The sequence below is a fragment of the Gigantopelta aegis genome, chromosome 11 (genome assembly GCF_016097555.1).
Source record: "Gigantopelta aegis isolate Gae_Host chromosome 11, Gae_host_genome, whole genome shotgun sequence".
In the NCBI taxonomy this organism is placed as follows: Eukaryota; Metazoa; Mollusca; class Gastropoda; order Neomphalida; family Peltospiridae; genus Gigantopelta; species Gigantopelta aegis.
In genome coordinates this window covers 23119076-23263254 of record NC_054709.1, presented here as the reverse complement: position 1 = coordinate 23263254, position 144179 = coordinate 23119076, and the positions used below count along the sequence as shown (strand labels likewise).

The 144179-nt window shown below is 39.2% G+C and overlaps 2 protein-coding genes and 1 long non-coding RNA gene across 4 annotated transcripts; 1 reads left to right on the top strand and 2 right to left on the bottom strand.

Moving 5' to 3' along the window:
• Positions 1–21378: 21378 nt before the first annotated feature.
• LOC121385341 (palmitoyltransferase ZDHHC20-A-like) lies at positions 21379–23057 on the bottom strand. The gene has a single exon (XM_041515983.1). It carries the CDS (start codon positions 22753–22755, stop codon positions 21484–21486), a length of 1272 nt encoding a protein of 423 aa, XP_041371917.1. The 5' UTR covers positions 22756–23057; the 3' UTR covers positions 21379–21483.
• Positions 23058–32623: 9566 nt separating this feature from the next.
• On the top strand, positions 32624–99759 carry LOC121385017 (serine hydroxymethyltransferase, mitochondrial-like). 2 transcript variants are annotated; one of them, XR_005959492.1, is made up of 13 exons: positions 32624–32700; positions 41622–41771; positions 49570–49649; positions 71066–71266; positions 73752–73833; positions 76439–76561; positions 83815–83954; positions 90109–90274; positions 91125–91224; positions 92601–92756; positions 93385–93492; positions 95885–96075; positions 98933–99759. XR_005959492.1 is itself a non-coding variant. In XM_041515553.1 (12 exons), exons 1-12 carry the CDS (start codon positions 32686–32688, stop codon positions 96010–96012), a joined length of 1449 nt encoding a protein of 482 aa, XP_041371487.1. In that variant the 5' UTR covers positions 32624–32685; the 3' UTR covers positions 96013–97088. The 2 variants fall into 2 exon arrangements, 1 of the variants encoding a protein (XP_041371487.1); XM_041515553.1 differs by lacking the exon at positions 98933–99759 and having other exon boundaries at positions 95885–97088.
• LOC121385018 lies at positions 98063–98580 on the bottom strand. The gene is made up of 2 exons (XR_005959493.1): positions 98146–98580; positions 98063–98096 (listed from the first exon to the last, which is right to left on the bottom strand). It is a non-coding gene; the product is annotated as an uncharacterized LOC121385018 (long non-coding RNA).
• Positions 99760–144179: the final 44420 nt, after the last annotated feature.

Genomic DNA, 144179 nt, shown 5'->3' with positions numbered 1-144179 from the left:
GATATCTACTGTAAAACAAAATGCTATTTTGAATTTTTAAAAAACCCAGTGAAAATATATCCAAAAGCATTATTGCTTAGAGAAGAAATTTCACTTTATCCTTAGGAACAAAAATAACAAGTTTTGATAGAAACATTTTCTTTTATTTTCTCATAAGCGACATTTTGGAATACAAATAACAACTCATTTATATATCAAGTTTGCATAAATCAGTATATAGTCCGGATTTTGGTCACATTCCATGGCCGTAGGAACCGGTAAAGGGGGGGGGGGGGGGGGGACGTACAAAAATGTACGGGCTAAAAAAAAAAAAAATAGGCCTACTTGTTATCAATAAAGATAAAACTATGGCTTGTCCCCATCATTAAAAACCGTGACTCCTCAGATATTGCACCCACACCCATCCACTCCTGATGTCGTCCTACGGGCCTGCATCACAGAAAATGCTTTAAACAATTCCTAAACAGATTAAAATAAACTTCATATTTTAATTCCGTAACGCTATAATGGGGAAGGGTAGGCTCTTTTAAGGGATGGAGAAGGGGTGGGTGTTGTCAAAAGTTGCATACAGTTTTCAAAAGAAAGTTACGTTTTATGTTCATAAAAATTAAAATAAAGAGTATTTATTATCAAGCCAAATCGAAAAACATAAATAGAAAATCCAGTAATATTTGTGAAATTATGTCAGTGACAGGGACAGCTGTGGGGGATGGCTTGACAAGCATTACGCAATATTGGTGAAATTATGTCGGTGACAGAGACGGCTGTGGGGGATGGGGTTGACAAGCATTACGTAATATTGGTCAAATTATGTCGGTGACAGGGACACCTGTGGGGGAAGGGTTGATAAGCATTACGTAATATTGGTGAAATTATGTTAGTGACGGGGACAGCTGTGGGGGAAGGGGTTGCCAAGCATTACGTAATATTGGTGAAATTATGTCAGTGACAGAGACAGCTGTGGGGGATGGGGTTGACAAGCATTACGTAATATTGGTGAAATTATGTCAGTGACAGGAACAGCTGTGGGGGAAGGGGTTGCCAAGCATTACGTAATATTGGTGAAATTATGTCAGTGACAGGGACAGCTGTGAGGGAAGGGGTTGCCAAGCATTACGTAATATTGGTGAAATTATGACAGAGACAGCTGTGGGGGATGGGGTTGACAAGCATTACGTAATTTTAGAGGGGTAGTTTTACGGGGGGGGGGGGGGTAAAATAACAATAATAATAATAACCGTATTAACGCGCGTTACATAATTGTTAAACGGCCCCATACTCGGTTAATTTTTAAAGCGAGTTTCCAATCAACATTTGCAACTTTTTAATGTCAGACCATATTAATATTTCTTGGTTTAATAAATTAACAGAATAGCCAGGCGCGTGTACAGAAATTTTAGCAGGGTCGGGGGGTCTAGACGTTTTAGGTAGTACTCAACCAAATAGCTTCCGGCTGGAGAAGGTAACACCACAAGTCTTGTGGTTGGTGATAAATGTGAGTGTGTTAGTTTTAAAAAAAAGTTTCATCTGGGCAAAACATGCATGTAATTTTATTTCATCTAGTACCACAGTTAGTGTGGGAGCCAAGTGAGATTTAATTGTTGTGAGAGTCCCAATAGGTATGAGGTGGTTGAGGTGTACAGGGACCCCAACTGACCACAGAAACCCAATTCTTATAGGGACAGTCAACTCAAACAATAGCCTTATGTGTTGGAAAAAATGCATACCCGGACCACCAACACATACTGACACTTTAACAAATGAAAAACGCATAATTTTAGAGTTAACAAAAAAAACCCAGAAACCCCCCCAGAAAACATGAATATTTCTGCTAATTTGGGGCAGCCATTTTGTTTCGTTTTTGTGACGTTCGGTGGTATAGGTCGCAGAGAAGTAAATTGACCAATCAGCATCGTGTTGCCCACAAAGATAATGCTTTTAAAACGCACCCCATTTTTTGAGATCTCCATTCCCCCCCCTTTCCCCCCCCCCCCCCCCCCCCCGCGCGTATAGAGTATGATATTGCCAGCTTTAGCAATCAGGCAGACTTGGCATAAAATAGAAATATTTATTTAAACAAACAAACAAATCCAATGTACCACCTTAATAATTACCCCCGCCCCCACCCCATTTCTTTACAGGCAAACTCAGCTCGATACAGTGACATTCCTCAAAGAGTTATCTCCCCTTGGCCAGTCGTCAACATAAACCAAGTTACTTTCGTGAAGTACAACGTGTCAGTATTAATTTTGGAGCAATACAAATTATAAACCAACAAATATTGTTTGTTCTTAAGGTTGCAGAGAAGTAAACTGACCAATTAGCATCATGTTGCCTACAAAGATAATGCTTTTAAAACGCACCTCATTTTTAAAAATATAATAATGTAGGAGTTTGAACATAGGAAAGAAATTGGATCTTTGACAGAAATTGCACCTACATTATGGTGTACAGTTGTGTTGAATGAAATCTCACTTTCCATGAGTTATTTGTACATACCGAGTATGAATACATGGTCGGGGTGGGGTGACTTCCTAGCAGCCATAAAATGGCAAATTGGGGGGTGCCTCCAAAAATGAAAGACTATTTCCAGATTTAGGTTGACATCACCTAGTTTAGACATTCTTGCTGCACAAAACAATGGACACCATGGCTTAATCTCTTTGATTGAAACGTATTTCCTAACAATAGCTTGTTTCGAATTCCAGGTCTTTTTCGTTTCGCGCTAATATAGATTTACCCCCCCCCCCCCCCATGTATTTATTTATTTATTTATTTTATTTCTTTATCTATTTATTTGTTTTGTTTTGTTTGTTTGTTTGTTTGCTTATTTATTTATTTATCAATTTATTATTATGTGTTTTAACCATTATATCTTCTTTCTTCTTCTCCTATATTTCCCAGTCCTTTCCATTATATGCGTGCGTCATAGCAATTTGTTTTGTTTTTTACCAATCTTTAATTTATACAGAAACATTACAAATGCATTTATGTATCAAATTGTTATATATGACTATTTAACATTATTATACAACAAATTAGATATGTGTACTTGTATATAAATTATATTACTTTGATGTAAGGCCATGAATTCAAGGCTCCCCATCCTTGACATGGTCAGAATGGACTGGGGAAAATAAATATTTAAAAAAACAACAACCAAGGACTGGCTATCATCACTACATGTGTGATTCACCCGGGGAAATGATCTTTTTCTAAAAAAAATTTTTTATTATTTGTGTTAATATGGTGGACAGTGTGTTATGATTTACTTCGCTGCTACCTATAGTTTGGGGCGAAATGACGTCAGCTCCGTCCAACTCCTATATGCACAAACGCTGCTTTGCTTTGATCAACCTGGCTTGTAAAACAACATAAATGACTTGATAGTATAATAAACTATTTAACTAATAGTCTTATTCAACTTACTGTACTAGCACAACAACTATGCTATACAACCTGAGTCATCTCCTCCACTGCAGAATTGTCTTCCCTTGCCGGATGTATATCCATATCCGCGCATGGGCAGACCATCGTTCTCAATTCTGCTGTCCTCCATTGTGGATGTTCTGTTAACGAGCTCTGAAAAGTTTTTCGTTAATTGTCTCACGTGAAACGTTTCATTAAAGTGTTGTTTTTTGTGTGTTTTTTTTCCTTAGCCCTTACCAAGACATACGTTGTTTTTGGGATAATTGGGGTTACGTATTTTTCGTAATGTCTGACACGGCCTCATCGGGCTCAACCGCGAGGTTGACCGTGTGTGCCGAAGCCGGCTGTGGCAAGCGGCTTCCCCAGTTCGACTCGCACTTGTTGTGTCGGTCCTGTAGGGCCTGTTCATTTGACCAACAGTGCGAGGTTTGCGCGACATGGCCTTCGTCCATTTGGACGAAATTTCGTCGCCAGGTCCGGGAGGCGGACAGGAAGAGGGATGTACGTAAAGGAAAGGGAGAGAAGAGCGAGGAGGCAACCTCGGGGGTTGTCCTCCAATCGGAGGTGCCGCCGTTTTCCGTGAAGTCCGGGGGCACTGTTCGTGCGAGGAAGGGTGGTAGGCGTAAGAACGCCTCCTCTTCACACCGCCATTCGGATGGCGTTGCTAGTGGTTCAGTGACGCCGGCCGGCGCCACTGTTTCACTAAAGTTCTCTGTTTCGGCTGAAGCAGAGAATCGGTTACCTGTCGGGGAGGCTGCTCCGACGGAGGCACCTGTATCTCCGACGGCGGAGGTGGCGTCAACACGGGTTGTGCGCAAGGAGGCTGTGGTGGCTTCTGCCGCCGCGGTTCCCCTTTTTCCCCATCCTGTGGATGGAAGCCGACTGGAGCGGCTCCAGTTTGTTGAGTCGAGTGGCTCGAGACCGTCCCTCCCGTCTGTTTCGGACGGGGGTGTTCGGTTGACAGGGCCGGCGTTGGCTAGCGCGGTGTCAGCCTCTGTCGGTTCTGTTTTTTTACGAAATCCGACGTTCCGCCCGTTGCAGGGTGAAGCCGTTGGGATGCTGTCGGCGGCGGCGGATCCTCACGTTGCACACTGGGTGCAGGACTCGTTGAGTCCTCCCTATGTGTATGTTTACCCGGAGGGGCCGGTTCCTCCGGCTCCGGAGGTTCCGCCATCGGCTACGCCGGGTGTGCGGGAGACGGCGGCTTTTTTTGGCGCTGCTTTGCCTACCTCGTCGGACTGAGGTAGAGGTTCACGGCGGTACCCTTCGCAGAGGTGGCAGGAGCCTTTGGTTCCTGTAGATTCTCAGGGTCGGCCCGGAGGTTTTCAAGAAAGTTTGTTAGAAAACTTTCTCTTGTGGCTTCGCACTACGCCGCAGGTGGGACTTGTGTCTCAGCCTTCGACTCCAGCCATGTCGGCTGTTCCGCCGCCGCCTGGTTTTCCAGCGCGGTCGGTGCCTGTTTCCACCCATGATCGTTTTGGCGATGCGGGGGTGACGCATGGACGGAGGTTTGTTCCCGTCCCTTCCCTTCAGGGTCAGCCGCGGTCTTCGGTGCCGCCGGTTTTGAGGGAGGTCTCTTCCGAGGAAGATTTGCCTTCCGGTTCCGGTTTGTAGTCGGAAGAGGTTTCGGACGATCCGGATTGCCGAGCGGCGGGAGTCGATGCCTCTGTCCCGCCTGCAGAAGATTTCGATTATGCAACGGTTCTGCAATTCGTAAGTAACGAAGTCCGACTTGTATGCGCTGACGCTTTCCCAGCGGAGGTGGCTGTTCCCACTATTCAGGGCGTTTCTTTTGGAAATCGATCGCTGGTGGTGAAGGCTCCGTGGCCGGAGCTTGGTTTTCCGCTTGCCCAGGAGGCACACGAATCCTTACTGGAGATTGATACTTTGATCGCTGGCACCGATCGTATCATGGGAGCGGTGGTGGAAGAGTTTCCGGCGGCTTTAGCCATCGGGAAACTCTTACCCGGTACGAAGCTGGTGGCCCCCACTTCGTACCAAACGTTGGGCGCATCTTTCCTGAACCATGCTGCGGTTGTTTCTGCTCGGGTTAAGACTGATTGTCGTCCGGCGTCTTTCGTACGTGTCGCCATCTGAGACCTAGAGATGATGGAGAAGTTATCGAAACTTCTCTTTCAGGTGAACAACCATCTAGGTACCTTCCTTTTTGGGTTGGATAAGGCTGTGGCGAGTCTTCCCCCGATGGCTCGAGGTTGTTTGGCGGCTGCCGCGAAGGCGTCGCATCACATTGCCCAGATGTCTGGGCGTTTATGGGCAGACAATCTCTTGTTGCGACGCGATCATTACTTGTCTGGGCTACGGGCTACCGGTGTTGTGAGGGAGACCTTGCTGTTTGGGTCGGACTTGAGCCTTGTCATGGATAAGGAGTCTGTCAAGTTCGTTCCCCTGCCCCAGCCTGGTAACGCTCGGAAGCGCCGTTCCGGTGCTGCTGCGTTTCGCCCGCCTTCCTCCAAGAAACCAGCTTTTCTTGAGGGGGTTCAGAATCCTAAGGTTTCTGCTCCTACTTGGCAATCTGGGACGGCGCCACCCCCCGTCAAACAGAATCGTGCTCATCTGAGGGCAGCACGTTTTCGGGCTACCGCTAAGGGCACGGCACCTAAGAGTGGTAAGCCGCCGGGGTGAGGGTGTTGCGACGACCGGCAACTGTTAACGGAGGTGCCGTTAGCAGACGTTCCCGTGGGCGGCAGGTTACGTCATTTTCTGACACAATGGCGTCTCTTGCCAGACCTGGACCCATGGGTTCTGTCGGTCGTCAAGGAGGGATATCGGATTCCCTTTTCTTCGGCTCCCCCTCTCACTTCTTCTCCCCAGATGCCTCCGATGCCGTCGTCCGACAGGCGGGTTCTGGTGGAAACGATGATTGCCGAGTTTCTCGGCAAGGGTGCCATTCACCAGATGGATTTGGACTCCCGGGGGTTTTACTCCCATTTGTTGTTTGCTCAAAAGAAAAATGGCGAGTGGAGACCGATTCTCAACCTCAAGCCGCTGAATGCATTCGTGGTTGTTCCTTCCATGAAAATGGAGACGGTGCAGTCTGTCCGGGCTTTACTCCAGGTTGGGGAGTGGGCGGCGTCAATCGACCTGAAAGACGCCTACCTGCATGTTCCGATTCATCGGGATTTTTGGAAGTTCCTGCGCTTCCTATTCGACGGCAAAGCTTACGAGTTTCGAGTGCTGCCGTTCAGATTGGCCACGAGTCCTCATGCCTTTACTCCTGTAGTCAAGGCTGTGGTAGGCCGTGTACATTTGTTGGGCATTCGCATGCACAACTACCTAGACGACTGGTTGATTCCAGCTTCGTCTCAGCAGGCATGTCTGACGGGCGTGAGTCTTGTCATCGACATGATACTTCGCTTGGGATTTATTCCCAATTGGGTGAAGTCGGAGCTGGTGCCAGCTCAGGTTTTCACGTATCTCGGAGTTGTCTTCCACCTTGTGGAGGCATCCGTTCGACCGACGGATGCACGCCTCCACAAATTCACGGCGCTGGCTCAGCGTCTTGCTCGGGAGAAGCGCATTTCGGTGCGCACGCTGCACGGGTTGTTGGGACATCTCGAGTCATTGGCTGCATTGAATGTGCAGTTCAGACGATTCAAGAGACCTCTCCAGTGGCATCTCTCACGTGTGTGGGACGGCCGCTGTTGGGATACGTTGATTCCGGTGGGGCCTTGGTTCGTGCAGACGATCCAAGAGTGTCTGGTCGACAAGTGCTTGTCCCAGGTCATTCCCTTACACCCTCTTGCTCCGGAGTTGGTCCTGTTCACCGATGCTTCCCTAGAGGGGTACGGTGCGCATCTTGGGGATCAACATCTGTCAGGTGTGTGGAGTGCCTTCGAAAGGAGCCTCCATATCAATCTGCTGGAGATGGAAGCCGTTCGCCGGGCTTGCCTCCAGTTTCGGAGCATTATTCGACATCGTCGAATTTTGTTGAGGTGCGACAACACGGCAGTCGTGGCATACCTCAATCGTTGGGGTGGCACCAAGTCCGAGTCACTGAGTCGCAGGGCCTTGGAGATCCAGGAATTGTGCGATCAGTGGGGGATTGTGTTGACGGCAAAACACATTCCCTCTTAAGTCATCGTCTTGGCGGACGCCTTGAGTCGTCGTTCACCTGTCCAAACAGAGTGGATGTTGCACAAGGTGGTTGCAGGCAGGATTCTGCGTTTGTGGGGGAGTCCACAAGTGGATATGTTCGCGACCAGGCTGAACCACCAGTTACCGGTGTTTGTGTCACCGGTTCCCGATACTCTGGCTCTGGAGTACGATGCGTTGAGCATGGACTGGACGGGGTTGGATCTGTATGCCTTCCCGCCACCAATCTTACTCAGCAAGGTTCTGGCCAAGGTCGGAATGCAACCGTGTCGAGTGACGCTCGTGGCGCCGGGTTGTGCAGCACAACCATGGTTTCCTCAGCTTCTGTCACTGTTAGTGCAGGAGCCGGTGTGCTTGCCACCCCTTCCGGATCTGCTCAGCCAGCGGCTGCAGCAGCCGGTGTGGCACCCGAAGCCGGAGGTCTTCTGGCTTCACGCGTGGAGGTTGTCGAGTTTTCCCTGCGAGACAGAGACTTTTCGGAACGAATTGCTGAACTCGTCTCCTCTTCGAAGCGCCGGTCAACTGAGCGAGTTTACCAATGCCACTGGAGTGCTTGGGTTCGTTGGGCAGGTGAACGGGATTTCGATCCCTTATCACCTACTGTCAATGACTTAGCTGAATACTTTCTGGCCTTGGTCCAGGAAAGGAAGCTTAAAGTTCAGACAGTCAAAAGTCATCGTTCTTCCATCTTCACTACTCTCAGGCAGTGTGGTCGGACAGACTTTTCCACGAATCTCGTATTGCATGATTTACTCAAACCTTTGCAATACACGGTTGAGAGGCCTTCCATTTTGCCAAAATGGGACGTCTTTCTGGTTCTTCATGCACTCAAGGGTCCGCCTTATGAGCCATTGCGGTTTGCCACTCTTCGACTTTTGACTTGGAAGACACTTTTCCTGGTCTCTCTTGCTGTTTGTCGCCGTATTAGTGAGATTCATGCTTTCTTGCATGATTTGGTCGATTATAACTCGGATGGGTCGGTTACGTTGCGGACTGATCCCATCTTTGTGGCTAAGAACCAGATGCCAGGAGAGCAGTTTCCTCCGGCAATCATTCAAAGTTTGTCTCGTACGTTGCATTCTGATAATTCTGACCGTCTCCTTTGTCCGGTCAGGGCATTAAAGTATTATCTGCATTGTACTACACTTCTTCGTGGTGGGAAGAAGAGGCTGTTTATTTCTTACACTAAACAGCCGGGACATATTACTAAGAATGCATTGTCTCGATGGATTGCTGCAACCATCAAGCTGGCATATGAGACGGCAGGAGAGCATGTTCTGCGGAACATCTCAGTTCGGCCTCATGAGATTCGAGCGATCTCGGCTTCCCTGAATTTTCACGATTCCTTGGATATTATCAAGGTGATGAATGCAGGAGTGTGGAAGGGTCGACATACGTTCGACCGCTTCTATTTTCGGGACATGGCAGTTGGTCCCGATGGTACTAGACGTATCCAGTCGGTGATTGCTGGTCAGCAGGTTGTTTCTGTACGACGAGCCACGAGACGAGGGAGACCTCTATTCCGGTAGGCAGCTCGTACAGGTCGTGTCGGGAGATAGTTGAGCCACCTTTTTGGGGAAAGGGTGTGGTTGCTATCTGGGGCAGTCTAGTGGTTTCCTTTCACTTGTGAGATGGTTTTGCCTCACGCGGGGGGTGGAAGATGTTTATCAATTCGGGTATTGATATTTAATAGTCACTTAGACTTTTATACCTCGTATGTCTTGGTTGTCTTACACCTTGTCATTACTTGAGACGATTCACGTTGGTCGAATGGGTAAGTCCTCATGTTTTCTTACCTCCTCCCATTAATGTTGAATTCATGTGCTCTAACGGTGTTAAATCACGTCCGTTATAGCATAGTTGTTGTGTTAGTACAGTAAGTTGAATAAGACTATTAGAAAATTTGTTTCTAATTTTCATTATTATTCATACTTACCTAGTACTAGCACAACAACGGTAACCTCCCACCCGCCCCTAGGAGGTCTTCCCTGGATTCGGTCATTACGGACTTTGAATCGAGGACGATGGTCTGCCCATGCGCGGATATGGATATACATCCGGCAAGGGAAGACAATTCTGCCGTGGAGGAGATGACTCAGGTTGTATAGCATAGTTGTTGTGCTAGTACTAGGTAAGTATGAATAATAATGAAAATTAGAAACAAATTTTCTAAATGTATTTCATTTTGCATCAATAGAACGAAATGGAGTTTTAGTATTTTTCTCTTTTAAAAAATTCAAAGCAAAAAAATGCATATTATTAGGCCTGTTGGTAGGGTTCGTTCGAGAAAATGACCACTCACGATACCCAAGTGATACTTTTCTTTTCTTTGGGACTACGTAATTGGTAAGTTTTGTGATTTTAGATGGGGAAGTCTACTTAATCAAGGGTTTTACAGAATTACTTTCAGTAATATAGCAGGACGGCTGATAATGTCCATTACGATTTGAGGGGCGTCCGCGCGGTTATCACACAATACCCTGTGATCTTAATAAAGAGACACGTCTTTTAGTGTGTCTAGACACAGTGTCTGGGAACCGTCTAAAAGACCAATTAACCAAGAAAACACTCCGATTATTATTTCAGTACATGGGTTAATTTATGTACAAAACATAATACAGTTATTTCAACACTTTGACAATGGTGGTTTATTTTGTATTGAAAAATAATATATACTTGTTGCTGGCTTACTGGGATGGATATTATTACAGAATATTGCGATGCATACGCAAAAATCAGGTATGTTTTGTTTGTTCAGTTCGAAGACTAATTCCTGACGTGACACGTTAGGTATTACGTAACCACCAGTTCGCCAGAGGGCGTATTCACTGGGATAGTACAAAATGGCTGCGCCCGTTATATATAATAGCCGTCACATTTAACCGTTTTAGTAATTAAGTATACGATTATACTTGTTGATATTAAGCAATAATGTGCATTATATATCGTTGACTATGCATACCAGGCCAAATTGTCCCTTCCTTTAAGTAAGTCTAGTGCGGGAGTAAATAGGGCTACTGAAATTACCTCCAAAATGTGAAAGTTCCATCTAAAATTCCATTGCTACTTAGACATCTCACTGAGCCCGAATCCACTACTTAAGAACAAATATTTTGCGGGAAAGGCTACTTAAGAAACACTCTAATTAGTGCCAATTAGGGATTTAATTGTTTTGAAAGTTCAATCATTTGAACCAAATGTAAAATGTAGAGTATGCTCACCCGATTCATAATTACCAATTTTAAAAAATATATGTATATATATCGCGGGAAAGTGTACTTAAGAAGAGGTTAAATGTTAATTAGTGCTAATTAGGGATTTAATTGTTGCGAAAGTTCCATCCAAAATTCCTTTGTTATTTGAGCCCAAAACCACTACTTAAGAAAACATATTGGACCTACATCCCCCACCCCGAGCGTTACATAATATCTGAATGGCCCCTTGTGATTGCAAACGGACTGAGCCTTTAAATATTCTTAAACATGGATATTTACACATGTAACAACAAGGTCACTGACAATCTGGGAACATCACCCGGTTAAAAAATGTTAGATGGGTGTGACTGTAACCGAGACCCGTCATGTGGAAAAATGGCATGCCTCTAGTTTGCAGGAACTGAATTCAATATATTTTAACTGCTAGTGTTAGGGCATATGCAATTCCGTGGAACTTGAATGTTAATTTTGGTTATAGTATGTACCGTAAATTACAATACAATATGGTTCCATGTTTTTCTAATGACGGTCAAGGTAATTTTGACGTTGTTCAAGGTTGTACCTAAAATCGACTTAAAGCATCAATGTGAGAGGTGTTTTTCTTTAGAACATAGACATGTATTATATCAATGGATAGCTCGCGGTGAGGATTGTACAGATAAGTCAATATTATGTATGAATATGGTATACAGGGTCATAAAACATGTTAATAGCCATTTTTAATTAAATATAGTTTTAAAACGTCTCTTTTTTTCTTCTAAAAACATATGCGGATTTAGTTTATATTATAAAATTTATATATGCCTAAATTATCTCTGTTTCTAAGGTAAATTAAGGGAATATACGACATTTTGTATTATAGTGAGAACACTGTATTACCTGTCCTTAAATATTATGTGTGCATTTCAACTAAAAGGTTTCGCTCAATATTAACATCATCATCCGGTCCATTACCATCACGGACGTATGTGTGTCTTTGATGATAAAAACATGCCATTTTTGCATTTTAGAACATATCTTAGGAATTATTTTTGAAATAGGAACATTGGAGATTTATTTGGTGATTGTTGTGGCAGCCATGTTTCAAAATGGCCACTTTGGCTGTTATGAAAGCCAGTGTAGGTGTCAGAATTGAACGCATTTATTGTTATTTACACACTGAATAGCACATATTTACATATGTAAGTTCATTACACATCTTGTCAAAGACTGCTGCAATCACAAAGCTGAATCATGATCCCCGTTCCAGTTTTGTTTTCCAGTTCTGCAGCTGGAAATAAAAATAATGCTCTTTCTCTGAGCATTTGAAAAGCAAACGTCATTTTGTATATAAGTATTTTATCATTATTAGTTTCTTGAAACAAAACAAACTAGGTGATTTTCAGTCCATTTGCAAAATTTGGTGACACTTAATGAATACAATGTTGATGTATATGCTGAATTTTGGCAGGGTGCTTCACAGTGCAAAACCCCACATGATAATCATTCTCTGCTGTTACAATTGACCAGGACCATTAGCAGAATAATGCTTCTATGAAAGGTGGTAGTAGAGCTGGAGTAATCTATGAAGATCAGTCAAAAGTTGAAATATTTCAGACACCATGAACAGACAAAACACACCCAGAAGACATTTCTGGGAGATGTCAGGTTAGGACATATGGAAAAATATATTTAGAAAAAACAGCAAATTGATGAGGCATTGAAGTCCAAGCTTTCAATGATATGATGAACAGATTTATTAAGATGAGCAAGGACAAGTATGATATATTTATGAAGGAATGGCTTGTTTCTCAGATCGTTTCAAGATGAATAATCTTTTCTTCAAATGACTTCCAGTTTATAATAAATCCAAAAAACAACAGCATCTTTCTTGAAGGAAGACTGTTCCAGAATTTATTACATTTCTTGTCAAGTACGGACATATTTAAGTAGGTGATGCTGTTAATGAAGGACTTTCTAAAATCCAAATACACACAATGAACAGTTTTCATGATTCTGGCCATAGCAGCAACATCTGTGATGTCTTGAAGTCTAGGATCTGACAGGTGTCTTTCATTGCCATGGTTCCTTTGGCTGCTGTGGCAAAATGTTTTTGTTCATTGATAGGAGAAAGAAACCACTGGGGGGGGGGGGGGGGGGGGGGGGCGGGGGGCAATAGTTAATACATATTGATGTGCTTTAACCAGACAAGCATCCTCAGAACACGGGAAGAGTGTTTAACCAGACAAGCATCCTCAGAACACGGGAAGAGTGTTTAACCAGACCAGCATCCTCAGAACACGGGAAGAGTGTTTTAATCGTAATACAGCATGCAGGAAAATGCAGTATTCCATAATTACCATTACCAACTAAATCGACATATGCCTTGCGTTGGAGTGACATAGATCTAGAAAGTTAAAATTTGTTTTGTTCAATGACACCATTAGAGCACATTGATTTATTAATCATTGGCTAATGAATGTCAAACATTTGGTTATATAATCTAAGAGGAAACCGCTATACTTTTCCTTCGTTGTACCAGGCGTGGGGCACCGGTTGAGACAGCAAACAAAACCCCACAAAAAAACAACAAAAAACCCCAAACAAACAAACACCAAACAAACAAACAAACCAATCAGAGCATGCGATCACCTATGGGATTCAATCGTTCGACTCAAACACGTCAGGTGAACGCTCTACCGACTGAGTAAGATCCTGCCCCCACGGAGAGGTAGAAGTCAATGTGGACAATTCTACTGTAGGCCATTAATGCAGGTAGAAAATTCCATTTATATCGCTGTAAGAAATGGTGTTGAAATGATTCAAGGGTGTTTTATTATGCAGAGACATGTCAGTATGTTACACAAGCAGATCCTGGCGGTACAAGCGGTGAAACCACCTTTATGACATACTAGTATTTGCTGTATTGCAACATGCTGCATGGTCGAAAACTATTTGTTATTAACTCTTTTTAAAAAACCAAATCTTTAATATATATTGTCTTGCAACAAGGAGCAATCTATAAAGTACATTTTCCTAGAAATGGGGCGGGGGGGGGGGGGGGTCGGGCATTGCAAGGGGAGGGGGTACATACGCGAAAATACATTATTTTATTAGTGTCCGATGGATGCAGTCTGTGCTCCTAATTGTGTCCGATGTACTTTTCAGCGTGGAAAATCACTTTACACCTAAATTGTGTGTGTGTGTGTGTGTGGGGGGGGGGGGGGGGGGGGTAATGTTCAAATGTACAAAAGGTGTACATGGAGCAGGGGTGATAAAACAATCCCTGATTTTGAAAAAAAAAACTTTTTGGATGGTCTCCAATTAGTAGTCTGAAAAACCTATTTTACGGTGACAAGATGACGCACACTCTCAGGAAACTTACTTGCGTTTTAGTCAATGACCACATTGTACACACTAGCAGAAAAGTGTGTGCACCCCTTACTTTTGCGTTACACTGAACAGACCCTTTTTGACAGACACTAAATATCACTTTTTTAAAAGAAACTGTGCAAACTTTGTGGTGAATTTGATCAAATATGACATCTAGTACCGGTAGTTTGAATATTTCACACACACACACACACACACACACCCTTCAAATTACTATATCCGCCCCTAACAACAACAAAACAAATATGTACATGCATGTTTTAGTGTAGTTTACATGGTTTCCTTTCTTTTAACATGCTAGATGTCAATATTTTAAAGCCCATATAGTGACACCTTATTGTACTTAGTGCCTTGAACAGATTTAAAGTGGTGACCTTTAGTGATCTCAAAAAGACCTCGATATTCATCAGAAAAACTAGAACCATATTTTTTCCGAACCTGTATACAATTAAAATAGTGATTATAAATATCATTGGTTTCAAAAATTAACATGAAATTCCCACGGGACCTATTTTTGCTACATATGCCCCTACTCTATGCTGTGGACATTTTAGACGAGAAAGGATACATGCAGATTATCAAAAGTAACTTTTCCGGAGTTGAGCATAATCCACAACAAAACTTTCATGTCAGTCAGTTAAAGCAGTCCTGTGTTATCCAGTGGAAACTAAATTCAATATGGCTGACATGTGGTGGCCATCTTTTGTGAGTGGAGGCACTATCGAAATCGCCATCCGTCTAGTTGAAAGCAATCAACCACAAATATTTAAGGCTGATGGGTCGGCGTTCTTACGTTATTCACAGGAAACCATATTCAATATGGCTGGTAATAGTGGCCATCTTCGATAAGCGGCGGTTCCGGTTATTGAAAGCAAAGCTCTCTAGATAAGATCAATCCATCACTAAAAAGATCAGATTGATCGGTCAAAGGCCTAGTGCAAAAATGGCTAATGACCTATATACAATTGCATGTTTTTAACCAATGCGTATTATGTTGGCATCAGCATACCATACGACATGCTTCGTAATGCAGTTACGAAATGATGAAATTACCTCATTATCTTATCTTTCCCTCCATATTTTTTCTTAAATTGGTAATTCTGAATCGGGTGAGCATACTCTACATTTAACATTTGGTTCCAAGGATGGAACTTTCACAAAAATTAAATCCCTAATTAGCACTAATTAGAGTCTTTCTTAAGACGCCTTTCCAGCAAAATATTTTTTCTTAAGTTGTAGATTTGGGCTCAGTGAGAGGCATTTTGGATTTCAAGTTCAAGTTCAAGTTGTTTATTGCGTTAAGTTTTGCAACTTATCAGCATTATAACAATGAAATACAATATTATGTACAATAGTATGGAACAATGGTGGAGAATGACTTACATAAATACATACACATATAGGCATACTGTCAAAAACTATCTATCTATATCTATCTATGCATCTATGTGTGTGTGTGTGTGTGTGTATATATATATATATATATATATATATATACAATCGACAATCAGCGAATTAGCAACAAATATAGATATATTAAGTTGTTTATAGTAATAGCATATCCCTCATTTTGTTCGCCTGTAGTAAATATTTGCCAAGGTAATTTATCTTATTGTTTGTAGTTGACAAGAGCTGTATTAGTTTAAAGGCACTGGAATAGTATTTCTTAATACATTTATTTCTTAAAGTTTCGTATCGTGGACACTGAATAATAAAATGAAACTCATCCTCAATGTTATTAATATTACATAATGTACATACCCTTTGTGTTCTCTCACTATTTTTGTACCTACCAGCTTCAGTGTTTAGCCTATGTGCACAAATTCTCATTTTTGTTATTTCTTTTATATTACGTGAATCAATTGGCTTCGTCAGATATATTTGTAATTGATATTCCTTTATTAAGTGTTTATATTGTAATCCTGTTATTATATTGTAGGACTTTTGTTTAAATACATGAAATAGTCTTTCTTTATGTAATAAAAACAGATACGGGTATGGGTCGATTTCCATATATAACTTAGCCCAAGCGTATCTAATTGCTGCTTAATAATCGTTAGCCAAATATCTACATACTCATGTTTCCTCGATAGAATTTTCACAACAATTAAATCCCTAATTAGCACTAATTAGCATTTGACCTCTTCTTAAGTGCACTTTCCCGCAATATTTTTTTCTTAAATTGGTAATTCTGAATCGGGTGAGCATACTCTACATTTGGTTCCAAGGATGTAACTTTCACAACAATTAAATCCCATTTTGGGGGTAATTTCAGTAGCGCCCCCAATTTACTCCCGCACTATATTTATTTAAGAATTGGGTTTCTGTGGTCAGTTGGGGTCCCTCTACACCTGAACCCTTTCGGAACTATCGCAACAATTAAATCTCACTTGACGCCCACACTATGTGTCAAGTAGTCTTGTGCTTGAAACATGTATAGGGTACCTGTAAAAAAAAAACACTTAGATTTTGTGCGGAACTAGAGTAGTCATAGACGCTACCAGTTATCTCTGAAATAAACAGGTTGACCCCCAATTTTTTCTGATTTACTTTAAGAGTGAGGGTGGAAGTATTTATATCCGTGGTATTTATTTCGATAGATACGCTGCAGGTAGGAGTTTTAGCCATATGTGTTACTATTGTCGTCTATGGGATTTGATTTAGTAGTATACACCCTATAGGGGGAGGAGTCGAATCATGCTCCTCTGAAAAATACATTAAAGAACAAAAAAAAGAATTTGCTTTAGCAGGAATTGGTTTTGACCCACAAATTCCCACCACCCCCTGCACACGCGCCTGATATCAGTGTTCTGTATTTTAAACATGTTTATATTTGTTAAGCTTCATGTTATTTGCTAATACTCGTATATACGGGGTTTTTTTTTTCGTAATCTCGTACATCAAAATTGTTGGGGGGTAGTAAAATTCGACCAGAAACACACTAGACATACAGCCAGACCCCGATTCTAAAGAAGAACAACCTGAACCCATTTCACTAAACATCGTTAAGTTTACGTCTACTACTATTATCCTGTTCAATTATTTAGACCCAAAGTTTTTTGCAAATGTTACGTTTATTTCCTATTCGATATTTGTTTTCTTTGCATTTACATGAAAACAAACCCAAACCCCGACAGGTTTTATATACAAATCATCATATAAAATGCACGAAGTTGACTTAATTCCACTTTTTAAAAATCTCTGTGTGTTCGGAATGCACGTTATTTCTCCTATAAATAACTAAGGTCATTTGCATATCAAAAGATTGGGATCTGAGGCTACGTGAAGGCCATTATAGCTTGTTTCACTAAATAAAGGTTATTATTGTTTTGCAGGGTGTAACAGCATTGTCTAATCTTTCCGTTAAACATAGATGTAAACAAACAGAACATGTAACCCTTTCTTGTAGGTGCATTATATTTAATCAATTTAGCTAATGTATTATGTATTTTTATTTTATTATATCAATTATATATTAGCATACCATACCTAACCTAACACAACTGAGGTGTAGCACAGTAATAAACACAAATCACCTCACACACCGCAGGAATGTGCTTTCCAAATTTATAAATAAATTTAATGCAGGGCCGGACCCAGAAGACCGGGGGGGGGGGGGGGGGAATAAAATGTCAAAGGCCACCAACATCAAATAATAATAAAAATGTTATTTAATTTGCCTCTAAATTGGGAACTCATACGTATATATATATATATATATATATATATATATATATATATATATATATATATATATATATATATATATATAGTATTTATGGTGGTGCTAGGGGCTGGGGTTTGGGGGTGGGGTGTTACATTTGTAATGCAAAAAACCAAAGGGCTATTGTTCGGACTCGTATGGGTTCAAGCACTTTTTCATCCCGCAGACACAGCCCTGAATGTCCAAAATACGATAGCATTGCTTGGTCAATAACATCATTATTTCGATCTATGACTGCACGTGCTATTGTAGCAATGTGTAAACCACGTAAAATACAAGTTAGGTAGGGTATATAAATTCATTGAAAATGTATTAGTCGACATTCTTGTTATTGTTATTTGAGGAAAAATATGGGTAAATCGAAAAACACTTCAGTTGATGTAAAATCGTGTATTAAGAACGTTTTCGATTATTGTGAAGATGAATATCAGCGCGGTAGACCTAGGTATGCTTCTTATCGAATTGTCGATCGAGTTGCCGCTGCACTTAAAGTTTCGGTTTCAACAGTAAAAAGAACTGTGAAAAATCTAAGCTCTACGAATCCGAGCACGGAAATCACTGTTAAAAAATGCGACCGAAAACTCATCAATTTATTTGATAAAGATGTTATTAGACGACGAGTATACAGATTTTATAGAGAGGGCGAATTACCTACATTACATAAGATTAACGTGGATTTAAGGGAGGAATGTGGAATCAACATATCCATATCAACTTTACGAAGAACACTCCATGACCTCGATTTTAAATACCAACATATGTCTACAACCGGAAAAGTGATTTTTGAGGACGCCAATATATCAGACAGGAGACTGTCTTATCTCCATGAAATATCCAGTTTACGAGAACAGGGGTATTTAGTAGTGTATCAAGATGAGACCTGGGTGAATGTCAACCACACAACATCCCACCACTGGACAGATATCCACCCGAGCACAAGTACCGCCAATCACCTGCCGAAATCAGACGCTGCTGATAGAGTTCCTAAACTCTGTTCGGTGACTGGGAAGGGAAAAAGACTTATTATTTGTCATGCTGGCTGTGATAAATATGGATTGATAGATGGCTGTGAATTGATCTTTGAGGCTAAAAAACACAGACGGAGACTATCATGGTGAGATGAATCATGGCAATTTCATCAAATGGTTTGAAGAACAACTTATGCCTTCTCTACCAGAACCTTCTGTTATCGTCATGGATAACGCAAGCTACCACAACAAATTAACTGAGATTACACGATGTCCTGCACTAAACGCTAAAAAGGAAGAAATTCAGTCGTCGCTACGAAACAAAAATATACCTTTTGAGAGTAACATGACAAAGCCAGTTCTTTATGAAATTGTGAAAAGTAACAAATGTGCACAGCAATTTGTTACTCATGATATTGCTGAACGCCATGGGCACTTGTGTCTAAGACTGCCGCCAAGACATTCTGAACTCAATCCGATAGAACTGATCTGGAGTCAAGTCAAAGGGCACATAGCTCGTCATAATGATGGTAAAATTACCACGGTGCGGAGAGAACTTGCACATGCATTGAACTCTGTCACACCTGCACACTTCTCTGACGCAGTTAAACATGTAATAAAGATCGAAGAAGATTTTAGAAAACAAAATAGTTTTATAAGAAATAAAATACCCCCTGTGATAGTCCCCCTTAACGAAGATAGTGATGAAGAAATGAGTTTGTCGACTGATTAAGTTATTTCTCCATACCCATCAGGAGTATTACTTTAATGTATGCATGAACTCTTTAACACCAAAAACAATTTATTTCCATATCATTCACTATCAAACAACCTAACAACATGTAAACTAATCGACTAGAAATGCATATAGACTACACATACATACGAGAGAAATGTTTATTTAACGACACACTCAACGCATTTGATATACGTTTATGTGGCGTCAGACAAAACGGTTAAGGAGCATTATGACAGTGAGAAAGAAACTCGCTACCGCCACATGGGCCACTGTTTCCGATAAGCAATTTTGATGAGCAATAAGGGACGTTTTATATGCACCATCCCATAGACAGGATAGCACATACCACAGCCTTTATACATCAGTTGTGGTGCACAGGCTGGAACTAGACACAACCCAATGGGTCCACCATGTGGGATCGATCAGTCGACCTACCATGAGCGAACGCTTTACCTCTGAGCTACGTCCCGCTCCATATACAAAAGAAGCCTTAAGTGGAGTTGGGGTTGTGCAGAGGGTCACACCTCCACCAATCGCATGCATACCATATTCTTCTCTCTCTCTCCCTATAACCATATAACCATAGATTAAAATATGTTGAGTGCGTCGTTACATAAATGACGTCTCTCTCTCTCTCTCTCTCTCTCTCTCTCTCTCTCTCTCTCTATATATATATATATCTCTCTCTCTCTCTCTATATATATATATATATCTCTCTCTCTGTATGTATGTCTCTCCCTTCAGCGCGCGCGCTTGTGTATTCCACAATATAATTATAATATTTGATACATTTTTTTTTTCAAACTGAGGTTTTGTCACTTGAACTCCCCACCTGAATCCGCGCCTGCTTCATGTTTACAGATATTTTCTTAAATATAGGTCATACTACGATTTGTGCGGATAGGACGATAGAACCGAACATTAGTTTGAAACGCACTATAGAATGATGCTTTTGATATGCAAATGACCTTAGTTATTTATAGGAGAAATAACGTGCATTCCGAACACACAGAGATTTTTAAAAAGTGGAATTAAGTCAACTTCGTGCATTTTATATGATGATTTGTATATAAAACCTGTCGGGGTTTGGGTTTGTTTTCATGTAAATGCAAAGAAAACAAATATCGAATAGGAAATAAACGTAACATTTGCAAAAAACTTTGGGTCTAAATAATTGAACAGGATAATAGCAGTTATACCGGTCGTGCGTTTGCACGTGTTTGCATCAATTTCACGCATACAATGTATCATCACGGAAGCTGGAGTATTTTAAAGACAAAAGAAAATTAAATATGTGTTCTTCTAACTATATTTGTTGAACTATAATAGTAATAAGAATTGTGGTTTAGTCGTAGATTTATGTTTACCTGCAAAACTAGGCTTACGATGTTTTGTGAAATTGGGACCAGGGCCCCGTTCCACAAAGCGATCTTAGCGCTAAGATCACCTTAAGTGCATATGTTAGCTGTGCAGTTACGGTGATCTTAGGGCTAAGATCGCTTCGTGGAACGGGGCCCTGGTATTTAATATGTAATTTTAGTCGTAATCGGGGTTATACTAGTTGAGAGAGAGAGAGAGAGAGAGAGAGAGAGAGAGAGAGAGAGAGAGAGAGAGAGAGAGAGAGAGAGAGAGAGAGAGAGAGAGTAATAAGTAGCTGTAATTAAAATATGTAAAAGCCCTACCCCCCAAAAAAAAATAATAATAAAAAAAAAAAAAATATAAAAAAAAAATAATAATAATAATAAAAAAAAGAAAAGAAAAAAAAAAGGAATAATTTTTAAAATAATAAAAATAAAAGAGAAGAAAAACAAAAGAAAATTGGAATACAAATACTTTATTCCGTCGTTGCATTTAAAAACAAGTCGGACAACAGGAGAACATTTTACCGAAATGAATTTTGCTTCTAAAATTAATTTCAATAATTCAAGGCTGTCGGTGAACTTTGACACATGGCCATTCAATCGGATCGTCAAGTGGCGGGAAAACGAAGTGCACCGGGAAAATCACATTAAGCAGAGGATTCCTCCCGAAAACGCCTTTCAGTTTGTCGAAAAACGATCGCGTGTCTTTAATTTGTAACCGTTCACTGACGCGGTCAACTTCGAATGTGGTTTTTCCAGCGCTGATCAGTTCCATGTGCTCGATAAAGAAATTTGAGCTGATGATGAAGAAATAAATCAGAAATGACGTCACTGCAATGTACAAGGTCATCTTAGGCGACGTGTATCCTAGGAGACACCTTAATGCAGTCACCGGAACGAAAAAGTCCATGTATGAAATACTGTACCATAGGTAATAATATATGAAGTACAGCGCATGCGCAAATGCGTATGCACACGAAAGCGCCGCCCAGAAACAAAACACAATAAAATGACGCTGATTCCTCCAGCCGATGCAGGATCCGGCAAAAAAGCAATGGTGATCTCTCTTTAACACACATATATTGCACAGAACACAGTGGTGACACCTAGGAGGTCGTATGACGTCACATTTAAAACAAGGCGATCTCGACCAGTAAGGATACGTCCTAACGCCACGCGAGTCAACGGTGAAAGGAGATTGGTCTTCTTCTTCTTGCTCTCCGAGTTGTGCCGAATCCATCCGATCGTCTTTCACGGGCATTACGCGTCTCACAGCGCGTTTTATACCATTTACGGTTCTGATGGACGAATCCACGTAGCGAATACAGAACCAGTTGAGCATCATCTCCGAGAACAGCACACTCACGAACACCTGCTGGAACATCAGAACACGTGACCCGTACTCTTCATAAATTTCCGGCAGCACGTCGACAAGGCCGATCAACCACGTAGCGATAATCGTAAAGAAAAAGAGTGGAACCGCTACAGACTCGATACCTTCCGGAGTGAGAATGTTCGACCGTCGATTCTTGTTATCCTTGGAACTGGAATCGCTGCGACTTTTCAGCCTCCTTGTAATTCTGTTCCACAACGTCTTTTCCATGTTAGCTGTGCCTGTGCTGTCAGCCCTCGTTAATGGATCTGTGCTCGTAGTAGATTCCTTCGTTCTCTTACTAGACTTTCGAAGCCGGCCCTGCACGTTCCAACACGCTTTGCTCTGACTGCCTACCTCGGCAGCTACTCGCGCTGTCGATCTTTTCACAGAATTGTTATCGTCTTTTCGTTTCCGTAGCATTGCCTGGTGGTATGCATTCCGTCTCATAAACACTGACATACCAAGTTAGGTTGTCTCTTAGATTGATTTTTGTCTAACCTGTATTGTATAACGTGTTCGATTTCTTCCACAATCCCAAAGTTCAAACTACACTGTTTACTCCAGAAAAGGGGAATGCCACTACGGTTCAACAGAACAGCCGTGTTGTGTATGTTACTCCTTATTGCTTGCTTCCGCGAAAGAAGTGATCTGGTTTGTTGGGAGTTCGCCAAAACGAGTGCACTGTAATTAACGCCTGACTGACTGCACGCTTCAGGTAATATATCGATTAGATTTGGCGTTTTTTTGTATATCTCCTGAGAATAAAGACACAAAGCGCGTTTAATACAAACAGAAACGAAAGAAAAAAGAAAGGCGCGTGCGTTGTTTGTTGTTACGTTGCCATAGACAACCGGCTATTGAGCTTGGGTTTTGAATTAGGTTAACTGATCAAGTCCGACTTGTTTATATAATAAGTTGGTAATACAATTTAGTTTCTTGTTTTGTTTAACGACACCACTAGAGCACATCGGCAGTTGGATGTCAAACGTTTGTAATCTTAGAGATGAAACCCGCTACATTTTTTTCATTAGTAGCAAGATATATTTTTATACGCACTATCCAACAGACGGGGTAACATATATCACGGCCTTTGATATACCAGTCTCTGTGCACTGGCTGGAACGAGAAATAGCCCAATGGGCCCACCGGCGGGGATCGATCCTAAACCAGTTGCGCATTAGATTAGTGCTATACCACTGGGCTACGTCCCGCCCCTCGTAACGCCATTTAACTGACGCTCGGTGGTGTTGGGGTTAAGCCATCGGAGTTAAGGCTGGCGGGTTGGGGTGGACGATATTACCCGTTTATTGCATTATAAACAGTAACAGTCCCAATACGAGTGAAAGTTCAAAGTCAACCGAACATTTAATTTTAGAGCAGTTTTGTTTAACGACACCACTAGAGCACATTGATTTATTAACCATCGGCGATTGGATGTGAAACATTTGGTAAATTTTGACTTGGGCAGCAAGGGATCTTTTATATGCACTTCCCCCACAGACATGACAACACAAACTACGGGTTTTGATATACCAGTCGTGGTACATTCAGATAATTATTTCCCTGTTGTGGTTTAATCCTACAATGCAAGCACTTCAGGCACACACATAAATGTACATGTATAAATATGTTTTAAAAAACATCGCTGTAAAAAGTGGGAAGGTGGAGGTATGTGCTCTGTTTATATATTAAGTTGGTTTCAACAAATAAACAGGGCAGAGCCACATGTGCTAACTGGTTAAGGACCACACAGATATTGAGAGAGGAAACCCGCTGTCGCCACTTCATGGGCTATTCCTTTTCAATTAGCAGCAATGGATCTTTTACATACACCATCCCACAGACAGGGTAGTACATACCATGGTCTTTGATATACCAGTCGTGGTGCACTTGCTGGAGCGAGAAATAGCGCAATGGGCCCACTGACGGGGATCGATCCCAAACCGACCGCGCATCAAGCGAGCGCTGTACCACTGGGCTGCGCCTCGGCCCTGTTTGACAATAATTCATGAGTGTGTCACCACAACTGTACTTATTCCAATAAGCTACACATGTATGCCCGGTGCTAGTATTGATTTAGGAAACTAGTCTGGGAGTAGCAGAACTTTCTCTTTGTGGCAGTGCAAGAAGGGTGAAGGATGGAAGGAAATGTTTTATTTAACGACGCACTCAACACATTTTATTTACGGTTATATGGCGTCAGACATATGGTTAAGGACTACACAGATATTGAGAAAGGAAACCCGCTGTCGCCACTTCATGGGCTACTCGTTTAGATTAGCAGCAAGGGATCTTTTATATGCACCATCCCACAGACAGGATAGTACACACCACGGCCTTTGTTACACCAGTTGTGGAGCACTGGCTGGAACGAAAAATAGCCCAGTGGGTCCACCGACGGGGATCGATCCTAGACCGACCGCGCATCAAGAGAACGCTTTACCACTGGGCAACGTCCCGCCCCGCAAGAAGGCTGAAGTGTGCAGTAAAGGATTTGCTCTGGGCCCCGTTCCACGAAGCGGTCTTGGCCCTTAGATCACCATAACTGCACAGCTAGCATATGCACTTAAGATGATCTTAGCGCTAAGATCGCTTTGTGGAACGGGGCCCAGGAGTGACTGTCGTCCTATAAACTAGGCACTGTTTTGCAAAATGCCCATTGTGAAGGGATATGGCCCAGAGGGTACTGGCTTCTCTGCCTGTTACACTAATTATTACAATTTTGTGCGAAACTTGGGGTGTTGTTAAAAAACCAAAACAAAAAAACCCAGTTATATTAAAAAATCAGCTATGAAAGGTTCCACTTATTTCAGTGAATACTTTTGTGTGGATGGGGGTTGTAGTATTGATATAGCTAGTTACGAGTAGTTTGGTTGATATATTGCACATAGTGTTTAAAACCACATACGGTAACATTGTCACCTATGGAATTTTATTTGGTATAGTACAACCCGGATAACATTTGTTTAACAGGAACACTTACTATGCGTAGATGTGTCGCATTATCTTCCACCAGGAGCGGGATGTGGCCCAGTGGTTAACGCACTCACCTGGTGCGAGGTCGGTCTAGGATCGATCCCCGTCGGTGGGCTCATTGGGCTATTTCTTGTTCAAGCCAGAGCACCACGACTGGTATCTCAAAGGCCGTGGTATGTGCTATCCTATCTGTGGGATGGTGCATATAAAATATATCCCTTGTTACTAATGGAAAAATGTAGCGGGTTTCCTCTCTAAGACTATATCTCAAAATTACCAAATGTTTGACATCCAATAGCCGATGATTAATAAGTCAATGTGCTCTAGTGGTGTCGTTAAACAAAACAAACTTTAATTTTATCTGCCACCAAGTTGTTTAGTGTGAACATAATAATAACACTTAGATAAATTAAGTAATGTTTGCAAAGCTTGTTTAATAAAACATGTATGTTAAATCTAGCATCAATGTTGAACCATTAACAAACTGACATCGCAGCATATCGTGTTATTCATCAGCGTGCCTCTGTGACAGATTCGAAAGGGTTCTCAACATGTTCCCACCCAATTAAACAATTGACAACAGTAATCATTTAATAAAGGGGCATATCTTCCATTGTATGAATATGTATGGTTGTAACCAATGGTAATTATACACAACACATTACGCAATATATTGAAAATATGTATCGCAATACGCATGTAGATATCGAAATATATCGCTACATACGAAGAAAGAAGCAATAATACCTAAACCTGTTGCAGGGTCTTAATGCTAATGCAGTCAGTGTATCCTTAGTGGAGGATCCAGGAAATCTTTCTTTTTTCTTTCTTTTTTTTTTTGTTGGGAGGGGGTTGGTGTGGGGGTAGGTGGGTGGGAGTGGGTGCAATGGCATGCTAATCCATTTATTTATTTATTATTATTTATTATTATTACTTATTTATTTATTTATTTATAGGGCTGTAATAATATGTATTGTGCATGCAGTAGTAGCTATTTGCTCAAGTATTATTGTCTGCGATCTGAGTTCAAATAAAGTGTTGTTGTTTTGTGCACAATGCTTAAACACCTGCGTCTAAGAAATAACAGGCTCCGAAAATTCCACCCAATGTGATTCGGTAACAGTACTAATCGTTTAGCTAGTTTCACAGATCGCACGGTTAGTGACGGCATTCTCAAAAATTATTTTATTTTATTTATTATATATTAGCCCCTGAATGTAATTACATGTAGTAGGCCTTTTAATCGTAAATAGCAGGAAGCAAACTGCTGTGACGTCACCACCTACACTCATAGTGGTGAACTATATCACTATATCTGTAACAGTAACGGTGTGGAGCGAAACCTCTCTATTAAATCAGTAATCTACGTTATCATCAGTCCATAATGTACTACGAGTTTATGACTGACCAGCTTTAGTATACTTCATATACTGACTCTTTAAATATATATATATATATATATATATATATATATATATACACACACACACACACATACATACATACATACAGACGCGCGCGCGCGCGCACACACACACACACACACACACAGATACCAATTTGCACGACAATAGACGTAACTGACACATACGACTTTCCTCCAATTTGCTTGCTGTCCATTAAGTGAACACAACTGGTCGTGTGTGGTAGGTACACCCTTTTAAAATACAGTTCGTTATATAATTATGTCTGACATAGGTCGTATGTGCCAAATACGACACATATGTATTCTTTGTTATCGGTCTGTGATAGAAATTACAAATGCGAAGTACAATAGAGCATGCATTATGTCAATATATTTATGTGCTTGAATCCTAAAAATAATATGACTTTTGTCGTTGTGAGAGCCCGGTCTATTTATCTGTAGATACAATTTTAATTCATAATAATGTTGTATGTGGCATATACGACCAACGTGCAAGCATAATCACAATGATTTTGGATGTACATGTATTTAATTATATGTTACGGTGATCAAGTTCCGCCTTTCAGCTGCCCTTGAAGATCTACAGGATTGCCCCAATGTAGGCATTATGGATTAACAATATTGCACATACAAACGTCATTGTAAGTTATCAAGGACAAAGTCCAGTAACAAAAGACCGTGTAATCAGATGTAAGGTTAAAAGGCGAATAAAGTGAATATGTCCTCAACATAGACGATAACAAGATCTATGAACTTTGATTAAGTTTACAGTTAACACATATTTGCAACAGAATATCTCTGTCCTGAGTCAGACCCCCGATCCTATCGGAGGCCGGACTCGGGATAGCCGTGTTCGAAACCCTAGTGGTATATGGACTATGGGCACGTTAAACCAGTTACTAAGCTAATCTAAGCAACAGAATGTTGAACGTGAACATGACACAACACACACACTAAAACATTAGCACAACATAGCACGCACAACAGAAGCTGAATATGCATAGCACGCACAACATAAGCTGAACATGATATGTAGCATACACAACAGAACTTGGCACATCAATGACAACAAGACCTGAACATAACATAGCAAAAAGCTGAACACGAGAATATAATCACCATAGAAAATGAACGTAACATAGCACTTGCGACAGTTTATTCGTTTGTTTTGTTTAACACCACCACTAGAGCACATTGATTAATTAACCATCGGCTATTGGATGTCAAACATTTGGTAATTATGACTCATAGTCATCAGAGGAAACCCGCTACATTTTTCCTAATGCAGAAAGGTATCTTTTATATGCACTTTCCCACAGACAGGACAGCACATACCACGGCACAACAGAACCTGAGCATAACAGAGAACTCACAACAAAACCTAACATGACGTGGCACACATAACATAACCTGAACGTGACATAATACACACAACAGAACCTGAAGAAGAACATCACAGAACACACATACAACATACAATGATCATGACAACTTGAACATGACATATAACTCTCAACAGACGCAGATAATTTAGCACACACAACAGAAACCGATATCACTGAACACACATCATACATAACCTGGAGAGATCTCTGAACACAGTAGAGTCTGGAGAGATCACTGAACACAACAGAACCTGGAAAGATCACCGAACACACAATAGAACCTGAAGAGATCACTGAACACACAACAGAACCTGGAGAGATCACTGAACACACATCATAACCTGGAGAGATCACTGAACACACAACAGAACCTGGAGAGATCACTGGACACATAACAGAACCTGGAGAGATCACTGAACACACAATAGAACTTGGAGAGATCACCGGACACACAACAGAACCTTGATTGATCACTGAACACACAACATAACCCGGAGAGATCACTGGACACACAACAGAACCCGGAGAGATCACCAAATACACAATAAAACCAGGAGTGTGCACTGAACACACAACAGAACCCGGAGAGTACAGTTAACACACAACATCATCTGTAAAGATCATTGGACACACAACAGAACCTGGATAGATCACTGAACACACAATAGAACCTGAAGAGATCACTGGGAACACAACAGAACCTGGATAGATCACTGAACACACAATAGAACCTGAAGAGATCACTGGGAACACAACAGAATCTGGAGAGATCACTGAACACACAATAGAACTTGGAGAGATCACCGGACACACAACGGAACCTGGATTGATCACTGAACACACATCATAACCCGGAGAGATCACTGGACACACAACAGAACCCGGAGAGATCACCAAATACACACTAAAACAAGGAGTGTGCACTGAACACACAACAGAACCCGGAGAGTACGGTTAACACACAACATAATATGTAAAGATCACTGGACACACAGCAGAACCTGGAGAGATCAATGAACACACAATAGAACCTGAAGAGATCACTTGGAACACAACAGAATCTGGAGAGATCACTGAACACACATTATAACCTGGAGTGATCACTGGACACACAACAGAAGCCGGAGAGATCACCAAATACACAACAAAACCAGGAGTGTGCACTAAACACACAACAGAACCCGGAGAGTACACCCAACGCACAGCAGAAGCTGTAGGGTTTACTGTTCACTCAATATAACCTGGAGAAAATCCTGCATGCTCAACAGGTGGACATGGTATAGTGTTCACTACTTCTGGATTTGATATTCAGTACACACCCTCATTGGAAATGTAAACCCTATATCCTTTGAATGAGCTTCACTTGAACCCGGTGTATCCCAAACCAATAAGCTGCTAAACATAGTTTCTTCATTAAAGGATACCAGTTTCAGTTTGCTTAACTATTCTGGTTTGTCTGTTGCATTAGCTGATAAACCAGGTATTCTTGAAACTAGTGAAGTACACCCTGAGGCAGCAGAACCAGGAACTATCTGCAAAAGGACTCCCATGGCGCAAAGAACACGGAAAGAACACTGCACACAACATGACATCAGCTTTTCTGATGACTCACGAGGAACGAATACTTGCCTAGAACAAGAGGTTTTGTATGGACAAGTCGTCTGATTCTGATGCACCATCATCAAACAACATGGAGCACTACCACGACAGTGTTTCTGCCAGATAGAAATGTTTGGGTATGGCTCTATGGAATTGAATACAACCACAGTCTACAGAGATATGGGATGGGGGTGGGGGGTGGGGTGGGGGTGAATGGGGAGGTGGTTCCTCCCTCAGAAACAAAAATGGGTTAAGTTTAGGATTAGGATTAGGATTAAGAAAATCATACACTAATGATAAGAGTAATTAATTTTGTCAAAACATTAACTTAAAAAATAAATTCTGCAAAAATATTTGTGTATGGTGCCATACCCATTTTACCCTCTGGCACAAACCCTGCACCAGATAAGGTCACACAAAATCAGGGGTGGGTCAAAGAAAACAAGGATTTCACGAGTCAGAGTAGTTTTTTTTCACATTATTATTTTGTTCAATTGGTGATTTTATTTATCGTATTATTATTAACAAAAGTGAAATAACTTTTTTCACGTAATATTTTGTTTAAGCGGTGGTTTTATTAATACGTACTTCTACTTGTATTCCTTTTGAATGTTTGCTTCTAAATATTTTCTATTTACAAGCTTTCTCCTTTTTAAAAATAAATATGTGATTTGCAAAACTGAAATGCTTTAGAAGTGATGGTTCTTTCAGAATAAATATTTAAATTTACTTGATATACTGTTGGTCGAAAATGACGCATTTAATTTAATCATGAATAATTGTCGTAACTACAACTATTTAAGCAAATAACTAAAACACCTAATATGCTATAAATACCGCAAATATACAAATATATATATATATATATAATTAACTTTAATTCCACCATATAATTATTTTACACGTACCTTAATCTGAGATAGGGATTTATGTAAAACAGGGAGGGACAAAAACGCGCTGACTGACCATTCATTATGAAAAGATAACGCAACCACTGTTTTCGATAAAATAAAAAAAGCCGAAAAAAGCACATCAGCTAAAAAATAACATTTAATAGATTACAAGATCTTATATATTATAAAATAGTTTTAATAGGAAAAGCGTAACATGTGATATTGTGTAATGGTGTACATGTATTGAACACGACTAATTTATGAAAAACATACAATTTAGTTAGAATACTACGCATAGGTGTACAGACGTTATCACGTAGATTACACCCTTAAAACAATAATTGAAGAAGGATTTTGAGACAGTGATTTATAATTTGAATTTGAATTGTCTGAAAATACGCTAAGTTTGTATGCACACACACCTTTACAACTAAAATAATGTGATTTTCCCTTTGTTTAATACTTGTATAATGTATACACTACATGTACATACATGTAATGTAAATTACAACTAAGGGGCCATTCAAATATTGCGTAACGCTATTTTTGTCAAAATTAGACACCCTCCCTCCCCCCTGTAACGCTAGACCATACACCCCCAAAATATTACGTAACACTTCGAGACCCCCCCCCCCCCCCCCCCACCCTCCACACACACCATCCCACTTACAAACAAATCATGCGATGGGTGTAATATAATTTTAACGTACTGTTTTGCCATTTGGGAAAGTGCATTTCAACTCGATTTATAATCCTTATATATTGTATATATATGCCTAGCTATAACTACCTTCGTTAGGCCCCTAAATATTATAAACAAATTTAAAATTGCGTTACGTAACGCGTTAAATACACCAACCCATAATCTGTAACGCTACATAACGTTTGGACCTACACCCACCCACCCCTTCGAGCATTACGTAATATTTGAATAGCCCCTAACTGGGAGACATTCAGTGCTACCATTTTCCATGTAAATTCTATGTTAATTTCTTTGAATAATTATTATTATTATTAATCATGATTGAGCTGGACCATAGCAGTGGCATAGCGAGGCGGGGGTGGGGGTAGGGTGGCACTGGGGCAATGACCCTCCCAATCAAACAGTGGGTTGCCCCCTATGAAATCCTGGTTACACCAGTGAACTATAGGCCTAGTGATTGTTCTTTCAAATGGATTTTGTTTTGTACGAAATAAATATATTGTGTATGTATTCGCATTTGATATAAAGATACATAGGAACGTGGAAATCTATGCTAAATATACGAAACAAGACTGTCGGATCAGTGGGACATGTAAAGTCGTAAAATGGCACCAGTTTCATGACAATTGCTGTCTAGTACATTTTCTCGTACGACTAAAACACCTAGTGACGTTCGAATACTTGAAAATGCTCTTTCGAATATCAAATTAGCAAGCGAATATTCAATATTCGAATAATCGGACCGAACACTTAAAAAAAAAAGCAAAAACAAAAGTAAGCAATAAAAACAAAACCAAAGAAACAGACAGACACACAAACAAAAACAACGTTCTTTGTTTTTTTACAGTTATTAAGCTTAAATATGTATAGTCTGTCCCACAGTGAACGCCTTTTTTATACTATGGAATTTACTACAAGTTATTTATTTCTGAGCAGATCGTTTTCTAAATTGCATACAAAAATAGTATATATATATATATATATTTTTTTTTTTCCAAAACACTTTTACTGTTTTTCTTACGTCATACCAAACTGAAATTATTCACAAAAAACATCTTTATAGGAGGATGGGACGTACTATGGTAAGAACAAATGTACCGGTTTGTCGGGAAATGCATACCTTGTTGGTGGCAGCGGATTTCCCGTTGATACATTAGTATATAATAGGCATGCATTTTAGACACCAAACTAGTAAATAGGTTTGGGGTTGTTAGATAAACGTTCCTTGCTTTCCTTTCCTTTTCATATCAAATCACATATCCGAGGTTTGAGTCGTAGAATTGGCCGAGGAGTGCCGAGTGTTGATACATGTAAGCGGGATAACTCTATTTTACTGATGGGAGCTTTTTGAACGACCTTGACATTTATGAATCGTGGCATCTTCTGTGCGTTTAAATCTGTTTTGCAATGTTGTCTTCTCGTGTAAGTTTCACGATGCACTATGATTGACACCTTGTCACCTACAGATAATTAGTGTGAAAACAGTTTCTTCTTTTTAATGCATTGTTGCTTTTTGTTCAAAACTGTTACTATCTATATGAAAACGGGAAATGAAAGGTTCTAATCGCCCTACCAATAATACCATCCCACACATACTGTCACAGGGAAGGAAGGGAAATATTTTATTTACGGTTATATGGCGTCAGAAAAAATAAATATATATGGCGTCAGACATATGGTTAAGGACCACACAGCTATTGAGAGAGGAAACCTGCTGTCGCCACTTTATAGGCTACTCTTTTCGATTAGCAGCAAGGGATCTTTTATATGCACCATCCCACAGACAGGATAGTACATACCACGGCCTTTGTTACACCAGTTGTGGAGCACTGGCTGGAACGAGATATAGTCCAATGGGGCTACCGACAGGGATCGATCCCAAACCGACCGTGCATCAAGCGAGTGCTTTACCACTGGGCTACGTCCCGCCCCCTCCCGCAAGGCTTCACAGGGAACGCTTTTCATACTATGGAATTTACTACAAGTTAGCTATTTCTGAGCTGATAGTTTTATAAATTGCACACTAAATTAGTCCATTTTTCTTGGTTTCAAAACACTTACTTTTCGTTTTACGTCAAACCAAACAGAAATTATTTACAAAAAAAACATTTTTGTAGGATGGGACGGACTATGAGGCATAACACTGATGGTTCATTGGTTAAAAATGCCAACGCCGCAAATGATTTATATTTGTGTCCGTGTTAAAATTTGATGAATGACATGCGATTATATAGCAAGGCAATAATTTTTTTTTTAATTTAAGTAAATGTTAATTTTTAAGTTATATGGTGTAAACTTCTTTAAAATGACACAGACATTTACTGAAGCGAAACATTTTAAAATTTTTTGTTATAAAATGTTTATTAAATGAATCCAAATGGTATACCCGACATTTTCCCCATGCAATCAAGTTTTACAAAAAACATTTAAATAGGTACTGGGTTAGCTTACTGGTAACTGGTAGTTGCATTTTTTAACTCGTCCGTCAGAATTTTTACTCGCATTTGGCAAGTGGGTGAGTACTTTCTACACCCCTGACTACTAGAGCCTTCACATGTCCAAAATATTGGACTTGAGTATTCAAAGGTAAAACTTGAACCGGACCAGAGTACCTGATACTTATACTAGATGATAACAAGACTATAAAGTAAAATAGCATTATGCATCTTAATTTCAGCAGGTGCCAAATCATGTCATTGTATTCTAATAGCCCTTTAATATAACCAACTGCAAGCAAGTGGCAAAGTGACGTAAAAAATAAATCTTCCTTGCACGGGTACTCAAGTCTTATGAATGGGCTTGAGTCTTGCCAGACTTGGCCCATGCCCAAGTACTGAAGTACTCATGGACACCCACTACACCCTGATAGCTGATGTGTGTTTCCAGGACAGAGTGCTTGAACCGTAATTAGATTTAGCCACAAAAATGGTGGGTTTCCCCTCTAAGACTATATGTCGAAATAACCATATGTTTGACATCTAGTAGCCAATGATTAATAAATCAATGTGCTCCAGTGTTGTCGTTAAACGAAACAAACTTTGTTTGGTTCCTACAAAGTACATGCCTATACTTGCCGTAGGTAGTCACTTGGCATTTGACTCTGGGCTACCCAGTGGTATGCTAAAAAAGCTGACTGGTTTTTTTTATTTTCCATCTGAACACATGAGCTGTTTTGTTTTTTAATTGCCTGTAAAATACTTTGCCTCAGTGTGTTCACTTTTTTCCAATGTCCTGAACATATAAAATACAAAATAAAATTTCATCCCCACCCCACCTCTATTTTGAAAAAACAACAACTATCCAGTCACAACAAGTTAAAGTTACATTCTCTGGTTACTATATTATAACATCATGTGTAAATGTGAAATACAAGCTCAAATGCACTTTTAAAAAGTTGTGTGTGTTCGCTATGAACGGATATCGTCAAATGTATACGCTTGATTCGTCGCCTGTGCCGCCATAGCTTGGCAAAGCACAAATGACAGCCAGTTGTCAGTTTCAGTTAACACGTGCGTTTGCCGATTTCAAATTGTAGGGTTCGTCTCAAAAAATTAAAAGAGAAATCTTGCGCTGTACGAAGAACGTTCGGTTGAGGATACGGTACTAGAGTCTTCAGTTAAAACCGGTTTGATCTTGACAACATATTATCAACAGTCGTACCTTCCTATTTCAGAATTGATATTTTATAAACCGTTAGTAGAACTTTCAAAGTTTAGTTTGTATACTAGTAACACATTAATCATGTATGTATTTTAAAAATAAAATATACTAAAGTAGACGATGAACGTTTTCACTTGTTAATTTTACGTGTTACAATCGACAAATTCAAATAAATATTATTTCATTTGGAAAGGGTAAAGTTGGGGTAGGGGGGGTTGTTTAACGACATCAAAGATAAAGCATATTGATTTAATAATCATCCGACCCCATACAACCGTAAATAAAATGTGTTGAGTGTGTCATTAAATAAAACATATCCTACCCTTCCTTCCATCTGCTGTTGGATGTCTAACATTTGGTAATTTTGACATATAATCTTAGAGAGGAATCGGGTGCATGTGCAGGGGGAGGGTATTGGAGGTCGAAACCCTTACTTGCCCAAGCTTAAAAAAAATTGAACTTTATTTTTTTTGGGAGCATGGCCCCATATAAACTTCGCTCAACACAGTCTATAACCCCAACCCCGCTGAAATCCCTGCACAAGTGCCTTGGAAACCCACTACATTTTTTTTTAGCAAGGGATCGTTTATATGTACCATCCCACAGACAGGATATCACATACCATGGTCTTTTTGTATACCCGCCGATGGGGATTGATCCTAGACTGACCGCGCATTTCCAAAAAACACCTTTTTAGGTCTAAGTAATGAATAAAAATAACATATAGTCTTGAAAAATGTTACGTAAATCGAACACAGTACCCTCTTCCTCTACCCCTAGAGCGTTACGTAATTAGTAACACCCCCTTACATGTAACGCGTATGCCAACAGCTGGCCACTGTCAAAATTTCAAGGCAAATCCCCCACTCACCGACCCCTGGAAAGGTGTTGTACCATACCTCTATGGATATAAATATGTTTTGGAGATATGAAACGACCCCTCAATCAAGACAGTTAAATTTGTTCAAAAATTGCGAAATCTCACATGATCTCTTGTTGGGGAATTCTATACTTGTGATAAGCCAATGAAAACCGAGATCGGTACGAGCCCGTCAAAAGTGTCCCACTTTAAAAATACTGGCTTTGTTTTTGACCTGGATAAGCCAGCGTAGTGAAACCAATGTGGAGTGCGGCGTCATATATGCACCAAACGTAATTGGATTTTCTGTTCTATATGCTTAAATAATAAAAATATTCCAGGGAATGTAGTTTTAAGGGCCACACAGACACTGCATCTGAGAGGGGTAGCCCATTCACTGTGCCAGTCATATAGAAACGCTTTTGCAGTTAAAGGATGATGGAATTGCTCACTTGCAGGCATCTCGCTACTTGTTTCATGGATATGCTATCATTCAGAAATGGCAGGGCTCGATCAAAGTCCAGAATGCTCGGTTTACATTTTGGTGGCATGGTTATCCGAAGCCAGATCGCAAAGAAATGTATACCCTCCTAACCCTAATGAAACATGAATTTTTTTTTTTCAAAAGACCAGTGATCTTGGATTTGTTATGCATTTGCCATACTCGTTCTACTGGCAACTAAACAAGCTGAGTAAAAGGCGGTCCCTTCTGTGTCGCCGCCCCCACCGAGTTCTCCGGAGAGGACGCGAATGCCGACGGCTCCCGCACCCCCGGAACGGCCCTACACCACTCAGGACATCTTGATGTTCAAGCGGACAAGTGTGCCACCACCGACCTCCACCTCCACCCCAAAGACGACGACTCCGGTGCAGCGGTCAACTATACCGACCGCTCCCGTTGAGTCGCCACATGGACTTGTTGTTCCGGCGACGAAAAGGAAAGCGACATCACCGACCACCCAGCCAGCGAAGTCAAAGCCGCCGCCGGAAGCCGCCCCCCCCTGCTGACGACGAATGGACCATTTCCATCAGTGGACTTCGCCGTCAACTGCATCAGTACATGCAGGGGGACACGCTTGACCCACACCTACTTCGGGGAGGTTTTCTCAACATCAACTGGAAAACATTGGATGACGGCAGCAGTTATGAGCTCCACTCCAAGATCTTCAGTGGAACTAAGGGAATAGTCATCACGCACCGAAGGGACCGGATCTACAGGCAGTGCATCCTGTTCTGGAAGCTCGACAACAGATCGATCCACAGGATGCTCAAAGCAGTCTGCAGCCCCAACTATTCCCTGGTAATCAAGAACTTGCGCCAAATCAAGGAACAGCTGCCGTCACTCCGAGACACTCCAGGCTCCCCGAAGTAGACCAACCTTACCTAGGACAGGTATCCTCCTTTTTGGGCTTAGTTGGACTTTAAACATTTTTCGATCGAGCTTCAAAATTCTTATGTTTATTTTTTTATAAATAGTCCAACGCATTTTACTTTGGTGCCCGTTCAGTTGCTCAAATCACCTTAAAACCTTTTCGGCCGAGCAGTCAAACTTATTTTTGGGTTTAAATTCTTAGTCCGGACATGATGTTAGGCGCAGTTATTCTCCGTAGACTTAGGTTTTTCTAGTTAGATCCGAAGGAATCGAAATTCAGCCAGTCAGAACATGGCCCATTTTCGGTGTCTACTAGTCGGTCTGCGCAGTCGCTGGACGTTACTAAATACTTATTCCAAATTCCGACCATATCAAACTCAATCCCCCCCCCCGTCCTGGACTTAGTCACTGGCAAAGGCCAGAGATTAAGCCCAGGACAGACATGCTTGAAACCTTAGTGGTATATGAGCATGTAAATAAATTTTGGAATGGAATGAGTAAAAGGCTTAAATACGTGCAATCTGAAATGCTTTATTCAAGTCAGTAACCTACTTTTTATTACCCATCATCACACCTGAATTTTCGTTTAATTTTGGAAAAAGTAAGGTAAAATGTGATACTGCATGGTCCTTAACTTGTTGTGACATTATATATATACCTCTCGTTCCAGCCAGTGCACCATGACTGGTATATCAAAGGCTGTGGTATGTGCTATCCTGTCTATTGGATAGTGCATATAAAAGATCCCTTGCTGCTAATCCAAAAGAGTAGCCCATGAAGTGGCAACAGCAGGTTTCCTCCCTCAATATCTGTGTGGTCCTTAACTATATGTCTGACGCTATATAACTCAGGGTGCACAAATGTGAAATTGTGATGGTTGCCCACATATTTCATAAAAGTTTTATGAATATAATTTTGAACTGTCATTAAAATGAAACAGAAATTTAAGTTAAAATGTTTTTATTATTATCATTACTTATCAGTTTAGTTTTATTCCTTTTTTAACATTATTTGTCTACAGCTCATGTTCGCTTGGGCTGTCCGATGCCATATAACCGTAAATAAAATGTGTTGAGTGCGTTGTTAAACATTTCCTTCCTTCGCTTGGGCTATGACAGTAGTTCAACAATTACCTGACAGACACAAATCAGTCTTTTATATCCCTCCCTATCACAACATTGTGTAATGCTGGGGAAAACATGCACACACACGCACAAACACGCACGTGCACATACACTTCACCCCCTCCAAAAAAGGGCTTGAACAAACTCAAAAATTATGTAATACTCGTTTCAACGGGTGCATCATCCATTCCCAAAGATTGTGACGTACTTTAGCCAACATTATTCAGCGCAAATTTTTAACGACAGCTTAACCTCTGTGTAGGAGATAAAACAAATTAAACACAAGTAATATTACAAGACATTGTTTTTAAAAGAATACATAATTTTTAACAAACAACCCGCACCATTCAATAACGAGTACAATTCCCATTACGCAAAATGCCACAGGAATTGCTTAATTGTTGAACGGCTCCTTAGAGTGAGAAAGTGTGGAAACAGTGTACACGTGATGATCAAGAGTAGCAGGCCTGATCACATTTTCAGTAATACCAAACATTTTATCTACTAGTTTGTCCCTATCTGGATTATTTCGTTACCAAATACATATTTTATATTGACGATAGTAATTACTAAACCATTTAACAAAAATACAATTTAATTCATGAAAATATGAAGAACTTAAAACATGAAAAACACTTTTTACAAAATGCAGAACTCTTTTTGAAGTAAAGTTAATAATGACAATATTTAAGAAATATTTCATTATTAATTAGACTAAAGCTTGCCAGATGGTGTCGAAAAAATTCACACTTGGTAAGCACAAGTTGTCAGTATTGGGATGCGTCAACAAAGTTTTTAGGGTGAATATGAAATATTTTGTAGCGAGAATTAGCAGTCCTGAACCAGCTAGTTTGGGGATGAAATATCTGGCATATGACTTTAACAAACGCCTCCTGCCAAAATAATACACGGTGGATGTTGAGTGGATGGCAGTGTTAGGATGAATATTTATATCGCCTGTCAGTCAAGTTGTCAGTGCCGATACTTTTGAATTGCCCGTGACTGTCGAGTGTAGTGGAGTTTTCTTTTTTATTTTATTTGTTTTATGATTTTCTTGGTTGCCTGTTGGGCAACTGTTTGACAAAGAATGGTTGCCAGCAACATATTTTGTTTGTCCCGGGTGCACAGACAACTGATTTGTGCACCCCTGATAACCGTAAATAAAATGTGTTGAGTGTGTCGTTAAATATTAGTAAAACATTTCCTTCCTTCCTTCCTTTATATATATATATATGAAGAGTTTAGGCACAAAATGCGATATATCCATTTTTCATTTTCAGTAAAAGTGATTTTTTAAATTGGCGTATATCGCGTTTTTAAAAAAACCAATGGGATCTACCCAATACAATTTCATAAGGATCAGTCACGTTTTGCAGCAAAATAGCAGGCCTACGATTAGCCCTTACTGACATACAATAATGGCTTTAACTAAAAACTAGAAAGAAAATGGTTTATATCTTCATATATATATATATATATATATATATATATATATATATATATATATATATATATATATATATATATATATATATACACCTCGTCATAAATATCGCACCACACATTTTAAAGTAAAATTAGAAAATATAAGTTTCGGTTTTTTAAACTACAAGTATATATTTAATATACTACAACATCTGTGAACATAATATCACAAACACACCCTGTTCCGAGCTGCACGTGCATGCTCAGTCGAGCATGATTGATCCGGGAGTCGGTTTGCTAACAATGCAGTATGCACATAGCCTCTTTTGGTGTATGTTATGTTGGCAGACACAGCTAAAATTTGATTTTAGGCATAAATTAAGCTTTATTTTGACCAACCAGTGAAATGCCCAAGCGTCCAGTGCCTCTGAACCAAAGATGGCGAATTATTGGTATGCACCAGACTGGTATGTCATGTCGTGCTATTGGAACACAATTGAACATTAATCACACTGTCATCAGGATGCACCGAGGTCTGGACGTCCCAGAAAAACCAATGACAGGGAAGACCGTGCTCTCGTACGCCAAGCCAGACGAAGCCCAAAGTCTACTTGTACACAGCTGTGACATGGATGGCATCCATACAACAGAGTGTCCATCAGCACCATCAGACGACGCCTAAATTCTGCAGGATTGAGAGCAAGACGACCAATCAGACGTCCACTCCTCACAAATCAGCACCGCCATGCCCGTTTAGCCTGGTGCCAAGCACGTAATCGCTGGAACCTGAGGACATGTAGAAGGATCCACTGGTCCGATGAAAGCAGATTTTTGCTGCATCATACAGACGGGAGGGCACGAGTTTGGAGGCAGAGAGGCACAGCATATGATCAGAGGAACATTCAAGCTGAGGTTCCATTTGGGGGTGGATCCGTCATGGTGTGGGGGTGTTGTTCCTATGATTGTAAACTTGACCTCATCACAGTTCCCGGAACACTGAATGGACAGATGTACCAGAACTTGATCCTGGACGGTGCTGTTGTGCCTCATTTCGATAACCATGCTCTCGCCACACGTCCAGTCTTCATGGACGATAATGCCAGACCACATCGTGCTTGAGCTGTTGTTCAGCATCTCCAACACAAAGCCATTGAGACACTACCATGGCCTGCCAGAAGTCCAGACCTAAATCCTATTGAGCATTTGTGGGACATTTTGGGACGTAGGGTGAGAGCAAGGGATCCTCCAGTTCAGAACCTTCAGGAATTGACCCATGCATTGCATGATGAGTGGCAGCAGATCCCTCAACAGAGCATCAGATGTCTGGTGACAAGCATGAGAAGGCGTGTAGAACATGTTATCCAAGTGCGAGGCGGTTACACCAGATACTGAGTTAGCCAGTCATTGTGGACCTTACTAGTGTGTTTGACATTAATGAAATGTGAACTGTGTTGTGTGTCTGTTGTAACGACCCCGGCAGCCATACTTATTTCACCGTATTTTACGGTGATTTTAGTGAACTTTACTTTGCTACAATTAAACCCTCATTTAGTGCTCAAATTCGGTCTTGTGTTGTAAATTTTCTGACTGAACGCTCACATGAGGCCATATAAACAGTTTAATGTGCTTTTCTAAGGACCATTTTTATGAGGCTGAAGATCCAGTTTTACTTAGTGAACAAAATTGGGTGGTGCGATATTTATGACGAGGTGTATATATATATATATATATATATATATATATATTTATATATATATATATATACATGTCACCTTAAATGTCATGACATCTAGGTATTAAGCTATTTTTATCATATCCACCAGGGGCAGGGGGGTATGTGCACCCCTACCCCCATTTCACATATTGTTCATACACCTAGCTGTGAATATGGTTTATGTTTCAGTCAGTGACCAGACTTATTCGAAGTTATTCCAAGTCACGAGCGTTGTGGACGGGAAATGAATCTCTCGCTGATGATGACCCAGAGTTGAAGGTCATTATAGACAAAGAAAAACATCGCCAGAAACACGGGCTGGAACTGATTGCGTCTGAGGTGATCGATCTACAACACTCTTTTCCTTTATTTCAGTGGGTCACGGGCTGGTGTGGCTTATCCTGGCACCCTCATTAAATAAAGTTTATTTATTTGTTTATTTTATTAATATATTATATTATATATTTATTTATTATTATTATTTTTAAAACCTATTTATTATTATTTTCAATTTATTTAAATATTAAAATTAATTATTTATTATTATTATTATTTTAAATATATATTTATATTTTTAGGTTTTTCTTTATTTTATTTAAATTTTTAAATTTTATTATTTATTATTACTTTTTTTTTTTCACTTTCAATCTCTTTAACTCTATACATACTTTATATTGAAATTCCAATAGTATTTGGGTGCGCGACATATAGTCCAGTGTACGCCTGATGCATGGTTGGTCTAGGATCGATCCCCGTCGGTGGGCCCATTAGGCTATTTCTTATTCTAACCAGTGCACCATGACTGGTATATCAAAGACCGTAGGATGGTGCATATAAAATATCCATTGCTACTAATGGAAAAATTTAGCGGGTTTCCTCTTTATAACTGTGTAAAAAACTACCATATATTTGACATCCAATAGCCGATGATTAATAAATCAATGTGCTCTAGTGGTGTCATTAAACAAAACAAACAAACTCATTTCCAATAGTATTTGGGATTTGTAAAATTTACATTGAAGTACTAAGCATGTATGTATACTAAAAGGCAAAAGTTATTGTGACACACAAAAGACAAAGATAATTGATGATAGGTTTTTACTGCCGTGTATGAAACGTTATAACATGGAAAGAGAAATGTCCGAAGGTATGGAAACGAGCAATAGTTCAAGAAAAGGGCGCACCTGCCATATGCAAATGAGCCACATAATTAGAGGGGGTCCAGAGCGAAGTTCACACAGTCAGTAGTGAGTGTTTCCACCTTGAGCATTGATATAGGCCTGGCACCATTTTCTCATTGAGGCCACTAAACGCTGGAGAAAGTTCCTGGGAATGCCTGTTTTGCATGTGTCTTGGCGAGGGTTTGTCACGGGTGATCGGCCGCTACAGGGACGGTCCCTGACCTGGTTGTTTTGTTGATATCGTTGCCATAAGTGCCATATGGTGTTTCTGTGGACATTGAATTGACGTGTGACGTCAGGCTGCGAGGTCCCAGATTCAAGCATCCCTATGACTCGCCATCTGTCATTTTTACTGAGGCGTGGCATGACGAAATTGCATCAAACAGTTCACTAATGGTGTTTTTCTGACTTCTGGACTTCTGAAGGCTGCACAGAGCGGCAATGATTTACAACTGAATGTCTGGCCTTTTATGGTAAACACTGGACAGGATTTCTCCCGAATATTCCATGTTTCTTCCACAAAGCATGCAATCGCTGTAACAACTGCTTGGTTGCATTTCTTCGAGCTGTTTCATGCACATTTTCTCTGGTTTACATCCATAAATCCATTCACAAATTTATTACTCCAAACAATCCATGTCACAATAATTTTTGCCTTTTAGTATATACATTTGTAGATGAGTGGATGTGAAAAGTTTTGTTTATTAATTATAAATATGTGTATGTATGTATTTATTTTTGAACTATGTATGGTTGTTATGTAAATAAAAAATCTTCAATTAAAATGTAAAAAAAGAAAAAAAGGTTATTAATATATTGCTCAAGAAACTTGAGAATTGTACTTTGTTCTCCACAACATCTTACTGTACAAAAACATCACTACCGGTACTATGTAAATCTTACTGTACAAAAACACCACTACCGGTACTATGTAAATCTTACTGTACAAAAACACCACTACTGGTACTACATGTAAATCTTACTGTACAAAAACACCACTACCGGTACTACATGTAAATCTTACTGCTATGTAAATCTTACTGTACAAAAACACCACTACCGGTACTATGTAAATCTTACTGTACAAAAACACCACTACCGGTACTATGTAAATCTTACTGTACAAAAACACCACTACCGGTACTATGTAAATCTTACTGTACAAAAACACCACTACCGGTACTACATGTAAATCTTACTGTACAAAAACACCACTACCGGTACTATGTAAATCTTACTGTACAAAACACCACTACCGGTACTACATGTAAATCTTACTGTACAAAAACACCACTACCGGTACTATGTAAATCTTACTGTACAAAAACACCACTACCGGTACTATGTAAATCTTACTGTACAAAAACACCACTACCGGTACTACATGTAAATCTTACTGTACAAAAACACCACTACCGGTACTACATGTAAATCTTACTGTACAAAAACACCACTACCGGTACTATGTAAATCTTACTGTACAAAACACCACTACCGGTACTACATGTAAATCTTACTGGACAAAAACACCACTACCGGTACTATGTAAATCTTACTGTACAAAAACACCACTACCGGTACTATGTAAATCTTACTGTACACTGTAAAACACCACTACCGGTACTATGTAAATCTTACTGTACTGTACAAAACACCACTACCGGTACTATGTAAATCTTACTGTACAAAAACACCACTACCGGTACTATGTAAATCTTACTGTACAAAACACCACTACCGGTACTATGTAAACCGGTACTATGTCTTACTGTACGGTACTATGTAAATCTTACTGTACAAAAAACCACTACCGGTACTATGTAAATCTTAAAAAACACCACTACCGGTACTAAAAACACCACTACCGGTACTATGTAAATCTTACTGTACAAAACACCACTACCGGTATATGTAAATCTTACTGTACAAAACACCACTACCGGTACTACATGTAAATCTTACTGTACAAAAACACCACTACTGGTACTATGTAAATCTTACTGTACAAAAACACCACTACCGGTACTATGTAAATCTTACTGTACAAAAATACCACTACCGGTACTATGTAAATCTTACTGTACAAAACACCACTACCGGTACTACATGTAAATCTTACTGTACAAAAACACCACTACCGGTACTACATGTAAATCTGAATCAATATTGATGAGTGTTGTTCAGTTATAAAATGAAGTCTCCACCTAACAGTAGGAGTACAAGTGATATAAATGAATAACAATTGCAAGTGTGTCGATAATAAATTATAAATTGTAAACTTAATAAATATGTTGCAACCTATACACATGTACATATAGGTATAGGTTTTATTTCTAGAATTTGACTCGAAGCTTGGACTTTGACTCTTGAGAATTTTAGAATCATTTTACCCCAAAATTGGGAGTTTTATTTCAAAATCTTATTATTATTAAATTAAAGACCCCATGAAACTGATTAAAATGCTGAGGCAGTGTTATGACCAAGTCCACCACCGCTGGCCACTTTATATAAACAATATCCAAGCCAGTTCCCTTCTGCAAATAATATGCAATTTGATATCCTGACACAGTGGTGATTGCTTGCTTCCTGGGAATCTAATGTTCTTAGTTATAAGTTTAAAGTTTTGTTTTGTTTTGTTTAACAACACTAGAGAACATTAATCATCGGCTATTGGATGTAAAACATTTGGTCATTTTGACATACAGTCTTAGAGAGGAAACCAGCTACATATTTATATTAAGGTCGACGACAGTCACTTTTCGCACCCTTGTTTTGGCTTCATACATACATGTAGTACATAAAACATATCCAACGGTAATTTTTTGATGTGATATATTTGACAAAAGGTACTTTTTATTTCTTTCATCTTTTGAAACTTAAAATTAATATTTTGTCCAGAATTATGAAAAATAACAAAATACCAACCTGTAAGCAACGTTGTCCGCTTGTTATAGAAATTTTACAGGGGTCAAGGTTAGTAGACCAGTTTTTATTTCAATGTGGCGAAGCATTGTAATAATATAGCTAATTTTGAATTTGAAAGACGTTAGTATTCCAATGACGTCACTTTGAATCTCCTCACAATAACCATACACTAGGTACATGACATTTACGTTTTAAGAATGCTGGAAAAATTCCAATGCAAACTTGTTATTGAAAAGATTTTCTTTGAACATTACTAATTAATGCATCTGAATGTGTTTGAAGAAAATCTTGTGATTAAAAAATTGTACCTTTTACGAAATATGGATTTCAAGTGAAATTACGGTAAGATATGCTATATTTATTGTGTACTAACCCAAAACAAGGGTGCGAAAATTGACTGTATGTCAGCCTTAGTATAGCAAGTGATCTTTTATATGCACATCTCACAGACATGATAGGACATACCACAGCCTTATTACTGGTATATAACAGAAACAGTACTGTTAGCTTCACTATGGCATTCATTAGTGGAGTGTTTCTAACATCGATTTTTAATTTGTGAATTTTTATTAAATTTTATATTTTCAAATAAAAATTTAGCATTGAAAATTTAAGTGTATCTTCTAAAGTGTTTTTTTCAAGGGTTTTTTCGGATAGTTCTGAAACTTGGTACTTTGACACAAATAGAGAGATATATTTAGGAAATTTTGAATTTGTGAAGTTTTTATTAAATTTAAACATTTGACATAGAAAAATAACATTGAAAATTTAAAGGACAGTCTATCGTCCCAGTCTGGGGGTGAAGACGCTCATTTCAGAGATAATGGGTAAGGTCTGTGACTTGTGGTGTTATAACTTCTCTATCAAAAGTTGGGTGCACCTTGAACTTCGACCCAGCTGGATGTTATTTGGTTTAGTACTACTTCGACCCAGCTGGATGTTATTTGGTTTAGTACTACCTTAAAAGACTCTTCTTCTAGAGTTTTGATCATATAGTTCTGAAACTTGATACTGTGATTCACTGGGGCAGTCTTCACAAACTAATAACAAGATATCAATGATCTATTACTGACAAAATTAAAAGTTAAATAGTGATATTAATAAATACAAATTATTTAATGAATTAGGTTATACTATGTTGTACAGTACATACACATACATGTAGTACCAATGGAAAAATGTAGCAGATTTCTGTTGTAAGAAAAAACAAATGTTGGACATCCAATAACTGATGATTAATAAATTAATGTGCTAGTGGTGCCGTTAGACAAAACAAACTTTAACTTTATAAGACGGGTAATTGTGGATGTGGCATATGTAAGTTTTACATGTATTTTATATTCTTTGTACAGTAACTAGAGTGATTTCACTAGGCTGCCTAATCATTAGAAAAACAGCAAACAAAATCACACATTAATTTATCGTGTGGATGTGGAATACTATACATATGTAAAAATAAAAAGTACTATTTCTGTTATATAAGATAAGCTACAGCAATTACCCCCCCCCCCCCCCCCCCCCCCCCTTTCAGTGGTAAAGTGCTCGTCTGATGCATGCTCACTTCAGGATTGATCCCCGTCGGTGGGCCCATACATTGGGCTATTTCTTACTCAGCCAGTGCACCACAACTGATATACCAAAGGCCATGGTATGTGCTATCCTGTCTGTGAGATGGTACATATAAAAAATCACTTGCTACTAATAGAAAAATGTAGCGGGTTTCCTCTCTAAGACTACAGTTGTATGTAAAAAGAATTACCAAATGTTTGACATCCAGTAGCCGATGGTTAATAAATCCAATGTGCTCTAGTGGTGTTGTTAAACAAAACAAACTAAAAAAAATAATTTCTACCCATCTAATAACTAAGAACATTATTTCACTTAATAGATTGCCATGAAACAAGCAGGCACCAATGTCAGGATATCAAATAGCATATTCTTTGCAGAAGGGACCTTGCTTCAATATTGTTTATATACAGTGGCCAGCAGTAGTGGACTTGTCATAACACTGCCTGAACATTTTAATCGGTTTTGTGGGGCCTTGGACAAGAGTCTTCAAGTAAGAATTTAAAAGAGTAATACCATGCATGTACATGAATTTAGTCAAAATAATACACTGGTATCCATTTTGTATTACAGAACATTATGGCCGAGGGGAGATGTTTTTGTCAAGTGATATGTATCGTTTGCAAAATATACATGTAGCTTTATACATATATATTAATTAAAAAAAAGGGAATTATTTACATTCAGATTGTAAATTGTTTACTCCAAAGTTAGTTAAAAACAAAAAAACAAAATTGGCATTGGGGAATGGTGCGGATTATCAGAGCGAAGGTGTGTTTTTTGTGGTAGCTAGGCTAACCTTTTCCTGGGTTAGTTAAACACTAAACATTTTGATGCCTCGATACAGTAAAACATGTCAAATGAGTAACCAGTGTAGTGTCACTGAAATGTCCAGTGTTTTGCAAATAAATATAATTAATTTTGTGTCTTTGTCTGTGTGGGGGCGAGATGTAGCATAGTGTTAAAGCACCCGCCTGATAGCAGTGTGTCGGTGGGCCCATTGGGCTATTTCTCGTTCCAGCCAGTGCACCACGACTGGTATATGAAAGGTCGTGGTATGTGCTATATATCCTGTTTGTGGGGTGATACATATAAAAGAGCCCTTAATCAGGGCTTCTAGAATTTTTATAAAATCCACTAGCCATGGGATCAGTGATTAAATGTTTTTACTAGCCACAATTAAATATCACTAGCCCTACTTTACTTTTAGTTGATACAATTGTACTAAATAATAGTAATAATCAGATATGTCACCTAAAGAGGGAGCTTAAAAAACACTAACATTGGGGGGGGGGGGGGGGGGGTGGGGAGGTGAGAGGAGGATATTAATATTTACAAAATAAACTTAACTGCAACATTTGACAAAAACAAAAATCACTAGCCGTCGGGCATGGCAATAGTAGTTATTTACTAGCCCAACATTGAATATCACTAGCCATGGAAGTGGGGCTACCACAATCTAGAAGCCCTGCCTTAATTGCTACTAATGGAAAAATGTAGCAGCTTTCCTTTCTATGACTACATTGTATATGTCAAAATCATCAAATGTTTGATATAATAGCTAATAATGATTAAATCAATGTGCTCTAATGGTGTCATTAAACAAAACAAACTTTGTGTGTGTGTTTAGTGGGGGATGTAATATCTTTGTTGACCTGGCAGTTTGGGAGAGTATTGCCATATATACATGTATACATGTAATTGCATGTGTCATTAAATACAGTTTGGGAGAGTATTGCCATATATATGCATGTAATTGCACGTGTCATTAAATACAGTTTGGGAGAGTATTGCCATATATATGCATGTAATTGCACGTGCCATTAAATACAGTTTGAGAGAGTATTGCCATATATATGCATGTAATTGCACGTGTCATTAAATACAGTTTGGGAGAGTATTGCCATATATATGCATGTAATTGCACGTGTCATTAAATACAGTTTGGGAGAGTATTGCCATATATATGCATGTAATTGCACGTGTCATTAAATACAGTTTGGGAGAGTATTGCCATATATATGCATGTAATTGCACGTGTCATTAAATACAGTTTGGGAGAGTATTGCCATATATATGCATGTAATTGCACGTGTCATTAAATACAGTTTGGGAGAGTATTGCCATATATATGCATGTAATTGCACGTGTCATTAAATACAGTTTGGGAGAGTATTGCCATATATATGCATGTAATTGCACGTGCCATTAAATACAGTTTGAGAGAGTATTGCCATATACATGTATATGCATGTAATTGCACGTGTCATTAAATACAGTTTGGGAGAGTATTGCCATATATATGCATGTAATTGCACGTGTCATTAAATACAGTTTGGGAGAGTATTGCCATATATATGCATGTAATTGCACGTGTCATTAAATACAGTTTGGGAGAGTATTGCCATATATATATACATGTAATTGCACGTGTCATTAAAGATTGTTTTTTTCTTTGTCTTCAGAATTTTGCCAGTCGGGCTGTGTTGGAGGCGCTGGGCTCGTGTCTCAACAATAAATATGCTGAGGGATATCCTGGTGCTAGGTATGTACTAAAATACACACCACTGGTGTACCATAGGCCATGGTATGTGCAGTCCTACTAATCACATTAGCTATACCTTACCAGGCTTTCTGCCAGAGGGTAAAATGGGTATGGCGCCATACTCAGATTTTTTTGCATGTTATCTTTTTTAAGTTGACCTTTTGACAAAATTAATTACTCTTGTTATAACTGTATGATTTTCTTAACCCTAACTCTAAACCTAACCCATTTTCTTTCTGGGGGAGGCCCTCCATACCTCCTACACACATTGTAAATATTCAATTTCATAGCGCCATACCAAAAGATTTCTTTCTGGCAGAAACACTGCTTACTGTGTTTTTTCTTAGGATATACAGGGAAGCAGAAAGTGCTTGCCAAATGCCAGTAAAAAGGTTGTCGGATGAGTTAAAAAAATTTTTAGCTACCAATCCGACGTGCGATCTGGGGTGGTTTTTTTGGTCACTGACTAATTTAAAAAAACATGTTTTATTATTATGTTGTTTATGGGGTTTCTGATACTGAATTAACCATGCCAGAATTCTAAACTATTCAAACAAACGGCTGAAGTGAAGACTAATATTGTTAGGCTAGTAGAAATTCTGGAGGGCTAGTACATTTTTGTTGGTTCTGGTCCAGTGGGCTAGTGAATAGGGCCTCCACGAGTCCAAAATATTGGACTCAAGTATTTGACACTAGATGATAATGAGACTAAGGAATAAAGTAAAATAGCATTATGCATCTGAATTCCAGCACTGAACATGGATGTCAAATCATGCCATTGATAATACTGTATTCCACACATTCGACTTTTGTTTCCCTTCATGTCTCATAGCCCTATAGTGTAACCGGCGACAAGCATAATAATAAAATTACATTAAAAATATAATTAAATGAAAGTTCTTGTCCTTGGAAACACTGCTTGATGGACATGTGAGACACAAGTCATGCAACACACCTGTATACAGTGGAACCTTGATAATCTGGACTCTAGATCCAGTGGTCTGGAAACACTGCTTGATGGACATGTGAGACACAAGTCATGCAACACACCTGTATACAGTGGAACCTTGATAATCTGGACTCTAGATCCAGTGGTCTGGAAACACTGCTTGATGGACATGTGAGACACAAGTCATGCAACACACCTGTATACAGTGGAACCTTGATAATCTGGACTCTAGATCCAGTGGTCTGGAAACACTGCTTGATGGACATGTGAGACACAAGTCATGCAACACACCTGTATACAGTGGAACCTTGATAATCTGGACTCTAGATCCAGTGGTCTGGAAACACTGCTTGATGGACACGTGAGACACAAGTCATGCAACACACCTGTATACAGTGGAACCTTGATAATCTGGACTCTAGATCCAGTGGTCTGGAAACACTGCTTGATGGACATGTGAGACACAAGTCATGCAACACACCTGTATACAGTGGAACCTTGATAATCTGGACTCTAGATCCAGTGGTCTGGAAACACTGCTTGATGGACATGTGAGACACAAGTCATGCAACACACCTGTATACAGTGGAACCTTGATAATCTGGACTCTAGATCCAGTGGTCTGGAAACACTGCTTGATGGACATGTGAGACACAAGTCATGCAACACACCTGTATACAGTGGAACCTTGATAATCTGGACTCTAGATCCAGTGGTCTGGAAACACTGCTTGATGGACATGTGAGACACAAGTCATGCAACACACCTGTATACAGTGGAACCTTGATAATCTGGACTCTAGATCCAGTGGTCTGGAAACACTGCTTGATGGACATGTGAGACACAAGTCATGCAACACACCTGTATACAGTGGAACCTTGATAATCTGGACTCTAGATCCAGTGGTCTGGAAACACTGCTTGATGGACATGTGAGACACAAGTCATGCAACACACCTGTATACAGTGGAACCTTGATAATCTGGACTCTAGATCCAGTGGTCTGGAAACACTGCTTGATGGACAGGTGAGACACAAGTCATGCAACACACCTGTATACAGTGGAACCTTGATAATCTGGACTCTAGATCCAGTGGTCTGGAAACACTGCTTGATGGACAGGTGAGACACAAGTCATGCAACACACCTGTATACAGTGGAACCTTGATAATCTGGACTCTAGATCCAGTGGTCTGGAAACACTGCTTGATGGACAGGTGAGACACAAGTCATGCAACACACCTGTATACAGTGGAACCTTGATAATCTGGACTCTAGATCCAGTGGTCTGGAAACACTGCTTGATGGACAGGTGAGACACAAGTCATGCAACACACCTGTATACAGTGGAACCTTGATAATCTGGACTCTAGATCCAGTGGTCTGGAAACACTGCTTGATGGACATGTGAGACACAAGTCATGCAACACACCTGTATACAGTGGAACCTTGATAATCTGGACTCTAGATCCAGTGGTCTGGAAACACTGCTTGATGGACAGGTGAGACACAAGTCATGCAACACACCTGTATACAGTGGAACCTTGATAATCTGGACTCTAGATCCAGTGGTCTGGAAACACTGCTTGATGGACAGGTGAGACACAAGTCATGCAACACACCTGTATACAGTGGAACCTTGATAATCTGGACTCTAGATCCAGTGGTCTGGAAACACTGCTTGATGGACATGTGAGACACAAGTCATGCAACACACCTGTATACAGTGGAACCTTGATAATCTGGACTCTAGATCCAGTGGTCTGGAAACACTGCTTGATGGACATGTGAGACACAAGTCATGCAACACACCTGTATACAGTGGAACCTTGATAATCTGGACTCTAGATCCAGTGGTCTGGAAACATTGCTTGATGGACAGGTGAGATACAAGCCATGCAACACACCTGTATACAGTGGAACCTTGATAATCTGGACTCTAGATCCAGTGGTCTGGAAACACTGCTTGATGGACAGGTGAGACATAAGTCATGCAACACACCTGTATACAGTGGAACCTTGATAATCTGGACTCTAGATCCAGTGGTCTGGAAACATTGCTTGATGGACAGGTGAGATAGAAGCCATGCAACACACCTGTATACAGTGGAACCTTGATAATCTGGACTCTAGATCCAGTGGTCTAGAAACATTGCTTGATGGACAGGTGAGATAGAAGCCATGCAACACACCTGTATACAGTGGAACCTTGATAATCTGGACTCTAGATCCAGTGGTCTGGAAACACTGCTTGATGGACATGTGAGACACAAGTCATGCAACACACCTGTATACAGTGGAACCTTGATAATCTGGACTCTAGATCCAGTGGTCTGGAAACATTGCTTGATGGACAGGTGAGATACAAGCCATGCAACACACCTGTATACAGTGGAACCTTGATAATCTGGACTCTAGATCCAGTGGTCTGGAAACACTGCTTGATGGACAGGTGAGACATAAGTCATGCAACACACCTGTATACAGTGGAACCTTGATAATCTGGACTCTAGATCCAGTGGTCTGGAAACATTGCTTGATGGACAGGTGAGATAGAAGCCATGCAACACACCTGTATACAGTGGAACCTTGATAATCTGGACTCTAGATCCAGTGGTCTGGAAACATTGCTTGATGAACAGGTGAGATAGAAGCCATGCAACACACCTGTATATGTAGTCTGATACGTCTGCTATCAACCAAGTTTGATGTCAGATTCTCTTCTATGTATGTACATGTAACTGGAAGAAGATGCAACCAAGTTGGCTATATCACATTTACGTGATATTTAACAAGCGAACTCACTGTTTTTGTTGTCTGAGTGTTAACACAGTATTCTACTAATAATCGATTACAAAATGGTTGACAAGTAGTTCCAAATTGTTGTATATTGATCCATTAACAGATCATCATAATGCTGATATAGTTTTCAGTGTTTCATTCCAGGGATTTTTAAGAAGCATAATATGTAATGAGCTTTATATGTAATGAATAAAAAGACAGTGGATTTAATTTTCCAGGACTTTAGTTCAGGTGATCTTTGACTCTGTTAGACAGTTAAGATCAGTGTTTGGATGTCTCACCACAGTTCATTTTATATAACCAAACACATTTAGTTCTTTAGATCTCATTAATTTGGACACGAGGTTTTTGTCTGTTCTAAGCACACCAAGGTCTTTTTAGTGCAGTAATGTTAATAAAAGCTGGTAAAGAGAGGTATACATACACATGTATTCAGAACTGCATTTCAAGTTAGTTTTGAGGTTAGCATATTTCTACTTAATTTGGCCTTACTTATTGTGGACATACATATTTTGGGCACACTCTTTATTGCCTAGCTCAGCTTCGGTGCAACCTATAGCCCTGGGTCCATACTTTTGAAGCTATCTTAGCACTACGAAATCGTAAAACCATCATAGGCTATAACGTCACTATGGCATGTGCTGTAGTGACATCGTAGCCTACACACCGGCCTCGGTGGCGTCGTGGCAGGCCATCGGTCTACAGGCTGGTAGGTACTGGGTTCGGATCCCAGTCGAGGCATGGGATTTTTAATCGAGATACCGACTCCAAACCCTGAGTGAGTGCTCCGCAAGGCTCAATGGGTAGGTGTAAACCACTTGCACCGACCAGTGATCCATAACTGGTTCAACAAAGGCCATGGTTTGTGCTATCCTGCCTGTGGGAAGCGCAAATAAAAGATCCCTTGCTGCCTGTCATAAAAAGAGTAGCCTATGTGGCGACAGCGGGTTTCCTCTAAAAACAGTGTCAGAATGACCATATGTTTGACGTCCAATAGCCGATGATAAGATAAAAAATCAATGTGCTCTAGCGGCGTCGTTAAATAAAACAAACTTTACTTTTTTTCGTAGCCTACAATGGTTTTACGATGTCGTAGGGCTAAGATACATGTATATAGCTTCGAAAATCCCTAGCCTGCTTATAAATATATTATATGTGTTAATCAAACCATACATTTTTAAATAGTTGAATTTTCCACCTTGAAACAAAACAATTTACCATGTGATATTAGTTTTCCTGAAAAAATAAGCCTGCCATCTAGAGTGTGAAGTATCACCACACTTTACTTTGAGGGGTCCAAAAAGGCTGCATTAACTCTCATTAAACCTTTGGCATTCAGCTGTAGATGCAGGAGTCAATCCTGCTTATATACATGTACCTGAGTTATGCGTTGTTTTTAATGGAGTGAAAATCATTACCTACACTCCACTGATTGACAGCAATAATAATAATGGTTTATTCCATTTAGTCAGCAGTTTTATTAGTCCCCGTCCAGTCCAATCAGAGGGGACTGTATAGAGGTTGAAAGTCTCTGTCCGCCTACAATATTTATACACCAAATCAAAATAGTTCTTAAATAACAATTTATTTCTTATTTTTAAATGAAAATTTAAAGGTTTTTTTTTCAATTTAAACAACGGTAAATAAAAGAATAAATATATTTAGACAATGTTACATTCCTTTGCTGATCTTATAACTTAGATGAAAGTAGTTCTGTCCCAAAAAGTCAGTGACCGAAAATATAGAAATGCATGAGAAGCGGATAAACGTATGCATAAACGTAAATGATGTCGCGAATAGCTATCCGGCGACGTTATTTTTAGATTGGGGAAACTCCTCGCCACGCATGGCATTCTGGAACCAAACGTTGCGCTTAACAATGTACTTACAAAAAGAATAGTATCATTTAATATTTATAAATAAATAAAATATATAAATACATTTAAAAAAAAAAAAAAAAAATAATAATAATAATAATAATAATATGAAAATAAATAAAATTAAATACATAGTTATAAGAAGAAGAAAAAAATATAGCAATCCAGTTACATGTATTAACAATCATTAAAAGTGCAGTATATATTTCGGAAGGGGTGAAAATTAAAAACAAACATTAATAAAAAAGAGGTAAATAGTCTTGACAAATAAATAAAATAAAAATGGGGTACCAAGATATAACACCCAGCATACTAATAAAATATAGAAATGCAGATATAGAGGGAGATAACTGGGAAATAAGTCGAACATCAACTATAAGCGTTGGGGTGGGGGTTAATCTTCGAATTCGGGCAAAAATGAATAAGACATTCGGGCAACATGAGCTGACCTTAAAACTGTTCACTATGTACATGTATTTCCATCATTCTACTCACAGTATTATTTTTAACGTAACCCATGTAAAAGGAAGGAAGGAAATGTTTTATTTAACGACGCACTCAACACATTTTATTTACAGTTATATGGTGTCAGACATATGGTTAAGGACCACACATATATTGAGAGAGGAAACCCGCTGTCGCCACTTCCTGGGCTACTCTTTTCGATTAGCAGCAAGGGATCTTTTATATGCACCATCCCACAGACAGGATAGCACATCACGGCCTTTGATGTACCAAAGGGAGGGAGGGAGGGAGAAATAACAAAGAAATATGCTTAAATTCTTTACTCAACCTGATTACCAGCACTTGACGACGATAATGTACCTTTTGTCCAAATTTATACAAATAAAGAATTGTGGGTTTTTCATGTGGCTTGTGAGCCCCACACCCCCAACCCTACCACAACCACAACAGTCTTCCTTTTGGTTCAGTATATGAAATGAACTGAACATTTATGAAACTATAAAGACCCAGTGAAACACACTGGGGTTTTGTTAAAATGAATTATGGCACACACAGTTGTAGTCTAAAATATGTAGGCAGAACCCCAAAAAGAGAAACGGAAACTGTTTTTAATACAGGAGCAATTTTCTGTTATCATTATGTAATAGCCATACAAAAGTAATATTAAAAAGCTAAATAATATTTCTAAAATCCAAATGCAAATATACAGTTTATAATCTGGAATAAAAGTTAGATTTTAAAATGTTATCAGTATTAGTTAAAACGCATAAACAACTTTTAGAGCCATATCCAAGACACAGAGGGGAATGAAATGCTCAATTATGGACACCACAAGAATGGAACTTTTTAAATTTTATTTTTCATTAATTTGTCATTGCTTTCAGTCAGCTCTACAATTTTTTTTTTTCATTAATACACTGAGTGTAATAACATTAGTCCGTCAAACGAACTGTATCTTAAATAACTAGTGATGTTAACTACTAGCTATACTATTTACACTTTTAATACATAGGCACTTAATTCAATGTTACATGTACATGTATATATATATACTCTATCCCATGTTGAAACTTAAAATACCATAAAAATAAATGATTTTTGTACATGATATATAAACTATACAGAGAAAGAAATAAGGGAACACTTAGTATTGAATACTATTATTGTCCTAATGTCTGTAGAAAGTACGAAGATGTAATGTGGGAGTCACTGAACGGAAATACTTAATCTTAGCCAGCAGGATGTAACATCTTGCGAAATGTGATTTTAAGCTATGCCCTTTTTGATAAGCCATGCCCTATGTCACAAAGGAGTCTAATGTTTCCATAAATATGAACGAGTAGGCCTAATTCCCTACTATATTGGTAAATTATGCCAATATAGATCTGTGTTATTGTGACGAGCATTTAATAAAATATTAAGTAATACAGATCAGTTTTATAACTGAGCGTTTTTCAATGTGTTTTTGTCTTCTAATCTGTATTTCCGATGTGTTGATATACCTATGTAGTCCAATAGGCCTACACCTGCCGTCAAAACAAGGCTGCATAGTTAATTGTTTGTAAATGTGACACAATATTAATAATACGTGAATAATATAATATATATATCTCATAGTTTTGTTTGTGTTTTTTGTTTGTTTTTTAACGCCTGTATCAGATATGTAAACATGAATATATATATATACAGTATATGTAAAAATTAATATATAATCGTGGGTTAATTCATTATTTACCACCTACAGGTAAGGTGAGGGAATGGGGTTAAATGACCTAACAACTGACCTAACAATGTGGTATATTATATTACATGCTATTTGGCTAATGTCAGGGCTTATAGATTGTACCAAAGCTGCACATGTTCTATATATGCTGGGGGTAGTTTTTGCAAAAATTATAAACTTCATATTTCAATTTTATCGGTAGATTTTCCATTTTATATGTAATGTTAATTTCAGCTAAATAAATGCCTTCTTATGCAGACACTGAAAATTAAATATGAATATGATGGATTAATTAATCCATTATCTAAATGATGAGGGTATATTTACAATTTGTTATTTGTAATTTTCATTTTCTATCTGAAGTTTGGTTGCCCAACATCATCTCTTGGTTGCCCACATATTTCATAAAACATTTTATGTATATAATTTTGAACTGTCTTTAAAATGAAACTGAAATTTAAAATGTTTTTATTATTATAATTACTTATCAGTTTAGTTTTATTTATTTTTTAACATTATTTATCTACAGGTCATCTTCGCTTAGGCTGGAAAAAAGTTTGTTTTGTTTAACGACACCACTGGAGCACACTGATTAATTAATCATCGGCTATTGGATGTCAAACATTTAGTAATTCTGACTCGTAGTCATCAGAGGAAACCCGCTACATTCTTCCTATTGCAGAAAGGGATCTTTTATATGCACTTTCCCCACAGACAGGAAGGCACATACCACAGCCTTTGTCCGGTTGTTGTGCACTGGTTGGAACGAGAAACAACCCAATCAGCTGAATGTATCCACAGAGGTGGTTCGATCTCGCTTGGGCTGTCACAGTCATAATACTTGATGAACTCATCCAATATTAAAAATACCTGTTGCCAAAAGAATTGCCAAAATGGGATTTTTATTTGCCATAATGAAAATGTTTTAGCCAAAATTGTTTTGTGTAGTACTGTATAGAGTATTTATATATGAATATGAAACTTGTATCTTTTTCAGCTAATTATGTACAAACTGGAATACATCTGAATAACAAAATTATCCCCAATCAAAATCAAAGACAGCAATGGGGTTAGGGGCAGTTAATATATTACTTTGAATTTTCAGTGGGTGAGGGGAGATATGCAGAGTAATTGGAAGCCAATGCCCTCTGCAAACACACCCAACATTCTAAGGCCTATGGCATTAATAAAAATCTGAGAGCCAATACTCTTCTTTTTTTAAACAGTGCTAATTATTTCTGTAAAATAGCAATCTTTATTTTGGGTTGAACTGCTTTTAATTGTATTTTAAAATAACCCATCTATTCCACACCCCAACAATTTCGTAATTTGTGCCATTTTGTTGATTTGCTTATTGTTGATTTCAGCTTGTAAAATACGTAGCCTAAGAATGCTGACTTCACGTTATGACAACTATCTATTTACGTCAAAAGGTTTTGATTAAAAAAATAATGAATTCCAATTTTACGGTCTTTTTAAAATCTAGCTAACTTTTGAGATGTCACCTCACAGTCAACAAATTTATATAATATTTTATCTAACAAATTCATGATTATTGTAAACTAATTGTATTCAGTGTACGTTTAACCGCAATTTGTATAAATACTGCATGTTCTTTTCCCGCGATCGCGAAATGCATGAGTGCGAAATTAACAAAGACAACGGAAATAAATAAACAAAACAGCAATTATGTATTCATTAATGCGAACAACTATTTGGTGGTGGGGTTTTTTCTCATAAATTTACATCAAGATTTACTTGCGTGTAATCGTATTGTTTAATGTCTGCAACAATGTCTTTTGACACGTGCAAGTCTCGGCTGACTGTCAAGCGTGATCTATATGCACACTGAGAACAGCCAGTGAACTATGCGATTGGTTCCCGACGTGGACATTGGGTTTAACGTGAAGCGCATAAACCAGTTTAGCGGACGTTTTTGTTTTGCTCGGTCTACCTGAACTCGGCACTAGCCTACTTGTCTTTGGCCCTGAACTAGCATGTGTATTGAAACTGACAGGCAATTTCGGTCCGTTTTTATTACTTTGGCTCAAAGACTTTACAGAGTTAAAATAACACGTTACAGATTTTTCAGACTTTTCTTGCATACATGTTGCCGTTAAAATTAATAACTGTGATTATTAAAATAAGCAAACCTTGTTATGCTGAATTCTTGATGACACCACTTCTCGTTACCAGTCGCGAGATCCCTGTTAATATTTGGTATTATTATTATAAGTTAGGTGTCGGATAGATTATGTAACCGATTGTTCACATCGGAAGATAGAAAATGGCTTAGCCAAATTTTTAGCTCGAAACTGGATGCTTGTTGGTGTAGTTTGTGGCCTTTCACATGTCGTGTGCCCTTTGCTAATAGCCAACATTCTGAAACGTATCTGTCTGCATTGAACTCGTCAAAATCATGCACGGTGGACGCCGAGTGGATGGCAGCGTTAGGGTGGATATTTAATTTATATTGCCTGTCAGTCAAGTTATCAGTTTCGATACTTTTGAATTGCCCGTGACTGTCCGAGTGTCGGGAAATTTTGTTTTTCATTTTACTTTTTTTTATGATTTTCTTGGTTGCCCGCCGGGGCAACTGTTTGGCAAAGAATGGTTGCCCGCAACATATTTTGGTTGTCCCAGGTGCGCGGACAACCGATTTGTGCACCCCTGAAGCTCACTGTATTTTTCCTATCCATGCTAGGAATAGTTGTAGGAAAATGAGACACTTAAGAATTTAATAGTTTGGATTTTAGAGTACCTTAATCACTGACGGTACAAGATCATCCACTGAGGGTACTTTTTCCTTAATATGTAGCCCAGTGGTAAAGTGCTCGCTCGATGCGCGGTCGGTCTGGGATCGAACCTCGTCGGTGGGCCCATTGGGCTATATTTCTCGTTCCAGCCAGTGCACCATGACTGGTATATCAAAGGCTGTGGTATGTACTGTCCTGTCTGTGGGATTGTGCATATAAAAGATCCCTTGCTGCTAATCAAAAAGAGTATCCCATGAAGTGGTGACAGCAGGTTTCCTCTCTCAATATCTGTGTGGTCCTTAACCATATGTCTGACGCCATATAACCATAAATAAAATGTATTTGTAAAAGTAAACACCTTCATATGTAGACACTAATAATTAAATATGTATATCCATTATCTAACTAATAAGGGTAGATTTTCAAATTATAAGAAATTATTATTTGTTTTCTATTTTTATTATTATTATTTTTTAATATTTGTGAATAACCATACAAAGTTTGTTTACTATCAGTGCTAGGGATGTACTACCCTGTAGGGATGGTGCATATAAAAGATCCCATGCTAATCGAAAAGAGTAGCCCATGAAGTGACGACAGCAGGTTTCGTCTCTTTATATATCGGTGTGGTCCTTAACCATACAATGTATGTCTGATGCCATATATAACCGTAAATAAAATGTGTTGAGTGCGTCGTTAAATAAAACATTTCCTTTCTTTGTTAGCTATTGTATATTTTAACTAAGTAAACACCTTCTTATGTAGACACTAATAATTAAATATATATATGGTGGATTAATCCAATATCTAAATGATAAGGGAAGATTTCCAAATTATAAGAAATTATTATTATTATAAAAAATTTTTTTTTAAATATACATGTATGTCAATAACCTTACTGTATGTTTACTATCAGTGCTAGGGATAGTTCTAGGAAAATGAGACACTTAAAATTTCAATAGGGTGGATTTTATAGTACCTAACTATACCGGGGATACAAGATCATCCACCGAGGGTACTATATTTCCCAAAAATATGGTATATTAATTTACTTATTTGTTAGCTAATATATATTTCAGCTAAGTAAACACCTTCTTATATAGACACTAACAACTAAGTAAGTATATGATGGATTAATCCATTATCTAAATGACCAGGGTAGATTTCCATATTATAAAAAATTATTATTATTATTTATTATTATAATTTTAAAAAAAAGAAGTGAATAGCTAAATGCCAATTTGGGTTCAAAGTGTGCACAATTTAGTGCACATCAGTAATCTACTGGGTGCCACCCGGGCACCCTTGAAGAAAAAGCCAAAATGGCAGCCAAAATCAGGAAAATGGCTATATACAATGTATATATAGCTTGCTTATAAATTGACAGGTAACAACAATTATTGCATCTACCTTATGATTTTAGGAGCCAAAGATGGCACTGGTGCTATCAAAATTCAGATTTAAATAAATGGGCCATGTAAATACATGATGGTCACCAATATGGTGATCCAAATTGAGAAAATGACAATAACTTCCTTATTATTCGGTATTAAAATGTAATTCTTGCATCTAACCCATGGTTTTAGGGGTCATGAAATATGATAAAAGTAGTTCAATTCTTCTATACAAGTTAAATTTAATTCAAGATGCCAACCAATACAGGCAATGTACCTAGGGAGATGGAACTGTTAAAAATAAAGTGCCACTGTATATTTGTAAAATGATTTAAACAGTCATTAAAAAAAAACCTTGTGGGTTTAAGATAATCAATTAATAATATTAAAATAATTTGACAGATGTAAAGAAGAAGTTTGTTTTGTTTAACAACACCACTAGAGCACATTGATTAATTAATCATCAATTAAATTTGGTAATTCTATCAGTGCTAATATATATTTGCCATTTTCTCCATTTGAACCACCATATATTGGCAACCATCTTGTATTCAGGTGACCCATTTATGAAATTTGAATTATGATGGCACCAGTAACTTTCCTGGCTCCTAAAACCATGGGGTAGATATAAGAATTGTTGTTCTTTGTTCTCTGATTTGGCCGCCATCTTGGATTTTTCAAATTTCTCAAAGATGGCACCCAGTGGATTATCGATGTGAACCCCCAACAGTGTCAGAATCCATAAATAACAACTATATGTCAAATTTTGCACACCCAAGTGGTAATTCTTCGAGACTATCATAAAGACAATGACCATGACCTTTATTCTCATAAACTGTAGGCTTACAGAGCAGAATGAAATACACACACACACACACATGCACACGCACACACACACACACACAATTTGGTAATTCTGAATCGTAGTCATCAGAGGAAACCTGCTAGGAAAGCAGTTGTGGTGCACTGGTTAAAATGAGAAAGAACCCAATCAGTTGAATGGATTGACAGATGTAAAATGCATTGTTACATTATTTTACAGTGACCTTTTCTTGGCCAATTTTAAAACTCCAGTAGAATGTAAGATCTCTGCATGGTAGTGTTGTGCGTGGTGTAGTATGCATGATGTAATTTCGTTAATTTGCAATGTAATATTATTTTAGGTGGCCTAGTACTTGCTTTTTATTCCCAGTGTTAAATAGCATTATTGTAAAAAAAAAAAAAAAAAATAGACCAGCTAAAACTGAATTCCATTGCAAACTAGCAAAAATGTATCATGCTCACTAAACAGTACCCATGCAAGAGAAAAACAAAAGAACCAATAAAGGGTCACTTTAATATAGTGTTTCATTATTACATGTAGGTCATCCTCTTTAAACCAACAAGTCTTTTGTGTGACTGTTACTTTTAACAGTTCCATCTTCCTCGGTTCATTACTTTTATTGGTGGCCATCTTGAATAAATTAAAGTTAACAGGTATAGAAGAACTGAACTACTTTCATTGTGTTCATTGATCCCTAAAACCATAGGTTAAATGCAAGAATTACTTTTCTGTATCAAACAATAAACAATTTATTGCCATTTCCTCCATTTGAACCACCATATTGGCAACCATCTCGTATTCAGGTGACCCATTTATGAAATCTGAATTATGATGGCACCAGTGACTTTCCTGGCTCCTAAAACCATGGGGTAGATATAAGAATTGTTGTTCTTTGTTCTCTGATTTGGCCGCCATCTTGGATTTTTCTAATTTCTCAAGGATGGCACCCAGTGGATTATCGATGTGAACCCCCAACAGTGTCAGAATCCATAGATAACAACTATGTGTCAAATTTTGCACACCCAAGTGGTAATTCTTCGAGACTATCATAAAGACAATGACCATGACCTTTATTCTCATAAACTGTAGGCTTACAGTGTAGAGCAGAATGAAATACACACACACACACACACACACACACACACACACACACACACACACACACACACACACACACACACACACATATATATATATATAGATGCTATGATAGGTATTATATAAAATTAGTGGGCAATGGGTGGAGTGGTGCCATATTTTTCAAAATGGCCACAAGGAAATTTTGAAATACATATCTTTGGACATAAATCCAAATCTAATCAACATATTCTGTTTTAAATGTTTGACTATGGTTTATAAAAATAAGGAATTGCTTATAATAAATATTTAATGTGATTAGATACAATGTAATTGTTATTGGAAACTCAGACAGTATTTACGTACTTAAAAGTTGGTATCCTGACATTAAAAGATGCAAACTCAATGTGCTCAGTCAGAATAAAATGTGTTCAGTTATTTTTGTTAATGGTTTGACAATGTAAAATCTAATTTGCTGTCAAAGTGTTGCTTTTGTTTTTATATTTATACCATCTCCTATTAATGAGCTATAAATTTGCAAGTGCATTTGAAGAAATTAGTCAGCTCTCATAATGAAGCCATTGATGCCTCTGGGTGCCATTCATGTTTCGTTAGCTTTCCCATTCCCCGTTGTTTATAAGTGTCCGCTTGTTTCTATCAGTTGAGCTATATAAAATATTGAGCTGTCCAACACTAACTTTGTGACAAGATCTTTACCATCACCTAAAATTCCAGTCCCCTTACAGAAAATTCCATTAATTCTGCCTGCACGCTTGCTGACTTGTTAGTGGTATGGTCCACACTGCTTGTCACTCATTTAAGAATTTTGATTTCAGAACCTGCAGCCTGTCTTTATAACAGAACAGATGACCACTATTATTGCAAGATTCGTCATTTTGATGTATAATCGCACAAGTACCTGTAGTGACAATAGCCGATGATTAATGTTATTATAGGTGTTAAAACTGTATTGATATATATCATATTTTATGAGATATTGAGAAAAATAGCTTGTGGATGGTGGCCATCTTGGATTTCAAGATGGCAGCCACAATTTGCAAACACTTCTGTCACCATTGGATTCCTAGTCCCCTAAAATGTAGGTATAGGCATTTCAACTCTCTCGATATGTGTACTAGTTGAGGAGATATTAAACAAAACAGGTCCACAATGGTGACCATCTTGGATTTCAAGATGGCAGCCATATGGGGGTGCAATTTCCAGTGGGCCCTAGACTAAATATCCTTGTATTGGGTTACTCTAACCATGTGCCAATGTTCATGCTTTCACGGAAAAGTGCACAATTGATCAACCAAGTCGCTCCACTATTAGCATGAATAGTAAACATACACTAAGGTTATTCACATATATTTGATTACAAAATAAAAACATTACATACAATTTAGACATCTATTAATATATACACTGATCATTTAGATAATGGATTAATATATTATATATAGTGTCGACATAAGAAGGTGTTTACTTAGCTGAAATATACATTAGTTAACAAATATGTAAATTAATATAACATCTTTTGGGAAAAGTATACCCTCAGTGGATGATAATGTACCATCGGTAGTTGGGTACTGTAAAATCCACCCTATTGAAACCTTAAGTATCTCATTTTCCTAGAACTATCCCTAGCACTAACAGTAAACATACCATAAAGTTATTCACATATATTTTTAAATAATAATAATAATAATAATTTCTTTTAATTTGGAAATGTACTCTGATCATTTAGATAATGGATTAATCCATCATATACATATTTATAATTGTCATGTCTACATTAGAAGGTGTTTACTTGGCTGAAATATACATTAACCAACATATATGTAATGTAATATACCATATTAAAGGAAAAGTACCCTCGGTGGATGATATCCGTGTACCCTTGGTAGTTAGGTACCATACTGTAAAATTCACCCTTTTGAAATGTTACGTGTCTGTTTTTCTGAAAACTACCACTGACATCGGTAGTAAACATATAGTAAGATTATTCACATCTACATGTACATCTGTAAGAAAATGGAAATCTACCCTGATCAGTTAGATAGTTGATGAGTGGCGTCGTGGCAGGCCATCGGTCTACAGGCTGGTAGGTACTGGGTTCGGATCCCAGTCGAGGCATGGGATTTTTAATCCAGATACCGACTCCAAACCCTGAGTGAGTGCTCCGCAAGACTCAATGGGTAGGTGTAAACCACTTGCACCGACCAGTGATCCATAACTGGTTCAACAAAGGCCATGGTTTGTGCTATCCTGCCTGTGGGAAGCACAAATAAAAGATCCCTTGCTGCCAATCGGAAGAGTAGCCCATGTAATGGCGACAGCGGGTTTCCTCTCAAAATCTGTGTGGTCCTTAACCATATGTCTGACGCCATATAACCGTAAATAAAATGTGTTGATTGCGTCGTTAAATAAAACATTTCTTTTTTTTTTTTAGATAGTTGATTAATAATTCATATTCATATTTAATTTTCAGTGTCTACATAAATTGGAGGGGCCAGACATATATCCTAGTGGTAAAGCGTGGTCGGTCTATAGGATTGATCCATTGGACCATTGGGCTATTTCTTATTACAGCCAGTGCACCACAACTGGTACATTGTACATGTATATCAATTTAAAAGCCATGGTATGGTGCATATAAAAGATTACCTGCTACTAATGAAAAAATATAGTGAGTTTCCTCTCTAAGACTATATGTCAGAATTACCAAATGTTTGACATCCAATAAATCAATGTGCTCTAGTGGTGTTGTTAAAAAAAAAATACAGTGTTTACTTATACATATGTATTTTCATACACGCACACACATTTATTTCAACTTATTTCCGTGGTTATATCTGACTAAGGTTCAAGCACACTGTCCTGGGCACACACTTCAGCTATCTGGGCTGTCTTTCCAGGACAGTGGGTTAGTTATTAGTTGGTTAGTGGTTAGGGAGGGAGAAGAGGGTGTAGTGGCCTTATACCTATGCATTGAGCCCTTAAGAACTTGCTCTGGGTTGGAGCCGGTATGGGGCTGCGAACCCTGTACCTACCAGCCTGTAGTCCGATGGCTTAACCACTGTGCCACTGAGGCCGGTTACACACACACACACACACACACACATGTATGTATGTATGTATGTATGTATGTATGTATTGATGTGTGAATATCTATATATTGTATGTATGTCGAGGTTGACTGTTACATACATAGATATTAACGCACTGGCGCAGGGGATAATTAAATCCTTTCTGGCCTGACAAATTGTCCCATGCCGTTGCTGAGACACGAACCTGTGGCACCGAATCACCTGCAAATTGCAAGACTAACCACGATGCGCTCTAAGCTATCGATGCATCCATAAAAGGATGTTCTTTAACTCAACCACATGCATGGGGCCTATACAATCTATGCGGTTGATCCCGAAACAGTACGTGGGCAGACCTGCCATGGCACTGGCTAGTATGTATTGATGTATGAATATCTATATATTGTATGTATGTCGAGGTTGACTGTTACATACATAGATATTAACGCACTGGCGTATGTATGTATGTATGTATGTATGTATGTATGTACTGTATATGTATATTAAAGGTAAATGAACCTGCAGTGGTACTTTATTCAAATCTATTTAATAAAAAGCATACTTTACAAAATAAAGAAATAGAAATCTACTCTGATCACTTAGATAATTGATTAATTTTGTGTCTACAAAAGTAGATTTTTACTTTGAGGAAATAGACATTAGCCAAGAAGTGTGTAATTTGTTAACTACATCAGTGGATAACTTCATGTGTACTTGGTAATGAGATAATGTATTTATAATCTAACATACTGAAATCTTAAATTTATTATTTTCTAAAAAACTACTGTAACTACTGTTGTGTTGTTGTTATTATTTTTATTCAGGACAATTGTTATTACAAATAATTATACATGTAATTAAAACTAGTGGATAAAATTTTTGTAATCGATTTGCACTGTACTCATTTATACAGTAATTATTTTAAAATATATATTCTGTAGTTGTTGAATGATTTTTGTTCTTGTTGTTTGTTTATTTGTTTATGAAATTAAGCTGTACAGACATGCAGGCATTACACTTTTTTCACATTTAGATAACCGTAACCACTGGTGTAAGATTCATCAAAATATCGGCGGGATTATCCCACAAAAGAAGAAAGTAGGAAAACAACAAACAACGACATTGATATATGCTACGTAACATTCAATTACACAATTTATTAACCACTCTGTATATTATTATATACTTGTTACATTAATATCTACAGTTGGAATAATTTTTATATATACACCAGGACATTACTCGATGTCGTAATATCTCGATGTCGATCAACCGTTTGCTCATGAATATTCAGTAGACACTCACTAGCTGACAACTCTCAGTGTCTACGATTGAGTCTCTCCCATCACTGAATGATCGGAATGTGAGACTGGGTGACAGTAATTATTAACAGTTAACTTCCTAACGCAATATATGAGTGTTTTTGTTGCAGTCACTATCTCCTGTAAGTGTTGGTGTGGTCCCTTATTTCTTTCAGTCAAACAGGGCATACACTGAAATACACAACAAACAACAACAATTCAAAGTAATATTTATAATTTATTTCAACTTACAAATTGTGAAGAGTGAAGCAATTTTATTATAGTGTAGAAGTAAATAAACCAAGTGTAGATAACTTAAGATAAACCCTTCTTAAATTGTTAATTAAATTGGGTGACATGTCAAAGGGAACATGTAATTAAATAGTTACTCAATATTGTACATGAACAAAATTATTACTTAAAATTATTTTTTATTCTTTCTCAGATTAAATTTCAAAACAATTTCATGTATTTTTCATAATTATTTTGTTAATTTGTTTTTATTTTATTAATTGTTTTGCACTGTGGTTCTCAATTATAATCATCTAACTGTAACATTATTTTCCTGTTGCATATTGATTTAATTTTAAAATTCAAAATGAAGATGTCTATAAAATGTAAAATATGAATATCATTTTGTGTTAACAGCATGTAAATCAGAAAGTTCACATTTACTTATTATTTTATCATCTACAGCTGTCTTTAAAAGTAAATGTATTATTAGTATATAACAGCTCTGCTATCAAAATCATGAACCACATGGGTTGAAATGTTTTTCATATTAGTTATCATCTTGTAACAGGACAAAACCTGGGTCACTGTCATTGAATTTCTCTGAATCAGATGGAGCTTTCTAGCACAGTTATGCAGCATTACACAAACCGTAATAACTTTATGATTCTTAGAAGTTTGCAAAACGCACACATTCAACACCTTGCTTGAACTTTGTCCAGCTGTATATCCTCACTTTAGATGTACTTGGGTTCACAACCAGAGTAAATAGCAACTTATGTGCCATGTACCTGGAACAAAATTTTACAAAAAATATGACATTATAATAAGATGATCTGGGTAATAACTGACGTTTGTTTTGGGGTTGTTTTTGTTTGTTTGTTTGGATGGGGTTTTTTTTTTTGGGGGGGGGGGGGGGGGTTGTTTGGGGGTTTTGGGGGGTTTAAAGAAAAATAACAAATCATCCACTTGAACAAATATACATAAATAAGTGAGTCAACAAATCAATGAAAATAGCTTATATAATTTTTATATATCTTGCAGATTTTTTTCAATAAAAATAAAATTAATCTATTTGTTTCAGTTACAAAAAATATACATGTATTCCGCTAAAAGGGTAGCCTACAGTTCTGTGCATGGCAATTTCAATCATCCGGTGCATTTAATATTATTTACCATGACAATTTAGTGAACATTTTAAACTTTTATTTGCTTACCGTAGGCTAGTTGTTTGACAAGCCGTTGTCTAATGTTCCCTGGCATCCCCACCCCCAATAAAAAGATACAGATTAATTTCTATATTTCCATTTTTGTATATTTTCCCCACATAACATTTCCATTTTTGGATAAGTTGTTGACGTGTTTTCGTGAACATCATACATGTATGACGTAATCAAAGTTCGTGATTACGTTGTTTAAAGTTGAAAAGAAATAGGAAGTAAATGCCAATGGGAGGGGTTTTGACAACGGTTTTCGATACGTTACATTAAAACATTGAAGACAATGCAGGGTGATGTGGCAAATACAAACAGACTGAAATAAATATGTTATAATTATTACATAAAAACAAGTTCCTCACCGATCAGTTACCGTAGACATATTGAAAGTGTTGCAACTTGTACTTTTGTAGATTTTTGACAGTGACGTTACAATGCCCAACCGACTGGACATTTCGATGTTTCCCGCTGTTCTATCTGTGATTTTCAGAATATCTTGTTGTTCAAATTTAAATTCTTCATGTTTTTCCACATTATAAAAAGTGTCAAATTGCTTTGTTCGATCAACAAATAACCATTTTTGTTGACATATTTGCCTGTTTCTGAATCACACCAAACCAGCACGACCATTTTCCTTTCAGACTTTATAGGATGGGAGGCTTTATACACAGAAAATGTAGCGAGTAGCGTTATTCGCGTTTAGGCTATTCGGGGAGCTCTATCCTGCCGTCATGCATACCAAATTTCCCCACTTATCTGGCGGATAGGCACTATTCCCGGATAGTGGACTTATCCGCTTCTCATGCATATGGCCCCATATTTTGACAATGCATATAGTCATTGCAGGATAAATAGAGGTTAATACCAGAGTGTTTTTCGGTATCGTCAATATCATATATTAGGAATAGAAATTGTATTATGCGAGCATATAATACATAATTTGTTTTCCTAATATATCATATTGACGATACCAAAACATTCAAGGGTAATAATCTCTTTATCATATAATCTCAAACTTAATACAACTTGTTTTTGTAAACTGTATACACAACTTTAATTCCAATCAGTCATTACCCAATATTCAAATGACGTAAAAAAAAAAGTAATATGCAGTGTCTTTTTTTAATGAAAATGACATCAGACTTGAAATATTTTGGATATCCATAAAAATAAACTAGTGCTTAACGTTTTTTGTTTTCTGTAGTACATTTGTTTAAATGTTAATAAACATGACCTCAATTAATTTACATCTAATTCGCAAAGTTATAAAATTCTGAAAGTATGTGATCTGAAAAATATCACATAATATACTTTGATTACATTAGATATGCTAGCTAATATATGATAAATCTCACTATTCCCTTCCTTTCTCTCCTTTAAATTCCATCTCATTTTTTCTTGACTTGGAAGCTCCTTCTCTCTTTCATCTTCCTTTGTTGTCCACCTCTACATTCCAGTCCTTGTGCAAGCTTGTCTGTTGTGGCTATCTTTCTCACAACTTCCTAATGATATTTAATGATCGAATGTAATATAAATGAAAGAAAATTCACACCCTGATTTATAATTTATTACAGCACAGTGCATGGTCATATAATCTTTCTTTCATTATAAAGATGTGCCAGGCGTATATAAAAGTACCAGAAATAAATTATAGTGTACTTACCCTCTCCTTTCTCGACCAGTAATTAATTAGAGTGTTGTTTTGTTTTCCAGATACTATGGTGGAAACATCTTTATTGATGAAGTGGAAACGCTTTGTCAGAAGCGAGCACTGGAGACATTTCGTCTTGACCCAGAAAAGTGGGGCATCAATGTTCAGCCGTATTCTGGCAGCCCGGCAAACTTTGCCGTCTTCACAGGATTGCTTCATCCACATGACCGAATTATGGGCCTTGATCTGCCCGATGGAGGACAGTAAGAAACATAACTTTAATTCCACTGTGAGGGGGCGGGATTTAGCTCAGTCGGATGGAGGACAGTAAGAAACATAGCTTTAATTCCGCTGTGAGGGGGCGGGATTTATCAGTGGGATGGAGGAGAGTAAGAAACATATCTTTAATTCCGCTGTGAGGGGGCGGGATTTAGCTCAGTGGGATGGAGGACAGTAAGAAAAATAGCTTTAATTCCGCTGTGAGGGGGCGGGATTTAGCTCAGTGGGATGGAGGACAGTAAGAAACTTAGCTTTAATTCCGCTGTGAGGGGGCGGGATTTAGCTCAGTGGGATGGAGGACAGTAAGAAACATAGCTTTAATTCCGCTGTGAGGGGGCGGGATTTAGCCCAGTGGGATGGAGGACAGTAATAAACATAGCTTTAATTCCGCTGTGAGGGGGCGGGATTTAGCCCAGTGGGATGGAGGACAGTAAGAAACATAGCTTTAATTCCGCTGTGAGGGGGCGGGATTTAGCCCAGTGGGATGGAGGACAGTAAGAAACATAGCTTTAATTCCGCTGTGAGGGGGGCGGGATTTAGCCCAGTGGGATGGAGGACAGTAAGAAACATAGCTTTAATTCCGCTGTGAGGGGGGCGGGATTTAGCCCAGTGGGATGGAGGACAGTAAGAAACATAGCTTTAATTCCGCTGTGAGGGGGCGGGATTTAGCCCAGTGGGATGGAGGACAGTAAGAAACATAGCTTTAATTCCGAGGTAAGAAACAGGGGGCTGTGAGGGGGGATTTAGCCCAGTGGGATGGAGGACAGTAAGAAACATAGCTTTAATTCCGCTGTGGGCGGGGGGGATGGGGATTTAGCCCAGTTAGGATGGAGGACAGTAAGAAACATAGCTTTAATTCCGCTGTGAGGGATTTAGCCCAGTGGGATGGAGGACAGTAAGAAACATAGCTTTAATTCCGCTGTGGGGGGCGGGGATGGAGGACAGTAAGAAACATAGCTTTAATTCCGCTGTGAGGGGGCGGGATTTAGCCCAGTGGGATGGAGGACAGTAAGAAACATAGCTTTAATTCCGCTGTGAGGGGGCGGGATTTAGCCCAGTGCGATGGAGGACAGTAAGAAACATAGCTTTAATTCCGCTGTGAGGGGGCGGGATTTAGCCCAGTGCGATGGAGCAGTAAGAAACATAGCTTTAATTCCGCTGTGAGGGGGCGGGATTTAGCCCAGTGCGATGGAGGACAGTAAGAAACATAGCTTTAATTCCGCTGTGAGGGGGCGGGATTTAGCCCAGTGGGATGGAGGACAGTAAGAAACATAGCTTTAATTCCGCTGTGAGGGGGCGGGATTTAGCCCAGTGGGATGGAGGACAGTAAGAAACATAGCTTTAATTCCGCTGTGAGGGGGCGGATTTAGCCCAGTGGGATTAGCTTTAATTCCGCCAGCCCAGTGGGATGGAGGACAGTAAGAAACATAGCTTTAATTCCGCTGTGAGGGGGCGGGATTTAGCCCAGTGGGATGGAGGACAGTAAGAAACATAGCTTTAATTCCGCTGTGAGGGGGCGGGATTTAGCCCAGTGGGATGGAGGACAGTAAGAAACATAGCTTTAATTCCGCTGTGAGGGGGCGGGATTTAGCCCAGTGGGATGGAGGACAGTAAGAAACATAGCTTTAATTCCGCTGTGAGGGGGCGGGATTTAGCCCAGTGGGATGGAGGACAGTAAGAAACATAGCTTTAATTCCGCTGTGAGGGGGCGGGATTTAGCCCAGTGGGATGGAGGACAGTAAGAAACATAGCTTTAATTCCGCTGTGAGGGGGCGGGATTTAGCCCAGTCGGATGGAGGACAGTAAGAAACATAGCTTTAATTCCGCTGTGAGGGGGCGGGATTTAGCCCAGTGGGATGGAGGACAGTAAGAAACATAGCTTTAATTCCGCTGTGAGGGGGCGGGATTTAGCCCAGTGGGATGGAGGACAGTAAGAAACATAGCTTTAATTCCGCTGTGAGGGGGCGGGATTTAGCTCAGTCGGTTCGTGACTCACTTCAGGTGCTTGCATCACAGGATCGAACCACCTCGGTGGATCCATTCAACTGATTGTTTTTTTTCTTGTTCCAACCAGTGCACCACAACTGGACAAAGGCCGTGGTATGTACTTTCCTGTCTGTGGGAAAGTGCATATATAAAAGATCCCTTGCTGCATTAAGAAAATTCTGATGACTACATGTCAAAATTACCAAATGTTTGATATCCAGTAGACGATGATTAATTAATCATTGTCTTCTAGTAGTGTCGTTAAATAAAACAAAAAAAGTTCTTTCCCTCAGACAGGACAGCACATACCAAAGCCTTTGATATACCTCGCAGTCATGGTTGGAATGGGTGAAAACCCCAATCAGTCCTCTGAGGTGATTTTTAGAACTACATGTAATACTCTTTGGACTTCACTTTTTAACACTATATTTAATATTATGGCTTTCGTCTGAGTGAGATCTCAGATTTTCTTTCTCATTGTAGTTTAACTCATGGCTTTATGTCAGATGTGAAACGAGTGTCTGCAACATCTCTTTTCTTCGAGTCCATGCCGTATAAAATAGATGTAAGTTTAATATACGATACTAATCATCAAAATTTCACAAATGGTACATGCATGCACAGTGAAAGAAATAAGTAGAATTTGTTACTAGTCCACCAGGCAAGTCTAGAAATCTTCTTGTCCAAATGACCGGCCTCGGTGGCATCGTGGTTAGGCCATCGGTCTACAGGCTGGTAGGTACTCGGATCCCAGTCGAGGCATGGGATTTTTAATCCAGATACCGACTCCAAACCCTGAGTGAGTGCTCCGCAAGGCTCAATGGGTAGGTGTAAACCACTTGCACCGACCAGTGATCCATAACTGGTTCAACAAAGGCCATGGTTTGTGCTATCCTGCCTGTGGGAAGCGCAAATAAAAGATCCCTTGCTGCTAATCGGAAATAGTAGCCCATGTAGTGGCGACAACAGGTTTTCTCTCAAAATCTGTGTGGTTCGTAACCATATGTCTGACGCCATATAACCGTAAATAAAATGTGTTGAGTGCGTCGTTAAATAAAACATTTCTTTCTTTTTTTTTTCTTTTTTTTTTTCCAAATGAGTTGTTAATTTTATTTAAGTGCAAGGACAATGTTTTTGGTTGCTCAAAATGAAACAGCATTATACATTTTACTTGTCCCCTGGATATTTTGCTTGTCCAAGCAGATTTTCACTTGTCATGGCAAATGGACAAGTGCTTATTTCGAACTCTGATGTAGATAGGTTTACAAAATATGTGTATTGCAAAGATATTCTCTCATCCTAGGGTTTATATACAATTCATGTTTATAGAGAACACCTGCTTACTGCCATTCGACTTCGCTGAATAAAACCGATATCTTAAGGCACAAACCAGTTATTTTATTTATACTCCAATGGGAATAGTCGGAAAATCATAATTTATTCCAGGTTTTTTTTAATACAAATCGATTACCATCAACCTAGCAAAGCTTTTTCAGTATGATGTAATACAAGATACATGATGTCATTCATTGTAAGACGCTAGCTACATTATGTCACATTCAAAAAGCATTTCTAAACTCTTAATTCGTAAATAATTGTAAACTGATGGCAATAGTGTGTTCTGTATTGTGATTGGTTAATAACATTATTTTTCCGGGATCAAATGAAAATAACACCCGGAAAGCTAATGACGTCATTAGAAAGTGACGTCATCAGCAATTGGAACAGGCGAAGTTGACGATTCAAGGGTCTACAGTTAGATTGTAGCCAGGTATTTTTGTCAGGAAATACCAAATATACAGTTAGTTCTGTAGAAAAACAATTCAGTTTACAATGGACATAACCATATTGAGTTTTTAGATTTGCGGGTGTTATTGTCTATTTGATGCTTGCAAATGTTCGGTCAAAAATGACATTTGCAGGATCAAATAGACAATATATATATAACACCCGCAAATCTAAAAACTCCATATGGTTATCTCCTAATTATCAAAGTTTTGTGTTTTTATCTTGGCACGATATGTTATTTGTATATACTGTACTGAAACAAATGATTTAAAGAGTATATTTATTGAAGGTTTGAAATATCAGTCGAGTGGGACTTATTTATCTGTGTATATACACATGTAGTGACTGCAGGATAAATAAATAAATCCTATTTTTCAGTAGAAGTGATGACAAAAGTCCTATTACGCACTAAAACTCTAAACGCAGAAGACAATCTCCAGCTCTAAACGCAGAAGACAATCTCCAGCTCAGACTTTTATCATTAAAAAGACGAGTATAAAATATAACTAAACATTCAATTGAATATTTTTTCTTGTCTGAAATCAAATTATCAGTCTTAAATATTTCTTTAAACCAGTGACTAAAATGACATTTTAACAGCATTTGCGTCAACGATAAAAAAAACTTTATATCTGACATATGATATATATTACACTACATTTGTATAGCTTGTTTGCTCTTTATCCTTAGAAACTGCTTTTCTATTTGTTTCCACAGTTACTTCAGGGTTTGCATAAACACTAGCTGGAAAACACTGGAAAGTGTTAAAACATATTTTCTTCTTAGAAGGTGCTTAAACCCCCAGGCAAAGAAAATATTTACTGCCCTGGAAAATTCTGGAAGTTTTATTTATTGTCCCCAATTTGGGTTTTTTCAAACAATTTTCAAAATAAACAATAAATTACATTGACTATCAAGTTTGCTAATTTTGCTTTGCCAATAATAATGATACGATTTAAAATAATTTGAAAAACATTACTTCTAAAAGTTATTGCTTGTGTTGTTTCAACATTTTTACTTTCAAGAGATGGGTTGTGTGAAAAGTATAAAAACATTACTTCTAAAAGTTATTGCTTGTGTTGTTTCAACATTTTTACATCCAAGAGATGGGTTGTGTGACAAGTATAAAAACATTACTTCTAAAAGTTATTGCTTGTGTTGTTTCAACATTTTTACATCCAAGAGATGGGTTGTGTGACAAGTATAAAAACATTATTTCTAAAAGTTATTGCTTGTGTTGTTTCAACATTTTTACATCCAAGAGATGGGTTGTGTGAAAAGTATAAAAACCCTGAACAAAAGGTTCTGAATGGTGCTTATAAAAGTGCTGCTAAAACGTACGAAGCATTTGGCTTGATTACGAGACAATGCTTTTATTTCAGCCTCACTCTGGCTACATTGACTACGACAAGCTGAGGATGACGGCGCGTCTCTTCCGCCCCCGTCTCATCATCGCCGGGACGACCGCGTACTCCAGACTTCTTGACTACAAGGTTTTCAGAGAGGTATTCGTATTGTCACCTATGGGGGGTGGAGGGGGGTGGAGATCAAGATCATTCAGTAGAGCGCTCGCATGAAGTGCTTGGGTTACAGTATTAAATCACCTTGGATGATCCATTCTCTGACTGGGTTTTTTCTGTCCCAACCATGCAGTGCCCCACGACAGGTCTACTAGTCACAAGACGTCATGGGCCACATGGACACCACATGTACATCTGGGAGGGGTACGTAGCCCATTCGCTGTCCCAACCATACAGTGCCCCACGACAGGTCTACTAGTCACAAGAAGTCATGGGCCACATGGACACTGCATGTACATCTAGGAGGGGTATGTAGCCCATTCGCTGTCCCAACCATGCAGTGCCCCACGACACGTCTACTAGTCACAAGAAGTCATGGGCCACATGGACACTGCATGTACATCTAGGAGGGGTATGTAGCCCATTCGCTGTCCCAACCATGCAGTGCCCCACGACAGGTCTACTAGTCACAAGAAGTCATGGGCCACATGGACACTGCATGTACATCTGGGAGGGGTATGTAGCCCATTCACTGTCCCAACCATGCAGTGCCCCACGACAGGTCTACTAGTCACAAGACGTCATGGGCCACATGGACACTGCATGTACATCTGGGAGGGGTATGTAACCCATTCGCTGTCCCAACCATGCAGTGCCCCACGACAGGTCTACTAGTCACAAGACGTCATGGGCCACATGGACACTGCATGTACATCTGGGAGGGGTAAGTAACCCATTCGCTGTCCCAACCATGCAGTGCCCCACGACAGGTCTACTAGTCACAAGAAGTCATGGGCCACATGGACACTGCATGTACATCTAGGAGGGGTATGTAGCCCATTCGCTGTCCCAACCATGCAGTGCCCCACGACAGGTCTACTAGTCACAAGAAGTCATGGGCCACATGGACACTGCATGTACATCTGGGAGGGGTATGTAGCCCATTCGCTGTCCCAACCATGCAGTGCCCCACGACAGGTCTACTAGTCACAAGAAGTCATGGGCCACATGGACACTGCATGTACATCTGGGAGGGGTATGTAGCCCATTCACTGTCCCAACCATGTAGTGCCCCACGACAGGTCTACTAGTCACAAGACGTCATGGGCCACATGGACACTGCATGTACATCTGGGAGGGGTATGTAGCCCATTCGCTGTCCCAACCATGCAGTGCCCCACGACAGGTCTACTAGTCACAAGACGTCATGGGCCACATGGACACTGCATGTACATCTGGGAGGGGTATGTAGCCCATTCGCTGTCCCAACCATGCAGTGCCCCACGACAGGTCTACTAGTCACAAGAAGTCATGGGCCACATGGACACTGCATGTACATCTGGGAGGGGTATGTAGCCCATTCGCTGTCCCAACCATGCAGTGCCCCACGACAGGTCTACTAGTCACAAGAAGTCATGGGCCACATGGACACTGCATGTACATCTGGGAGGGGTATGTAGCCCATTCGCTGTGCCAACCATGCAGTGCCCCACGACAGGTCTACTAGTCACAAGACGTCATGGGCCACATGGACACTGCATGTACATCTGGGAGGGGTACGTAGCCCATTCGCTGTCCCAACCATGCAGTGCCCCACAACAGGTCTACTAATCACAAGACGTCATGGGCCACATGGACACTGCATGTACATCTGGGAGGGGTATGTAGCCCATTCGCTGTCCCAACCATGCAGTGCCCCACGACAGGTCTACTAGTCACAAGAAGTCATGGGCCACATGGACACTGCATGTACATCAAGAGCCCATCGCTGTCATGGGCCACATGGACACTGCATGTACATCTAGCCCATTCGCTGTCCCAACCATGAGTGGGGTCTACTAGTCACAAGAAGTCATGGGCCACATGGACACTGCATGTACATCTAGGAGGGGTATGTAGCCCATTCGCTGTTCCAACCATGCAGTGCCCCACGACAGGTCTACTAGTCACAAGAAGTCATGGGCCACATGGACACTGCATGTACATCTGGGAGGGGTATGTAGCCCATTCACTGTCCCAACCATGCAGTGCCCCACGACAGGTCTACTAGTCACAAGAAGTCATGGGCCACATGGACACTGCATGTACATCTGGGAGGGGTATGTAGCCCATTCACTGTCCCAACCATGCAGTGCCCCACGACAGGTCTACTAGTCACAAGAAGTCATGGGCCACATGGACACTGCATGTACATCTGGGAGGGGTATGTAACCCATTCGCTGTCCCAACCATGCAGTGCCCCACGACAGGTCTACTAGTCACAAGACGTCATGGGCCACATGGACACTGCATGTACATCTGGGAGGGGTATGTAGCCCATTCACTGTCCCAACCATGCAGTGCCCCACGACAGGTCTACTAGTCACAAGAAGTCATGGGCCACATGGACACTGCATGTACATCTAGGAGGGGTATGTAGCCCATTCGCTGTCCCAACCATGCAGTGCCCCACAACAGGTCTACTAGTCACAAGACGTCATGGGCCACATGGACACTGCATGTACATCTGGGAGGGGTATGTAACCCATTCGCTGTGCCAACCATGCAGTGCCCCACGACAGGTCTACTAGTCACAAGAAGTCATGGGCCACATGGACACTGCATGTACATCTGGGAGGGGTATGTAGCCCATTCGCTGTCCCAACCATGCAGTGCCCCACGACACGTCTACTAGTCACAAGAAGTCATGGGCCACATGGACACTGCATGTACATCTAGGAGGGGTATGTAGCCCATTCGCTGTTCCAACCATGCAGTGCCCCACGACAGGTCTACTAGTCACAAGAAGTCATGGGCCACATGGACACTGCATGTACATCTGGGAGGGGTATGTAGCCCATTCACTGTCCCAACCATGCAGTGCCCCACGACAGGTCTACTAGTCACAAGACGTCATGGGCCACATGGACACTGCATGTACATCTGGGAGGGGTATGTAACCCATTCGCTGTCCCAACCATGCAGTGCCCCACGACAGGTCTACTAGTCACAAGACGTCATGGGCCACATGGACACTGCATGTACATCTGGGAGGGGTATGTAGCCCATTTGCTGTCCCAACCATGCAGTGCCCCACGACAGGTCTACTAGTCACAAGAAGTCATGGGCCACATGGACACTGCATGTACATCTGGGAGGGGTATGTAGCCCATTCACTGTCCCAACCATGCAGTGCCCCACGACAGGTCTACTAGTCACAAGACGTCATGGGCCACATGGACACTGCATGTACATCTGGGAGGGGTATGTAACCCATTCGCTGTCCCAACCATGCAGTGCCCCACGACAGGTCTACTAGTCACAAGACGTCATGGGCCACATGGACACTGCATGTACATCTGGGAGGGGTATGTAGCCCATTCGCTGTCCCAACCATGCAGTGCCCCACGACAGGTCTACTAGTCACAAGAAGTCATGGGCCACATGGACACTGCATGTACATCTGGGAGGGGTATGTAGCCCATTCACTGTCCCAACCATGCAGTGCCCCACGACAGGTCTACTAGTCACAAGACGTCATGGGCCACATGGACACTGCATGTACATCTGGGAGGGGTATGTAACCCATTCGCTGTCCCAACCATGCAGTGCCCCACGACAGGTCTACTAGTCACAAGACGTCATGGGCCACATGGACACTGCATGTACATCTGGGAGGGGTATGTAGCCCATTCGCTGTCCCAACCATGCAGTGCCCCACGACAGGTCTACTAGTCACAAGAAGTCATGGGCCACATGGACACTGCATGTACATCTGGGAGGGGTATGTAGCCCATTCGCTGTCCCAACCATGCAGTGCCCCACGACAGGTCTACTAGTCACAAGAAGTCATGGGCCACATGGACACTGCATGTACATCTGGGAGGGGTATGTAGCCCATTCGCTGTGCCAACCATGCAGTGCCCCACGACAGGTCTACTAGTCACAAGACGTCATGGGCCACATGGACACTGCATGTACATCTGGGAGGGGTACGTAGCCCATTCGCTGTCCCAACCATGCAGTGCCCCACGACAGGTCTACTAATCACAAGACGTCATGGGCCACATGGACACTGCATGTACATCTGGGAGGGGTATGTAGCCCATTCGCTGTGCCAACCATGCAGTGCCCCACGACAGGTCTACTAATCACAAGACGTCATGGGCCACATGGACACTGCATGTACATCTCGGAGGGGTATGTAGCCCATTCGCTGTCCCAACCATGCAGTGCCCCACGACAGGTCTACTAGTCACAAGAAGTCATGGGCCACATGGACACTGCATGTACATCTGGGAGGGGTATGTAGCCCATTCACTGTCCCAACCATGCAGTGCCCCACGACAGGTCTACTAGTCACAAGAAGTCATGGGCCACATGGACACTGCATGTACATCTGGGAGGGGTATGTAGCCCATTCACTGTCCCAACCATGCAGTGCCCCACGACAGGTCTACTAGTCACAACACGTCATGGGCCACATGGACACTGCATGTACATCTGGGAGGGGTATGTAACCCATTCGCTGTCCCAACCATGCAGTGCCCCACGACAGGTCTACTAGTCACAAGACGTCATGGGCCACATGGACACTGCATGTACATCTGGGAGGGGTATGTAGCCCATTCACTGTCCCAACCATGCAGTGCCCCACGACAGGTCTACTAGTCACAAGACGTCATGGGCCACATGGACACTGCATGTACATCTGGGAGGGGTATGTAGCCCATTCGCTGTCCCAACCATGCAGTGCCCCACGACAGGTCTACTAGTCACAAGAAGTCATGGGCCACATGGACACTGCATGTACATCTGGGAGGGGTATGTAGCCCATTCGCTGTCCCAACCATGCAGTGCCCCACGACAGGTCTACTAGTCACAAGACGTCATGGGCCACATGGACACTGCATGTACATCTGGGAGGGGTATGTAACCCATTCGCTGTCCCAACCATGCAGTGCCCCACGACAGGTCTACTAGTCACAAGACGTCATGGGCCACATGGACACTGCATGTACATCTGGGAGGGGTATGTAACCCATTCTCTGTGCCAACCATGCAGTGCCCCACGACAGGTCTACTAGTCACAAGAAGTCATGGGCCACATGGACACTGCATGTACATCTGGGAGGGGTATGTAGCCCATTCGCTGTGCCAACCATGCAGTGCCCCACGACAGGTCTACTAGTCACAAGACGTCATGGGCCACATGGACACTGCATGTACATCTGGGAGGGGTACGTAGCCCATTCGCTGTCCCAACCATGCAGTGCCCCACGACAGGTCTACTAGTCACAAGACGTCATGGGCCACATGGACACTGCATGTACATCTGGGAGGGGTATGTAGCCCATTCGCTGTGCCAACCATGCAGTGCCCCACGACAGGTCTACTAGTCACAAGACGTCATGGGCCACATGGACACTGCATGTACATCTGGGAGGGGTATGTAGCCCATTCGCTGACCCAACCATGCAGTGCCCCACGACAGGTCTACTAGTCACAAGAAGTCATGGGCCACATGGACACTACATGTACATCTGGGAGGGGTATGTAGCCCATTCGCTGTGCCAACCATGCAGTGCCCCACGACAGGTCTACTAGTCACAAGACGTCATGGGCCACATGGACACTGCATGTACATCTGGGAGGGGTATGTAACCCATTCGCTGTGCCAACCATGCAGTGCCCCATGACAGGTCTACTAGTCACAAGAAGTCATGGGCCACATGGACACTGCATGTACATCTGGGAGGGGTATGTGACCCATTCGCTGTGCCAGTGGTATGAAAACACCTGCAGTTAATGGATGGCGTAATGGCTCACTTGCAGGCATGTCGCTACTTGTCTCATGGATATGCTATCATTCAGACATGGCAGGGCTCAACCACAGTCCAGAAATGCTTTATTCAAGTCTGTAACCTACTTTTCATTACTATACTGGCCCTTAACTTGTTGTGACTAGTATATCTCGGACAGTGATACACACATCAAAACTGTAATCACATGTCAAGGCAAGTGATCGAAAATATACCAGTTACCTATATAAACACTAATTGTATCGGATAGTTTTGCATGTTTATGCAGTAAAATGTTGGTATGTAATATGAGTACACTTCAAGGGATTACTTTTGTGCAATAATTAATAAATGTTGTGTTTGACATAAAGTTACTCACGGAAATGGGTATAATTGCGGTATATTTCACATAATGTCCCCTAGTCCTGGAGCAAAATCTCAAATTTGGGCAATAATTATACAGATATTCGGGCAAAATGTGCTAATCTGATACCTTTTTACCATGTATTTCCATCATTCTACCAATAAAATTAGCTGTAATCCAAGTAGAAATGCGTAGTGATTCGTTTCCAACCCTACATACATGTAGCTGTTTGGTAGTAATTATGCTAATATGAATAAATGTTGTTATTCAGATTCGAGCAAAAGCCAGCCTGCCCGCCTACAAAAATGGGAGCCCGTATAGCCTATGCTTGATTAGAAGCCTATAGTCTGTCCCATCCTCCAACAAAAATGTTTTGTTTTGTAAATAATTTCAGTTTGGTTTGATGTAAAAAGAAAAGTAAAAGTGTTAGAAATAACAATAAAAACCCACTATTATTGTGTGCAATTTAGAATTCATTTGGCTTAGAAATAAATAGCTTGTAGTAAATTCAGTAGTATGAAAAAAGGTGTTCAGACTGTATTCCCTGTGAGAAGGACTATATATAGTCTTCTATTGTTTTTGTGACGATCTGAGAAGACGACCCTTATTTTCATAACTATCAATATATCGAGCAGAAATGTTATGTATACATATGTAGCTTTATTATATACTGTTCAATCAAGTTGGACTTTCATGATAATTTAACCCTTATTTTCGTAACTATCAACATATCGAGCAGAAATGTTATGTATACACATGTAGCTTTATCATATACTGTTCAATCAAGTTGGACTTTCATGATAATTTAACCATTATTCACAGAGTTATGGCTCTTGAACTTATAATAGTAGATTCAAAAATAAACTTATAGTCTGGCCAAAATCATACCAAAAATATCAATTTCAAAAGGGTCAACCAAAACTTCCATTCCTTTCCCTACATTTCATGATATTAAAAACAGTATTTAGTTTGTTGGGTTTAGTTGTTTTGTATTGGTCTAACCCCTTTCATTTCTCTCCTTCATTTCCATCTCATTTTACCTCAATCTTGCTGTCTACTCAACCCTACAATGTTCTTTCTCTTGTAATTTTTAGATCTGTGATGAATCGAAGGCTTACATGATGGCCGACATGGCCCATATCTCTGGTCTAGTGGCTGCCGACTTGATTCCCAGCCCGTTTGAATACGCTGACGTCGTCACTTCTACCACACACAAGACACTGCGAGGACCCAGGTCAAAACCTTTACCTTTTTTTTATAACAAAACTATTTAATTAATTCAGTTAGGTTTCTTTATCTTATGCTTTAGACACACCAAATTGATGTAATCCCTAATGCACATGAGTACTCCATTTGACAGGTTGTATTATGGCAATGCGTTGTCCGACCATATATACATCTGTCCATCTATACATCCATTCATTTCCGGAGGATATCTTTTTTTTATTAATTCATAGTGGTCCATCACTTACCATAACCAGTCCTTGACTTTTGAAAAACCATTATTAGATCCCTCATATTATTATTTTTATTTTTAAAATAACTTGTTGAACGTAGGCCTACAATTAGTTCAACTGATAGTTTTGGTTGGGGCATTGACATTCACGTGGCATTTTTTATTATTTGTTTTTTTATTATTATTATTTTTTAAACACCAAAAACATTTAACACAGAGACAAACATGGATGATGATGAGATGAGTGGTGAAGCCTCAGTAATTCCATTTCGATATGGGACTACTTGACAGGTCCATTCTCCACACTAGCTGTCCGTTGAGCTGTCTCAGTATCACCCGAGCACGGGGTACATGGAACCAGCAGTGCATGTTCAGGTGTCATTTTTATTTCAACAATTATATATATACACATGTACGGTATATACACAACCAATCTCCCACCCTCAACATTTTGTAACAAATCATTTGACCTACCACTATCAGCTACAAACGGCTCTGACATCTATGTCAAGTCAGTGGTACGTTACTGATCTAGAAGTCCCAATGTTGTTGATAAAAAATATACAAACTCCGATAAAATCGGTCATTAAAAGGATTTTATTCCAAACGTGGGATGCCATAATAAGGATAATCTAAAAAAAACATGATTTGGGACACCATCATAATTGTGTAAAAAGTAGTCAAGTAGACCAGCATGTGCGTACAGCCAGAGTTGGTATGTGTCTTTCTAAAAAACATTGAAACAAACAAAAATTAAATAGTTGTCTATGATTACTGTTACTATAGTTTGTATGTACATGTACAGTCGAACTTCGTCTAATGGGCACCTCTATATAATGGCCCCAATGCATTTCTTTCTTTATTTGACCTCTATAGAACATCCACCTATTCAACGCAGCCAGCGGCCACTATTTTTCATAAAAAATAAGGTATGATCATACAGCGATTTAGTTCCTAGTAAATCCCATTGTTTTCTGCAATGCCACCATTGTTGTGTCACGTGACTGTAAAGATTGGCGATTTGATTCAACTCGACAAAGAACAAACTTATTTTGATGTTATCATATGATGTTATTGTCGTAAACAAATATATGTTTACTAATACTAAGCATTATTTTAATCCTTTTGTTAATTTGGTAAATGTCAACAGCTGTTCGGTTCCGGCGGTTGCATAATTTGCATTCGATAGTTCAGCTCAAATCATTACTCAATAACAAGGCGACTTCTTAATGGCTGTAGCCTATGAAAGCAAAATGTATTACAGTATCTGATTGTTGCAATATTATCAAAGGCAATTATAACCATGTGCCTGAGTAGTGCCTACTGTCAACCGGGCATGATTGTTGTTCACAAGCAGTTTGCACCAAGCGGCAAACATTAATGAATTTTAGTACATTACTATTTAGTTAGGCAGTATGCTTTGGTAAATCGCGACCTTTGTTTACCAAAATTGTTTTGTTTGCGGTTCATGACGTAATCCCAATGCAAGTACCATACCATTGAATTAGCGGCAACATAAAACTAATAATGAGTTAAACATGTCACTTGAGTAATAAATCCCAATTAAACAAAAGTAAATTTTACTTTTGTGTTATTTATTTATGAACCAACTGTCAAACAAAATGCCACCGGAAAATCATTAGAACTGCCTTAACTTTAGAACAACGAGTGAAAGTTATCAGGAAGTCAGTTAAAAATCGTTTAAGTGCTAGAAAGTACAGGGGTATTGAAATTAACCAAGAAAATCAAACTGTTACAACAGTTAATGAGCTTTTATAGTGAAATATGTTGGGGTCTCGATTGAATATTTTGGGACCCTTATATAAAGGCCACCTGTCCTTAATGGCCACTTACTGTTGGTCCCTTGAGTGCTTGTTATATACAAGTTCGACTACATATACATTATTAAATACATAACATATGTACTTTCATTAACCTTTGACTGAAATACAAATATTTAAATGAACTTTTATTTGAATTTTTTTTAAAATAAAAAAATAAATGTAATAGACATAAAAAAAAAAAGATTAAAAAAAAACGGAAACTTTTAGTAAATAAGACCTAAGCCTATTACTACATACATATAATTATAATTTTTTCCCCTTCTTTTTATTATTATGTCAACTTTTGAATTTGTCTAAATTTAATTTCTTTTTTAAAGAAGTAAAAAGTTACACGCTTACTATTTTAGCAGTTATGAACTAATCAAGACAATTTTACTGACTTCACTGATTTCCGTAAGTTCATTTGTGTAGGCTACAGAAGCCACTATTTAATTCAATTCCATTTTTTATTTTTTATAACTATATAAACGGTATAAATGAGTTATCCTTATCAGACGTTGTGATCTATTACCTTACTTTTCTGAACTTTTCTGAACTGTTTCTAATTAATAATACATTAAATAGGCAAAGGAGTTTTGATCGGATTGGGTATGTCTTCGAAGGTGTCTATTAAATCAGTGTTTTCTGATTTGTATAGCAAAGATAAGTACCAGTCATATATTAAAAAGCTTGTATGGACGCTACTGTTCTCGTCACATTTTGTTTTCTGGTATTATTAAAATGAGTCTTTCTATCAGCTACATAAGGTAAATAGTGGTAATCAATATACAAAATTAGTTTATATGCGCTGTTTGTTATGTAACGTGCGTTATTGTTCACACTGGTGAGATTGAAATTATGTGCGCTGTACGAGTGTGATCGCACTCGCGCACCGTAAAAGACAAATTAAGGTCTGCATAAAACAAGAGAACCGGTGAGGTAAATAATATGCCTGTTATATTATATATATTATATACCTCACAGGTTCTCGTTCTCATTCCAGCCACTGCACCACGACTGGTATATCAAAAGCCGTGGTTTGTGCTATCCTGTCTGTGGGATGGTATATATAAAAGATGCCTTGCTGCATCAGGAAAAATGTAGCAAGTTTCCTCTGATGACTACGTGTCAGAATTACCAAATGTTTGACATCCAATAGCCGATGATTAATTAATAAATACAAATGTTTAAAAACAAACTTGTTCTATATCCTTAAGCAATACTCACCAATCTAGATGACATCAAAATAGATTATTGTCCATTTTAACACACAGAATTGGTCACTATAATTGCACTGTTTTGTGTTACAAGGTATTAATAGACATGCAGGCAAGTCTTGTATGTTGTATGAATGGGCAAGATCTACTGTTGGTAGAGCGCTTACGTCCAAGGTGTTCGGGTCGCAGGATCGAACCACCTCGGTGGACTCATTCTCTGACTGTTTTTTTTTTTTTCCATCCCAACCACTGTCTCATTACTGGAATATCAAAAGCCATGGTATTTACTGTGTTTTCTGTGGTGAAAGTGCAAATAAAGATTTCTTGCTACAATTATCATGGATGAACCAGTTTCACTGAGCATAAGCATGTGTTTCTAAAGCATATCAATATTTATAAACAAACAGTTGTTATTCAGATACTTCAGATACTTTCAGATACTTGTATATGGGCAGAATTTTGAAAATAGCAATTAATTAGTAAAAAAAAGTTAATAGAATTCAAAAAAAAAAAATTAAATAAAAAGTTACAAGCCAAAAATAAAAAGAATTGACTGCTCGGCCGAATATTCATATAATTTGGAGCATTTTAGAAGGACAGTTCAAAAATAAATAAGAAAGAGAGGGTCAGACTATTTAATAATATAAAAAAAGAGAAGAAGTAATTTCGACATAAAATTTTGAACGGTCCGGGCCGGGGGGGTGGTGAGTTTAAGGTGGGCGGAATTTGGAATACGAATTTAGAAGTTATGTCTAGGGACCTAAAGCCAAAAGGAGCTGCTACATTCGACTCATGTCTGGATAAAATTTAAAATCCCAAAAATAATATTGGAGTGCTTGGCCAAAAAGTTGTTAGGGTGATTTGAGCAATTTAGACGGGCTGTTTACAAAAAAATTAACATAAAATTTTGAACCACGGCCAAAAGATTTAAAGTCCAACTAAGCCCTAAAAAGGAGGTTCCTGCCCTAGGAGAGGTTTGGCGGAACTCATGGCGAGATGTTGGGGTGATCGGTTCGGAACCTCGGGAAGAAGTGAGGCAGGTCAATGTAGCACTCTCCCCGAAGTAAGGCTGGGTAATCTTCCGGAAGTATCAGCCTAATAATCCGATGGACGATTGGATTATCCATGTCTGATTTCAACATTCCTTGCCGATACACCCCGTTCCGCTCAGACGTCAGGTAGAAGGTGCGACTCTTCTCGACGTACTGGAACTGGTACCGCCCCTGACCAGATGGTGTTGGTCTCCAACTCTTGGGGATGAAGGGGCCTGGCAGTTGGGAGGTATAGCAGTGAACTCCCCCTTGACACACTCGCGGTACCATTCAGGAAGCTTGTCGCAGGCGATCTGCTAAGTAGTGGGTTGGGTGTCAGACGGGTCCTGAACCGACACTTTCCTCTTCTTGGCATCCCGCTCTGCACCAGCTATTGCAACAACATGCAGAGACGCCGGTGGGCTGGCTGGAGCTGACGACACTTTAACATGTCCTGTCTCCATCGGCGCTGGTGCTGCAGGGGGAGGGGCCGCCACTGCCAGTTGAGCTGACAGTTTAGGCCTCACCGTTGCCGCTCCTGGCGTCTGCTGCTTTTGAGTAGTGGGGGGCGGCGAAGCAGAAGGGACCGCCGCCGGCAGTTAAGCTGCCGGTTTTGGCCCCCCCTGAACTGCCCCTGCCAGTCTCGACTTCTTCTTTGAAGCAGAAGGGACCGCCCCTGGGGGTTGAGCCGCCGAGTTTGGTCCCCCTTGAGCCGCCTTGGGACACCTTCTCCTCCTACTGCTCGGGCGCTTTGGTCTATTGTCACCGTTATACAAGGTGACAATAGCTGAACTCCCATTGTGTTCAATGCGATACTTGGCCAAAGGACCAAGCTCACGCAACACAGTCCCAAGCTCACGCAACACAGTCCCAAGGGTGGGAGGGAGAGAAACCTCGATGTTCGCTGAACACAACCGCATTCTTTGCTGTCTCGAGTAGGAATCAACATATATGGACCTTATATTTTTGGCAAGTATCTGTAAAGAAAGTTTTACCAGCAGATGCCATGACAATCATGTGACTTCAGTAACCAGATACAAGTACAGCTGAGAACAGACAGAAATAGTTTTTAAAATTACGTTTTCTTTCAAATTACAGTCTGAGAAAATAATAGAAAAAAGGTATTAAGAGATATGTTGTGTTTATGAGTGGGTAAACAAAACAAACTTCAACTTTTATATGTAGTATGAATGCAGATGAGTTGAGATTGGATGTTTATAAACACTGTTAGACAATATTGAACATAAACAGCTGATTGACTCCAAACACCATCGGACATAATTTACGTAGACGGCCCATGCATTTTATGTCCCTTTCCAAAAATCTCTTATGATAAACATTAGTTTTGTATAGGCAGTGAAACATTGCTTTCTTTCGAAATGACTTATAAACATGGCAAGTAATGCAAAACGTAAAACTACGTCTCAACAGTCAGCCTAATTTGTTCCAAAGCTACATGTATGTAATGAATTAAATTACAGTGAAAGATTTGACAGTAATTTTGGCATATAGTCTTAGAGAGGAAACCCGCTACATTTTTCCATTAGTATCAAGCATCATACATGTGTATCTATAATCACAGAATGGTAGCACATACCATGGCCTTTGATACACCTTCATGATGCACTGGCTGGACTGAGAAATAGCCCAATGGGCCCACCGATAGGGATTGATCCCAAACTGACCATGCATCAGGCGGACGCTTTACTGGTCTATATCCCACTCCTTGAAATGACAAAAACACTCAATGCATGTATCGTTAAAAAGTTTAAAATGTTAAAATAAATTCAGTGTGGACAAGCCCATACCAGAAGTAATCAGTATTGAAAGGGTTAAACAAAGTGTGTGTTTGGTTCTACAGAGGTGGCATTATCTTCTATCGGAGGGGTGTGAAGAACACTGACCTGAAAACTGGAAAAGCTGTGATGTACGATTTGGAAAAGAAAATCAATGGGGCTGTGTTCCCGGCCTTGCAGGGTGGACCACACGAACATCAGATAGCAGCCATCGCCGTCGCTCTCAAACAGGTGCAGATTGCCTATGTCTTTTAGAGTTGTGTCCCTTAGGGTTTTGTTGAGTTGTGTCCCATAGTTTTAAATTTAAATGTGAATTCTCAGAGTGTCAGTTAGTGCAATATTTTGATATTTCTGACAATGACACATTTACCAGTTATAAAAAAGTACATACTGACTGATCCCAAATAATCCTTGCAGAATTCATTATTAACTCACTGATATCGAACTTGTAATGTGCTGCCACTTGGTGTATGCAGTGGTTTCATAAAATAGTTCTTGGAAATGAATACAAAGTACACAAAAAATGTACTTCAGTCGCTTTCTTTCTATTAATTAGCAAGTGTGGAATATATTAGACACAAACGTTTTTAGAAACAAAATATATAGGTATAGTTAACATATGCTGAAAACAACGTTAATTTCATTTATTTTATCTTACTATTAATTAATATTCATGACATTCAGACTTTTTTTAAACTTTTTTTTATTTTACTTCTATTCTTTCATCTTTCCTTCAGTGGTAACATGTTTCTTACTGTCATGACATATTACATATATTCCTATACATTGTTTATCCTATAATGTTAATGTAAGGTAGTAATATCAGGGCCAGTGCATATAAAACTTTTAGAGTCTATAGACTCGATCTCTGATGACGTCGCACACATGCAATTTGTATGATGTTCACATCTCAGACTCTATTGGAATCTCGAGTCTCGACTCTAAAAGTTTTATAAGCACCAGGCCAGGGACCCAAACCCTGGCACTACCGTATTTGTATTCTAGGGATAATAAAGTTTATTAAAAAGATAAAACATAAATAAATGTAAAGAAATGTAAACGTTAGTAATTGTTTTGACAGGCACAGAGCTCAGAGTTCAAGGAATACCAAAGACAGGTGATGAAAAACGCAAAGGTTCTCGGTGAATCTTTGATGAAAAAAGGATACACAGTTGTATCAGGTAAACCTACACCAATTGTCATATGTCAGATGTTCTCTGTGAATCTCATGAAAAAAGGGTATACAGTTGTATCAGGTAAACCTACACCAATTGTCATATGTCAGATGTTCTCTGTGAATCTCATGAAAAAAGGGTATACAGTTGTATCAGGTAAAAATCTACACCAACTGTCATATGTCAAAGGTTCTTGAGGAATCTCTGATAAAAAAAAGGATACAAAGTTGTATGAGGTAAACCTACACCAATTGTCATATGTCAAAGGTTTTCCGTGAATCTCTGATGAAAAAAGTGTATAAAGTTTATTAAGTGTTTGTTTATATATATCTAATTAAGGTTCAAGCTTTTTGTCCTGCGCACCTGCTTTAGCTATCTGAGCTGTTTGTCCTTCGCACCTGCTTTAGCTATCTGAGCTGTTTGTCCTTCGCACCTGCTTTAGCTATCTGAGCTGTTTGTCCTTCGCACCTGCTTTAGCTATCTGAGCTGTTTGTCCTTCGCACCTGCTTTAGCTATCTGAGCTGTTTGTCCTTCGCACCTGCTTTAGCTATCTGAGCTGTTTGTCCTTCGCACCTGCTTTAGCTATCTGAGCTGTTTGTCCTTCGCACCTGCTTTAGCTATCTGAGCTGTTTGTCCTTCGCACCTGCTTTAGCTATCTGAGCTGTTTGTCCTTCGCACCTGCTTTAGCTATCTGAGCTGTTTGTCCTTCGCACCTGCTTTAGCTATCTGAGCTGTTTGTCCTTTGCACCTGCTTTAGCTATCTGAGCTGTTTGTCCTGTGCACCTGCTTTAGCTATCTGAGCTGTTTGTCCAGGACAGAGGGTTAGTGGTTAATAAAAGAGATGTAGGTGTGTTGGCTTTACATCTTCCCACTGAGTCATTAAATCCACTCTGGGTGGGAGCCGCGTCGGTGGCCCATTGGGCTATTTCTCGTTCCAGCCAATGCATCATGACTGGTATATCAAAGGCTGTGGTATGTACTACCCTGTCTGTGGGATGGTGCATATAAAAGATCCCTTGCTGCTAATTGAAAAGTGTAGCCCATGAAGTGGCAACAGCGGGTTTCCTCTCTCAGTATCTGTGTGGTCCTTAACCATATAACCGTAAATAAAATGTGTTGAGTGCATTGTTAACTAAAACATTGAACTATTTCTCAATCTAGCCAGTGCACCATAACTGGTATATCAAAGGTCATGGTACATGTATATGCTGTCCTGTCTGTGGGATGGGGCATATAAAAAATCCCTTGTCCTAATGGAAAAATGTAGCAGGTTTTCACTATGTGTGTGGAAACGACCGTAAGTTAGTCACCAAATAGCTGAAGTTAAAATGTGTTGAGGTGTTGTTAAACAAACCTTCCTTTCCTTCGTGTTTTACTCACAGGTGGAACCGACAACCACCTGGTTCTGGTTGACCTGCGACCCAAGGGAACGGACGGAGCGAGAGTGGAGCGAGTTCTCGAACTGTGTTACATCACCGTTAACAAAAACACGTGCTCCGGAGACAAGAGTGCCATGACCCCTGGTGGACTCAGGCTGGGTGTGTACATTTTCACTTGTCATTGCTGATCCCTCTTAGACCTTGCCAGTCACACATTTAATTAAAATATCGACTGGGTTCCTGTGATTTGAAGTCTTATGATTTAAAGAAGTGGGATGTAGTCCAGTGGTAAAGCACTTACACATGTATGCATGGTCAATTTGGGATCAGTCCCCATCAGTCCCCATCAGTCCCCATCGGTCCCCAGTCCCCATCGGTCCCCATCAGTCCCCATCGGTCCCCATCAGTCCCCATCAGTGGGCTGATTCTCATTCTAGCCAGTGCACCACGACTGATATATCAAAGGATATGGTTAGTGCTATCCTGTCTGTAAGATGATGCATATAAAAGATACTTTGCTACTAATGAAAAAATGTAGCGGGTTTTCTCTCTAAGACTAAATGCCAAAATTAACAAATGTTTGACGTCCAGTAGCTGATTATTAATAAAATAATGTGCTAGTGGTGTCATTAAACTTAAAGTTTCATTATAAAAAGATGCTAATTTAAATTTGTGTTTAAATAAAGGTCTTCCTATGCACCGGCAACAAAATCTTGCTAATAATGGCTCATAAAGACCATTTAATTCTTGTATCATGTTATTTGCAAAGCATGATTCTCTCTTTCAGGAGCTCCTGCCTTGACGACGCGTGGACTCAAAGAGTCGGACTTTGAGAAGGTTGTTGACCTGCTGGACCGGGGCGTACAGATCGCTCTCGATGCTCAAAAACAGACAAGTACGTCTTTCACATAACACTCACTCTATGTTTTCCAGATTTTTTTTTTTTATATTGTCAAATGGAGTCAAATTACTTTTTGTTCAAATACAGATTGGAAACTTTGTCTGTAAATCTGTTGATAAAACACAAAAACATACAAACAACACATTTAAAAGATTAATTAGTTTTATTTAAGTGTTTTCAAGTGGTAATAGATTTTTTAACGCTTGGTACTTGCAGTAACTCTTTGTGGTTTTTAACAAGGGCCATTATCTGCGTATTAGTCTCCTACCAGTTCAACTAGAGGGGATTATAGGTATCATTTCTCTTCTTCTGTCTGTCTGTTTGTCCATCCGTCCATCCCACATAGATTTTTCCAGGTATTTTTTCCACAATGCCTTGAGATATTCAGCTGAACTTTTGTGTACACACATGTAGCTTTATCATGTACTGTTGGTCCTTGAACGTAACGAAATAATAAAAATGAGTTTTTCAGACTTTGTTTTGCAATGTCTCAAGATATAGAGCTGAATAGCTTTGTGTATAGCTTTGTGTATAGCTTTATGGTGTGTAGCTTTATGGTGTGTAGCTTTATCGTGTGTAGCTTTATGGTGTGTAGCTTTATGGTGTGTAGCTTTATGGTGTATAGCTTTATCGTGTATAGCTTTATGGTGTATAGCTTTAATGTGTTTCTGTTACAGATCAAGTTTAACATTCATGGCGATTTATCCATTTCTCACATTTCTATGGCTCTTGAATTTAGGAGATACGAAATATTTTGGGCCCTGAAGGGGACATGTATTGCTTTAACAGTATTCTCAGAATGCTTGTTTTTGTTGTGTTTTGTTTGGAAAAGTGATCCTGATAAACAAAATGATAACCAACCTCAGTAGTGGACTGAAAATTGTTATCAGATTCAAGGCTGGTGGGTACTGTTTGTCAGCCACCGGAGCATGTGGGTACTGTTTGTCAGCTACCGGAGCCTGTGGGTACTGTTTGTCAGCCACCGGAGCCTGTGGGTGACTTTTCAGTTTCACTCAGAGTGAGTGCACCACTTTCATTAACCATTATTGTCCTGTTTATATCCAACTGTTGTCCTAGGCACACACCTCAACTTTCTGGGCTGTCTGTCCAGGACAGAGGGTTGGTGGTTAGTGAGATGGTAGGTAACCAGTTTTACGTGCTCATATACCACTAGGGAGAGAGAGAGAGAGAGAAGTCAGTGTAGTGGTCTTACAATTACCCATGGGTCGTTAATCTAGCTCTGGATGGGAGCTGGTACCGGGTGGCGAACCCAGTATCTACCAGCCTCAAGTGTGATGTCCTAAGGCTCGTGCAGCACTCTAGACACAATGGGAAGGTAAAAGGCCACATAGAGTTTCACCCATTGGATTATGTGTGATTATGGGTGCGTCTTCCAAAAGTGTCAACCAATGGAGGAGGATTACCCAGCATGCACTGCAGGTTCAGTGTCCTGTGGGTTCAGGTGACATCAAGATAGCCCAGCCAGGGTTTTTTTTCACCTGTCACATGTAAATATATGCATGGTTTTGAAATTCTGTGTAACACATACTTAAAAGGTCCATCGTCCCCTTGCAGCAGTGTACATTATTTTCTGCTTGAAACTTACACTGCTGCTAAAATATTAATTTTTCTCTACAGTCATCATGTTTGTGCATGTCCTAATGTGTTTACAAACTTAAGAAACTGTCTTGATTTGACCGTAGGTGCGGGAGGTATCCCAGTGGTAAAGCGCTTGTCAAATGCACAGTCAGTCTAGCTAGGATCAATCCCTGTCGGTGGACCCATTGTGCTATTTCTCATTCCAGCCAGTGCACCATGACTGGTATATCAAAGACCATGTTATGTGCTGTTGTGTCTGTGGGATAGTGCATATACAATGTAAAAGATCACTTGCTACTGAACAAAAAATGTAGCAGCTTTCCTCTCAAAAAATTACCAAATGTTCGACATCTAATAGCAGATGATTATTAAATCAATGTGCTCTAGTGGTGTCGTCAAACAAAACAAACTTTGATTTGATTGTTTGGCATGCACTAGAATTTTGATGATGTGTTTTGAAAGTATCTTTTGCAAATTCATCCTATTGAAGATTGCTGGGGTGTCGTTAAACATTAATTCATTCCTTTTAAAGATGTTCAACTTTAACAGACTTGATCACCAACATTAATTTGCTTTGTTTCTAGATGAGATTTCACCTTTTTTGGTTTCTTTTCTTCTTTTGTTCTGTAATATAGAACAAAGTTATAGATAAGACTAGGATTGAACAAAGTACTATTTCAGACAAGAAACCAAGTTTTAGCCAGAAGTAACTTTAAGGCTGTGTACGTTGTTGATCATACTGTTTGTGGAAAAATAAATTAAACCTTTTTGTTTTGTTTCCTTTTAGAAAAGCTAGCTGAATTCAAGACTTTTGTACTACAAGATGCTAAAATCCAAGCCCAGATTATGGAAGTGAAGAAAGATGTAGACGATTTCTCAAAGAACTACAACATGCCTGGCTTTGTGGATAGATAGATGACTCAGTTGTCTCCCTTGACACTTTCAAACTGAGACCCACTAACAGTATTGCTATGAAAGGTTACAAGCATAGTCATCTTAGTTATCTTTATTTTACTGCAAATAAAGTTATACAGTTGCTATTATATATTTTTTTTAAAGTATTTTTTTAAAAGAAAGAGACGAAAATTAAATCAGATTTTCATAAATTGGAAAATACTGAATGAATACACAAGTACTTAAAATGCTTTTTTAGATGAATGTATTTCATAGCCCTGTATATAATAAGTGCATACATTATGCTGATATTCTGATTAATTATACATTGTTATTTATTATCCACGTGGTTCAACATAACCGAGTTAATAATAATCATACGAAGCACACGTGTAATAACAAGTGTGATGACATAATTTTGGAAAGCGACGTCATAACATGATGTTGTTTTCTCCAGTCCTAGTTTAGACTTTCCATATGAAATATGACGTCATTTCGTCATCTCCTTCTAGTTGTGGTTGAAACATTTTGAAACGGTCCTTGTTATTCATAAAAATATGACAATAGTAATATGGATAATAAAGAAATTATTACACTGGAGTGTGTGTCGTACTGATTTTACGAAACTCGTATTAGGATTCACGTATTACCATCGCTCTTGCTCAGGCAATACAAAAATCATGACACTCGTTTCGTAAAATCAGTACAATGCAAGCTGGTATAATAATCTCTATTTACAGGCCTTATAATTTTGGCATAATAATCCATTTATTTTGCTGAAGCTGTTCCCATTGCCTGTTTTCAACCTGTTTAATCAATACATCCTCTATTTCTGACTTACGTACTTTGTTCACTATGTTTATAGGATATTGTAGGACACTGATGTTGATCCTGGTGTAACTGATGAATATTGGTGGAATTTTGTATATATGCAATTCGATAATTTTTTGTATATTTTTTCTTGTGTAAATCAAAATATCTAGTCATCTTTGTCAGTTGAAATAAGTAATCATGAACTGTTAGACTTGTGATTTGCAATACATTATTTGTTTGGTGATGTATGCAGTTACTGATTTGCAATAAATTGTCTTACTTTCTCCATGATTTAAAAGAAATTTAAAAATTAATGAATTTATCTTTCTTTGGTGAATCTACATGTGTACACAGTTTTGAATGAATTCTCTCTCGTGAATAAACCCAATTACTGTTGGCACTTTACACACTGTGTGATTTGAAAAAACCCCTCTTTTCGCTTTGATTACTCAAATCATGAATGATGTTTGATTAATCATATACCAGTATGTTCCTTTAATATAAAAAAATCTGATTTGGTGACAGTTATTATTATCAGCATGTAATAAAATGTAATGTTATCGCAGTACTGACTTGGTGCTGACACTTCTTGAACTTATGCACTTGCATGTCTTAATTTTAGTTATTACATCCTATACAGTCTTAATGCTTCTTTATAACTTGTTTTAAAATGTATCTAATGAGCGAAAGCAGGTTTGATATGTTTTTAAACAACGAGTTGTGAGATAAATGGTATCTAACGGACACGAATGTATTATTCTATTTCTAACGTATCCTCAAAAACCAGGTTTTAAGCAAATGTTGACATCTTTTTTGACTAAAAGTTATTTACAGCCGTTTCACTTGTAGCTAACTTGATTGTCAGATTAACTATTCGTCACAGTGTAATCTATTTCCACCATGTTGCTTTTCATTGGATGCATGGCACTGGTGACCTGGTCATCACCTAGGAGAAGACAGTCATATGTCTTGAAATTGTTAACACACACGTACATGTGTTATCAAAAATAACGCAGGATCTTCTCAACAACGGGTGTGTTAGATATGCGTTTAAAGAAAGAGCTGTAAGATAAATGACATTCTATTTTTTTACATATTCTAAAAAAAAAACAGGTTTAAAATAAATTCAAACGTTTTTTCCAACTGAAACGTATTTATGACACTTATACGGCAGTTAACATGTGTATCACAGGGTAATCAGTTTTAAGTTAACTTACACTTCACAGAGTAATCAATTTCGATTGTGGGTTGTTTTTTATTGTGTAAAATAGCTGGGCTGATCGGGTCATCACCTAGGGGTGGCCAGGTGTTTGTTTTGTGCTGAGCTGATCGGGTCATCACCTAGGGGTGGCCAGGTGTTTGTTTTGTGCTGAGCTGATCGGGTCATCACCTAGGGGTGGCCAGGTGTTTGTTTTGTGCTGGGCTGATCGGGTCATCACCTAGGGGTGGCAAGGTGTTTGTTTTGTGCTGGGCTGATCGGGTCATCACCTAGGGGTGGCCAGATGTTTGTTTTGTGCTGAGCTGATCGGGTCATCACCTAGGGGTGGCCAGGTGTTTGTTTTGTGCTGAGCTGATCGGGTCATCACCTAGGGGTGGCCAGGTGTTTGTTTTGTGCTGAGCTGATCGGGTCATCACCTAGGGGTTTATTATACAGGAAAACTAATTTTGTAAGTATCTCACTACATGTAGCACCTATTTCTTTTGTTTTAAAGGGACATACCCTAGTTTCAGCCAATGAAAATTAACACTAAGTTTAGTTAATCTACAAACCTGTATCACATTTGGATAAAGTTACAATTGAGTGAAACATGAGTCTGTGACTTTGAAATGGTGAAATAGGCTAATAGACTAAAACTCGACTCCATAACTGTTACCTGTCAGACGCACGTGCGTTTTTTTAAATATGATAAATAAATTTTGTGATATTAAAAACACCAGGATGACCAAAAACACTTTGAATGTACGGAAATGGATAATCTAAACAATAAAATCTAAGTAAATTATTATTTCAGTTACCAAAAACGGCTCTAATAGTAAAAAATATGACTTCGTGTTTAAAACCTAGGGTATATCCCTTTAACAGTTCATGTTTTTCACTTTAAAACTGATCATTGTTGTTGGTTTTTAGAATTAGACAAGATGCAAGATGGCCGCCGCAGTTGATGGCGCAAGCTTACAGGTAGCTCGTCGCAAGCTTACGGGAAGCTCGTCGCAAGCTTACGGGAAGCTCATCACAAGTGTGCGAGTAGCTCGTCGCAAGTTTGCAAGAAGCTCGTCGCAAGTGTGCGGGAAGCTTGTTGCAAGCTTGCGTGAAACTAGTCGCAAGCATGCGGGAAGCTCGTCGCAAGCGTGTGGGAAGCAAGAAACTAGTTGCAAGAAACTGATGGGAAGCTTGCTGCAAGCATGAAACCAGCTGGTTGCATGGTTGTAAACAGGTTCCAAATACTAGCTTGAAACGCTGTACTTACTACTGTATAAGATATGCTTGTACAACATTGTCGCAAGGTAGTTACCAGCTAGTTACCAGCTATTTAATAAGCTTGCAGTTTCCAAAGGTGTCAGTATCGACTCTTTCCTTAAAGTTGAACATTAAGGTTTTACGTTTAAATCGGGGTTTGTTTTTTTACAAACTATTACATGTATGTCTATATTTGTAAATTTTATTATAGTATGTAACATTATTTATACATGTATACATTTGACAGTAACACGTGTAAAGAGGCGTACTGGTCTGCGCCATTGAAAACATATTGTGTAACTCGATATTTCATCGTCTTCAGATTTACACCCCTTTGATGTACATCTTTATTGTCCATCAGGTGATTGTGAAAATTTACTTGTCTAGGAGAGGCAGACAATCATAGTTGTTTTCAGTATTTTAAATGCTCAAGCAATAGTTTGTTACATTGTACTATAAACCAAATATATTTTAAAATAAACTACATGTATGTTATCCTTTCTGCTTTGACATGTTGTCTATTTATGTCCAGCATGTATAAATACCGGTATGGTTTATCTAATGTTCATAACCATTTACAGCGCAGGGCCATGTTCCATGAGGTGATCTTAGCTTATGCTTGCTCTAGCCAGTGCACCATGACTGGTATATCAAGTGATGTGGTATTTGCTATCCTATCTGTAAGATGGTGCATATAAAAGATCCCTTGCTACTAATTAACTTTATTTTCTTGACTATACATCAAAATTACCAAATGTTTGACATTGAATAGCCGATGATTAATAAATCAGTGTGCTTTAGTAAAAACAAAACAAACTTATTTTAAGATCACTTTAAAGAAAGAAAGAAATGTTTTATTTAACGACGCACTCAACACATTTTATTTATGGTTATATGGCGTCAGACATATGGTTAAGGACCACACAGATACTGAGAGGAAACCCGCTATCGCCACTTCATGGGCTACTCTTTTCGATTAGCAGCAAGGGATCTTTTATATGCACCATCCCACAGACAGGATAGCACATACCACAGCCTTTGATATACCAATCGTGGTGCACTGGCTGGAATGAGAAATAGCCTAATGGGCCCACCGACGGGGATCGATCTCACACCGACCGCACATCGAGCGAGCGCTGTACCACTGGGCTACATCGCCCCCAAGATCACTTAGTGTATAACTCGTATTATTGAAGTACATGTATTGGGACTCCAGAGTTCCCACAAAGTGTATAACTCGTATTATTGAAGTACATGTATTGGGACTCCAGAGTTCCCACAAAGTGTATAACTCGTATTATTGAAGTACATGTATTGGGACTCCAGAGTTCCCACAAAGTGTATAACTCGTATTATTGAAGTACATGTATTGGGACTCCAGAGTTCCCACAAAGTGTATAACTCGTATTATTGAAGTACATGTATTGGGACTCCAGAGTTCCCACAAATGGCTTATTATCAACGGCTGTACTATGTAGCGTTCTATCTATGGAAAATGGTAGGTTTGGTTTGTTTAACTGCACCACTAGAGCACAATCATTAATTGGATGTCAAATATTTGGTAATTTTTTACATGGAGGAAACCTGTTACATGTTTCCATTATCAACAAGGGATCGTTTATATGCACTTTCACACAGACAGGAAAGCACATACCACTGCCTTTGATATACCAGTCGGCCACTGGTTGGGATGGGAAAAAATAATTAGGAGAATGGGTCCACTGAGGTGGTTTGATCCTGCGATGCAAGCACCTCAGTTGACTATATGGGAGTGTATATGAAAGATATTTTGTAAGTTCGCTTACCTAATGCGCAGTCGCTCTAGGATTGATCCTCGTTGGTGGACCTATTGCACTATTTCTCGTCCACGGCTAGTTTAACAAATTCCATGGTATGTACAGGACCGTCGGAAGCAATTAAAAGTTGGTACGGTCATGAAAGCAATATATATGATGAGAGCGCCGCAGGAAGAGAAAAAACCCCGTTCCTGGCCCAAAACTGGTACGGCCATGGCGACCGACGCCCTTTGTATAGCTGTTTGATGGTAATGCTTATATAAATAAACGTTATCCATATTCGGGCATTTTCGTTTAATTCGGGAAAAAAACAACCTGTTCCCTGCAAAAATGGAGCCCGTACGCCTATGTGATTAATAAATCAAGTGCTCAAGTGGTGGTGTTAAACAAAACAAACTTTAACTTTTTAAGCTATGACACTCGTTGACATTGATTCCACTAACACTGTCTCGCCTAGGGCTAAGAGTATGACCCTCGTTGACATTGATTCCACTAACACTGTCTCGCCTATGGATAAGAGTATGACACTCGTTGACATTGATTCCACTAACACTGTCTCGCCTAGGGATAAGAGTATGACACTCGTTGACATTGATTCCACTAACACTGTCTCGCCTATGGATAAGAGTATGACACTCGTTGACATTGATTCCACTAACACTCATTGATTCCACTAACACTGTCTCGGATAAGAGTATGACACTCGTTGACATTGATTCCACTAACACTGTCTCGCCTAGGGCTAAGAGTATGACCCTCGTTGACATCGATTCCACTAACACTGGCTCGCCTAGGGCTCTAACACTGGCTCGTCTAGGGCTAAGAGTATGACCCTCGTTGACATCGATTCCACTAACACTGGCTCGCCTAGGGCTCTAACACTGGCTCGTCTAGGGCTAAGAGTATGACCCTCGTTGACATCGATTCCACTAACACCGTCTCGCCTAGTATAGGGATGGATCTCGCTTGGTCGGCGGAGCGCTTTCCTCACCTGAAGTGCTTGCGTCGTAGGATCCAACCATTTCAGTGGACCCATTCTCTTATTGGGTTTCCCCGTCTCAACCAGTGCACCTCGATTGATAGACTAACAACCGTGGTATGTGGTGCCCTGTCTGTGGGAAAGTGGATATAAAACGGAAAAATGTAGCAGGTTTCCCGATGCCATGAATCAACAATGACCTAATGTTTCGACACCCAGTAGCCTATGATTGATAAGTCAATGTGATTTAGTGGATAAATCAATGTGATTTAGTGGTGTCATTAAAGAAAACAAACTTTAATTTTTAAACATAGTAGCCATAGGGGAAGCGAGTTTCTTCTCGTTATCTGTGTAGTCCTTAACCAAATCTCTGTTATGTCCGACACTATATAACCGTATATAAAATGTGTTGAGTGTGTCATTAAATGAAACATATTTTCCTTCATTAAACTCGATGAAGTAGCCATGATATTATATTAAATGTACCACTGAGGCCAAAATGTTGGTATAACTAGTGTGAAAATAGTTCCGTCCCAGAGAGCTATATTTTTGGGTGAGTAACTTGACAATATATGTATTGATTGCAGGAACAGATAGATGTTCACTAGTACTGTTTGCATGCTTAGGAATAATGTAGGCCCTTGAAAAAGAAAACAAAATGTCTTGAGAAGGGAGGGGTTTCGACCCTCACCCCCCATGTAGACGCGCCTGCCCCCCCTCTCTCTCTCTCTCTCTCTCTCTCTCTCTCTCTCTCTCTCTCTCTCTCTCTCTCTCTCTCTCTCGCTTTCTCTGTCTCTCTGTTTATTATTTTCTTTATTTGTTTCTTTCTAAAGTTCTTTCTCTTTATGTGTCAAAATAACGGTAATTTAGAATGTTTCAAGGTGTCGTTGAACAGACATTCCTTCCCTTTCCAGTTAACGACGACTAATGGGTCTCTGTCAGTGTCCTAAGTACTGGATGATGGTCGACAGATTACGGCGAATGAACCCAAGGTTGGGAGTTGACGTGTACGTCATGCCATGGGTTCATGGCCGGTGATGTACACGGTTATCAAGTGAACGACATAACCCTGGCGTCAGACAATCAATAACGCGTACACTGACTTGGCAACTGAGGGAAGGACAGGGAAGGGATATGTGTTTAACGATACAGTAGCGAATCAGTAGCCCTCCAAAACGTTTTTCCTCTTGCAACATAAACATTTTAAAAGATCAAGATTAAAATATTCTAGGCTGTCCAAATTAAAATGGACAGAAAAAGTAGTCAATTTAACTAAACAAGAAAAGTTCTATTCTGGGCTCAATTTCACAAAACGTAAGCCTAGTTTTACATTTCAAATTATGTTTTCATAATATTTCAACCAATAGAAAGAGCCATCTAATTACACTTGTACACTTATTCACGGCAGTTCCCATAACAGATTGACAGCACGATACGTCTTGTTAGTTCTAGTAGACCAAATCAATTGCTATTGTCGATAATGTTAACGTTTACTAATAAAACTGATATAACACACCCAGGAAATACACCAGTAAAACGTGTGGCACCTCACATCTAATTTACCTGCAAGAAAATGTGTGTGTGTGTGTGGGGGGGGGGGGGATGTCACACACCATTTAAGAGATATAAGTAAAGTTTTTTTTTATTAGCAACCGTCATATTTGCTGAAAGTTGCATCCATTTTTGAAGGTACCCCGCCATTAGTTTCAACCTCTTGTATATACTGCATAACAGCTGTATAACGAACTGATGTGTGTTTATTTATTGTCAATGGATAACTTAGTATCTGCATAAATAATCAATGTCACATATTACTACCAATCACAGCTGTTTTTACTCCATAAATATTTAAACACCTCGAACTTTGACACCGAACTCTTCTTTGGTACCATGCTACCTGCTGTGCGGAGCTGTAGTTAGCGTGGTAGAGGTGTCAACTACCTCAGCAATGTGCGGAGCTGTAGTTAGAGTGGTAGGGGTGTCAACTACCCCAGCAATGTGCGGAGCTGTAGTTAGCGTGGTAGCGGTGTCATCTACCTCAGCAATGTGCGGAGCTGTAGTTAGCGTGGTAGCGGTGTCAACTACCCCAGCAATGTGCGGAGCTGTAGTTAGCGTGGTAGGGGTACGGAGCTGTAGTTAGCGTGGTATGGGTGTCAACTACCCCAGCAATGTGCGGAGCTGTAGTCAGCGTGGTAGCGGTATCAACTACTTCGGCAATGTGCGGAGCTGTAGTTAGCGTGGTAGCTGTGTCAACTACTTCGGCAATGTGCGGAGCTGTAGTTAGCGTGGTAGCGGTGTCAACTACTTCGGCAATGTGCGGAGCTGTAGTTAGCGTGGTAGCGGTGCGGAGCTGTAATTAGCGTGGTAGCGGTGTCATCTACCTTAGCAATGTGCGGAGCTGTAGTTAGCGTGATAGCGGTGTCATCTACCCCAGCAATGTGCGTAGCTGTAGTTAGCGTGGTAGCGGTGTCATCTACCTCATCAATGTGCGGAGGTGTAGTTAGCGTGGTAGCGGTACGGAGCGGATCTGTAGTTAGCGTGGTAGCAGTGTCAATTACTTCGGCAATGTGCGGAGCTGTAGTTAGCGTGGTAGCGGTGCGGAGCTGTAGTTAGCGTGGTAGCGGTGCGGAGCTGTAGTTAGCGTGGTTGGGGTGTCAACTACCCCAGTAATGTGCGAAGCTCTAGTTAGCGTGGTAGCGGTGTCAACTACTCCAGCGATATGCAGGCTATCTGTTTAATGCAAGTTACTAGTGAAGTACAGGCTAGCGAACTAACACCCATTAGGGTGGGGTTGTTTTTTTTTTTTTTTGTTCTTTACTTTTTCTCTAATTCGATTTAAAACTGAGCGGGTTCCTGTCATAGCTATGCTTATATACCAGTCTAAAACCAAACACGGCTCTGCAAAGAAGGTCGACACAAGAACCAAATGCACGACAAGTGGACTTTTTATCAAGACTATAATCCTGATCAGAAGCACACACAAAAAAAGAAGAAAAAAAGAAAAACAAACAAAAAGATGGGGGGGGGGAGGGGGGAATGAATGACACCCCCCCCCACCCCCCACCCCCCACCGATTCCAATAAAAACCAAAAATTAAAACAAATTATGTACAACCCTCACTCACAAAACGATGGGCATAAAACAAAATGGTAAAAAAAAAGAAGGTAGATGAGAAAGTCTATCAAAGCTATTCTAATAATCGAGCTCTGGTCTATTTAACAAGCATACACGAATTACCTGGTCAGGTAATAGTTAATCACAGAGATCGTGCCAACGTGCAAAGCGGCTTATAGATTTTACTAGCATAAACCTTCGGTTGTTAAGACCCATTTACTGCGCAAAACCCGTGAAACTGAACCCGAGGACCGACCATTTCGCAGTGGCAAGACAAATGTACATTGTTCTTTTTGATATATAAAAGCAAATCCACACATTTTCCAATAATGGATATCTTGGACATACTGTGAACAAAAAGACACCATGGCAGTTTCATCCTTTAAGCAAAACACATAAAATGGATTAGTGATGGATTTTCTTTTGTTTTGGTAGATATACAGATGTTTTTTTTTGTTTTTTAAATCAGAACTTCAGAAGGTAAAAAAAACACCCCAGCTGTTCAGTGAGTTTGTGGGCGCCATGGTTCTACTCCGATAGTAAACTTCTATAACAGAGCACCATGTCGACAGTTAAACACCAGATTGAGCCTCTTCAACTCAAGTCAGATTTCGAGCTCAAACGGAAATATCTGGGCGACATTTACAGAAAGGAAGGCGATTTGTTATCGGAGCAAAACGATTATAAAGGAGCCGTAAAAAAATACACGGAAGTAAGTGAACCAATTACGTATAATTAACAACAGCTTAAATGTATTGGTATTGATTTGAAACGTTGGATGCAGCATGGTTTTTAATTAACAACAGCTTAAATGTATTGGTATTGAATTGAAACGTTGGATGCAGCATTGGTTTTTAATTAACAACAGCTTAAATGTATTGGTATTGAATTGAAACGTTGGATGCAGCATGGTTTTTAATTAACAACAGCTTAAATGTATTGGTATTGAATTGAAACGTTGGATGCAGCATGGTTTTTAATTAACAACAGCTTAAATGTATTGGTATTGAATTGAAACGTTGGATGCAGCATGGTTTTTAATTAACAACAGCTTAAATGTATTGGTATTGAATTGAAACGTTGGATACAGCATGGTTTTTAATTAACAACAGCTTAAATGAATTGGTATTGAATTGAAACGTTGGATGCAGCATGGTTTTTAAGTTGGTTGTGTGTGTGTGTGTTGTTTAACAAGACCACTAGATAACATTGATTTATTTATCATCGCTATTGGATGTCAAATATTTGGCATTTCCGACATATTGTCTTAGAGAAGAAACCTATTACATGATTCCATTAGTAGCACAAGATCTTTTATATACATCATCTCACAGACAGGATAGCACATACCACATCATTTAATACACCTGTCATTGTGCGCCGACTGAAATGAGAAATACCACAATGGGCCCACCGACGAGGATCAGACTTACCACTGAGCTACGTCCCGCCTCTACATGGTTTTCAAATACAGACTGTCAGTTGTATTGGGCTGGAATGTCCGTTGTAATAAACGTAATTTGCCATGTGATAGCAGACGTTTTACAGGTATATATATACTTCTGTCAGTTGTATTGGGCTGGAATGTCCGTTGTAATAAACGCAATTTCCCATGTGATAGCAGACGTTTTACAGGTATATATATATACTTCTGTCAGTTGTATTGGGCTGGAATGTCCGTTGTAACAAACGTAATTTGCCATGTGATAGCAGACGTTTTACAGGTATATATATACTTCTGTCAGTTGTATTGGGCTGGAATGTCCGTTGTAACAAACGTAATTTACCATGTGATAGCAGACGTTTTACAGGTATATATATACTTCTGTCAGTTGTATTGGGCTGGAATGTCCGTTGTAATAAACGTAATTTGCCATGTGATAGCAGACGTTTTACAGGTATATATATACTTCTGTCAGTTGTATTGGGCTGGAATGTCCGTTGTAATAAACGCAATTTCCCATGTGATAGCAGACGTTTTACAGGTATATATATATACTTCTGTCAGTTGTATTGGGCTGGAATGTCCGTTGTAACAAACGTAATTTGCCATGTGATAGCAGACGTTTTACAGGTATATATATACTTCTGTCAGTTGTATTGGGCTGGAATGTCCGTTGTAACAAACGTAATTTGCCATGTGATAGCAGACGTTTTACAGGTATATATATACTTCTGTCAGTTGTATTGGGCTGGAATGTCCGTTGTAATAAACGTAATTTGCCATGTGATAGCAGACGTTCTACAGGTATATATATATACTTCTGTCAGTTGTATTGGGCTGGAATGTCCGTTGTAATAAACGTAATTTGCCATGTGATAGCAGACGTTTTACAGGTATATATATACTTCTGTCAGTTGTATTGGGCTGGAATGTCCGTTGTAATAAACGTAATTTGCCATGTGATAGCAGACGTTTTACAGGTATATATATATACTTCTGTCAGTTGTATTGGGCTGGAATGTCCGTTGTAATAAACGTAATTCCCCATGTGATAGCAGACGTTTTACAGGTATATATATATACTTCTGTCAGTTCTGTTGGGCTGGAATGTCCGTTGTAATAAACGTAATTTGCCATGTGATAGCAGACGTTTTACAGGTATATATATACTTCTGTCAGTTGTATTGGGCTGGAATGTCCGTTGTAATAAACGTAATTCGCCATGTGATAGCAGACGTTTTACAGGTATATATATATATACTTCTGTCAGTTGTATTGGGCTGGAATGTCCGTTGTAATAAACGTAATTCGCCATGTGATAGCAGACGTTTTACAGGTATATATATATACTTCTGTCAGTTCTGTTGGGCTGGAATGTCCGTTGTAATAAACGTAATTCCCCATGTGATAGCAGACGTTTTACAGGTATATATATACTTCTGTCAGTTGTATTGGGCTGGAATGTCCGTTGTAATAAACGTAATTCGCCATGTGATAGCAGACGTTTTACAGGTATATATATACTTCTGTCAGTTGTATTGGGCTGGAATGTCCGTTGTAATAAACGTAATTCGCCATGTGATAGCAGACGTTTTACAGGTATATATATATACTTTTGTCAGTTCTGTTGGGCTGGAATGTCCGTTGTAATAAACGTAATTCCCCATGTGATAGCAGACGTTTTACAGGTATATATATATACTTCTGTCAGTTGTTTTGGGCTGGAATGTCCGTTGTAATAAACGTAATTCGCCATGTGATAGCAGACATTTTACAGGTATATATATATATACTTCTGTCAGTTGTATTGGGCTGGAATGTCCGTTGTAATAAACGTAATTTGCCATGTGATAGCAGACGTTTTACAGGTATATATATACTTCTGTCAGTTGCATTGGGCTGGAATGTCCGTTGTAATAAACGTAATTCGCCATGTGATAGCAGACGTTTTACAGGTATATATATACTTCTGTCAGTTGCATTGGGCTGGAATGTCCGTTGTAATAAACGTAATTCGCCATGTGATAGCAGACGTTTTACATATATATATATATATATATATATATATATATATATATATATATATATATATATACTTCTGTCAGTTCTATTGGGCTGGAATGTCCGTTGTAATAAACGTAATTCCCCATGTGATAGCAGACGTTTTACAGGTATATATATACAGTAGAATCTCATTGGCTCGAACACTGTCGGTGCATCAAAGTCTGTTCGAACCATCGGGTAGTTCGAACCATGCATTCGGCGATTCTGGTGATTCTGTAACATAAAAACCAATTGGAACACCTCGCATATTTCCGTAAAACCGGCCTGGGTGAGATGGTCCGATTGACTCATGAGTAACCAAGTCATCGTCAAATGTCGGATGAGATACATATTTGTAACTATTATTTATCACCGTTAAATAAACAAATAACAAACACTGGTAGTCTGTATTTATAAATATTTATTTCTTTAAAAAAAATAGTTTTTTTACTATGCTGTCGTAGTACAACTGTCTGTACTAGAAAGATAATTACCGAAAGGTGCTAAATAAACATGATAAGCCGGCATATGATCTAGGATGAATTCGTTCCACTTCCGAATTTATAATAACTTACTTTGAGACTGACGTAAAAGGGTCGATAAAAAATTCGTACATAGATATTTTTGTATTTCTTTGGATAGACTTAGTCGTTCGAGCTAAATATGTTTAATTTTACAGTTCGGACCAATAAACTGGTTCGAGAGAAAGCTTCTGTTCGACCCTAGGGGTATTCGACCAATCAGCACCAAAATAAAAGGGTTTAATAGAGAAAAAAATCGGGACATTGTTCTTCGTTCGAGAATACCGGTAGGTTCGACCGTTGGGCGTTCGAGCCAGTGAGATTCTACTGTACTTCTGTCAGTTGTATTGGGCTGGAATGTCCGTTGTAATAAACGTAATTTGCCATGTGATAGCAGACGTTTTACAGGTATATATATACTTCTGTCAGTTGTATTGGGCTGGAATGTCCGTTGTAATAAACGTAATTCGCCATGTGATAGCAGACGTTTTACAGGTATATATATATATATATACTTCTGTCAGTTGTATTGGGCTGGAATGTCCGTTGTAATAAACGTAATTTGCCATGTGATAGCAGACGTTTTACAGGTATATATATACTTCTGTCAGTTGTATTGGGCTGGAATGTCCGTTGTAATAAACGTAATTCGCCATGTGATAGCAGACGTTTTACAGGTATATATATATACTTCTGTCAGTTCTGTTGGGCTGGAATGTCCGTTGTAATAAACGTAATTCCCCATGTGATAGCAGACGTTTTACAGGTATATATATATACTTCTGTCAGTTGTATTGGGCTGGAATGTCCGTTGTAATAAACGTAATTCGCCATGTGATAGCAGACGTTTTACAGGTATATATATATATATACTTCTGTCAGTTGTATTGGGCTGGAATGTCCGTTGTAATAAACGTAATTTGCCATGTGATAGCAGACGTTTTACAGGTATATATATACTTCTGTCAGTTGTATTGGGCTGGAATGTCCGTTGTAATAAACGTAATTCGCCATGTGACAGCAGACGTTTTACAGGTATATATATATATATATACTTCTGTCAGTTGTATTGGGCTGGAATGTCCGTTGTAATAAACGTAATTCCCCATGTGATAGCAGACGTTTTACAGGTATATATATATATATACTTCTGTCAGTTGTATTGGGCTGGAATGTCCGTTGTAATAAACGTAATTCCCCATGTGATAGTAGACGTTTTACAGGTATATATATATACTTCTGTCAGTTGTATTGGGCTGGAATGTCCGTTGTAATAAACGTAATTTGCCATGTGATAGCAGACGTTTTACAGGTATATATATATTTCTGTCAGTTGTATTGGGCTGGAATGTCCGTTGTAATAAACGTAATTTGCCATGTCATAGCAGACGTTTTACAGGTATATATATACTTCTGTCAGTTGTATTGGGCTAGAATGTCCGTTGTAATAAACGTAATTCCCATGTGATAGCAGACGTTTTACAGGTATATATATATATATATATACTTCTGTCAGTTCTATTGGGCTGGAATGTCCGTTGTAATAAACGTAATTCCCCATGTGATAGCAGACGTTTTACAGGTGTATATATATACTTCTGTCAGTTGTATTGGGCTGGAATGTCCGTTGTAATAAACGTAATTCGCCATGTGATAGCAGACGTTTTACAGGTATATATATATATATATATATACTTCTGTCAGTTGTATTGGGCTGGAATGTCCGTTGTAATAAACGTAATTCCCATGTGATAGCAGACGTTTTACAGGTATATATATATATATATACTTCTGTCAGTTCTATTGGGCTGGAATGTCCGTTGTAATAAACGTAATTCCCCATGTGATAGCAGACGTTTTACAGGTATATATATACTTCTGTCAGTTGTATTGGGCTGGAATGTCCGTTGTAATAAACGTAATTTGCCATGAGATAGCAGACGTTTTACAGGTATATATATACTTCTGTCCGTTGTATTGGGCTGGAATGTCCGTTGTAATAAGCGTAATTTGCCATGTGATAGCAGACGTTTTACAGGTATATATATACTTCTGTCAGTTGTATTGGGCTGGAATGTCCGTTATAATAAACGTAATTCCCCATGTGATAGCAGACGTTTTACAGGTATATATATATATATACTTCTGTCAGTTGTATTGGGCTGGAATGTCCGTTGTAATAAACGTAATTCCCCATGTGATAGTAGACGTTTTACAGGTATATATATATACTTCTGTCAGTTGTATTGGGCTGGAATGTCCGTTGTAATAAACGTAATTTGCCATGTGATAGCAGACGTTTTACAGGTATATATATATTTCTGTCAGTTGTATTGGGCTGGAATGTCCGTTGAAATAAACGTAATTTGCCATGTCATAGCAGACGTTTTACAGGTATATATATACTTCTGTCAGTTGTATTGGGCTAGAATGTCCGTTGTAATAAACGTAATTCCCCATGTGATAGCAGACGTTTTACAGGTATATATATATATATATATATATATACTTCTGTCAGTTCTATTGGGCTGGAATGTCCGTTGTAATAAACGTAATTCCCCATGTGATAGCAGACGTTTTACAGGTATATATATACTTCTGTCAGTTGTATTGGCCTGGAATGTCCGTTGTAATAAACGTAATTTGCCATGCGATAGCAGACGTTTTACAGGTATATATATACTTCTGTCATTTGTATTGGGCTGGAATGTCCGTTGTAATAAACGTAATTTGCCATGTGATAGCAGACGTTTTACAGGTATATATATACTTCTGTCAGTTGTATTGGGCTGGAATGTCAGTTGTAATAAACGTAATTCCCCATGTGATAGCAGACGTTTTACAGGTATATATATATATATACTTCTGTCAGTTCTATTGGGCTGGAATGTCCGTTGTAATAAACGTAATTCCCCATGTGATAGCAGACGTTTTACAGGTATATATATACTTCTGTCAGTTGTATTGGGCTGGAATGTCCGTTGTAATAAACGTAATTTGCCATGTGATAGCAGACGTTTTACAGGTATATATATACTTCTGTCAGTTGTATTGGGCTGGAATGTCCGTTGTAATAAACGTAATTTGCCATGTGATAGCAGACGTTTTACAGGTATATATATATACTTCTGTCAGTTGTATTGGGCTGGAATGTCCGTTGTAATAAACGTAATTTGCCATGTGATAGCAGACGTTTTACAGGTATATATACTTCTGTCAGTTCTATTGGGCTGGAATGTCCGTTGTAATAAACGTAATTTGCCATTTGATAGCAGACGTTTTACAGGTATATATACTTCTGTCAGTTCTATTGGGCTGGAATGTCCGTTGTAATAAACGTAATTTGCCATGTGATAGCAGACGTTTTACAGGTATATATACTTCTGAAATATTGTATTCAGAGACGTTTGCAGGATTTCGATAGAGAGGGGTGCAAAATTTAAAAAGTGCTAGGGCACCTTCAGTATTTGGGGGTAGGGATGCAACGATTAAAAAGGTCTCCTACAGTATTGACAAGTACACTCACATGTTATTATCTATGTGGCAGTATTCCACAGAAATATCATACTGACCATGATATTACATGTTCTCCATCAAAAAACAATACAGATATTGTATTCATCTGCTAAACAGTGGAATTTTCGGGGAAACTTCGAATTTAGGCGGTGTTGTGTATGGAGTACATACCTCCAGCACCCTCCACTTGGATCCGCGCCTTTTATTGTTCATGTACCCTTGATCGACACTCGCATTTTATTGCATATAGTATTGTTATCTGTACTTCTGACCGGCCTCGGTGGCGTCGTGGTTAGGCCATCGGTCTACAGGCTGGTAGGTACTTGGTTCGAATCCCAGTCGAGGCATGGGATTTTTAATCCAGATACCGACTCTAAACCCTGAGTGATTGCTCCGCAAAGCTCAGTGGGTAGATGTAAACCACTTGCACCGACTAGTGATCTATAACTGGTTCAACAAAGGCCATGGTTTGTGCTATCCTGCCTGTCTGTTGGAAGCGCAAATAAAAGATCCCTTGCTGCCTGTCGTAAAAGAGTAGCCTATGTGGCGACAACGAGTTTCCTCTAAAAACAGTGTCCAATAGCCGATGATAAGATGAAAAATCAATGTGCTCTAGTGACGTCGTTAAATAAAGCAAACTTTACTGTACTTCCGGTATATTCTTGCTTCTAATGACTTTAGAACGTTCAAAATGTACACCTAATAATTAATTAAGCTCCACCTGAAGTGTATTGCACCCAAAAGGGCGCCTAGAAATAGCTGTCCATGCCGGCGTGCTTTAAAGATATTGAAAGTGTTTACATATCTACATTATTAACTGGATGAGATCACATGAAAAAAAGAAAAAGAAAGAAAATGCTTTATTTAACAGAGCACTCAACACATTTTATTTACGGTTATATGACGTCAGACATATGGTTAAGAACCACACAGATATTGAGAGAGGAAACACGCTGTCGCCACTTCATGGACTACTCTTTTCGATTAGCAGCAAGGGATCTTTTATATGCACCATCCCACAGGCAGGGTAGTACATACCACGGCCTTTGATATACCAGTTGTGGTGCACTGACTGGAACGAGAAATAGCCCAATGGGCCCACCGACGGAGATCGATCCCACACCGACCGCGCATCGAGCGAGCGTCTTACCACTGGGCTACATCTCGCCCGAGATCACATGACTACATTACGTTTAAGAAGCACACTAGTGTAATATCAACTCCACAGTTAATTACCATACACACTCACGCATATTTAAGAAGCACACTAGTGTGATATCAACTCCACAGTTAATTACCATATACACTCACGCATATTTAAGAAGCACACTAGTGTGATATCAACTCCACAGTTAATTACCATAGACACCCACGCATATTTAAGAAGCACACTAGTGTGATATCAACTCCACAGTTAATTACTATAGACACTCACGCATATTTAAGAAGCACACTAGTGTGATATCAACTCCACAGTTAATTACCATAGACACTCACGCATATTTAAGAAGCACACTAGTGTGATATCAACTCCACAGTTAATTACCATATACACTCACGCATATTTACGGTTTCTGCAATTTTCTCTGGAATACATTAAATTACTGTTTTATTGTTGTCAATCCTTTTTTAATATCCACTGTAAATAGAGTTTTAGTTTTAAAATGTATCTAACGAGCGAAAGTGAGTTTGATACGTTTTTAAACAACGAGTTGTAAGATAAATGGTATCTAACAGACACGAATGTATTATTCTATTTCTTACATATCCTAAAAAAACCCCAGGTTTTAAGGAAATTCTAACATCTTTTTCGACTAAAAGTTATTTACAGCCATTGCACTTACGCGTTACAGACAAATGCTTGTCAGGTTAACTATACGTCACAGTGTAATCGATTTCGATCGTGCTGTTTTTTCATTGGATGTATGGCATTAGTGATCTGGTCATCACCTAGGAGCAGCCAGTCGTATGTCTTGAAATTGTTAACACCAACGGGTGTATAAGAAAAATCATTTAACAACCGGCCTCGGTGGTGTAGTGGTTAAAGCACCGGCCTTAAGGCTGGATGGTCTTGGGTTCGTATCCCGGTACCACTCAAAGCGAACTTAATGACTCAATGGGTAGGTAAATGGGTAAATTTGGTGTTTTGAATTATGTACGCATTTTTTTTTACAGGCATATAGCAAAAGGTATAATATTTGCAACTTTGACATAGCACCTTTAACATGTTACATAACATATAGTTTTAAATTAAATTAAATTAAATTAAATATTATAAGATGCAGCACATTATTTTCTCTTAATCGTTTATTTGCATGAAGTGGGAAAAGAGTAGTAGGTTAACCGATGTGGGTAGATAAATGCATGTACAAGTGCATACATTTTACATTTCTATATGCACATTTTGTTGTTACACGCTTTAAAAAAACATTTTATTAAATAAGTTGCTATATGGAATAATTTTAAACAACACGAATGGGCTAATCGTGTTCTAGCAGAAATAGACCTGCAGTGTGGTGTAATAAGACAAAGTTTAAGTCAAACGGGTGAATTTGATTGACGTCCGAACCGCCCTTCCCAAGCCCTGCCCCTAGAAAATACGATTTGACTATTTCAATGGACAAACAATATATTAGTAGTGACACGTTTTATAAACAGATTTTCTTGCATGTCATTTGCAATAAAATAATATATAAACAACACAAAAATCAAACCAACACACACACAAAAACATTTGGAAGCAATATTTCATCATATGTGTCGAGTTAATAAATATACCAAAATATGATTATACACGTCATAATGTTTGTATTCTAAAATATGTGCAGTATTGAACCATTTTGTCGCCGGCGACAAAATGGTTATAATGGCGACAAAATGGTCCGGCAGGTGTGACCCATGTTGTCACCGGCGACATGAACCGTAACAGATGTTATATTTCAGAACTGTTTCACATTCAGTAGCCCATGGTTAATAAATCAGTGTGCTCTTGTGGTGTCGGTAATCAAAACAAACATTTCGTTTGAGATGACCGAACTCCACCGTAATGTGGCGCACCACACTGTATTAACATGTTGCCTCCCTGTAGAGCGAATTTAGTTCAGTCGGTTGAGTGCTCGCTTTAAGTGCTTGCGTCGTAGGATCAAACCACCTCGGTGGATCCATTCAACTGATTGGGGGGGGGGGGGGGGGGGGGGGGGGGGGGTCTCGTTGCAACGAGTGCACTACAACTGGTCAAAGGCCGTGGTATGTGCTTTCCTGTCTTTGGGAAAGTGCATATAAAAGATCCCTTGCTGCTAATGGAAAAATATTTCCTCTGATGACTACGAGTCAGAATTACCACATGATTGACATCCCAAACCAGTGATTAATTAGTCGATGTGTTCTAGTGGTGTCGTTAAACAAAACAAACTTTAACACTGTATAGCGCTCCACTAAAGTCGACAGCACGCGATACGGGTGTCTTGTGCGATAATGGCCGATTGCATTGCATCTGATGGAATCGTAATTTTGTCTTGTTACAATCGGTTATTCTCGTACGAGACACTCGTGTCGTGTAGCGTCTCCTTAAGTGCGATGTGTCGCAGGGTAGGAGTAGCGTATGTGACGACAGCACGTTTCCTTTCTCTCGACCGGTTGCTGGACCAGCCACGTGTTTGCTACCAAATAGTCGTAATTTACAACATGTCATTAAACAAACATTCCTTTCCTTCCCTCTTTTGCAAGGCAATCAAGTCTGGATACGACGAGTCGGACAACCTGCTGTGTCGATCGCGGTGCTATTTTAAGATGGGGAAGCCGGCCAAGGCCATGGAAGACGTAGATATGGCCTTGACCCTAGATTTAGGTCATCCAGCGGTAAGTATAAGCTATGTTGAAGTAAATATGAAAAACATCACTAAGGGATTCACATGTTAACTACATTCCTGAGTTGTCTGCCATTGTTCAAAGGGTACGGCATTCGTAACATTTTTAGTGACTAAAATAATTGCATATTAAAGGCACCCAGTCACGGATGGTTGACCTAATTAATGACGCAACAAAGTATTATCTGCAAATATATACATTTGATTTGTACCTAAAACTACTTTATTGAACCATCTACATAACCACAATATCCCACATATTATTGATATTTTATAAAAAATATAACTGAATTATGTCGACGGTCCATAATTCAGAGAACAATAACGGCTATTTGGAGAGCAGAGGTGTGACGTTTTATTTTTGTGTCACGTTACGGACATCTCTGTTACTGCAGTTTGAAAACGATTTACCATGTTCCTGTAACCAGAACGCTTGACCGTTCTCTGCGACGTAAGGTAAATAGAAACAAAAACAGCAATAAAAATAAATTATTAAAAATTTAAAAAAACATGTACTGAATGATAATAAGCTTATACATTAATTTATTTTAGTAACAGAAGCATATTAACCGTCGACAATCCCGACTAGTTAGGCCTTTGCATCTGTAGATAACTTTATCGTTAGTCGAACGCGAAATAATCTAAACATCTGGATCACAAACACCTTCATTTTCCACTTTGTCAAATTCATAATAGCTGGCATAGGATAGGAATTGTTAGATTTTAAAAGAATACTGTGTACTAGACGGTGTTTATATAAGATGTGGCTATATATACGACGGTCGTGTATATAGTTTATATAAGATGTGGCTATATACGACGGTCGTGTATATAGTTTATATAAGATGTGGCTATATACGACGGTCGTGTATATAGTTTATATAAGATGTGGCTATATATACGACGGTCGTGTATATAGTTTATATAAGATGTGGCTATATACGACGGTCGTGTATATAGTTTATATAAGATGTGGCTATATACGACGGTCGTGTATATAGTTTATATAAGATGTGGCTATATACGACGGTCGTGTATATAGTTTATATAAGATGTGGCTATATTACGACGGTCGTGTATATAGTTTATATAAGATGTGGCTATATACGACGGTCGTGTATATAGTTTATATAAGATGTGGCTATATACGACGGTCGTGTATATAGTTTATATAAGATGTGGCTATATACGACGGTCGTGTATATAGTTTATATAAGATGTGGCTATATACGACGGTCGTGTATATAGTTTATATAAGATGTGGCTATATACGACGGTCGTGTATATAGTTTATATAAGATGTGGCTATATACGACGGTCGTGTATATAGTTTATATAAGATGTGGCTATATATACGACGGTCGTGTATATAGTTTATATAAGATGTGGCTATATACGACGGTCGTGTATATAGTTTATATAAGATGTGGCTATATACGACGGTCGTGTATATAGTTTATATAAGATGTGGCTATATACGACGGTCGTGTATATAGTTTATATAAGATGTGGCTATATATACGACGGTCGTGTATATAGTTTATATAAGATGTGGCTATATACGACGGTCGTGTATATAGTTTATATAAGATGTGGCTATATACGACGGTCGTGTATATAGTTTATATAAGATGTGGCTATATACGACGGTCGTGTATATAGTTTATATAAGATGTGGCTATATACGACGGTCGTGTATATAGTTTATATAAGATGTGGCTATATACGACGGTCGTGTATATAGTTTGCGCTAACGAGGGCTGGCTATATACACAGAATTTTTTTATATAGTCGGTAAATAAGTATTAGTTTGATCTATATTACCGAACCATCTGGAATAGGAGGCTGCTTACGTAATTGTTTTAAAAAGTGAATTTTACCACAAATAAATTTTACTAGAAGGTTATTATGCTGTATTTAGCCATATTTAAAATGAGCAAAATTACTACCTTTTTGTGATGGGGGGGGGGGGGGGGGGGGCGTTGTTTTATCGGGGTTTTTTACTATAAATATGCAAGATTAACGTGCGTGCACACACACATACTTGCATACTGAACTTGCCCCTGCACGTAGAACTGGATTCAACTGAGTTGTCATAATTAAGCCAACCTTTAGACGGCAAAACATGCGACAGTACACTGCTTGCTTTTTTTACGCTATACATTAAACCGAATGACCACTTTGTGAATCAGTTTAGCGAAAAACGACTTGCTTGTCGTAGGCCACATTGGCGACGCTGGAAAACATCTTACCCGATCTCGAACCGAGCACTATAGAGTTGTAACTGTCTAGACTTCCGCCCCTGCTAAATTCCATGTACACGCGCCTGCAGTGATACTGTGTACGGTAGCTCCGTAAAATTATTTTCTTTAAATTGTGAGTTCATGTTCCGACTGTTTATTATTTTATTTAAGCGTATTCGCCGTTATTTTGTCATGAAATAATATTTTTAATTATTTGCCGTGTATATAGCCGGCCGTCATTTGCTAAGTCTCTGTACACGGAGGTCGTTTATATAAAATTCAAGGATACATTATACGGCTGTCGTATGGTTTTGCCGTACGCTTTATGACTTTTCACAAAAATAGTTCCAGATTTTAAAAGTGAAGTGTGTCATGGAATTCCCTCGATCGTGGTTCAGTTAATGATACAACAGCGAGGTTTGGCATTCCAAATGAATGTAATTTCCATTTATTATCCATATTTAGAGAAATAAGGCCCACTAAATCCATGACTGAGTGCCTTTAAAGATATTTTATTGTTTGGAATAAACAAGGTGTTTGTTGTCGTCCGGTGAAATCGGATTTTATCTGCCAATAAGTTCATAGGTCATAGGCATTGGAGTCCGCAGGGATTTGTCTCGGTGTGTGTATGTGTTGACGTGTGTGTGTGTGTGTGTGTGTGTGTGTGTGTGTGTCTCTCTCTCTCTCTCTCTCTGTCTCTCTGTGTGTGTTTGTGTGTGTGCGGGGGGGGGGGGGGGGGGGGTTTGGGGTCGAAACCCCCCCCTGCTCAAGACGAAAACAAATTTCATATCCCCCCCAGACCCCCTGCCACGGGCTTCGCGCCTGCGGCGCTCGCGGTGCCCGGCTTCGCCAGACACCTTTACCCCCCCCCCCCCCCCCCCCCCCGCAAAATTTCCTGCGCACGCCCCTGCCACGGCAACAGTAAAATAACATTTGAGGTGTGGCCGACTGATTGATATCTTTATATGACGGCCGGGGTTGGGCGCTGGGGGTATGTTTGAAATCTAGATGTTCTGAAATACATTTTCCTGCAGTAAAATTCATTGTTACATATGCCGATAAATGCACTACTCTTTTAAATGCATATTTTACGATGTATAACATTTGTGTGAAAGTGTATACACTGAATATTATATATAAACAATATAACCATGCACCGAACTGCTAGATCAAATGGAATAATGACTTAAAATGAAAAACTGTAGGATTCAATCAAATAATTCATTAGAATTATAATGGCATATATTATCAATATTGATAACAAACAATCGAATTACTATTTATGATGTTTAGCTAAACTCCGATTTGACTCCCTCGGTAGCGTATTTGCGTCAATTCTAGACGGGGGTTACCCCGATTTGACTCCCTCGGTAGCTTGTTTGCGTCAATTCTAGACGGGGTTACCCCGATTTGACTCCCTCGATAGCTTGTTTGCGTCAATTCTAGACGGGGTTACCCCGATTGGACTCCCTCGGTAGCGTGTTTGCGTCAATTCTAGACGGGGTTACTCAGATTTGACTCCCTCTGTAGCGTGTTTGCGTCAGTTCTAGAGGGGTTACCCCGATTTGACTCCCTCGGTAGCGTGTTTGCGTTAATTCTAGACGGGGTTACTCCGATTTGTCTCCCTCGGTAGCGTGTTTGCGTTAATTCTAGACGGGGTTACTCCGATTTGACTCCCTCGGTAGCGTGTTTGCGTCAGTTCTAGAGGGGTTACCCCGATTTGACTCCCTCGGTAGCGTGTTTGCGTTAATTCTAGACGGGGTTACTCCGATTTGACTCCCTCGGTAGCGTGTTTGCGTCAATTCTAGACTGGGTTACTCCGATTTGACTCCCTCGGTAGCGTGTTTACATCAATTCTAGACTGGGTTACTCCGATTTGACTTCCTCAGTAGCGTGTTTGCGTCAATTCTAGACGGGGTTACTCCGATTTGACTCTCTCGGTAACGTGTTTGCGTCAATTCTAGACGGGGTTACTCTGATTTGACTCTCTCGGTAGCGTGTTTGCGTCAATTCTAGACGGGGTTACTCTGATTTGACTCCCATGTTAGTGTGTTTACGTCAATTCCAGAACACAAAACACAATTTCCTGGTTTCTGCAGGTACAATTAATCATGACAAATGTTGCAAAATGCTAATATTTTAAATATTATGTAAAGCTAGCATATACGTTGACTGGCAAATATACGTAAACAAAAGTCAAGTCTAGATCCAGGATCATATATATAAAAGATATATTGCTGCTAATCGGAAAGAGTGGCCCATTGCGGGTTTCCTCTCTTATTGTCCGTGTGATCGTTAACCATAATAATGTCTGACGCCATATGACCGTGACTAAAATATGTTGAGTGGTGCGTCATTAAATATAACATTGCTTCCTTGTTTACTTCATTTCTCTTAGGCCTACAAAAAGGTGTTTTCAGTTTTCCCACCTACACTGATGTTATGTAGCGACCCTGAATTTAAAATAAATAAATAAATAATAATCATGATAACTGATTTTGCAACCAGCAAACTAGATTCGGAACACTTCGGCCGATTACGGTTTCTCGGTTTGATTCGATTTAAAAACAACCAACATATGTTTTTTGTTTAGGCCTTAGGTTTACAATGCAGACCTTGCCGTGACCATGTTGAGGGGTGTTATTAATTGTTCATTTAAAAACCATTTAAGAGTTTACGATAATGATAATTTTTTTAGTACTTTTTAAAAATTATCATGCTATGGGGAGTTATAAATAACTATCCTTGGACAAGTTTCAGGAGAATGTTGGGGAGCCAGGTTTATAGCGAGGTGTACTGTTACGATGAAATGCTACGCGAATTGTATTGTTATTGATCGTTACCACAAGTCCCAACATGTAAACGTACCTTTATTGCACCTAACGTAGGCCGTGCAACATAAAGCCGAGCTGCTGTATGAGGCTGGGAACTACGAACTGGCCATCATCTATTTCCACCGCGGTCTCAAACACAACCCAGGAAGCCAGACCCTTAAAGCAGGAGTTGAAAAATCACAGAACGCTCTCGACAATTCTCGTAAGTATCTTCTTCTTCTTCTTTTTTTATCCCACTGCTCCATTTCCTTTCTGTCCTTTGAATTCCTTGTACTTTCTTCCCGATCTGGCAACGCCTCCTATCTTTCAGCTTCTTTCACTATCCACCTCCACATCCCAGTCCTTGTCTTTCATGTAAGTATCTTCTTATTTTCCAGTGAGTCAAGCGTGATTAGAAATGACCATTTTATTTTAAAGAAGGACCCTGCTCCTCAGTGTGAACATTGTCAGTGCACACTGACTGTGCGCCACATTTTGGTGGAGTTTGATCATCTCAAGCCGACGAGAAATTATATATTTGGCAACAGAAATGTTTTGAATTTTTTTAAATTGTAAAGTTTTTAAAACACCTTGACTTCTATACAAGATATACTTACCTTGATTTTATGTATTGTATTATACTTCCACCCCCCCCCCCCCCCAGCTCCTTACACTGTGGTTTTACATAAATGTATATAAATAATATTTTCATATACTTACCATTTGTGACACCCAATAGCCGATATGTGCTGGGTTGTCGTTCATTCATTCATTCATTCACTTTATGTACAAATATGTTCAATTATAAGGTAAAAGGTATGCATTTTGGTGATGGATGGGTTTACTATTCACATGGTTCAACATAACCGTCTTAATAAAAATCATACGAAGAACACGTGTAATAACAAGCGTAATTACGTGATCAACGAATGATGTAATTTTGGGATATGACGTCATAACATGACGTGGCTTCCCCGGTATTAGCTTTGTACATGTGAAATACTGTAGTTTCATTAATAAAGTAACGTTCGTTATCACTGTCTTTTGTTATGTAATTGGTTGGTTATTATGGCGCCTCCCATAATGACGTCATTTCGTCATCTCCTTCTAGTTAGGTATAAAATGTTCTGATACGGTCCTTGTTATTCATTAAAAATAATAAATAATAATAATATGGATAATAAACAAATGATTACACTCGCGTTTGAGTCGTACTGATTTTACGTAACTCACCTGTCAGGATTCATGTATTAACCTAGCTCTCGCTCAGGCAATACACAAATCCTGACACTCGTTTCGTAGAATCAGCACAATACACAGCACAAGCTCGTATAACGATCTCTGTATAACACAGGTACCCCCAAAAAGCAAAACGAGTTACATAATACACATGTGTATTATTATATATTTAACCAGCAAAACGAGTTACATAAAGTACATGTATATTATTATATATGTAACCAGCAAAACGAGTTACATAAAGTACATGTATATTATTATATATGTAACCAGCAAAACGAGTTACATAAAGTACATGTATATTATTGTATATGTAATCAGCAAAACGAGTTACATAAAGTACGTGTGTATTATTATATATGTAACCAGCAAAACGAGTTACATAATATACATATATATTATTATATATGTAATCAGCAAAACGAGTTACATAATACACATGTATATTATTATATATGTAACCAGCAAAACGAGTTACATAAAGTACATGTGTATTATTATATATGTAACCAGCAAAACGAGTTACATAATACACATGTATATTATTATATATGTAACCAGAAAAACGAGTTACATAATACACATGTATATTATTATATATGTAACCAACAAAACGAGTTACATAATACACATGTATATTATTATATATGTAACCAGCAAAACGAGTTACACAAAGTACATGTGTATTATTATATATGTAACCAGCAAAACGAGTTACATAATACACATGTATATTATTATATATGTAATCAGCAAAACGAGTTACATAAAGCACATGTATATTATTATATATGTAACCAGCAAAACGAGTTACATAAAGTACATGTATATTATTATATATGTAATCAGCAAAACGAGTTACATAAAGTACATGTATATTATTTTATATGTAACCAGCAAAATGAGATACATAAAGTACATGTATATTATTATATATGTAACCAACAAAACGAGTCACATAAAGTACATGTATATTATTATATATGTAATCAGCAAAACGAGTTACATAAAGTACATGTATATTATTGTATATGTAACCAGCAAAATGAGATACATAAAGTACATGTATATTATTATATATGTAACCAACAAAACGAGTCACATAATACACATGCATATTATTATATATGTAATCAGCAAAACGAGTCACATAAAGTACATGTATATTATTGTATATGTAATCAGCAAAACGAGTTACATAAAGTACATGTATATATATGTTATCAGCAAAACAAGTTACATAAAGTACATGTATATTATTATATATGTAACCAGAAAAACGAGTTACATAATACACATGTATATTATTATATATGTAACCAACAAAACGAGTTACATAAAGTACATGTATATTATTATATATGTAATCAGCAAAACGAGTTACATAAGTACATGTATATTATTATATATGTAACCAGCAAAACGAGTTACATAAAGTACATGTGTATTATTATATATGTATCCAGCAAAACGAGTTACATAATACACATGTATATTATTATATACGTAATCAGCAAAACGAGTTACATAAAGTACATGTATATTATTGTATGCATGTATGCATTTATGTATGTATGTATGTATGCATGCACATACACATCCTTTTAACCTTTTAACCTTTTTCTCGTTTTAGTGCCTTCTCGACGTATGAAATTAACTGCAGCAGGAGATCTGACAATTTACCTTCATAAAAAGGTAATCATAACTTAAACAATGGCTGGTCCAGGTTTATGTTGCCTTCAGAGACGTATTAAATTAACTGCAGCTGGCCTGACTAATTTTGATTCATAAAAGTGGCAGTAATCATAACTTAAAAATGATGCATTATCCAGTAAAGGATCTTAGGGAGTATCCCCTGTAAATTCAGAGGACGGTTATATTGTATCAACCACCATTTTCTGGTAGTATGGAGAGATACGGTCGTGATCGCGGTGTACGGTTTTGTCGTTCAGTGGTAGATCGTTCACATGCCAGTGGTTTCTCTGTGGCAGTATTCCACAATAGGTGTTACAGGGCATGGTATGCGAGGTCCTCTAAAAATACGACCAGTATTGTGCTGTTTTTACTATATATTTTGTATATTTTGTGACATTTGACAATGACAGAACTCGAAACTAGTACCTTTAAAACGAGAAACAAATCCCTAAAATCATAATATGATCTGTTTTACAAGTCCAAGGAAAATACAATCTGTTTTCAGTTTCTCATAATAAGACTTTCCCTCCCACTAGTTCCACCTACATTAACACAATGTTTTACAAGTCCAAGGAAAATACAATCTGTTTTCAGTTTCTCATAATAAGACTTTCTCTTCCCTAGTTCCACCTACATTAATACAATGTTTTACTAAGTCCTGTTATAATACAGGAAGTGTTATACGTCAGATAATGAAACGTGCTGCTTTATAAGTCATATGATAATACAATATGTTCTATAAGTCAAGTAATAATACAATATCTTATTAATTCATATAATAATATATATTATTAAAGGTACTATTCAGAAGTTAAAAGAGTTTTCAGCGCTAAAAGACTTTTGTTTGTTCCCCTCCATAAAATAAACACACACTCTATTTTTCTCCTGCATTTCTAAACACTCACATGTTTTAATTATAAATCATTATACGCATAAATACATTTGAATGATCTTTGGTTAATCATTTAAAATTTTGTTTGGCCGTTGTAAGAAATAAATTCGTACGTATGGAATTTTAAACAAAAATATATATTGAGATACTGCAAAATATTTCGATGTCCAGAAATCCATTGGTTATAGAGATATTCCTATTTTAAGCAAGGAAATGTAAATACATTGTAATTATAATAGTGTAAAAATAGTTTATTTACTGAACACCTTTAAAAATGGCTGATGTGATAATACGATCTGTTTTTATAAATAATAATATCATTTGTTTTTATAAGTTTGATGAAAATACAATCGTTTTATAGATCAGAAATGAACACTGTGTGTTTTATAAATCAAATATTAATGCATAAGATAGTTAAATCAGTACGACAATAATACAATTTGCTATTAAATAAATAATGTCATCACACAGTATATTAGTAACCATATAATACACATTGTTATATAAGATATAATTATGAAACTAGAATATTTTCTATAAATTATATAAAATGTATTATTAAATCATATGATAATGTAGTCATGTTTATATGTCATATGAGTATGCAATCTGTTTCGTATGTCATATGTTTTGTAAATCATATTATAATACATTCTGTTTTATAAGTCCGATAACAATAAAATCTATTATGAAGTCATATAATACAATTTATTATTTAATAATAATGATAAGCTTGATATGTGAGGCAATACTCAACGTGTTTCTCTACTTCCAGTTTGCATTATGACAGCCATTAAATAATATATTAACAGATTCAGTTTGATATGTGAGGCAATACTCAACGTGTTTCTCTACTTCCAGTTTGCATTATGACAGCCATTAAATAATATATTAACAGATTCAGTTTGATATGTGAGGCAATACTCAACGTGTTTCTCTACTTCCAGTTTGCATTATGACAGCCATTAAATAATATATTAACAGATTCAGTTTGATAAGTGAGGTGATAATCAAAGTGTTTGTCTACTTCCAGTTTGCATTATGACAGCCATTTAATAATATATTAACAGATTCAGTTTGATATGTGAGGCAATACTCAACGTGTTTCTCTACTTCCAGTTTGCATTGTGACAGCCATTAAATAATATATTAACAGATTCAGTTTGATAAGTGAGATGATAATCAAAGTGTTTCTCTACTTCCAGTTTACATTATGGCCACCATTAAATAATATATTAATAGATTAAGTTTGATAAGTGAGGTAATACTCAACGTGTTTCTCTACTTCCAGTTTGCATTATGACAGCCATTAAATAATATATTAACAGATTCAGTTTGATATGTGAGGCAATACTCAATGTGTTTCTCTACTTCCAGTTTACATTATGACCACCATTAAATAATATATTAATAGATTAAGTTAGAAAAGTGAGGTAATACTCAAAGTGTTTCTCTACTTCCAGGGTTTACATTATGGCCACCATTAAATAATATATTAATAGATTAAGTTTGAAAAGTGAGGTAATACTCAACGTGTTTCTCTACTTCCAGTTTGCATTATGACAGCCATTAAATAATATATTAACAGATTCAGTTTGATAAGTGAGGTGATAATCAAAGTGTTTCTCTACTTCCAGGGTTTACATTATGGCCACCATTAAATAATATATTAATAGATTAAGTTTGATAAGTGAGGTAATACTCAACGTGTTTCTCTACTTCCAGGGTTTACATTATGGCCATCATTCTTATGAAGAACCTCTGCTAAGTGATCGAGATCCGTTCAGGGAAACGTCTCCAGAAAACGCAATCCTCCGGAAGTCACTAAATGACCCCAGATCGACCTTCCTTGATAGGCGCACGCCATTGGTCAGAATCAACAGGAAGCCGCGGGTGACGTTCTGTCGTTCTCTGAACGAATGTAGTTCTCTGTCGGAGATTTCCTTCTCTACTGCGGATAGAACTCTGAGTGAATCGGCCATAAGACAAATACTAGGGGCTCTGTATGGAGATAAGGCATATTTGGAGAAACTACACAATAACATGAGTATGGCTTTATATTCGTAGGTTTGGTGGTGGTGTGTGTGTGTGTGTGTGTGGGTTGTTTTGCTTTTGATTTTTTGTTTGCTGTATCTTTGTTGTTGTTGTTTTTGTTGTTGTTTTTTGTGTTTTTTTGTTGGAGTGTGTATGTATTTTTATTTTCTTGTTGTTGTTTGTTTGATGTTAGGTTTCCGGGTGGATGGGTGGGGAATTATGTTTAATATTGCAACACCCAGCATCATTATAGTTCTTAATTTTCTTGAACATCTAACTTCGTTTACCTATGCTCAAATCGAAAGATAAGACACGATTGTAACTGTCTGACTTTAAGCTAATGGTTTTCGAACAAACGACTCCATATTACACTATGTTAGAGGGGGTCTGATGCTACCAATGGGCTCTAGGATATATTAGTCAAGCCCTTTCAACCACTATAATTACATTTCGAATATATTTCTTGCTTAGAATATCAGTGGTTGTATAACAAATGTATCTACCCGTTTTAATGATTATTGTAGCCGAAACTTAATTTTACTTGCCAACATGTGTGTGTGTGTGTGTGTGTGTGTGTGTGTGTGTGTGTGTGTGTGTGTGTGTGTTGTGTATGGAAATGTGGGGGATATGTACGAAATTATTGGGAGTTAAAACCCAGTTTGAGCTACTACAAAAATGAGAACGACGAGACATAATGCGTACGTGCGTAGGCAGGTGCCAAAAAGTGTGTGTGTGTGGGGGGGGGGGGGACACACGCATGTATAAATATAAATACATGTAAAATATATATAAAAAACATCGCTGCTGCTACAAAGTGGGGGGACATGCCCCTTTGCTCCCCCCCCCCCCCCCCCCCCCCCCCGCTTCCTACACCAGTGCAGTCTGTGTACAAACCCTCATATTCTAGACAAAGACAAAGTATTTTAATATGAAACTTTAGTCATCAAAAAGACCCTATAGGTAGCCGTACACCAAATATTATCTCATTGTGTCAAAGTTGGAAGTGCATCTAACTTTTCATCTCACAGTTGAGGCTACCAATCCTGCCATTGGTGATAAATGTGAAAGTGTTTGTTGTGGTAGCATCTTGTTTCAGCTGGTCAGTAACTTCCTGTAATGTAATTTGAAGTAGTGTCAATATACCGATTACCATTGTGCTAGAAACATGTGCGGGGTCCTACTAACATAGCATGACAATTTTTTGTGTGGAACTAGGATAGTCATAGGAGCTACCCGTTATGTCTGAAATAGCAGCTTGACCCCCAATTTGTCTGATTCACGTTACGGGTGAGGGGTGGTAGTATATGTCGATTGATACGCTGCAGGTAGGAGTATTAGCCACATATGTTACTATTGTTACTATGGGATTTGGTTTGGTGGTATACACTGTACAAGAAGTCAGAAACATACTACTGTAGCAGCGACATCAGGACCGTCTCGTGAAGACTGAGACACTCGGTCCATTGATGGATGCGAGACTGCTTAATCTGAGGTCAGGTCAGGTCATAGGGCTTAACGTGCATATTCAGAGCAAGCTGTTGTAGCGCACACCAGTCATGGGAGCAGGTGTCCACATGGGCGTACGACCCGGGGGGGGGGGGGGGGGGGGAGGGGGGGCGTCCACTTATGCCGGCTCCTCCGTCCAGGACGGAAAATGATTTGGGGTGGGTGGGAGGGGGACCGACCGTGTTGGTAAGTGCAAGAGAACACCAGCAGCCCGACCAAGGTAGGCATGCTTAATCTGACTCTAGCTATGTTTTATACTGTTTCAATGTACACCAACACATCTGCTGATTTGTAAGCTTCTTTTTCATAATTTTAGTGGGACCAACCAAGATGTCAAAGGACGTGGTGGCAATGACAGAGGAGAGTCTGAACTTCCTCCAAGAGCGGAGTCTGTTCTGGGAGTCGCTGGGTCCCCTTCCGCCACCGCTCCCCACTCGCCGTACGCTCAAAATGCAGAGGCCGGGAGACGTAACGAACGTCGGTTCTTTAGAAAATATTACCGGAAGTGTGATAGCTGCTCCTGATTCTCTTCGTCCAGGACCTCCTACGAACAACGAATCTCCTATTCCGCTAGAGCAGACGACAGTTAATTTTGACTTCAAGAGTTACCGCCCCGCCAGCAGTCTGTTCGGATCTTGTTACATGGAGAGTACCAGCGACTTCACAATGTACAGCGAGGAGCCAAATTACCCAGATAGAACCGCCTCCGAGCTGGACTCGTGGAGGGATACAGATACAGAAATTAGTGCCCAGGAGCAGAGGAAGAGAGATATAGCCGTGTACTTCACAAAGGAGAGTGATTTTATAGAGCAGTGTAGGTATAGTAACCATTTGGTTAAACCCACATCCATAAATCGCCCCAAACAGTGCCCCGCGAATGGTATATCAAAGGATGTGGTATGTGCTGTCCTGTCTCCAGTAGTAAAGTGCTTGCCTGATGCGCGGTCGGTCTAGGTCCGATCCCAGTTGGTGGCCTATTGGTCTATTTCTCGTTCTAGCCAGTGGACCATGACTGGTATATGAAAATCTGTAGTACGCGCTATCCTGCCTGTGGGATGGTGCATATAAAAGGTTTGGTAATTTTGACACATAGTCTTAGAAAGGAAACCAGCTACATGTGTTCATTAGTACACAGGGATCTTTTATATGCACCGTCCCATAGACAGTATAGTATATACCACGGTCTTTGATATACTAGTCGTGATGCACTCGCTGGAACGATAATTCGATATAAGCACGAACATAAATCGCAAAGAAAGTTGTTAATACTACACGAACCTTCTCTTGTATATTGCAGGCTTTGTTAAGCGGAAGTTCGAAGAGTGTATCCAACGAGCGGAGCGGTGTCTTTACACCATAGACGGGCTCGACGAGGGCGACATTCCTGACAAGATAGAGAGAATCGCCAGTCTTTACAGTTGTCTTGGCAACGCGGCTGTTGCTATGCAGCAGTACAAGATGGCCGAGAAACATCATTTGTATGTTCTGCAAATAGGAGAGCAAGAGTAAGACGTGTATCACATGTTTATGAGTTGTTGTTGTGTTTAATGTTTTGGTAAATACAAGGTTCGGTTTTGGGTGTTTGATTGCTTTTGTAAAAAGTACAACTCTAGTTTTATTTCGATTGAAAGATACAAACCATTTTGGGGACCATTTGTGAAGCTTTAACAAGCTTGAATTAAGGCTCTTTTCAGTGGAAGAGATATCATTAGACGAAGATGTTATGTTGGTATTGTTAACAAATAGTATCGTTACACAGTTTAGGTTATCTGCAATATCATTAATATCAATTAAAAATAATAAAGGTCCTAATACTGAGCCTTGAGGTACTCCGGCCATTAAAATGCCTGAATTTGATAGAGTATCATTTACGATGACTCGTTGCTTTCTGTTTGATAAATAATCTTTAATCCAATTTAGTGCATTTCCTGTTATGCTACAGTTTTCAAGTTTTCACCATACTCATATCAAATGCCTTTGACATATCACAGAACACAGTACAGAAGTCTTCCTTTTTGTCCAAAGATTCACAAATTTGGGAGTATAGTTCTAATAATTGATGAACAGTACTGCGGTTAGGGCGATATGCGCACTGATATTTGTATAGAAGGTCATTGGATATAAAATAATTATATAAATGTTTGAATACAATTCTTTCAAATATTTTTAAAATGCAACTTAGTAACGATATCGGTTAGTAGAATAACACTTGTCACATTTTTTGAAGAGAGGTTTAACATGAGCTATCTTCCATCTGTTAGGGAATTTAGATGTACGTAAAGATTTGTTAAACAGCAACTGAAGAGGAACTTTGATTGAATGGATGATGCGTTTAAGTAGTGTGTGACTAATCTAATACACTTTCTTTTTTCAACACTCAAAACCAGTGACGGGTACAAACTAGATTGCTGAGGTGCGTCCCCTACCGCGATATTCGAAGTACAGTGAAAACTCCAGTGTTCAGTAGATGGATACAATGAATTTAGTGGTTTTTAGTGGGGGGACTTGTTCTCTTGGTTGTCTTGGTGTATCGTGATGTGTGGAGGCCATATACTATAGGTATATCAACAGCAACATCAGCATAATCATCATCATCATCATCATCATCATCATCATCTTTTTAACACATCCGTTCATTATATTTTACAGGGGAATGCAAGAAGTGACGTCACGGGCGTTGGGAAATCTGGGACGAATGTATATACTGATGAAGAAATATAACAAAGCATTAAATGCGTAGGTTTCTAGATTTGTACTATTGCTGCTACTACTACCACTACTACCACTATCACCACTAGTACTACTCCTACTACTACTACCATTACTACTACTACTACTACTACTACTACTACTACTACTACTACTACTAGTACTACTACTACTACTACTAGTATTACTACCATTACTACTACTACCCACTAGTACTACTCCTACTACTTCTACTAATACTAATACTAGTAATACTACTACTACTACTACTGGTAGTAGTATTACTACCTTTACTACTACTAATACCCACTAGTACTATTCCTACTACTACTACTACTGCTACTACTTATATGACTACTAGTACTACTAGTACTACTACCATTACTACTACTACTACTAGTAGTAGTAGTAGTAGTACTGCTACTGCTACTACAGCTGCTGCTGCTACTACTACTGCTGCTGCTACTACTACTGTTACTACAGCCGCTGCTGCTGCTACTACTACTACTGCCACTGTTACCACTGCTACTACTGCTACTGCTACTGTTACTACTACTACCACTAGTACTACTATTATTACTACTACTACTGCTGCTACTACTGCTACTACCACTACTACCACTACTATTACTGTAACAAATAAAAATCAACCTCCACTGAGGGCATCGAAACACAGACTCTCAGTACGAGAGTCCAGCGCTCTACCAACTGAGCTAATAGGGAAAATCCCACTAGCTACCGCCAGTAGGAGCACTTTTTATAAACACTACTACATACCCCCCAAGTGAAGCTACGGCCCGGAACTGTGGGCCACAGGTAGTTGAACTGTTACGCGTCCTGACTGTGTTATAATTGTATTCTTGTGTTAAGAATACACCCAGTCCCTACGTCGGTTCCAAATGTAACACATAAATCAACCTCCACTGAGGGGATTCGAACCACGGTCTCTCAGTACGAGAGTCCAGCGCTCTACCAACTGAGCTAATAGGGAAATTCCCACTAGCTACCGCCAGTAGGAGCACTTTATACGAACACTACTACTACTACCACTAGTACTACTACTACTAGTACTACTATCAATACTACTAATACTATCACCATTAATACTACAACTACTACTACTGCACTATTATTACTCAGTGTAATATTTACCCCTTCCCAGTGCTTTTCGACCACACCTAATAAAAAGACATTATACATAGACGTGGAATATGCGATCAACTGTATTATTATTGATGTAATCTCTTGCAACACCTTTCATTTTCCTTCTTTTTTCTTATTATTTTGTATTTAATATATTCCCTTCCTCTGGTTATCTTTGACTGTTTAAACGTAGTTTAAATATACAGCTGTGTAATATAGTCGCCATGTATATTGTATGTATATAGAAGAGGGTCTCGTAAGTTGTCAAACGTTTCCACGTTTCTTTTGTTCTTTGTACAATAAAATATGTTTTCAATTAAAAAAAAAACTGGATGGGTCACAGGTCAGTGATAAATTAATTCAACGTTCAACGTGGGATGATAATCATTAGAATTGGGGAGCGTTGACCTATCTCTCCTTCCCCGCTTCTGAAGCCTGTGCTACAATATAATCTGCGAAAATATTGCTACGAAAATGTTTCCATATTTTGCTTGGTTACTTTTATTAGTTTAGAAAGGAAATGTTTTATTTAACGACACACTCAACACATTTTATTTAAGGTTCTATAGCGTCGGACATACGTTTAAGGACCACACAGATATTGAGAGAGGAAACCCGCTGTCGCCACTTTATGGGTTACTCTTTTCGATTAGCAGCAAGGGATCTTTTATATGCACCATCCCACAGACAGGATAACACATATCACGGCCTTTGATATACCAGTCGTGGTGCACTGGCTGGGGAGAGATTTGTTAGTTTAGATTTGTATAACAAGGCCTCAAAATCTGCCAAAAAGGAACACAGTGTCGTTTCCAGAACAGGGCGGGTTATAGCTGTCGACCGAGTGCTCGCTTTATGTGCTTGGGCCATAGGATCGAATCTCTCGGCGGGAACAGATTCTCTGGATAGATTGTTTTCTCGTCCAAACCCAATGCTTCACGATTGGTATGTGAAAGATCGTCGTATGTGCTGCCCTGTCAATGGGGAACTGCATACAAAAGATTTCTTGCTGCTGGTGGAAAAATGTTTGACATCCACTAGCTGATGATGAATAAATCAGTGTGCTCTAGTTAAACAAAACAAACTTAGGAGCGGATCCAGGATTTTGTAAAAGGTCGGGTGGAGGGGGGGGGGGGGGGGAGCGGGCTGTCACAACACAACATTCTTAAAAGGGCAAGTTTTAAGTTTATCGAAGGTTAATGAGCAGAGTTCCCAAGGAAAGTGAGAACTGTGGGGGGGGGGGGGGGGGGCTAGTTTGAAATAAAGATGCTGTTGGATGCGTTTTCAGGGCAATTTAGTGGTTACAAAAAATGTAATTAAAAAGGGTACATGAAAAGGGTTTAGGGTGTCACGGGACCCTGTGACCCTCCCCTTAGATCCACCAATAATTTGTTCTTCTAAAAGGTACCTTTGAAGCTGTAACTGTGACTTGCAGGTTGTCACGGAAAGTGCCGCTGTGCAGAGTTTCCACGGAAGTGGCGTGGTGCTTCCTGGAGATAGGCACGTGCTTCATCGCGCTCGACCATTACGATTACGCAAGGGATTGTGGGAAGAAGGCGCTGCACGCGGCGCAGGATGCTAAGATCGACCACTACCAGTTCCAGTCGTGTCTCCTCCTGGCCATGGCGGAAGGTGGGTCGTAAAAGATCGATGAATATTTTTGGGAAGAAATAACTATTAAAGTAACAGACCCTAGGTTTTAAACACTAAGGCATATTTGTCACTATGAGAGCCATTTTTTTATCACTGAAATCAAACATCAATTTCCGTACACTCGAAGTGTTTCCGGTCATCCTAGTGTCTCTAATACCACAGAATGCATTTTTGATATTCTAAAAATAGCACGTTCGTCTAAGAAGTAACAGTTATAGAGACGAGCTCTATACTATTGTAAAGAGTATTTCCCCATTTCAACGTGACACTCTTGTTTCACGCTATTGTAACAGTTATACAGACGAGCTCTATACTATTGTAAAGAGTATTTCCCCATTTCAACGTCACAGACTCTTGTTTCACGCTATTGTAACAGTTATACAGACGAGCTCTATACTATTGTAAAGAGTATTTCCCCATTTCAACGTCACAGACTCTTGTTTCACTCTATTGTAACAGTTATACAGACGAGCTCTATACTATTGTAAAGAGTATTTCCCCATTTCAACGTCACAGACTCTTGTTTCACGCTATTGTAACAGTTATACAGACGAGCTCTATACTATTGTAAAGTGTATTTCCCCATTTCAACGTGACAGACTCTTGTTTCACGCTATTGTAACAGATGTAGAGACGAGCTCTATACTATTGTAAAGTGTATTTCCCCATTTCAACGTGACAGACTCTTGTTTCACGCTATTTTAACAGTTATACAGACGAGCTCTATACTATTGTAAAGAGTATTTCCCCATTTCAACGTCACAGACTCTTGTTTCACTCTATTGTAACAGTTATAGAGACGAGCTCTACACTATTGTAAAGTGTATTTCCCCATTTCAACGTCACATACTCTTATTTCACTCTATTGTAACAGTTATACAGACGAGCTCTATACTATTGTAAAGTGTATTTCCCCATTTCAACGTCACGGACTCTTGTTTCACTCTATTGTAACTTTATTCAAATGTGTTGCAGGTTTGTTGCTTAACTAAACTTAGTGTTTATTCTTACGGGCTTATACTAGGCTCTGCAACTTTAAACGAATTGAGTTTGCTGACATTGTTAGGATTATACCAACACTGTTAGGATTATAACAACAGATACTTTTAACTACTATAATTACATATTAAATATACTTTTCTGCGTAACATATCAGTGACTGTATATTAAAAGTGTTTCTGATCGTCCAAGTGTTTGTATTGGGTCAGACTTTATTTTATTACCTGATATATATATATATATATATATATATATATATATATATATATATATATATATATATATATACTACTACTACTACTACTACTACCGACAAAAAATAAGGGAACGGGTGAAATGATAGTGAATGTTTTATTTCGATTAACGTCTGGAAAACCAATTTGGGGCGTGTATATCAATATCTGGTGTGCCCACCATTTTGGGCGATGCATGCTCGACACCTTGATGGCATACTGTTGATTAATGTACGTATGGTTGCCCTGGGTATTGCCCGCCATTCATTCTGAAGGGCTACCGCAAGCTGGGCCACGTTGGCGGGTGCTGGGTCCCTGGCGTACACTCTCCGCCCGAGAACGTCCCACAGGTGCTCTGTAGGGGACATATCGGGGGACTTAGCGGGCCAGTCGATTGTCGGTATGCCTTGTTGTCGTAGGTAATCGGTGACTATCCGAGCGCGATGTGGTCTGGCATTGTCGTCTTGAAATTCTAAATTTCTGCCAATATTTCTCGCCACTGGAACAACGACAGAGCGCAAAATTTGGTCCAGATATCTCTGGCCAGTCAAATTGCCATTAACAATAATCAAATCTGTTCGCCTGTCATGTGTGATCCCTCCCCACATCATGACACTACCACCCCCATACCGATCATGGTCTAGAATTGTAGCCCGGGCATATCTCTCGCCGCTACGTCGCCAACAACGTTTTCTGCCATCTGTGAATCTGAGGCAGAACCTCGATTCGTTTGTAAACATGGTGTAACGCCATTGTCGCACAGTCCGTCCCTGGTGTTGCCTAGCCCACCGTAATCGTTGCCGCCTATGGTGAGCTGTTAGGGTCACACCCTTCAGAGGACGCCTCGCTTTCAGGCGGGCTTTGTAGAGTCTGTTCTTGACAGTCGATGTTGAAATTCGCCTTCCTGTTATTGTACGGAATTCACTGTTGATACCAGCAGCTGATTTGAATCTATTGCATACAGCAATTAATGTTATGGTACGATTTTGTCGAGGTGTCGTCTTTTTAGGCCTGCCACGCCCAGGTCTCGTTGCAACCCCGCCAGTTTGACGGTACTTATCCCACAATCTAGAAATTACACTTTTTGATTTACCAAACATTCGGGCAACTTGGCATATTGACGTACCTCCCTCTATCGTACCGACATTTCGTCATTTCGTCTCTTCATTAAGGTATTGTCTTGGGACCATTTTCACCCATGTGATTACCTCACTTGCATCGGTGATTGTGAGTTCCACGATAAGCACATACAAGTGATCTTCTGTGTGCACGTGCAACACATGCTGTTCATACATGATGTGAAATTTCATTTTGATCAGATGAAGCGTTCAGATGCAACGCCACTGTATTGTAACAGTGCATGTCAACGCTAGTTACATTCACATCAGTCGTTCCCTTATTTTTTGTCGGTAGTATATATATATATATATATACAATGATACATGATATATAGACCTGCATAGTGACGTAACCTCGACGTCACAGAGTCCATTACGTCATCAGCTTTCCGTTGACGGTGTAATTAAATCTACATCTGATGAGTGAGAGCAATTCAACTCTCTCACGAAACAAGCCTGTCATGTAGAGATAAACATACACTTTTAACGATGTATCTGGTTCCCACACGGTTGAGCACTCTATAAAATAGCGTCTTTCAACTCGAAAACGACTACTATATATATATATATATATATATATATATATATATATATATATATATATATATATATATATATATATAAATCATCCATTAAAGGCTTATGTAGGAGATATCACAGGCCCTATAATTTGCGATATCTCCTGTGATATTCTCCTAGGAGATATCGCTTCTTCTAATCTTGATTGGTCAAGTTGTAATCAGAAGACATTATTTTGTATGTTTCAGCGCTAAACCTATCATTAGTGACGTCAAATGAAAAGAATGATAATGGATGATAAATTATGATATCACAAGACACTCGGGGGGAGTAACCTATATATATATATATATATATATATATATATATATATATATATATATATATATATTTGTTGCTGTGAATGGGTCATTTGCTTACAAGCCAACAAGGCCTGTATACTTGAGCGTAACGTTTTGAAAGATTTAGTTCAAATGCGTGACGTCAAACTACTTTGTGCTTATCGTGATGACGTCATATTACCGATGGTGACGACTTTATTACAGTGATTTACTAAACATTTTATTAAAATATTGTTTTAGGAGTGTTATAGGATAAATAGAATTCGCTACCCGTGTTTTTTTTTAATATACTGAACAGCGTTGAACACGCACCACCAGTTGATGATAACAAATGTGAATGGGGCGTATATCAGCATTAAAAATATCAACGAATAAGTACCGTTCTACCATGCATGACGACGAAACCGATTGCCTGAACACTCCATGAAACACAACACCAAAACACAACTTATTGCATGCATAGCATGAAAAACGTAAACTGAATGTGCAAATCATGCTGATTGGGGATATAAAAGATGGTCTCTGAAAAGCCACTTTCATTTATGAAGTAGTCTTTGGGGGAACGTTAAACAAGTGATTGCAAGGTTGACAGCTGAGGAACTTGAACGTGCCTTAGGCATGCTTCAAGTCAGCATTTCGAGTAGAGTCATCGCACAGCGGTTTGGTTGACCAGCACTGTCCCTTGATTTATCGCCAATAGAGATCTTTGGGAATACCTTGGTCAACGCATCTCACGTCGTTCACAAATAAATAACCTTAGAGAACTGGAAAATTCACTACACCAGGAGTGGAATGCTATCCCCCAGAACACTATTCGACTTCGGGTCGATGAGAAGACGTTACATGGCTTGTGTTGCTGCAGATGGTGGTCAAACGCGATAATGACTTTTTATTGTGACCCCACGTGTCTTTCATATGTAGATGAATTAAAACTAATCAATGATTGTGCATCCTTTTTTTTTTTCCTTTTTTTTTTCATTATCAATCATCCATCTATTGCTGTTCACATTAAAAACATTTATTGCTCAGGTATTCTTTTCGAAATCCAAACATTTCTTGGTGGTGCTATTTCAATGCTGTTCAGTATATGTAAAATATCAACTTCGTCTAGTTAATCGGTAGCCTCGACAAATACCGATTAACATATACTCCGTTCATATTTTCTATATTAAAAACACTCGTGACTGAATCATATATATAGTATTGCCAGTTGTTTGTGAAATTCGCAATTTGCACATTTAGCGAGAGCCAGAGTTAGCCTGCATTTTCCTTCTACATGAACACATGTACCCTCCCACTGGAGGTTCCTCCAGCAAGGATGGTGTGACTTGGGTAGACAATGTTAAAAGAAAGCAGACGACATTCAGACTAACATCAGATAATGCTTTGAGCAGCTAACCAGTATCGGAGAAAGTTAGCCCAAACAAGTTTAGAAATTTGGTAAATGTGCTTAAATAAAAGAAAACTCGTAACGTACAAAATAAAACCAGACACTGGGTTTAATTGAGGCATCATGTGTCAGTATATGTAACAGGATATTTTCAATACAAAATTAATTCTGTGACTGTCACGTCGTTAAATGGTGCTTGGGAGTACATACACAAAATCTGAAAATTGTTAGTAACATGTCTGAGCACATTGGGCATTGATAGTGATACAACGTCCCTCATGCATTGAACGTGATCGATATGCTGGTGGTGGTAGCGCTATGGTGTGGGCAGGAATCCATGACATCGGAGAAAACAACGTCATCTTCATAATTCATGAGAATCTGAATGCTCAACATTACAGTGACGAAATCATCACAGCAGTTGTCATTCCGTCCATGCAGCAGCATCCAGGCGTTTTGTTTCAACAGGACAAAGCATGCCAGCTTTTAGCCAGACTATACTGAAACATTAAACTGGCTTGCAAGATCGCCTGACTTGTTCCCAATTGTGCAGATATGGATCTCCATCACTATTCCAGAGATCCACCGTCTCACCAGAAGCATGAGCCGACCTTGCACCGCTGTCAACATTCAATGTCCAGTGTGCTCAGACACGTTACTGTCAACATTCAATGTCCAGTGTGCTCAGACACGTTACTGTCAATTTTCAGATTTTCGTGTATGTACTCCCAAGCACGATTTAACAACGTGACAGTTCCACATTTCATTTTGTATTGAAAATCTACTGTTACTTATACTGACAAATGATAGCTCAATTAAATCCAGTGTCCGATTGTATCTTGTGAGTCACGGGTTTTCTTTTATTTAAGCACATTTACCAAATTGCTAAACATTTTTGGTTAAGTATATATATATTTTTTATTTTCGTACGTACAACATTATTGTGAATCAAAATCCAGTTTGGGCTACTTACAAACAGTAGGGCGATTATAAATACACTGAATATACAGAGACACATTGGATATATAGACACCGATATTCTAAACAAGAATCTGTGTTTAGTATGTAAGTTTAGTCGTTACAGAATGTTATTAGTTAGAAACATTTTACAAAGGCAGCAAACGAGAGACAGTCCCTTTAACTTAATGACGAAAACCTGAACTGATTTACTCAATGATTATTAGTTAACGGTTATCCGTTATTGGTTGTCATGGTGAAATTCAGGCAATATCTTACGCATCTGTCATTACGTCATTCAAAACAATTTCGCCCCCACACCACCACAAAAAACTAAAATTGCACCAACAAATATCCCCCTACCCAAATCTTGGACACATATCCCGAGAAATTCTGAGGATGTGTCCAGGATTGTCGAGCTTGAACCGTCTAAACATGTGTCAAATGGTTCCTTGGTTGACTAGTTGATGAACCTCTATCTCACAATGACATTGTCTTGATTTTTCAGCAAAATTAAAGAAGTATTCAGAATCCTACAAGGCATTTGAGATGGCTCTGGATATGGCTAAATTAAAAGGTATGAAACAACCAATTATGTCATTTATGTTCCATACATACATACCAGGGATTTACCTTGTTTTTCTGAAATGGGGGTCCCTTGGACTCACCTCTTTCTTTTCTGGGGGTCCCAACCTGAAAACAAAGGGTCCCAAAACCACACAAATGACAGAGAGCTGCAGACAACAAATCACGTGTATACTATATATGTTTCATTAAAGTAAATTTAACAAGCTGTGTTGTTGTATTTCCTTTCGGGAAATCAATGTCGGTATTCATTGTTTATTCTTTCAAAATCAACATTTCACTTTGATCTGTATAATTATTTGAACCATTTCCTGCAAGCTAAATGACACTCACAATACCATGCGTTGTTTATGAATCGTGCTACTTGTTTGTTAATGCAAATCAGAACATTTAACCAATGTGTTTTATTCGCCCCGGAATTTCCGATTGTGTTCGGCCTGTTGACGAGAAGTTCCGAATGATCGCAAATCCGCGATCTCTTTCCGGAAATTACCAACTTTACACGATTAAGCGCAGCAAAGGATAAAGACGCAGTGTTCCCAGAGATTAAAACTTTTTGTTTTCGAGATGGGGAATCCCCATTTGAATAAGCAGTTTATAGGTAGAAAAGAAATAGTGTGTTACACAGAATGATCGATCTTTGATAGTGGACAGGGTTACTGAAAATGTCAGATATTTTATGCGTCCCACGGGACGCAGTATCTCTATTTTTGCGGGTCCAGTTAAGTGTTGAAAATGGGCAGAATTTTGAAAATAGCAATTAGTAAAAACGTTAATAGAATAAATAAAAAAATAAAAAGGTTACAAGCCAAAAATAAAAAAGAATTGACTGCTCGGCCGAATATTTATATAATTTGGAGCATTTTAGAAGGACAGTCCAAAATTAAATAAGAGAAAGAAGAGAGGATCGGACTATTTAATAATATTACAAAAAAAGTAATTTCGACATAAAATTTTGAACGCAGATATGTCCACGCGAGTGGCCTCGTTACGGCCGTTTGGGTGCACAGCTTAAAGGGACGAGATGGGTTGCATCCCGTCAAGAAAACCCCTAGATTGACAGTCGATAGACGTTGAAGGTGTAGTGCTGTGCTGAAATACAGATCTTGAGAAGCCGGATCCGTCTGAACGAGTAGAGTATCAGACTAGAGTATAGTCCAGTCGTCATGGGTTGGTATAGTGGTGCGGACGGGCCCGACTCCGAAGGATACGAGATGGTATCATTATAAAGCAATGTAAAGTCTAGAAAAAGAGTAGTAGGGGCCGACCCCGCTTCCTATTTCTTCTTAGAGTGGGGCGGTCAATCTTCCAGTGCTGGTAGGACAGGCTCGGACATGTAGAGACTAAACGCGAACAACCGTGGCGTTCTGCAGAATGGTCGTCGTACGAGTCACGAAAAAACAAGTCAGACGGAGAAATGACGTGGAGGCGAGGAATCTCGCTGAAAAAGAATCCAACCTGGTGGTGCAGACTGCCGAAACGAGAAGCGTTCCAGCGTTCAATCAGTTCCAATGGCCGCATACATCCCAGTATAAAACTTCATTTCGCTGACAAAAACAACGAAATGAAGGACCCCCAAGTCGAGCACACGAAAGCACGTGCAGTGTGCACAAGCGAAACAAACACGTCTTACCGCGTGGAGCTCCAGACTGGGAATCTTGCAATTTGACACAGATAAACAACATTCCGAACAACTTTGCTGGTGAAAATGCATTTGGTACGCTCCATTACACAACATACTTAGCGTTCGGAACACAATGTTTTCACACGTCCATATTTATTAGGAAAATTTCATTTTTGCGTTACTTTTTTTGAAGAGTATATTTGGTATATCACTAACGAAAGTTGAGTAGTATATATATTAAAGATTATAGCCAGGATAGTGATGTACATCCCGACGAGATCCATATAGGCAACAGGGGTGGTGCTTGTCAATTTGACGTTTTCAGTATTTGCACTAGTAACGGATAAAACCCCCGCGGTTCGCCAATCACGCACGAATCCGACGTTGCATGCTCCTGATTAAACTTCCAGTAACATTTTGGGGGACCCTGTCCCATTCCTCTTGTAGAGCGGCGCCTAATTCAGCCAAGTTGGTTGGCTGACGTTAACGTTCTTGGAGACGTGATCCGATGATTTCCCACATGTGCTAAATGGGTGAAAGGTATGGGCTTATGGCTGGCCACAGTAGTGTGGTGATGTTCTGTTGCTGCAGATACACACTGACCAGTAGACTCCGGCGATCACGGGCGTTGTTGTCCTGCCTGACGTGTGAAGGGCACAACGATTGGTGCAATGATGTTGTTACGGTACCACTGCCTAGTGACCCTCCCATGAACAATATGCAGCTGGGTTCTGGCAGTCATGGTGATGCCACCCCACACCATAACGGACCCTCCTTCAAATCGGTGTCGTCGATAATGGAAGTCGTGTGAAATCTGGACTCGTCTGAAAACATTATCCGAGTCCAACGCCTGTTAACCCAATGTCTATGATGTGTACACCATTGACGTCTGGCAGGAATGTGTCTCGCAGTGAAATGTGGGGTAACGTATGGTCGACATGCGTGGATGCTACTTCTATACAGTACGTTAAGAATAGTCTCAACAGACACTGTAACGCCAGTTCTCTGGCGATTTGATTGGCTGATTGACCTCGATTCCTCAACGTGTAAGTCCTAATGAAGTGGTTTGTCGATATCGGGCCCACAATCGGTTAATGACTGATTGTGACACATTAAGTCTACGGGCCACAATTTGCTGGGTGGTGACAACTTGGAGCATGCATACAGCCCTGAGACGTTCCTGACGTTGGAGACGTCGCATTGTTGAAAAGTTTCACAATGCTGTAAAGAATGTGACAGGAAGGTTATGATTTAGTGTTCCAGTAATAAAGAAGAAACAACCTACACACAAACTAAGTGTTCAGTTTCAAATCACACCCTTCGCACGTGCAACGTCACGTCACGTGCTTCACGATCAAAACCATGAGTGCGTTTTTTCATGCTTTTTTCGTGGGAACATTAACGCAAATTGTGCACTTATTTTGAGTTTAATATCTCATTTCATTCTATAATTATTGATATTTGAAATGGAATATCCCCTACTTATTTTTTAACAGTATAATATACACTATTGAGAATAAGGAAATGTTTTATTTAACAACACTCTCAACACATTTTATTTACGGTTATATGGCGTCGGACATATGGTTAAGGACCACACAGATATTGAGAGAGGAAACCCGTTGTCGCCACTTCATGGGCTACTCTTTTTCGATTAGCAGCAAGGGATCTTTTATATGCACCATCCTACAGACAGGATAACACATACCACGGCCTTTGATATACCAGTGGTGATTCACTGGCTGGAGCGAAAAATAGCCAAATGGGCCAATCGACGGGGATCGATCCCAGACCGACTGCGCATCAAGCGAACACTTTACCTCTGGGCTAGTCCCGCCCCTATATTGAGAACAAGGCAATGTCTACCTCATATATGTACCGATAGGTAAAACAAGTGACTAGTTCAATATCGTAATTCTCTTAGTACAACTGCGTGCGTGTGTGT

What these genes read in the sequence shown, in the direction of transcription:
- LOC121385341 (XM_041515983.1), bottom strand. Translation starts at nt 22,755, where the DNA reads ATGTCAGTGTTTATGAGACGGAATGCATACCACCAGGCAATGCTACGG.
- LOC121385017 (XM_041515553.1), top strand. An exon ending in TCGCCGTCGCTCTCAAACAG is followed by an intron (nt 90,275 to 91,124) that starts GTGCAGATTGCC and finishes TTGTTTTGACAG; the next exon opens with GCACAGAGCTCAGAGTTCAA. An exon ending in CGATGCTCAAAAACAGACAA is followed by an intron (nt 93,493 to 95,884) that starts GTACGTCTTTCA and finishes GTTTCCTTTTAG; the next exon opens with AAAAGCTAGCTGAATTCAAG.